The sequence below is a fragment of the Microcaecilia unicolor genome, unplaced genomic scaffold, assembly GCF_901765095.1.
Source record: "Microcaecilia unicolor unplaced genomic scaffold, aMicUni1.1, whole genome shotgun sequence".
In the NCBI taxonomy this organism is placed as follows: Eukaryota; Metazoa; Chordata; class Amphibia; order Gymnophiona; family Siphonopidae; genus Microcaecilia; species Microcaecilia unicolor.
This window is the reverse complement of record NW_021963070.1, coordinates 133,607-244,856: the sequence shown is the minus strand read 5'-3', so window position 1 is coordinate 244,856 and position 111,250 is coordinate 133,607. Positions and strand designations below refer to the sequence as shown.

The following is a 111,250-nucleotide window of genomic DNA, read 5'->3' as shown; positions in this document are numbered from 1 at the left end:
GGCTGGGAGGACATAAGAGAAGTGGAAGGACAGTGGTCCAGGCTAAAAAGTAATAAACAGGGCCACAGACCTTTATGTAAGGAGGGTAAATAAAAGCAAGAGAAAAAGGAAACCGATATGGTTTTCAAGCAAGTGGCTGAGAAATAAAGGCTAAAGAGTTAGCGTTCCAGAAATACAAAAATCTCAAGTAGAGGAACACGGGGAGGAATACCGGATGAAACTGAAAGAAGCCAAGAGAGAGGTACGTCTGGCGAAGGCGCAAGCGGAAGAACAAATGGCTAGAAATGTACGGAGGGGAGACAAAATCTTCTTCAGGTATATTAGTGAAAGAGAGAAGACTAAAAAGGGGATTGTGAGACTACAGCAAAACGCTATGTAGAAAATGATGAAGAAAAAGCCAATTTGCTAAATAGATACTTTTGTTCTGTTTTTACTGAAGAAAATCCTGGGGAAGGACCGAGAGGGACTGGCAAAAGTACACCTGAAAACGAAGTGGATAGAGCACCGTTCACGGAAGAGAGTGTATATGAACAACTTGGAAAGCTAAAGGTGGACAAAGCCATGGGGCCGGACAGGATCCACCCCAGAATACTGAGGGAGCTCAGAGAGGTTCTGGCGGGTCCTCTTAAAGATTTGTTTAATAAATCCTTGGAGACGGGAGAGGTTCCGAGGGATTGGAGAATGGCGGAGGTGGTCCCTCTTCACAAAAGTGGGGATAGGAAGAAGCTGGAAACTACGGCCGGTAAGCCTCACTTCGGTTATTGGAAAAGTAATGGAAGCCATGCTGAAGGAAAGGATAGTGAATTTCCTGGAAGCCATAAGTGCAAGATCCGAGAACATGGTTTCACCAAAGGGAAGTCGTGCCAAACGAATCTCATTGAATTCTTTTTGACGGGGGAGAGAGAATTAAATCAAGGAGTGCTATGGACGTCATCTACTTAGATTTCAGCAAGGCTTTTGACACGGTTCCCCACAGGAGGCTCTTGAATAAACTAGAAGGGCTGAAGATAGGACCGAAGTGGTGAACTGGATTAGGAACTGGTTGACGGGCAGACGCCAAGGGTGGTAGTGAATGGAGTTCGCTCGGAGGAGGGAAAGGTGAGTAGTGGAGTGCCTCAGGGATCGGTGCTGGGGCCCATTCTGTTCAATATATTTGTGAGTGACATTGCCAAAGGGTTACAAGGTAAAGTTTGCCTTTTTGCGGATGACACCAAGATTTGCAACAGAGTGGACACCCCGGAGGGAGTGGAAAACATGAAAAAAGATCTGAAGAAGCTGGAACAATGGTCTAACGTTTGGCAATTAAAATTCAATGCGAAGAGAATGCAAAGTGATGCACTTAGGGAGTAGAAATCCAAGGGAGGCGTATGTGTTAGGGGGGAAAGCCTGATAGTCACGGACGGGGAGAGGGATCTTGGGGGATAGTATCTGAGGACCTAAAGCCTATGAAACAGTGCAACAAGGCAGTGGCCGTAGCGAGAAGGTTGCTAGGCTGTATAGAGAGAGGTGTGACCAGCAGAAAAAAGGAGGTTTTAATGCCCTGTATAAGACGTTGGTGAGGCCCCACCTGGAGTATTGTGTTCAGTTTTGGAGGCCATACCTTGCGAAGGATGTTAAAAAAATGGAAGCGGTACAAAGAAAAGCTAAAAAGGATGGTATGGGAGTTGCATTCCAAGACGTATGAAGAGAGACTTGCTGACCTGAACATGTATACTCTGGAGGAAAGGAGGAACAGGGGTGATATGATACAGACGTTCAAATATTTGAAAGGTATTAATCCGCAAACGAATCTTTCCGGAGAGGGGAAGGCGGTAGTACGAGAGACATGAAATGAGATTGAAGGGGGGCAGACTCAGGAAAGATGTCAGGAAGTATTTCTTCACGGAGAGGGTGGTGAACGCTTGGAATGCCCTCCCGCGGGAGGTGGTGGAGATGAAAACGGTAACAGAATTCAAGCATGCGTGGGACAGGCATAAAGGAATCCTGTGCAGAAGGAATGGATCCACAGAAGCTTAGCTGAAATTGGGTGGCGGGGGGAAGAGGGGTTGGTGGTTGAGAGGCTAGGATGGGGGAGGGCAGACTTATACGGGGTCTGTGCCAGAGCCGGTGATGGGAGGCGGGACTGGTGGTTGGGAGGCGGGAAATACTGCTGCACAGACTTATATGGTCTGTGCCCTGAAAAAGACAGGTACAAATCAAGGTAAGGTATACACATGAGTTTATCGTGGGTAGACTAGATGGACCGTGCAGGTCTTTTTCTGCCGTCATCTACTATGTTACTATGTTACTATAGCGTCACTAGACGTAGGCAGCACTGTACACTAACCACATATGAGACAGCCGCTGCTCAACTACTACTAATTTCATAGAGTAACTAGACATACAGTGGGGGAAATAAGTATTTGATCCCTTGCTGATTTTGTAAGTTTGCCCACTGACAAAGACATGAGCAGCCCATAATTGAAGGGTAGGTTATTGGTAACAGTGAGAGATAGCACATCACAAATTAAATCCGGAAAATCACATTGTGGAAAGTATATGAATTTATTTGCATTCTGCAGAGGGAATAAGTATTTGATCCCCCACCAACCAGTAAGAGATCTGGCCCCTACAGACCAGGTAGATGCTCCAAATCAACTCGTTACCTGCATGACAGACAGCTGTCGGCAATGGTCACCTGTATGAAAGACACCTGTCCACAGACTCAGTGAATCAGTCAGACTCTAACCTCTACAAAATGGCCAAGAGCAAGGAGCTGTCTAAGGATGTCAGGGACAAGATCATACACCTGCACAAGGCTGGAATGGGCTACAAAACCATCAGTAAGACGCTGGGCGAGAAGGAGACAACTGTTGGTGCCATAGTAAGAAAATGGAAGAAGTACAAAATGACTGTCAATCGACAAAGATCTGGGGCTCCACGCAAAATCTCACCTCGTGGGGTATCCTTGATCATGAGGAAGGTTAGATATCAGCCTACAACTACAAGGGGGGAACTTGTCAATGATCTCAAGGCAGCTGGGACCACTGTCACCAAAACCATTGGTAACACATTACGACATAACGGATTGCAATCCTGCAGTGCCCGCAAGGTCCCCCTGCTCCGGAAGGCACATGTGACGGCCCGTCTGAAGTTTGCCAGTGAACACCTGGATGATGCCGAGAGTGATTGGGAGAAGGTGCTGTGGTCAGATGAGACAAAAATTGAGCTCTTTGGCATGAACTCAACTCACCGTGTTTGGAGGAAGAGAAATGCTGCCTATGACCCAAAGAACACCGTCCCCACTGTCAAGCATGGAGGTGGAAATGTTATGTTTTGGGGGTTTTCTCTGCTAAGGGCACAGGACTACTTCACCGCATCAATGGGAGAATGGATGGGGCCATGTACCGTAATTCTGAGTGACAACCTCCTTCCCTCCGCCAGGGCCTTAAAAATGGGTCGTGGCTGGGTCTTCCAGCACGACAATGACCCAAAACATACAGCCAAGGCAACAAAGGAGTGGCTCAGGAAGAAGCACATTAGGGTCATGGAGTGGCCTAGCCAGTCACCAGACCTTAATCCCATTGAAAACTTATGGAGGGAGCTGAAGATGCGAGTTGCCAAGCGACAGCCCAGAACTCTTAATGATTTAGAGATGATCTGCAAAGAGGAGTGGACCAAAATTCCTCCTGACATGTGTGCAAACCTCATCATCAACTACAGAAGACGTCTGACCGCTGTGCTTGCCAACAAGGGTTTTGCCACCAAGTATTAGGTCTTGTTTGCCAGAGGGATTAAATACTTATTTCCCTCTGCAGAATGCAAATAATTCATATACTTTCCACAATGTGATTTTCCGGATTTAATTTGTGATGTGCTATCTCTCACTGTTACCAATAACCTACCCTTCAATTATGGGCTGCTCATGTCTTTGTCAGTGGGCAAACTTACAAAATCAGCAAGGGATCAAATACTTATTTCCCCCACTGTACATAATGCTGTACATTAAACACATAAGACAGTGCCTGCTCTACTACTACTAATCATTTCAATAGCACTACTAGATGTATGCAGCGCTGTTTAGTAAACATGTAAGAGACAATTCCTGCTCTACTTTATTTATTTGCTGCATTTGTATCCCACATTTTCCCACCTATTTGCAGGCTCAATGTGGCTTACAATGTTCCTTCATGGCAATTGCCACTCCAGAGTAAAAGGTACAATTGTCATTTCATAGTGTACATGGATGACATGATAGATCAACATTTCAGAATGGAAGATACAATTGGTATTATATTAAGAATATAGAAGGCATAGTAGATTATACAGACAAGATAGTCGAACGTTTATCAGAGTAAAGATGTAGTTGGTATTGTGTAAAGAGATAGGCAATAAGGCATAGGAGAAAACATTCAGCATTTCAAGTAGGTGATGGTGTATTTCAGTTCCTTTTATGGGTCCTTGTGGTATGCCTTGTTGAAGAGGTAAGTCTTCAGTGATTTACGAAAGTTGATTAGGTTGTGAATTATTTTCATGTCTTTTGGTAAAGCATTCCACAACTGCGTACTCATATAGGCGAAGCTGGACGCATGTGTAGTTTGTATTTTATTTTTGTAGTTGGGGAAGTGGAGATTTAGAAATGTGCGTGCTGATCTTTTAGCATGTCTGGGTGGCAAGTCAATTAGGTCTGTCATGTAGGCCGGAGCATCTCCGTGAATGATTTTCTGAGTCAGAGTGCAGACCTTGAACGAAGCCAGTGTAGCTTTTCTCTTAGGGGTTTAGCACTTTCATATTTGTTTTGCCAAATATGAGTCTGGCAGCTGTGTTTTGAGCCATTTGAAGTTTCTTGATGCGTTGCTCTTTACAGCCTATATAAAGTGAGTTGCAGTAGTCAAGATGACTTAGCACGATTGATTGTATCAAATTACGAAAAATGTTCTGGGCAAGAAAGGTCTTACTCTTTTTAGTTTCCACATAGAATGGAACATTTTCTTTGTTGTATTTTTTACATGGTTTCAAGTGTAAGATTTCAGTCAAAGGTAACTCCAAGAATTTTCAGGGTGTCTGATACGGGAAGGGAGAAGTTTGGTGTGGTTATGGAGGTGAATTTGTTTGTGTTATATTGAGATGTGAGTATAAGACATTGTGTTTTTCTGCGTTAAGTTGTAATTGAAATGCATCCGCCCAGGAATGCATGATTTGGAAGCTGTGGTTGATGACATTGGTGATTTCCTTTAAGTCTTGTTTGAACGGTATGTAAATCGTGGGGTTCAGGTCTTGGTCAGATAGCGATTTGGCCAGGGTATCATCATAAGTACATAAGCATGCCACGCTGGGAAAAGACCAAAGGTCCATCAAGCGCAGCACTCTGTCTCCGACAGCAGCCAATCCAGGCCCCAAGAACCTGGCAAAACCCCCAAATTTAATAACGATCAATTGACTTTCCTTCAGGAATCTGTCCAGACCCCCTTTATACTCAGCAAGGCCAGCTGCCATCACTACCTTCTCCGGCAATGAGTTCCAGAGTCTAACTATGCGCTGTGTAAAGAAAAACTTTCTCCGATTTGTTTTAAACCTACCACATTCTAATTTCATCTTCTGTCCCCTGGTTCTATTATTGTTAGAAAGCGTAAACAAAAGAGGGTCGGCGATAGTGGAGATCCTTGTGGCACTCCGCATTCAGGTGACCATGAAGCTGACGTTGTCGAGTTAGATATCACTTGGTATGTTCTTGTGGTTAGAAATCCTCTGAACCAGTTAAGAACGTTGCCTCCAACTCCAAGTATTCAATAATGTTTAATAGTATATATATATATATATATTTTTTTTTTTTATACCCTGCACTTTCCCACTCATGGCAGGCTCAATGCGGCTTAGGTACTTAAGTGACTGTGCCTGCAATGGGAATCAAACCCAGTTCCCCAGGACCAAAAGTCCACCACTCTAACCATGTAGATGCACTGGACATGTTGAATTGTAGTAATAGTATGTTGTTTCCTGTTGCAATTATTTGTTTAAATTTGGCTAAAAGAGTGGTTACAACTACTACTAATCATTTCAATAGCTCTACTAGACGTATGCAGCGCTGTTCACTAAACATGTAAGAGACAGTCCCTGCTCTACTACTACTACTTATCATTTCTAAAGCGCTACTAGACTTACGCAGCGCTGTACACTTGAATATGAAGAGACAGTCCATGTTCGACAGAGCTTACAATCTAATTAGGACAAACAGGACAAACAAGAGATAAGGGAATATTAAGGTGAGGATGAAAAATAAGGGTTCTGAACAAGTAAATAAGGGTTAGGAGTTAAAAGCAGCATCAAAAAGGTGGGCTTTTAGCTTAGATTTGAAGACGGCCAGAGATGGAGCTTGACCTACTGGCTCAGGATGTCTATTCCAGGCATATGGTGCAGCAAGGTAAAAGGAACGGAGTCTGAAGTTACCAGTGGAGGAGAAGGGTGCAGATAAGAGATTTACCCAGTGAATGGAGTTCCCGGGAAGGAATGTAGGGAGAGATGAGAGTGGAAAGGTACTGAGGAGCTGCAGAGTGAATGCACTTATAGGTCAATAAGAGGAGTTTGAACTGTATGCGGAAACAGATAGGAAGCCAGTGAAGTGACTTGAGGAGAGGGCTAATATGAGTATAATGACACTGGCGGAATATTGGTCGTGCAGCAGAATTTTGAACAGATTGAAGAGGAGAGAGATGGCTAAGTAGGAGACCTGTGAGAAGCAAGTTGCAATAATCTAAGCGAGAGGTGATGAGTGTGGATGAGGGTTCTGGTAGTGTGCTCAGAAAGGAAAGGGTGAATTTTGCTGATATTATAAAGAAAGAAACGAAAGGTTTTAGCAGTCTGCTGAATATGTTCAGAGAAGGAGAGGGAGGAGTCGAAGATGACCCCAAGGTAACGAGCTGATGAGACAGGAAGGATGAGAGTGTTATCTACAGAAATAGAGAATGGGGGAGGAAGAGAGGTTGGTTTAGGGGGAAAGATGAGAAGCTCAGTCTTGGTCATGCTTAGTTTCAGATGGCGCTGAGACATCCAGGCAGCAATGTCAGACAGGCAGGCTGATACTTTGGCCTGGATTTCGGCTGAGATTTCTGGTGTGGAGAGGTAGATCTGGGAGTCATCAGCGTAAAGATGATACTGAAAACCACAAGCGTATACACTAAAGGTACACTGGAAGAGATAAGAAGAAAACCAGGAAAGAACAGAGCCCTGAAATCCAAGTGAGGACAGCGTATCAAGGAGTAGGCTGTGATCAACAGTGTCAAAAGCAGCAGATAGATTGAGAAGGATGAGGATAGAATAGAGACCTTTGGATCTGGCCAGGAACAGATCATTGAAGACTAGCAAGCGCTGTTTCAGTGGAATGAAGGGGGCGAAAGCCAGATTGAAGTGGATCAAGAATAGCTTGAGAGGAAAGAAAGTCAAGGCAATGGCGGTGAACAGCACGTTCAAGTATCTTGGATAGGAAAGGGAGATGGGGTGATATAGTTGGAAGGACAGGTAGGGTCCAATGAAGGTTTTTTAAGGAGTGGTGTGACTATGGCATGTTTGAAGGCATCAGGAACAGTCGCAGTGGACAGTGAAAGATTGAGGATATGACAGATAAAATGGATGACAGTAGGAGAGATAGTGTTAAGTAGATGGGTGGGAATAGGATCGGAGGAACAGGTAGTTAGTTTTAAGGAAGAAAGAAGATGTGTAGTTTCCTCTTCAGTGATTTCAGAAAATGAAGAAAAGGAGGCAGGGGTTGGAGGGTTGAGAGAATGGACTAAGGAAAGGAGAGGTGGAGGTGACCTGGTTGAGAATTCAAGTTTAATTTTGTGAACCTTATCATGAAAGTACTCAGCCAGAGTCTGGGGAGAAAGTGAAGGGGGAGTTGGAGGTGAAGGCACTTTGAGGAGAGAGTTCAGTGTGGCAACGAGACGTCAAGGGTTTGAGCCAAGAGAATTTGTCAACTGGATGTAATAGTCCTGTCTGGCAAGTAAAAGAGCAGACTGGAAGGAGGTCAGCAAGAATTTGAAATGTATGAAGTCAGCATAGGCACGGGATTTCAGCCAAAGGTGTTCGGCAGAGCGGGCACAGGAATGTAGGTAGCGGATTCTAGAGGTCAGCCAAGGCTGGGGTTTGGTACGTTTTACAGAACGGGGAATGGGAGGAGCGAGAGTATCCATAGCAGAGGGAGAATAGTAATATAGGAAGAGACAGCCTCATTGACAGACTTGGATAACAGTGTTAGAGAAGAGATTTGAAACACTGGAGGTCAGAGTAGAAGGGTCAATAGCCTGAAGATTTCTAAATGTATTGGTTAAGATTGGACGGGACTGGGGAGGAGGGTGTTTAAGAGTGAAAGTTATCAGATGATGGTCAGAGAGGGGAAGAGCTGAGGCACAGAATCTGGAGAGTGAGCAGTTTGAGAAGAGGGTAAGATCAAGACAGTGGCCATTCTGGTGAGTGGGAGCAGTGGAGCACAGCTGAAGATTGAAAGAGGATGTTAAAGCGAGAAACTGCGAAGCATAAGAGTCAGAGGGATCATTAGCATGAATGTTAAAATCCCCAAGAATGAGGGAAGGAGATGAAGGTTCAAGAAAGAAGGAAAGCCAAGCATCAAAGTCAGTGAGAAAGGAAGAAAGGGACTTATCAGGAGATCGATAAATGACTGCTACTCGGAGAGGCAGAGGAGCAAATAGATGGATGGCGTGGACTTCGAAGGAAGAAAAACAGTGAGACTGAGGTAGAAGAAGAGGCTGAAATGTACAAGAGGGTGAAAGTAGTAGCCCAACACCACCTCCGCGGCCAACCGAGCGAGGAGTATGGGAGAAGAGATAACCTCCACGGCATAGGGCCGCAATTGAAGCAGTCTTCAGGGTAAAGCCAAGTTTCAGTTAGGGCAAGCAGATGGAGAGTATAAGAGATAGAGGTCATGGATGTAGGAAAGTTTGTTACAGACAGCGCGGGCATTCCACAGAGAGCAAGAGAAAGGCAGGGAAGGAGGGGGCGGAGGAGAGGAACAGAAATTAGATTGGAGATATCACGATGTGACCTGCACAAATAGGATGAGAGCTGATGTGGAGGACCAGGATTGGGATTAATGTCCTTGTAACTACTACTACTGTTTTCATTTCTATAGAGCTAGACATAAATAGCGCTGTACACTAAACCTGTATGAGACAGTCCCTGTAAGTACTACTACTACTACTTATTTCTATACCACTAGATGTACACAGCACTGTACACTAAACATGTATGAGACAGTCCCTGCTCTACTACTACTACTACTACTATAAATCACTTCTATAGCGCTACCAGTCGTATGCAGCGCTTTACTACTACTAATCATTTCTATAGAGCTACTAGACATATGTACCGCTGTACACTAAACATGTAATAGACAGTCCTTGTAACTACTACTACTGCTATTACTTATTTCTATAGTGCTACTAGACATACACAGCACTGTACACTGAACATGTAAGAGACAGTCACTGCTCTACTACCACTACTTATTTCAATAGCGCTACTAGACTTATCCAGCGCTGTACACTAAACATGTATGAGACACTGACAGAATATAAGTAGTGCTGCAGAATTTCAAATGCATTCAAGACAAGAGAGATGGCTTAGTGGGAGACCTGCAAGGAGCAAGTTGCAGTAATCTAAGCATGAGGTGATAGAGCATGGATAAGGGTTTTGGTAATGTGTTCCAAAACTCCTGGGTAGCATTTTCAGAAGTGCTCCCCATTCCATGTGCAGGACCCAACAGGCAGGCAGAGCTCCAAAGTCTCAATGTGTGAATGAGATGATGGTGCAGGGAGGAGTGATTCTGGGGAATAGAGAGCCTATTCCTGAAAGGATGGACTCCACCGTAACCGGGATGGAACCAGGCTGCTGGTGCTAACATTTAAAAAGGAGATAGAGCAGCTTTTAAATTAGAATGGAGAGGGGGAGCAGAAAGAAGACAGTTGCTCAGGAGCGCATGGTTTGGAGTTAGAGAGTTGCACGGGGACAGAAATCCAACCCATCCCCGCCCGTCCCTGCTGGAATCTTACCCGTCCCCACCCATCCCCACTGGAATCTTACCCATCCCCACCCATCCCCGCAAGAATTTAACCCATCCCCACAAGAATTTAACCCATCCCCGTAAGAATTTAATAGTACATAAAAGAAAGTTCCAGTCAGCTCCCTCAGTCTCTTTCTGGATTTGAGCCACAGCACTGTAGGCAAGGAAGGAATGGAACTTGGAACACTCTGGTGCGCACATGTAAGATTTGTCTCTGATTCACTGGCAGTGTGTGCTGAGAGGCCGCCACATGCACGCGCCAGTAGGTCAGGTGACATCTGATTCTCGTGCCTGTGTCAGAGCTGAGGTCTGTGCACCAGCCTGGGAGCAAAGAGGATTAATAGTAACATAGTAAGTGACAGCAAATAGACCTGAACGGTCCATCCACTCTGCCCAATAGTCACACTCATGATCAATTCATCATTAAATCAACGAGTGTGATATTATATACTTGATTATGGTCTTTCTTTCGTGTTTCTGGAACAAAGACCACAGGAGTCTATCTGGCCCCATCCTTATGTTCCAACTGCTGGAGTTGCCATCGAAGCCCACTCCAGCCTATTCATGTTCTCATTTGTGGGACACAGACCGTAAAAGTCTGTCCAGCACTGTCCTCATGTTCCAGCCACTGAAGTTGCTGTCTAAGCCCTTTCCAGCCCATCCTACCAGATTGCCATGTATGAAACACAGACCATACAAGTCTGCCAGGTATCAGCTCTAGTTCATCACAGCCAGAGTCGCCATCTAAGTGTCACTTGACATATCCACACACATGCAGCCATTTAAGGTTAGCTTTTATATAACTTCCATTTTCTAATTAGAGATCCTCTGTGTTCATCCCACACCTTTTTGAATTTCGTCATCATTTGTGACTCTACCATCTCCTTAATGGAAGACTTTCCACATTTATGCTGTTAAAGCAAGGAAGAAGAGGAGGAGGAGGAGGAGACAGCACTCAAATAAATTGGTATTCGGTAGATGAGAGGCTGGTGCAGGTGCAGCTTACATTTCCATGGGAAGCCCACAGAACTGGTTCCATCCCCGCGGGAACCCCACAGGAACCCCGCAGAACTGCTTCCATCCCCGCAGGAACCACGCAGGAACTGCCTCTGTCCCCGCGGGAATCCCGTGGCTTCCGCGGGATTCCCGCGGGGACGGAAGCCATGCAGCTCTCTATTTGGAATGAGGTATCCTTGAAGCATACTATAGTAAACATGGCAGTTAGGGAATCCCAATAGAGATTTCAACAAAGGTAAAAGAAAGCCAGAAGTGTTTAAGGGTAGAACAATGCAAAGACTGCAAATAAGAGAATGACACGGTTACCATTACCGTGGTAAATCCATGGTAACAGCAACATTCAAACTAAAACTGACACATATGCAGGAACAAAATTTTTTACCACCCTGTAATAACAGTAAAAAAGTCTTGTTCCCGCAGTTAATAAAAAAATTCCTTTCCTCCCTGTGGGTGTCACATTCCTGCAGAAGCGATTTACACAGGCTGGCTCCATGGCCTTCCTCTTGCCACGTCCCACCCTCTCTACTGCAACTTCAGGAAGTTACAGTAGAGAGGGTGGGACACAGCAGAAGGAAGAGCACAGAGCCAGCCTGTGTGAATCGCTGCTGGCTGCAGGAAGGTGACACCAGCGAGGAGAAGGACAGGAAGGAAGAAAAGTGCTGGCTGGATCCATGGGACAGGGAGAAAAGTGATGGAAGAGGAGGAGGAGGGGGTCTGAAGGGAAAGGAGAGAGAGGTGCTGGCAGGACACATTTTGGGGGGGGGGGGGCTGGAGGAAGGAAGAAAGGTCCTGGCTGGACCCAGGGGGGGCTGGCAGGTTCTATAGGAGTGGGGGCTACAGAGAAAGGAAATAGGTGCTGGCTAGACACTTGAGAAGAGGGGGGCTAAAGGGAAAGGAGTGCTGTGATCTACTATGTTACTATGTGTGTATGAGAGAGGTGCTGGCGGGATCCATGGGAGAACGGGACCTAGAGGGAAGGGAAAGAAGTACAGAACCAAGAGGATAAAGGAAGAGGGAGTCAAATACTGAACCCACAGCTGGAAGGAATAAGGGAAAGAGGACAGGCAGGTGAACTGGATGCTGGAAGGGGTGGGGGAATAGAGGGAGAGAAGGTGTGTTGGGTTGGAGAGGAGAGACATTGGTGTGAAAGAGGAAGAGGGGGAGAAGATGGACACAAAGGAGAGATGCTGCATGGGGATGGTATATGAACACAGAGGGGCAACGCCAGACACAGAAGAGAGATATTGTTCAACAAAGAGGGAGAGGATAGGGAGATAGAGAGTTAATGATGGATACGGGGATATGAACACAGGGGAGATACTGGACAGGGAAGTATAGGGCTACAGAGATTGGAGATTCTGAACCTGGGGAACAATAGGGACACAAATGAAAGATGAATGGTGGACTTGGAGAGAGAAGAGATGTCAAATGGACAGAACCACCTGGTGAGTGAGTTAGAGAGAGACAGAGGGAAGCAGAAACCAGAGCCTGAGACCAACATGATTTTAAAAATAAAATGACCAAACAACAAAAGGTAGAAAAAATAATTTTATTTTCCATTTTGTAATTAGAGTATGTCAGATTTGAAATGTACATCTTGAAAGAGCTGTTAGACATGGCTGGGACCCAAGGAAGAAATTGGGAGAGGACCCCAAAGCTTATTACCAAGTCTGCACTTTCTTCAGCTTCCAACAGGCTTTGGGCTCTCCCAGGTCAGGGGCCAAAGGCAGTTGCCCTACTCGCAACTCGTCTAACACCATTCCTGGCATGTGCCGTCTTTATATTTTGCACAGTACAGGAGTAAACACATCTCTTTCTATATCTCTGGTGTTGTACTGTAGGGGGCGAGGTTGCACTACTTGAACTAGAAGGACTTTTTATACGTGGACTTTGTATATACTTTTGTGTTTTAACCAAAGAATCAGAGTTTCTCTAATGAGCCTAAACTAAAACTTTACAGCTTGAACTTGTTAATAGTAAAACCTTTTTGTTAACCAGCAGATAGACAATTTGTAGTAGTCAGCAATTAGGGCTTGTGTCAGCGCAGTCTCGTGAGCAATACACAGAGGCTGTATTATGTGGATGTGCTGAAACAATGCAATAAGTTACATTTTCTTGCAAAGTAACATTTTCTGTGAAACTGACGTATTCTCTCTGTGAGAACTACAGAACTACTAAACTGTAGTGCGCATGTGCTTGTACTGCGCATGTGCTTGTGTGATGTATGGTATGTGTTATGCGCATGATCACTAATGATGTATAAGAATGGGTGTCAGGTGAAGCTCGGGCGCAGTATCCTTGAGTCTGAACGTAGTACTGTGTCAGCTAGCTAATAAAGTTGTATTGCTTTGGAAGTCAGCGTCTAGGCCTCCTGATTTACTTGCTGACAGTCCGGTTACAGTACTAATAACTGTTTGAGGCCTGTGCAGATGGGGGCATTCTCTCTTGCCCCACCCAGCATCTCTTTTCCCCATCTAGCACCTCTCTGCTTCTCTCTTCACCATCTAGCATCTCTCTGCCCCATCCAGCATTTCTACTTCACTCTTCCCCATCCAGCGTTTCTGCTTACTCTTGCCCCAACCAGTGTCTCCCTGCTTCTCTCTTGCCCCATCCAGCATCTCTCAGCTTTTCTGCCCCATCCAGCATCTCTCTTATCAAAGGCCCCTCATGGCTACGCCTTCCATCCTCTCTCCCAACCCCCAACCCCACCCCGAACTGTCCAGCATGTCTACTTCCTCTCTAGGCCCTGCCCGTGGCTCCCTCAGTGTACAGAATTTTTCAGACGTTTTTGGTGCTACAGCACCAGTGGCAACCTTACTCACAGGCTGCTTCAGGCCTGCACTGTACCTTTCCCTCTGACCTGTCCCACCCATTCCGATGTGGGGCCTCTGCAACAGGTCCTGTTTGTAGCCTCTCTGCTGGAGTTCCTGGAATCTGGTCGCTTAACTGACCTAATCTTCACCTGGATTCTGACCCTGCCTGATTGCCACCTGACCTTTGCCAGGATTCTGACCCTGCCTGGAATGTCGTCTGACCTGACCTCTGCCTGGATTCTGACCCTGCATGGATTGTCACCTGACCTTCACTTGGGTTCAGACCTTGCCTGGATCGCTGTCTCACCTGACTTTCGATTGGACTCAGCCTAGCTCTTGCCACTTTCTCAGGGCCCCCGTCTGCCCTTCTGAAGACCCTCCAAGTGCTACTGGCTACCCAGTGGTTGGTTAGGTGAAGACCACGGGGCTTGTCGGCCACCGATCACCACTGCACAGTGGTGGCACAAGGGCTCACTTCTACTAGTACTGGAGTATGACAATATCAACTCTCATCCAGTTAACTGCTGCCACCTGCATATACCCAGTTATGACCCAGCATTTATTTATTGGGATTATTAACTGCATTTATAAAGAGAATAACCCAAGGCAGTGAGGCATCGAGCATTTTGACCATTTCTACTCTCCATTATCTATCTTTTAACCAGTTTTTAATCTGCAATAGGACATTGCCTCCTATCCCATGACTTTCTAATTTCCTCAAGAGTCTTTCATGAGGTATTTTGTCAAATACCTTTTAAAAATCCAGACAATATCGACCAGCTCACCTTTTCCACATGTTTATTCACCTCTTCAAAGAAATGTTGAGATTGGTGAGACAAGATTTACCTTAACTAAATCTATATCGTCTTTGGCACATTAATCCATGCCTATGTGTATACTTAGTAATGGCTGCTGGGGTAGCCGAAGCCCTGCTAGCCAAAGAAATCTGCTGCCCGAGTCACCCCCTTCCTCCTTTACTACCTTAGGAATGATGAAGTCAGTGGTGTGCCTCCAGCCACCGACGCTTGCACTCCCCGAGAATGCCCTCTGGCACTGGGGGGGCCCAGATCCCCAAGGACCCCCTCCCTTTTTCTCCATTTCTATTCACATGCCTTGCACTCTATTTATCTAAACATGTAGACACACAGAGGAGAACATGACAGAAACCTTGAAATACTTCAAAATATCTCATGTAGAACAGGTACAAGCGAAAAATTTTCAACATATACAATGTTTTAGAACAAGAGCTGAAGATACAAGGCCAAAAGGCGATACACTGATCAGTCTAACATCAGAGATTAGTTCCCAGAAAAAGTGAGGAATGTAAGATAACGTGGTGGAGGAAGAATTGACAAAAGAATGAATAACCCTAGGAAACATATAGCCGCACAAAATTGGGTCTGTAGCACTACAGCAGGAAATCAACATGGCAGATGGACACATCAACTAGTCTTCCTACTGTATTAGCCTGATGTGCTTTTCTTTACTGTAAGAAAGAAATAAGCAACAAAAATAGGAAAAAAAAACCCCACCTAAGAAGGGGCCTCTGTGACCATGAAAGTACATGACAATTTTCTATCAAAACATCATATTACAACCTAAAAAATAGCGGTTACTTACCTGTAGCAGGTATTCTCTAAACACAGCAGGGCTTATATTCTCACATGGGTAAATGTGGCGCTGTGCTGCCCTGTCCGGGCTTTATGACAAGCCAAAAACACGCTCCACCATGCCATCTCACCCGCCAATCGGGCACAGTTACTGTAGTTAAATACTACAGCAAGGAAAAATAAAAATAGGAGACAACTCCTAGGGGAGGTGAGAGGGCTTGTGAGAATATAAGCCTTGCTGTCCTCGGAGAATACCAGCTACAGGTAAGTAACTTCGCTTTCTTCAAGGACAAGCAGGGCATTAATTCTCACAAGTGGAGTATCCCTAGCATACAGACTCACAGAAAACAACAATCATCAGTCAATTGGGCCTCGCAACACTGAGAACATAAACTCAGATCAACCTGAAACTATATACAAACTGAGTGAGAGTGCAGCCTGGAACAGAATAAAACAGGCCTGGTTTGGGGAGGGGGGGGGGTGGAGTTGGATTCTAGACCCCAGATTCTGCAACACTGTCTGCCCGAACCAATTGTTGCCATCGGGTATCCTGCTCAAGGCAGTAATGAGATGTGAATGTGTGGACTGAAGATCATGTCATTGCCTTGCAAATTTCTTCAATGGAGGATGACCGCAAGTGGGCTACCGACGCAGCCATGGCTCTGATATGAGCCTCCAGGGTCCACCCAGCCTGGGCATAAGTGAAAGAAATGCAATCTGCCAGCCAATTAGAGATTGTGCGTTTCCCAATGGCGACCACCAACTGGTTGGGATCAAAAGAACCAAGTTGAGCGGACTGTCTGTGGGACCTGGTCCCCTCCATGTAGGCGACCAATGCTTGCAGTCCAATGTGTGCAAAGTGCTCGCCAGGATGGGCATGAGGTCAGGGAAAGAATGTTGGCAACCCAATCGACTGGGTCAGATGGAACTCCAACACAACCTTTGGTAGGAACTTTGGGTGCATGTGGAGGACTACTCTGTTGTGATGAAACTTAGTATAAGGTGCATCCACTACTAGAGCCTGAAGCTCACTGACCCTACAAGTTGCAGTAATAGCCAAAAAGAAAATGACCTTCCAGGACAAGTACTTCAGATGGCAGGAATTTAGTGGCTCGAAAGGAGCTTTCATCAGCTAGGTAAGAACGATGTTGAGGTCCCATGACACAGGTGGAGGTCTGACAGGGGGCTTTGACAAAAGCAAACCTCTCATGAAGCAAACAACTAGAGGCTGTACAGAGATGGGTTTACTCTCCACACGCTGATAAGCACTAATTGCACTGAGGTGAACCCTTACAGAGTTGGTCTTGAGACCAGATTCGGAAAGCTGCAGAAGGTATTCAAGCAGGGACTATTTAGGACAGTAAACAGTAACTAAGTCCTTGACCTCATACCAGACAGCAAACCTCCTCCATTTGAAAGAATAACATCTCTTAGTGGAATCTTTCTTGGAAGCCAGCAAGACTAGGGAGACACCCTCTGACAAACCAAGAGAAGCAAATTCTAGGCTCTCAACATCCAGGATGTGAGGGCCAGAGATTGAATGTTGGGATGTAGAAGGGATCCCTCATTCTGCGTGATGAGGGTCAGAAAACACTCCAATCTCCACGGTTCTTTGGAGGATAACTCCAGAAGAAGAGGAAACCAGATCTGCCAAGGCCAGTATGGCATGATTAAGATCATGGTCTTGCTTGAGTTTCAGCAGAGTCTTCCTTACACAAGGAATGGGAGGATACGCACACAGCAGACCTGTCCCCCAATGCAGGAGGAAGGCATCTGACGCTAGTCTGTCGTGGGCCTGAAACAGAACTGAGGGACCTTGTGATCAGCTGAGTGGCAAAGAGATCCATCAAGGGGGTGCCCCACTCTCAAATGATCTCGCAGGCAATGCCCATACTGAGAGACCACTCATGCAGTTGCATAACCCTGCTCAGTCTGTCAGCCAGGCTGTTCTTTGCGCCCGCCAGTAAGTGGCCCAAAGGAACATGCCGTGTTGGCAAGCCCAGCACCACATCCGGACAGCCTCCTGACACAGAAGGTGTGATACGGTGCCTCCCTGCTTGTTGGTGTAATACATTGCAATCTAGTTGTTAGGCTGTATAGAGAGAGGTGTGACCAGCAGAAGAAAGGGGGTGTTGATGCCCCTGTATAAGTCGTTGGTGAGGCCCCACCTGGAGTATTGTGTTCAGTTTTGGAGGCTGTATCTTGTTAAGGATGTAAAAAGAATTGAAGCGGTGCAAAGAAAAGCTACGAGAATGGTATGGGATTTGGGTTACAAAACGTATGAGGAGAGACTTTCTGAACTAAACATGTATACTCTGGAGGAAAGGAGAAGCAGGGGTGATATGATACAGACGTTCAAATATTTGAAAGGTATTAATCCGCAAACGAACCTTTTCCGGAGATGGGAAGGTGGTAGAACGAGAGGACGTGAAATAAGATTTAAGGGGGGCAGACTCAAGAAAAATGTTAGGAAGTATTTTTTTCATGGAGAGAGTAGTGGATGCTTGGAATGCTCTCCCGCGGGAGGTGGTGGAAATGAAAACGGTAACGGAATGCAAACATGCGTGGGATAACCATAGAGGAATCATGTGCAGAAGGAATGGATCCTCAGGAGCTTAGTCAACATCGGGAGGCGAGGCTGGTGGTTGAGAGGCGGGGATAGTGCTGGGCAGACTTATACGGTCTGTGCCAGAGCCGGTGGTGGGAAGCAGGACTGGTGGTTGGGAGGCAGGGATAGTGCTGGGCAGACTTATACGGTCTGTGCCAGAGCCGGTGGTGGGAGGCAGGGATAGTGCTGGGCAGACTTATACGGTCTGTGCCAGAGCCGGTGGTGGGAGGCGGGGCTGGTGGTTGGGAGGTGGGGATAGTGCTGGGCAGACTTATACGGTCTGTGCCCTGAAGAACACAGTACAAATCAAAGTAGGGTATACACAAAAATTACACATATGAGTTATCTTGTTGGCAGACTGGATGGACCGTGCAGGTCTTTTCTGCCCGTCATCTACTATGTTACTGATGTAGTTGTCTGTTTGAATGAGCACAATTTGGTTGAACAACCAATCTCTGAAAACCTTTAGAGCGTTCCACATGGCCTGGAGCTCCAGAAGATTGATCTGAAGACTTGTTTCCTGGAGTGACCATGCTCCCTGAGTGTGAAGCCCATCTACACGAGCTTCCCAACCTAGGAGAGATGCATTCATTGTCAGCACATTTTGTGCCTAAGGAATTTGGAATGGAAGTTTCAAGGTCAAATTGGATTGAAAAGTTCACCATAGCAGCGAGTGAAAAAGGTCTGGAGACACTTGGATGACATCTTTCAGGTCTCTCGTAGCCTGGTACCACTGGGAGGCTAGGGTCCATTGGGCTGAGTCCATGTGAAGGCATGGCATGGGTGTCACTGTGGAAGCCATGTGGGACTACTACCTCAACATCTGCCAAACCATGACCTGAGAGGCTCAAACCTGAGAGGCCAAGGCGACTAGAGTGTCCACCCTCGGCCCTGGGAGGAAGGCTCGAACCTTCTGCGTATCGAGCAGGGCTCCAATGAATTCCAATTGCTGTGCAGAGTGAAGATGGGACTTGGGGTAGTTATAAAGAACTCTAGTAGTTCTAGCACCCCGAACAGTTCTCTGCATGGACTCCTGAGCACCATCCTCTGACATGCTCTTTACCAGCCAATCGTCGAGGTAAGGGAATACATGGACTCCCAGTCTGCGTAGCGATGCTGAGACTACCACTAGACATTTGGTCAATACTCTAGAGAGAGGGGGAGTTTTCCTCCCCGCACCGACACTTCTTGGTGCTGAGTCCCTCGACGCCCCGGAGCTCCCAGCACCATGTGACAAGGGAAGACTAATGCCGATGCTTCTTGGCCTTCGCCCGAATCTCGCTGTCCAGACTCCTCGGTGCAGACGAGCATGATGAATCCTCACATCTTCTCAGGTTCGGTCCGACACTGGCCCGGTCCTGGGGGCCCTGTCCAGCAGTTGGTGTCGAGACAGGTGGAGCCCCACTCGATGCACTACTGTTCCCAGTGTTTCTGTGCCTTGAGGCTGCTATAGGACCAATGCTCCCAATGCTGTCTTCAACGTCGACATCACCGACCTCGATGCTGATGCCAACGTCGAGGACCGGACTTGGCTTCAAAGATCTTTTCTTGTTGAGCCTCTCTGGACAGTGAGTCCTTCTCGTCATACAAAGACAAGGACACAATTAGCAAGGCTATGTCAGCCCCTAGACACTGAGACACCAAGAATGGGTGCCATGCCAGAGATTGTCTGATTGCACTGGGTACAGTGCTTAAGCCATTGGGAGCTTTAGAGGACAGGACGGAGACATTTCCGCTAATCAAAAGACACAATGGTGCCTGAATAAAGGGGAAGGAATGAGGAAAAAAAAAAAAAAAAAAGACGTAAAAGACCCTACCGGAGACCAGGCATAAACACGGCCTAGTGGACGGAAAATAAAAGAAAATTAAAATTGGACAAATTAAACTAAAAAGATACGACAAGAAGAGGGAAAACAAATGCCTGAAAAGGCACAGCGAAATACTGTTGAACACACGTCAAAGGCACCAAAAAAAGAAGCTCTTCAGACCGAGCATGAAGAGAAGTCACAAACGCAGTCTTCTCTTCATTGCAATAAAAAAAAAAAAAAGAACTGCGGAAACCGCACCCGAGCGGCAGGCAGGAACATACCCATGCATGCGTGGTGGAGTATGTCTTGCACGCCACAAAATATCTTTTGGCTTGTCATAAAGCCTGGACTAGGCGACGTGGCGCAGCGTTACCCACTGTGAGAATTAATGCTCTTGCTTGTCCTCGGAGAAAAACAAAAGTTTCTCTGACAGATGCTATTTTCAGCTCTGAATCCCCCTCCTTTCTGTGGTGAAATGCCTTCATTTTACAAGGACTCACTGTGATCATGCTGAGAATTAAATTCATACGACTGCTGTAAGTCAACCACAAATGTCTGAGCCGAGAACCAGCAACCTCCAAAAGACGCCCACTGCTGAGCTATCAACCTGAAGAGACAGCAGAGAATGAGGAAAGAATGAAAAATATTCACTCGAGTGCTCAAGTAATGGACCAAAACCTCTTGTACAAAGAATCAACATGGAAACAAAGCACAGAAGACCTAGAAAAGATGGAAAGACATTCCCCACCGAATAGCTTATTCAGGTTAAGTACTGAAGACACACAACACTGGCCACTGATGTTCATAAACCACACAATAATCCCTACCCTTCCCTCCCAACCCCCAAATCTAAGCTCTGTCTACAGACACTACTGGACATTACCAAAAGCTATCTGCCTAAGCACTTGACCCTTCCAACAAATAGATGTGGCTTTGTACCTGGGAGTTCTGCAGATTCAGGCTCTCCAGCTGCGGACAACGCAAAGCAACTGCAAGCAGACAATCCGTGGTAACACCAGAGCAATGCAACAGTTTGAGTGAGCTGAGGTGACGGCAGTTCTCGCTGAGGGCCTGTAATATGAAGTTTAATGTGAAACAATTGAGACTCTCAGATTTATGTCAACCCTTTTTATATTACCTCTCCAGTTCAGACCATCTTTCTCTATTTCAACTAGAGCTCCATTTTCAATTAAAAATTGTAATTGCACTAGCACTAATTTTAATTACACAGTTAATCGAATGATTAAAGGGGGTATAAGAGAGAGATAAAGGGCCCGAGGATAGAGGGAAGAGAGAGAGAGAAATGCTGGACAGTGGGAGGGGGAGGGTTCCTTGGGGATCTGGGCCCTCTACTTTGCCAGAAGACATGATCGGGGAATGCCAGTGACGGCAGCTGGAGGTATACCATTAACTTCATCGTTCCTGAAGCAGTATGAGGAAGGGGGCGACTCGGGCAACAGATTTCTTTGGCTGGCTGGGCTTTGGCTATCCCACCAGCCACTGAACAAGTACTGCAGCTTTGGAAGAGGCCTTAGCCCGAAGTGGGGGGTCCAGGTCCCCCAGAACCCCCTCCCATTATCCACCATCTCTACCCCCAGGTCCATTACCTCTCTCTTCCTTCTCACTCATCCCCCCTCCCCAGAGTCCAATACCTCTCTCTCGTCCTTCCCTCCACCTCTCTAACCCAGGTCCCATTATCTCTTTTCTTCCATCCCTCAGTTCGGCATCTCTCCCTCTCCTCACCCCCATGTACGGCCCAGTGTTTCTCCCTTCCCTCCTAACCCTACGATGGTTTCCATAAAACTCTCAATTCCCTCCTCCCCCCCACCATACCTGTTAAGAAAGGTATTTGCTCCACCAGCATCAGAAATACTCATAAGCTTCCTGGGGCCTATCCTGGGCCCTTTCCCTCTGACACAACTTCCTGTTTTTGCAAGGGCAGATGGGTTAGAAGGAAATGGCTAGGTGCAGGCAGTGGTGTGCTGGAGCCGGCTCGCACCGGCTCGCAAGAGCCGCTTGTTAAATTTTGACCGCTCTTGCGAGCCGGTTGTTGTTGGGGGCGCAGCCGGCTCCATTGCGGGAGGTAAGCATGGCAGGAGGTGCGCCATCACAAGGCCATGCTTTACCTCCCCTGCCGCTCCCGAAGCATATCCAACCATGTCCTTCGCTCCCACCCTCCCCTCCCGCTCCCCTCCATCTTTTTTTAATTACATCCGTCGAACGCGCGCGGCATTTAAAGTCCTGCTGCATGCTGGCCGTCTCCAGGCTTCCCCTGCTTGCTTCGGATGATGTTCGTGCCTTAGTCCCGCCTTAATCTGACGTCATTTACTTTTTTCGCGAAGGCGGGACTAAGGCACAAACATCATCCGAAGCAAGCAGGGGAAGCCTGGAGACGGCCAGCACGCAGCAGGGCTTTAAATGGTGCGCGCTTCGATGGAGGTAATTCAAAAAAGACGGAGGGGAGCGGAGGACATCTTTGGACATGCTTTGGAGCGGCAGGGGAGAGACCTGCTGGGCATGGGTGAGGCTTGCTGGGCATGGGTGGGTAGAGGGGAGCAGGGGAGAGAAGAGAATTGCTGGGTATGGAGGATAGAGAGGGGCAGGGGAGAGAGGAGAGTTTCAGGACATGGATGGAGGGGAGAAGCAAGAGAAATTCTGGACATGGATGGAGGGGAGGGAAAGGAGAGAGAAGAAATGCTGGACATGGAGGGAAGATAGAGGAAGGAGATTAGATGAGGGAAAAGGAAGTGAGAAGAGAAACTGCACATGGATGGAGAAAATTGGCAGAAGCTGGAATCCACTGTACAGTCAAGTATGTGGAGGACGAGAAATGAAGAAGAAGGAGGAAAGAAAAGAAATAAATGGAAAGGAAGCCCTGGAAACGGATGTCAAGGGAAACAGATAGAGAGCAGCAGAATCACATACTGGACCAGCATGATCAGAGAAACAAAGTCACCAGACAACAAAGGTAGAAAAAAAATAATTTTATTTTTCATTATAGTGTTTGGAATATGTCCACTTTGAGAATCAGGTGCTGAACGTTAAAAGTTTATATTTACTTATTTATGGCATTTTATCCCATATTAAACATGAATTAGATTGGAACCTGGGATAATTTAATTTTTTTTTCCTGAAGAGAGTAATGTGTTGGCTGCCCCCCCCCCCCCCCCCCCCCCCACGGGGTATAGCCAGCTCTGCAATTTTTTTTTTTTTTTTTTGGGGGGGGGGGCGCCAAGGTGGACCAGGGAGAGAGCCTGTTGTTAAAAATTTACCAGCACACCACTGGGTGCAGGCCACAGGCGGCCTACTACTACTTATTTCTATAGCGCTACTAGAAGTACACAGCGCTGTACACTGAACATGTAAGAGACAGTTCCTGCTCAACAGAGCTTACAATGACAAACAACAACAGATAATGGAATTACTCAAAGTGGGAATGATAAAACAGACATGGATACTGAACAAGTGAATAGGAGTTTGAGGAGTAAAGCAGCCTCAAAAGGTGGGCTTTTACTCTAGATCTGAAGATGGCCAGAGTTAGAGCTTGATGTACTGAGTTCAGGAAGACTATTCCAGGTATATGATGCAGCAAGATAAAAGAAACAGATGTACTGAGTTCAGGAAGACTATTCCAGGTATATGATGCAGCAAGATAAAAGAAACAGAGTCTGGAGTTGGCAGTAGAGGAGAAGGGTATAAAATAAGTACTAAGTGGAGTGGAGGAGTGGCCTAATGGTTACAGCACCGGTCTTGAAATCCAGAGGTGGCTGTTCCTTGTGATGTTGGTCAACCCTCCATTGCCTCAGGTACAAACTTAGATTGTGAGCCCTCCTGGGACAGAGAAATACCCGGTATACCTGAATGTAACACCTTGAGCTACTACTGAAAAAGGTGTGAGCAAAAAATCCAAATAAATAAGAGAGATTTACCCTATTTAGTTCCTAGGAAGGAGTGTAGGGAGATAAGAGTGAAGAGGTACCGAGGAGCTGCAGAGTGAATGCACTTGAGTTTGAATTGTATGCGGAAACAGATAGGGAACCAATGAAGTGACTTAAGGAGAGGTTCAGTGAGCATAATGACACTGGGGAAATAAGTCGTGTTGCAGCATTTTGAACAGACTGAAGGGGAGAGAGATGGCTTAGTGGGAGACCTGTGAGAAAGAAGTTGCAGTAGTCTAAGTGAGAGGTGATAAGAGTGTGGATAAGGGTTTTGATAGTGCGCTCATAAAGGAAGAGACAAATTTTGGTGATATTATAGAGAAAGAAACAACAAGTTTTAGCAGTCTGTTGGATATGTGCAGAGAGAGAGCGAGACGACAAAGATGACCCCAAGGTTATGAGCTGATAAGACAGGGATGATGAGTTATCCACAGAGATAAAGAATGGGGAAAGAGGAGAGGTGGGTTTAGGGGGAAAGATAAGTGCAGTCTTGGTCATGTTTAGTTTCAGATGGCAGTGAGACTTTCAGGCAGCAATGTCAGACAGGCAGGTCTATCAGTATTGCTGCTGCTGGAACTGCTAGAGTGAAAACTTGATATTTATCAGGTACACCTGGGGAGAGGGGTGAAATTGAGAGAGTTTTACGGAACCATGACTAGGGTGAGGAGGGAATACAAAAATGAGTGGTCAAGTTGATTACCGGCAGCTAAAAATACGACCATCTCCACTCTATTGGCAAGTCAGGTACAGTCTTGGACTGGTTTTCTTCATATTTAGATAAACGCCAGTATACAGTATTCTTTGACTACTCCTTTTCTAAACCTTTCATTCTAGACTCTGGTGTTCCGCAAGGTTCAATCTTATCCCCAACATTATTCCTGGCACCTCTGTTAGTCTTAGTACAACGTTAGGCCTCACTGCATTCGTTTATGCTGATGACATCCAAGTGATATATGTACTCCCCTTGGGAGCTCTGTCATCAATCAAAAACTTTCACTTTCAGACTGGCTTACAGAACATAAATTGGTTCTAAATCCCGCCAAATCAAAAGCTGTATTCTTTCAGCATAAAATGAGTCCTCCTTTGTCAGCACCAATCTGTCTTGCTAACATTACCGAGCCCCAAATAGAAACTGTCCATATTCTTGGAATACTTACATTTCCCAGGTAGTTCTACATCTCATTTGTTCTGTTCGTTCTCTACTCCATCCACTGGTGCTAAATGTATTAGTTCACTCATTAGTTATTTCTCAATTGGATTATTGCAATACTTGTATAAAAACCTTAGAGTCAAAGATCTCCGTCACTTACAGATTATCCAAAACTAGTAAAAAAGGCCCGTTTCTGACACAAATGAAACGGGCGCTAGCAAGGTTTTCCTCGGAGTGTGTATGTTTGAGAAAGAGTATGTGACAGTGACTGTGTGTGAGAGAGAGAGTGAATGTGCGAGTGTGTGTGAGAGTGAGAGAGAGTAAGTCTGGGTGCAAGTGTCTCTGTGAGAGAGAGTGTGTGTGTGTGAGAATGAGAGTGTGTGCAAGTGCGTATGTGAGACAGTGTGAGAGAGTGTTTCACACAGATACAGTGTGTGCGAGAGACAGAGTGTGTGTGAGACACAGACTCTCTGTGAGACTGAGTGTATGAGACCAAGAGAGTGAGTGACTGTGTGACACATAGAGAGTGAATGTGATACAGTTTGAGACAGAGTGTGTGAGAGAAAGTGTCAGAGTGAGAGAGAGAAAGACTGACTGTGAGACTGTGTGAGAGAGAGAGTGTGTGTGTGACAGAGATACCTCCCCCCCTCCTCTCTGGTGTCAGACCCCCCCTCTCTCCCTCTCTCAGACGTCTCCAATCTAATTTCTGTTCCTCTCCTTCCCCTTCTTGCCTGCCTTTCTCGTGGTGCTCTGTGGAATGCCCGCTCTGTCTGTAACAAACTTTCCTACATCCATGACCTGTTTATCTCTCGTACTCTCCATCTGCTTGCCCTAACTGAAACTTGGCTTTGCCCTGAACACTCTACTTCAGTCGCAGCTCTATGCCATGGAGGTTATCTTTTCTCCCATACTCCTCGCCCGGTTGGCCGTGGAGGTGTCGTTGGCCTACTTTCACCCTCTTGTAGATTTCAACCTCTTCTTCCACCTCAGTCTCACTGCTTTTCTTCCTTCAAAGTCCACTCCATCTGTCTATTCGCTCCTCTGCCTCTCTGAGTAGCACTCATTTATCGACCCCCTGATAAGTCCCTTTCTTCCTTTCTCACTGACTTGATGCTTGGCTTTCCTTCTTTCTTGAACCTTCACCTCCTTCCCTCATTTTGGGGATTTTAACATTCACGCTAATGATCCCTCTGACTCTTATGCTTCGCAGTTTCTTGCTTTAACATCCTCTTTCAATCATCAACTGTGCTCCACTACTCCCACTTACCAGAATGGCCACTGTCTTGATCTTATCAAACTGCTCACTCTCCAGTTTCTGTGCCTCAGCTCTTCCCCTCTCTGACCATCATCTGATAACTTTCACTCAAACACCCTCCTCCCCAGTTCCGTCCAATCTTAACCAATACATTTAGAAATCTTCAGGCTATTGACCCTTCTACTCTGTCCTCTAGTGTTTCAAATCTTTTCTCTATCACTATGCTATCCAAGTCTGTCGACGAGGCTGTCTCTTCCTATAATACTATTCTCTCCTCTGCTGTGGATACTCTCGCTCCTCCCGTTCCCTGTCCTGTAAAGCGTACCAAACACCAGCCTTAGCTGACCTCTAGAATCCGCTACCTACGTTCCTGTGCCTGCTCTGCCAAACGCCTTTGGCTGAAATCCCATGCCCATGCTGACTTCATACATTTCAAATTCTTGCTGACCTCCTCCCAGTCTGCTCTTTTACTTGCCAAACAGGATTATTACATCCAGTTGACAAATTCTCTTGGCTCAAACCCTCGACGTCTCTTTGCCACACTGAACTCTCTCCTCAAAGTGCCTTCACCTCCAACTCCCCCTTCACTTTCTCCCCAGACTCTGGCTGAGTTGTTTCATGATAAGATTCACAAGATTAAACTTGAATTCTCAACCAGGTCACCTCCACTTCTCCTTTCCTTAGTCCATTCTTTCAACCCTCCAACCCCTGCCTCCTATTCTGAAATCACTGAAGAGCAAACTACACATCATCTTTCCTCCTCGAAACTAACTACCTGTTCCTCCGATCCTATTCCCACCCATCTACTTTACACTCTCTCTCCTACTGTCATCCCTTTTATCTGTCATATCCTCAATCTTTCACTTTCCACTGCAACTGTTCCTGATGCCTTCAAATATGCCGTAGTCAAACCGCTCCTTAAAAAATCTTCATTGGACCCTACCTGTCCTTCCAACTATCGCCCATCTCCCTCCTCCCTTTCCTATCCAAGATACTTGAACGTGCTGTTCACCACCGTTGCCTTGACTTTTTTTCCTCTCAAGCTATTCTTGATCCACTTCAATCTGGCTTTCGCCCCCTTCATTCCACTGAAACAGCACTTGCTAAAGTGTCCAATGACCTGTTCCTGGCCAGATCCAAAGGCCTCAATTCTATCCTCATCCTTCTCAATCTATCTGCTGCTTTTGACACTGTTGATAACACATCTTCAAATCTAGGCTAAAAGCCCACCTTTTTGATGCTGCTTTTAACTCCTAACCCTTACTCACTTGTTCAGTACCCTAATTTTATCATCCCCACCTTAGTAATTCCCTTATCCTCTTTGTCCTGTTTGTCTGTCCTAATTAGATTGTAAGCTCTGTCGAGCAGAGACTGTCTCTTCATGTTCAAGTGTACAGCGCTGCGTACATCTAGTAGTGCTATAGAAACAATAAGTAGTAGTAGTTTTAAAATCTTGTGTGCTGAACAACCCCTTTATCTCTTGTTATCTTATTCCTTATAGTCCCGCACAACCACTTAGGTCAGCACAACAAAACCAATTAGTCAAACGAGTCATCGTGAAGTAACTCATGAACACACTAGGGAGTTCACTTCCTGTATCCCTTGATCCTCAGACATCACTTAACCCTTTAGTGCCCAATGCTCCCATAATAAAATCCCATATGGGAACATTGGGCACTAATAGGTTAATCAATATAAAACTGACCATAAAACATACCTTTTTAAAGATGCATATGAATAAGTTTTTATTCCTTGGAAGATACTTGTAGCATTCCCTTTTGTTCTTTTCCCTCCCCCCTGTCTTATCAATTATAGTAGTTCTCCCCCTACTCTAATAGTCATGACTACGGTTTTTAATTTTACCATAATGCTTATTTTCTACAATATTTTAGATTGTAAGTCGCCCTGAAGGTACCCCAATAGGGCGGGATAGTAAAACTACAATAAACTTGAAATCACTTCCCTCCTAAGACAAGAACATCGGTTCCCTGTGTGCACACGTATCCAATACAAAATTCTGACTTTGAGCCACAAAATCCTCACTTCTAGCCACCACCCCCATCCTGTCTCAATACCTACTACCTTACTCCCCCAGTCACCAACTTCACTCCTCAGATCAGCATCTCTCCACTGTTCCCACCATACAAGTGGTAGCTTTGGCTACTTTCCGTAAAACAATGTTTTCTGCTGCTGGCCCTGTTCTTTGGAACGAACTTCCCACAGATTTGCGAAAGTTGCGCTCTCACTCGGTGTTTACAGTGGTGCTCAAAACTCACTTTTTTAGAGAAATATACAGGCTCACTGTTTGACTTTCTGGGCCTCATTCCCTGAAGATTTGTGTTTGAACACCAGTCCTGTCCTTCCCTCCCCTGCCCCATCTGTAGTCTCTGTTCTTTCTTTTTGAACTAAAATATATATATAGGAAAGTCCTTTCCTACTATGGCTGTCCTATTTATGGATGATATAAACCGTTATGATGGCACAAACCCTTTAGTGGTATAGCAAATAAAGAACACTTGAAATTTGGAAGGGAGAGAGGTTGGATTGTGCATGGGCCGTGCACGGGCGGGAGAAGGGAGGGAAATGTTGTGTAGCACTCAATTATTAATTGTGGCATTAACTGTGATTAACATGCAGCCCTAATGTCAACCCATTCTTTATTGCAGAGCCTCCCCAATGCATCCTATTATTCCCTATAAAACTGCCAGTGTATTTCCAAAACCTTTTCCAGTCACATTAGTTTTTTTCAACACAACTCATCCTTTCTATTGAGCTTGGGACACCTTTTGGGTGAGGTAATGGTGCTGAGGCCGCTTGATAACAGTGATCATAATATTATCGGATTTGATATTAGTTTTGAAGTAAGTATACACAGGCATATTTTCAAAGCACTTAGCCTTCCAAAGTTCCATAGAAACCTATGGAACTTTGGAAGGCTAAGTGCTTTGAAAATATGCCTCATAGGAAATCAAATACGTTAACATTTAACCAGTGCACTTTTTCTAGTGAAAAAGGTGCCGGTACTCAAATGCTAGGCCACCCTTCAGGGGTGGGGGTAATCATTGAGGGACCCTCCCCACAATAGCCAGGCCCCCTGCAACCAGTCACAGAACCTATGACAAGGCAGAATTGGTGTGTAGATCCTGAGCTCTTTCATTAAAACTTGGGTTCCATGAGTCAATTTTAGCAGACAATGGAAAAGGTGCCAGTACTCAGTACCCCCAAGTACCCCCTCAAAAAAAGCCCTGCATTTAACTTTAAAAAAAGGAGACTATGATAAAATGAGAAGAACGGTGGAAAAAAAAAAAACAACTTAGAGGAGCAGCAGCGAGGGTCAAAAATTTACATCAGGCGTGGATGCTGTTCAAACACACCATCCTGGAAGCCCAGGCCAAATATATTCCACGTATTACAAAAGGAGGACGGAAGACCAAACGACAGCCGGCATGGTTAAAAAGTGAGGTGAAGGAAGCTATTAGAGTTAAACGAAAATCCTTCAGAAAATGGAAGAAGGAACAGACTTAAAATAATAAGAATCAGTATAAGGAATGTAAAGTCAAATGCAAAACGCTGATAAGGAAGGCTAAGAGGGACTTCGAAAAAAAGATTGCGTTGGAGGCAAAAACACATAGTAAAAACTTAAACCCCCACAGGGTTTAAAAACATATCGATAGTGAAGTCAGATCAGAGGGGAAGGATTAGCAATGTTGTTTGTGCAGTCGATTGTGCTTGTGGAGATACCAGCTGTCTCTCTTCCATATAAAGAGATTTTAATTGCTAGAAGGTTAGCACCTCTTTCATGTTATCAAGCATTATTTTATTGTCCGCCAGGTTTATCAGGTGCTATCTGGGTATTACTGGTGAAGCACTACGCAACCAGAAACCTCATCACCTCTCGCTTGGACTACTACAACTTGCTTCTCACAGGTCTTCCACTCAGCCATCTTTCTCCTCTTCAATCTGTTCAAAATTCTGCTGCACGATTAATATTTCGCCAAAATCGCTATGGCCCATATCAGCCCTCTTCTGAAGTCACTTCACTGGCTCCCTATCCGTTTCCGTATACAGTTCAAGCTCCCCTTATCTTGGGCGGAACGGGTGTGCTTTCGCTATTCAGATGCTGCCTTTGCAGTGGCGGTTTTGTCTTGGGGAGCAGTGGCTTCCCACCCTAGTTAAGGATTGCTTTGGTACATCCCACCAGTTCCTGGATTCATCTACTGCATACGCTAAGGAAGGTAAAATTATGCCTTACCTGTTTAACTTTCTTTCCTTTAGTAGCAGCAGATGAATCCAGGATCCCGCCCTCTGTTAGCCGCGATCGTTTTGCCTGTCTGTTCGGAAGACGGTAGAACTAGAGGACATGAATTGAGGTTGAAGGGGGGGCAGACTCAGGAGTAATGTCAGGAAGTATTTTTTTCACAGAGAGGGTGGTGGATACGTGGAATGCCCTCACGCGGGAAATGAAAACAGTAATGGAATTCAAACATGCATGGGATAAACACAGTGGAATCCTGTTTGGAAGGAATGGATCCACGGAATCTTAGTGGAGATTGCGTGGCAACGCCGGTAATTGGAAAGCAAAACCAGTGCTGGGTAGACTTCTACAGTCTATGCCCTGATCGTGACTGAATAGATATGGATGGGCTTGAGTGTAAATGTTAAGGGGCTTCTACGCTAGCTTCAGAACTTTTAGTATAAGAACAGTGGGCAGACTTCTACGGTCTGTGCCCTGAGCGTGGCAAGGACAAATCAAACTCTGGTATACATATAAAGTATCACATACCATGTAAAATGAGTTTATCTTGTTGGGCAGACTGGATGGACCGTACAGGTCTTTGTCTGCCGTCATTTGCTATGTTACTATGCTATGTTATTAACCTATAAGTGCATTCACTCTGCTGCCCCTCACTACCTCTCCACCCTCATCTCTCCCTACACTCCTTCCCAAGAACTCCGTTCACTAGGCAAATCTCTCCTAATTGCACCCTTCTCCTCCATCACTAACTCCAGACTCCGTTCCTTTTATCTCGCCACATCTTATACCTGGAATAGACTTCCTGAGCCATTACGTCAAGCTCCATCCCTGGCCACCTTCAAATTCGGGCTAAAGGCCTACCTATTTGATGCTGCTTTTAATTCCTAACTTGTCACCTGCTCATAACCTTATCTTGTCTTCCTCTCTTCAATAGTCCCTTTTCCCTATGTGTCCTATCTGTCTGTCCTACTCTTATCCCTTATTTGTCCTGTCTGTCCTGATTTAGATTGTAAGCTCTTTTGAGCAGGGACTGTCTTTTCTTCATGTTCAATTGTGAAGTGCTGCATACAGATAGAGAAGTGGGCGCAGAACCAGGCTCTTCAAAGAACAGACTGAAGACGTCCAATATTTAAAATATTTTTATTGAGAGAAGACTCTACAAGGTACCCTGTATCAGCACTGGGGGTGCCTTCTTCAGGAGTCTGGCTACTTTGTCTTGAAAGGTAAGTAGACAAAGCGTACAAGTTGGAGTCTCTTGTGAATAGCGTATTGGTCTTAAAAAAGAATAGAGCAGCCATATCTTCAGAGTAAAATTTGCTCACCCTTAGCACCAAAGACCCAAACAATGGTTGGTTATATGGCTAGTCTACCAAAGGAACTTCCTTAACCTCCTACTTCTCGTACCAAGCCCAAAGAGCGGGTTGCTGAATACAGGGTACAGGACATCCCCGATTCCAGGAGAGCCTATGTCCCGAGAACAGCTCATGGAAGACTGCTGGACACCAACTTGTTCTGTTGCTCACCAGAAGAGCCCTTCTTATGCCTTTCTGTAAGCCCAAACCTGGATTTAGAGGAAAGGGGAGTGGCTATGGGGAGGCAGTCTTGTCACGGTGGCGGCTGTGCCCCTACTCACATCTGGACCTCAAGGGGGTGTGTGTCAGCGGCTGTAACTCTTCTGGCATCTTCAGGGTCACTCTGTCAAGGCAGGTTGCCCACGTCGCAGTCCCTGGTGCACCAGACGCTCTGCTGGTGGCATTGCCGCTCCCATGGGGGAGATGTGGTGTGAAGAACCTGCATTTAAAGGGCCAGTGGCAGGAAATGCTGGTAATCCGAGGGACACCAAACCTTTCTGTCTGGGTCTTACTTTAGAAAGGTCCTGACTTTCTTTTAGTGCCTTGGCAACGCAGGTCACTTTGCCCCTGCTGGTGCAGCCGTCTTCAGCCTGCCTTGCCAGACCTCTAGACCAGCCTTGCCTAGCCCTACAATTCCAGACCTCTGGACCAACCTTGACCCAGCCTTGCCTCAGTTCCTTCCTTGGTTCCAGCCTAGTCTTCAGCCCTCTTTAGTCTCCTTTCCTGACTCTGCTCAGCTATTCTCTTCCACTGCTATCCTACTGCTGGTGTATCTCAAGTCTCTTTCTTAGGATTTCTCTTCTGTTTCTGTACTTGTTTCTTTGGTTGCTCTGGTCTCCTTTCATGGTTTTCAGTACAATCTTTATGCACCTCTACACCAGAAAATTCACCAGGAATCCAGGCTCAAGTCTCGGCCTCCTTGTCTGACATTGCTTCCTGGATGTCCCGCTGGCATTTGAAACCAAATATGGTCAAGACTGAGCTGCTTATTTTCCTCCCCAAACCCACCTCTCCTTTTCCCCCTTTTTCTATTCCTGTGGATAGCACTCTCATCTTACCTGTCTGCTCAGCTTCTAACCTTTGACTCCTCTCTTTCTCTGCACATGTCCAACAGATTGCTAAAACCCGTCATTTCTCTGTGTCACAGGAGCCACTCTATTGGAACCAGTTTACTGATGTAATCCGATATGGCTGTGTTTTGGCATGCATCTGTGTCAGGGGTCCATTAATGTACTGTATGATCTGTGTAATCTAACAGAGCATAAGTATAAGTATTGCCATACTGGGAAAGACCAAAGGTCCATCATGCCCAGCATCCTGTTTCTAACAGTGGCCAATCCAGGTCACAAATACCTGGCAAGATCCCCCAAAATGTACAAAACATTCTATACTGCTTATCCCAGAACTAGTGGATTTTCCCCAAGCCCAATTTAATAATGGTCTATGGAATTTTCGTTTAGGAAGCTGTCCAAACCTTTTTTTAAACTCTGCTAAGCTAACTGCCTTTACCACATTCTCTGGGAACAAATTCCAGAGTTTAATTACACATTGAGTGAAGAAATATTTTCTCCAATTCGTTTTAAATTTACTACTTTGTAGCTTCATTGCATGCCCCCTAGTCCTAGTATTTTTGGAAAGCGTAAAACAGACGCTTCACGTGTACCCATTCAACCCCACTGATTACTTTATAGACCTCTATCATATCTCCCCTCAGGCATCTTTTCTCCAAGCTGAAGAGCCCTAGCCGCTTTAGCCTTTCTTCATAGGGAAGTCGTCCCATCCCCTTTATCATTTTCGTTGCCCTTCTCTGCACCTTTTCTAATTACACTATATCTTTTTTGAGATGTGGCGACCAAAATTGAACACAATATTCGAGAAGCAGTCGCACCATGGTGCGATACAAGGGCATTATAATGTCCTCATTTTTGTTTTCCATTCCTTTCCTAATAATACCTAACATTCTATTGCTTACTTAGCCTCAGCAGCACAGATCAGAAGGTTTCAACGTATCATCGACAACACCTAGATCCCTTTCTTGATCTATGACTCCTAACGTGGAACCTTGCATGACGTAGCTATAATTTGGGTTCCTCTTTCCCACATGCATCACTTTGCACTTGCTCACATTAAACGTCATCTGCCATTTAGACGCCCAGTCTCATAAGGTCCTCTTGTAATTTTTCACAATCCTCCCGCGATTTAACAACTTTGATTAACTTTGTGTCATCAGCAAATTTACCTCACTAGTTACTCCCATCTCTAGGTCATTTATAAATATGTTAAAAAGCAGCGGTCCCAGCACAGACCCCTGGGGATCCCCACTAATTACCCTTCTCCATTGAGAATACTGACCATTTAACCCTACTCTCCGTTTTCTAATCTTTTAACCAGTTTTTAATCAACAATAGAACACTACCTCCTATCCCATGACTTTCCAATTTCCTGTGGAATCTTTCATGAGGTACTTTGTCAAATTCCTTCTGAAAATTCAGATACACAATATCAACTGGCTCACCTTTATCCAAATGTTTGTTTACCCCTTCAACAAAATGTAGTAGATTGGCGAGACAAGATTTCTCTTCCCTAAATCCATGTTGGCTTTGTCTTCCCTAAATCCATGCTTTTGAATATGCTCTGTAATTTTGTTCTTTATAATAGTCTCTACCATTTTGCCCGGCACCGACATCTGACTCGCCAGTCTATAAATTTCCTGGATCTCCTCTGGAATCTTTTTTAAATATCGGAGTTACATTGGCCACCCTCCAATCTTCTGGTACCATGCTCAATTTTAAAGATAAATTACATATTACGAAGAATAACTCCACAAGTTCATTTTTCAGTTCTATCAGTACTCTGGGATGAATACCATCCGGTCCAGAAGATTTGCTACTATTCAGTTTGTAGAACTGCCCCATTACATCCTCCAGGTTAACAGAGAATTCATTAAGTTTCTCCAACTCGTCAGCTTCGAATACCATTTCTGGCACCAGTATCCCACCCAAATCTTCCTAGGTGAAGACCGAAGCAAAGAGTTCATTTAATCTCTCCGCTACAGCTTTGTCTTCCCTGATCGCCCCTTTTACTCCTCGGTCATCTAGCGGTCCAACCGATTCTTTTGCCGGCTTCCTGCTTTTAATATACCTAAAAAACTTTTTACTATGTGTTTTGGCCTCCAACGCAATCTTTTTTTCGAAGTCCCTTTTAGCCTTCCTTATCAGCACTTTGCATTTGACTTGACATTCCTTATGCTGTTTCTTATTATTTTCAGTTGGTTCCTTCTTCCATTTTCTGAAGGATTTTCTTTTAGCTCTAATAGCTTCCTTCACCTCACTTTTTAACCATGTCGGCTGTCGTTTGGTCTTCCGTCCTGCTTTTTTAATATGCGGGCTTCCAGGAAGGTGTTTTTGAACAGCATCCACACCTGATGTAAATTTTTGACCCTCGCAGCTGCTCCTCTAAGTTTTTTTTTCACCGTTCTTCTCATTTTATCATAGTCTCCTTTTTTAAAGTTAATCGCTAACATATTTGATTTCCTATGTATACTTACTTCAAAGTTAATATCAAATCCGATCATATTATGATCACTGTTATCAAGCGGCCACAGAACCATTACCTCCCGCACCAGATCATGCGATCCACTAAGGACTAGGTCTAGAATTTTTCCTTCTCTCGTTGGCTCCTGTACCAGCTGCTCCATAAAGCAGTCCTTCATTTCGTCAAGGAATTTTACCTCCCTAGCGTGCTCCGATGTTACATTTACCCAGTCAATATCAGGGTAATTGAAATCACCCATTATTATTGTGTTGCCCAGTTTGTTTGCGTCCCTAATTTCCTTTAACATTTCTGCATCCGTGTGTTCATCCTGGCCAGGTGGACGAAAGTACACTCCTATCACTATCCTTTTCCCCTTTACACATGGAATTTTAATCCACAGTGATTCCAAGAAGTGTTTTGTTTCCTGCAGAATTTTCATTTGATTCAAGGCCATCTTTAACATATGCTACCCCTCCACCAATTTGATCCACCCTATCACTACGATATAATTTGTACTCCGGTATGACAGTTTCCCACTGGTTAGCCTCCTTCCACCAGGTCTCAGAGATGCCTATCATATCTAATTTTTCATTTAGTGCAATATATTCTAACTCTCCCACCTTATTTCTTAGGCTCCTGGCATTCGCATATAGACATTTCAAACTATGTTTGTTGCTCCTATTTACATCATGCTTAGTACTTAAGTACATATATAAGTACATAAGCAATGCCACACTGGGAAAAGACCAAGGGTCCATCGAGCCCAGCATCCTGTCCACGACAGCGGCCAATCCAGGCCAAAGGCACCTGGCAAGCTTCCCAAACATTCTATACATGTTATTCCCGGATTTGTGGATTTTTCCCAAGCCCATTTAGCAGTGGTTTATGGACTTGTCCTTTAGGAAACCGTCCAACCCTTTTTTAAACTCTGCCAAGCTAACCGCCTTCACCACGTACTAATTTGCAATCTTTTGTCTGATTTTTATTTTTATTTAGGGACACCTGATCCACTATGGTCTCTTTTGCAACCTCACTATCAGGATACCCTATCTTCCCTGTTTTGGTGATATCTTTGAAAGATACCTTATCCCGAACCATGCGCTTTTGAGCGACTGTTGGTCTTCCCCCCATTTCTAGTTTAAAAGCTGCTCTATCTCCTTTTTAAATGCCAATGCCAGCAGCCTGGTCCCACCCTGGTTAAGGTGGAGCCCATCCTTTCGGAATAGGCTCCCCCTTCCCCAGAATGTTGCCCAGTTCCTAACAAATCTAAAACCCTCCTCCCTACACCATCGTCTCATCCATGCAGTGATTTCAGAAAAGGAAGAAAAGGAGGCAGGGGTTGGAGGGTTGAGAGAATGGACTAAGGGAAGGAGAGGTGGAGGTGACCTGGTTGAGAATTCAAGTTTAATCTTGTGAACCTTATCATGAAAGAGCTCAGCCAGAGTCTGGGGGGAAAGTGAAGGAGGGGCTGGAGGTGAAGGCACTTTGAGGAGAGAGAGTTCAGTGTGGCAAAGAGACGTCGAGGGTTTGAGCCAAGAGAATTTGTCAACTGGATATAATAGTCCAGTTTGGCAAGTAAAAGAGCAGACTGGAAGGAGGTCAGCAAGAATTTGAAATGTATGAAGTCAGCATGGGCACAGGATTTCAGCCAAAGGTGTTCGGCAGAGCGGGCACAGGAACGTAGGTAGCGGATTCTAGAGGTCAGCCAAGGCTGGGGTTTGGTACGTGTACCTCATCAGAGTGACAACTACAAAAAGCACTGCTGTGGCCCAATGCTTAGATGTGATAGGAAGGACATGTGGTGGAGACAGGATGACTGAATGACTGAGGTGTGAAGGAAAGGGTAGGCTAGAGGAAGCACTGTCCCCTGATGGTCATGTGCTAGTGGAGACAGGACAACTGGGAACATCTGAGTGTGAAATGAAGCACAGGCCTGAGGAAGTACTGTATCCAGTGCTGTCTGCACATTACACATAGCAATTATAATGAATAAGGAAGGGTATTCTTTCACAGTACCATAACTTTGAGCTGCAACCTCTTCATGTCTATCTTAAAAATACAGTTAAAGTCATCTTTATCACACTGACTCTTCATTCCAGCCTCCCCCATTATCAGACACATTAATTGTTCCCATTCCAATTGACTTTATAGAAAATCCTCAATTCTTTTTGCTTAGAGCCTCTATACAAGCTTTCTCACCTCTTCATTTCAAGTCTCATGACCCCGGTGCTTTGCTCATTCAGATGAACCCTTCAAGTTCCAATCCACTTTGAAGCATCCTCTGGAAACCACTTTCATTATCAATTGTATCTTGTATATGCTTAGAGCAAAGCTTATTTTACCATCGCGCAACCACTGTCCCTGAATGGTTCATACCCTCGTCTCTTAACTAGTTCTGAGCTTTGCTCCTTCCCACAACACTCAGCGAACCCAGCAGCCGTCTCACCTTCACTATGAAGGAAACGTTATTCTTCCAGTGATGAAGTGTAAAGTTTCGGAGAAGAGAAAACCTGAGGAAAATAATAACATAAAAACATATGACTCAGCTTAATCTGCTGTCCTCACACTCCATCAACATGCCCTATGCTCCCCACCCCTGAGTTCCAAAGAAAATTTCAAAATGGCTACGAGTCCTAAATGCCACTTACCCATACCAGATAAAGAAAAAGAAAGCATACCAGGTCAAAAGACTCAACGGATCTGACCACATTTAAATGTGGAAAACAGGTGGTACATAGACAGAAGGACTCACATGACCAAAAGAAGAACAAGGGGGGCACTGAAAACCCCACCAGTCTTCTCTTCCCTCTTTTACCCCAGCTCACCCTACATTCTTCCTCTCCATGCCAGTCTTCAAGCCTCTCTTCCTTACTCCACAACATCCACAGCCTACACTCTTATCTCTTCCAGCATGATCTATCAGCAGCTTTTGACCATGTGGCCACCTGGAGGGTCTGTCCTCAGCACAGCTCAGGTCTGTCTGCACCTGCTGCTTGTCCTCTACATTAGCACCCTCCACCCCACCGACTGGATCTCACTTGCCTCTGGGCTAGGCGGGAAGGAACAAATAAAAATTGAAGAACAGAACAGCATCTGCTGCCCAGAGATTAAGTGGTTCTTCTCAAGACCAGTGCTCTCTTGGCTGCCAGCTTGGAACACACTGGTACCGAGCTGCCACCGCCCCCCGGAGATATCGTGCATAACTTAGGCTCCGAATGTTCTTTTTATTAGGTTCAGTCAGTGGAAATTCTCATCACTCTTCACAATAGTTACTTCTAATTTATTGTTAGAGGGGCATGGGACATATTACAATAAAACTATTTACTTATTTCTATTTTATATGCAGTTCAGTTTATCTTTACTATCACTGTAAACAAATTTTCAACACACTGTCAGTGTTTGCAAGTTTGTCACAAAAACCTAGAGCCCACCTGGGGGGGTTAACTCTGTGGCCACCTAAAGGGTCTGTCTCAGCACTGCTCAGGTCTGCTACCACCTGCACACGTGCTCTACACTGGCATACCTTTCCACCCACCTGCTGGGTCCCACTTACCTCTAGGTGAGTCTCCCACCCACAAGGTATTTCCTCAGTGGTTTCTAAGGACACTGGGGCCACAATCCCAGGGGTCCCACAGTTCCCAGAAAGCATCCACAGAGCAAAACACAAACCACCAGGATTCTTAATCAGTCCAGGACAGTATAGCCAAATAAACTAATCAGGTTTATTGTCAGAGTAGAACAGTGAACCATATAAAACAGATGGAAAAGAATAGGCAATAACAGATAACTGAATATGGATCAAATATAAATCAAATATAAAACTAAATATTTGTTTACTACCTAAGTACTACCTGTGGAGTTCAGGAACAAGATATAGCTACTCACAGGTTATAAAGTCTGTTCACAGGGTCTCAGGAAAACAGAACCTTCTCTTTCTACTCCCTTATCTGAAACTAAAACATATCTCACAACTTTAAGCTAACAGCTCTTGGCAGGAAAAACTGTCACTTCTGGAACAGCTTTAACAAAAAAGACACTCGCCATCTGCTGGCCAATTAGCTGAAATACATGTCATCAATAAAATAATTAGGAGAAATACATATCAGTAAAATAATACCGTTCATAGGATTAGAAACCCACTGTTTCGTCACACCCCTCCTTTAGTAGTAGTGCTGACTCTAGAACAATACCCCCCACCTTACAAAACATCCCCTGCTTTTCCCCTACCACCTTCTGTCCAGTGCCATTGTCCTCCCAACCCCCTCTCCACATGATATGGAAGGATGTGGGCACACCGATGAAACAGTACGCCCTTATTCATGGTGCCCTTTGCAAGGGCATAGGTCACACACCAGAAATGCTGGCTGATGAGTCAGAAGTTAGCAGCAGAGCTGTGCTGGGAGTGGAAAATGAAGGCAGGAAGAAAACTGAAGAAACATAGTTTGTGGGCCAATCCAGCCATCTCTTCCTGCTGCCATGCAATGCCATTTCTTTGGACTAATGCAGAACAGTCAGCCATTTAACCTGTCACCTCTGCCTCCCATAAGATGCAATGGAGAAACTGGTTTATTTTTGTGAAAAAGGGAGATCATGTTCCTCTCCATTCTCCTCTCGATTTGAGAGTTGACCACAGGTCCTCTCCATAATAGAGTTGGTAAAATTTCTCATACCATAGTATTATAAACTGCAACAATGCCTCCAAGGGAAATCTGGTACAAAAATGTTGAAAATTTTGTACACAGTATTTCAAAAATATTGCATTATCTACACATGTGGTGACTGACTATACAATAATTCCATACCTGGATTAGCTTGCTGTACACCCTGCATATCGACCAGTCCCTTATATCTTGGTTAACTGTACAAAGATTTTGCCTTGAGCTTAGCCACCCATCTACTAATCTCTATTTACTACCTATCTTGTCACCATCTATATCTGCACTTGACCCCTCAGCTGCATAGAAAAGCATCAGCATCATGTCTACATTATTTGAATGTTTTAACGTGTGCTTATTAGGTGTTTCATTGGTATTACACCAACATCGTATTCTATGTTATTTGAATATTCTGTGATTATTAAGTGTTTCATTGGCATTACTGGTTAAAAGATAGAAAACAGAGAGTAGGGTTAAATGGTCAGTATTCACAATGGAGAAGGGTAGATAGTGGGGTTGCCCAGGGCTCTGTGCTGGGACCGCTGCTTTTTAACATATTTATAAATGATCTAGAGATGGGAGTAACTAGTGTGGTAATTAAATTTGCTGATGACACAAAGTTATTCAAAGTTGTTAAATCGCAAGAGGATTGTGAAAAATTACAATAAGGACCTTACGAGACTGGGCATCTAAATGGCAGATGACGTATAATGTGAGCAAGTGCAAAGTGATGCATATGGGAAAGAGGAACCAGAATTATAGCTACATAATGCAAGGTTCCACATTAGGAGCCACTGACCAGGAAAAGGGATCTAGGCGTCATCGTTGATGTTACGTTGAAACCCTCTGCTCAGTGTGTGGCGGCGTCGGCGGCTAAGAAAGCAAGTAGAATGTTAGGTATAATTATGAATTGAATGGAAAACAAAAATGAGGATGTTATAATGCCTTTGTATTGCTCCATGGTGCGACTGCACTTCGAATATTGTGTTCAATTCTGGTCAAAAAAAGATATAGTGGAATTAGAAAAGGTACAGAGAAGGGCAACGAACATGATAAAAGGGGATGGGACGGCTTCCCTATGAGGAAAGGCTGAAGCAACTAGGGCTCTTCAGCTTGGAGAGAAGACAGCCGAGGGGAGATATGATAGGGGTCTATAAAATGAGTAGAGTGGAACAGGTAGACGTGAATCACTTGTTTACTCTTTCCAAAAACACTAGGACTAGGGGGCATGCAATGAAGCTACAAATTGGTACCTTTAAAACGAATCAGAGAAACGTTTTCTTCACTCAATGTGTAAACTCTGGAATTCGCTGCCAGAGAATGAAGTAAAAGTAGTTAGCTTAGCGGGATTTTAAAAAAAAGGTTTGGATGGCTTCCTAAAGGAAACGTCCATAGACCATTATTAAAATGGACTTGGGGAAAATCCACTGCTTATTTCTAGGATAAGCAGCATAAAATGTATTGTACTTTTTTGGGATCTTGCCAGGTACTTGTGACTTGGATTGGCCACTGTTGGAAACAGGATGCTGGGCTTGATGGACCTTTGATCTGCCCCAGTATGGCAATACTTATGAACTTATCCACGTTACTTGAATGTTTTAACGCGTGCTTATTAGGTGTTTCATTGGTATTATGCTGACATCCTATTATATCTCTTACTTGAATGTTCTAATCTGTGCTTACTATGTGTTTCACTGGTATCGTGCCGACATTGGATTATATCCATGTTATTTGAATGTTCTAATGTTGCTTATTTGTTGCATTTGTATCCCACATCCTCCCACCCACTTGCAGGCTCAATGTGGCTCACACAGCACCGCAAAGGCGCTCACAATTCCAGCATGAACACAGCAATGTTGTGGTAGAAGAAGGTTCGCGTGTACAGACACACCAGGGAATCATAGATAGGAAGAGTTATTATATGTCCATTATAGGACCTTCATAAGGAGAGTATTGCGGCTCCCTACAGATGGGAAAATTAGACTCTTACCTTGGTAATTTTCTTTCCTTTAGGTCACAGCAGATGAATCCATTAACTGATGGGTTATATCCGCCTACCAGCAGGTGGAGATAGAGAACACTGAAAAACCACAGTGACCTTGGACGGCTAGCCCCTTCTGCCTTCAGTATATGAAACTTCCAAAGCAGAGTGAGAAAGAAAGGTAAAATAACAAACTTTCCTCACAGTGAACGAACGCCCCAGAGCTGGAGCAATAACCAACAAAGGAGGGACGTTCTCAACCTCCTGCAATAGAACAGAATGTAGAAACTCTGAGAACTGCTCTTCAACTCCTCCCAAGGCGATACAATATCTGCATGAAGGATCTGAACAACAAAAACAAAGCCGGACAGGGAAGGATCATGGATTCATCTGCTGTGACTAAAGGAAACAAAATTACCAATTTAAGAACCTAATTTTCCCTCCCTTGTCATCAACAGCAGATGAATCCATTAACTGATGGGATGTACAAAAGAACTCCCTACGTAGGGTGGGAACAGGCAACTCCGCAAGCAAGCACCTTCGCTCCAAAATGCGCGTCCTGCTTCGCTGCCACATCCAGTCTGTAATGCCGTACAAATGAGAGCTGAGAAGCTCAAGTAGCCGCACGACAGATCTCTTGAAGAGAAAGGACACCCGTTTCAGCCCACGAGGAGGAAATCGCTCTCGTGGAATGCGCTTTAAACACTTCAGGCGGAGACCGTCCTGAAAGTAGATAAGCAGAAAAAATGACTTCCCTGAGCCAACGGGCTATAGTGGCCTTAGACGCCGTACACCCACGTCGAGGACCTGTCAACAATACAAAAAGGTGATCAGAAGTCCTGAAGTCATTTGACATCTGAAGATACTGCAACAGGGCCCTGCGGACATCCAAAAGACGCAATTGCCCAAAGGAATCCGGAAAGTCCTCTCTCGAGAAGGAAGGTAGAAAAATGGGCTCGTTCAGGTGGAACGCTGAAACCACCTTAGGCAGGAAGGAAGGCACTGTACATACCGTACCCCAGACTCCGAGAACTGCAGAAAAGGATCCCGACAGGAAAGCGCCTGGAGCTCAGATACGCGTCTAGCCGATGTCATGGCCACCAAAAACACTGTCTTGAGAGTCACATCCTTCTCAGCAGCTCGCCTAAGCAGCTCGAAAGGCGAACGCTGAAGATCCTTCAACACCAGCCCCAGGTTCCAGGCCGGACACGGCGACCGCACAGGAGGACAGAGGCGAAGCGCCCCTCTGAGAAATTGGACAATGTCCGTATGAGCAGCCAGGGACAAGCCAGAGACTTTCCCTCGGAAGCATGCCAACGCTGCCACCTGAACCCGAAGGGAATTGTAAGCCAGACCTTTTTGTAAACCGTCCTGCAAAAAGTCCAGGACCGACAAGACTGTAGCCCGTGTCGGTGTGATCGCATTTGAAACACACCACGCCTCAAACTTGCACCAGATCCTAGCATAAGCTGCGGAGGTAGAAAGCTTGCGGGCCTGCAAGAGAGTGGAGATGACCTTGTTAAAGTAGCCCTTGTCTCTCAATTGCGCCCTCTCAAGAGCCAGGCCGTAAGACCAAATCGGCAGGTATCCTCCATAGTCACTGGACCCTGAACCAACAGGTTCGGTACCAGAGGCAAAGGAAGTGGAGCCTCCACCAGCATCCGATGGAGATCCGCGTACCACGGACGCCTTGGCCAATCCGGAGTGATGAGAATCACCAATACTCGATGCAGTCGAATCCGCAGAAGGACTCGCCCTATCAAGGGCCAAGGAGGGAACACATATAGAAGGCCCGAGGGCCAGGGTTGAGCCAGAGCATCCAACCCCACCAAGCGAGAATCTCTCCTTCTGCTGAAAAAGCAAAGGACTTTGGCGTTTGCACTGGACGCCATTAGATCCAAACCGGGAGTCCCCCATTTGGCACATATCTGAAGAAACACTTCGTCTGCCAGTTCCCATTCCGCCGGGTCGATTTGATGTCTGCTGAGGAAATCAGCTTGCACGTTGATCTGACCTGCTATGTGAGCTGCAGACAGCAGATGCAAGTGGAGCTCAGCCCAGGGGAAAATCTGAGCAGCCTCTGCGGCCAGGGCCCTGCACTGAGTGCCGCCCTGACGATTGATGTAGGCACTGCTGTCGTGTTGTCCGACAGCACCCGGACAGGAAGCCCCTTCAGGATCTTGTGGAAGGCCAGCAGAACCTGAAATATCGCTCTCAGTTCCAAGAGATTGATGGACCATCCCGCTTCCACGGATGTCTACTGACCCCGAGCATAACTTCCCCAGCAATGAGCTCCCCAGCCCGAAAGGCTGGCATCCGTTATCACCAGGCACCAAGAAGAAAGCGCGAGTTGCATTCCCCGTCGCAGAATCCTGTTGGAGAGCCACCAATCCATTCTTATTATGAAAATGAACTTTCTTTACCTGAATACCTAACCCACTCTGTCTCCTCCACCTTAACTATGTATTTCTATTTTTCCGGAATTGCTGATCACCATTACGGAACAATGTAAGCCACATTGAGCCTGCAAATAGGTGGGAAAATGAGGGATACAAATGCTACAAATAAATACTGTGCCGGGCTGCAGGGAGCCACGTTACTCTGCGTTGGTATTCCTGGGAGATCAGAGACCATTGCTGAAGCAGAGCAATCTGCAGTGGCATCATGTGAGCTCTCGCCCAGGGAACCACCTCCATGGTGGCCGTCATCATCCCCAGGAGCTGAACAAATACTCGAGAAACTGTGAGGGGGTCAGGTGACTTTTGGGAAAATTGATCACCCAGCCCAGAGTCTGAAGGACCGTTATAACTCTGGTCGTGGCGAGTCAGCTCTCATCTGCCGAATCCGCCCTGATGAGCCAGTCGTCGAGATACGGGTGAACTCTGATACCCTCTCGCCTGAGAAAGGTAGCTACCACCACCATCACCTTGGAAAAGGTACGGGGAGCTGTGGCTAGGCCGAAAGGCAAGGTCCAAAACTGGTAATGTTGGCCCAAAAACTGCAAACCGGAGAAACCACTGATGCAGAGGCCAAATAGGAATGTGCAAATACACTTCCTTGAGGTCCAGAGACGTGAGAAACTCTCCTGGCTGTACCGCCGCAATGACAGAGCACAGGGTTTCCATGCAAAAGTGTCACACTCTTAGGGCCTTGATGACCCTTCGTAAGTTGAGGATCGGTCTTGAAAGACCCGCCTTTACGAGGGACCACAAAGTAAATGGAGTAGTGACCGCAGCCACGTTTGGCGGGAGGCACCGGAATCACCACTCCAAGGTGCAGCAAGACTTGCAAGGTCTCCTCTACCGCCACCCATTTGACGGCAGTGCTGCATCGGGACTCCATAAAAGCGTCTGTCACCGGGGCACCGAATTCCAATCAGTAGCCTTCTCTGATCAGGTCCAGGACCCACTGATCTGAAGAAATCTTGGTCCACTCCTCGATGAAGCGGGAAAGACAACCCCCTACTGCAGGAATCGACGAGTGGACCGGCATCCCATCATTGTGGAGGACGCCCCTGAACCCCTGGCCGTTGGCCGGCCGCTGCGGAACGTTTGTCCAAGCGAAAGGAGTTCCTCTGCTGAAAACGGGCACGTTGAGAAAACCCAGCAGAGCGCCCCAGGCGATACCTGCGAGCTTCACGGAAACATGGCCTGGAAGAGGAGGGAAAAACAGAGCTTTTGGAAGAAGGCCGCGGCCTATCCTCAGGCAACCGCTGGGACTTAGAGTCCCCCAGGTCTTTAACAATCTTCTCCAATTCCTCGCCAAATAACAGAAAGCCCCGAAAGGGTAACCTTACCAGCCTCTGCTTAGAGGCCATGTCAGCCACCCAATGCCTCAGCCAAAGAAGGCGGCAGGCAACAGCCACCACAGACATCTGCTTAACCGAAGCTCTGACCAGATCATAAAGGGCATCAGCCAAAAAAGACAAGACAGACTCCATACGCAGGCCAACCTCAGAGAGGGAACCCGCACCATCCTCGGGCAAATTACCTGCCTGCTGTAACCAGGAAAGGCAGGCATGGGCTGCATAAGAACTGCAAATCACCGCCCTTAAGGAAAGGCCTGAGATTTCAAAGGACCGCTTCAACACGGCTTCTAGCCGCCGGTCCTGCATATCTTTCAAAGCGACTCCTCCCTCCACCGGGAAAGTGGTCTTTTTAGTCACGGCCGTGACCAACGCATACACTTTAGGCATCCCCAAAGGGGCCAAGTGATCCTCACTCAGAGGGTAAAGCTGACCCATAGCCCTGGCAACTTTCAAAGGCCCATCAGTGTCAGAACTGAGCAGAAATAAGCTCTTGGATGGAGTTATGCACAGGAAAAGCCCGAGAAGGCTTCTTAGTACTAGCCATCCTAGGATTAACAGAGGAGGCATGACCCTCCGCCAGATCTTCAATAGAAAGGACCTGCAAGGCGTCAGAAATGAGTGCTGGCAGCTCGTCGCGGTGGAAAATTCATACCGCTTTAGGATCATCCAAATCCTGTGGCAAACAGGGACCCTCATCTGGATCATCTGTCCATGAGGGCCTACCAGACTCCTCAGACGCCCCACAGCCTGACCAGAGGGGGGAAAAGGGAGAGACGCCACTCTCAGACAGGGAATTTACTACGTTTAGCGCCAGCCCAACACTGGGGGAGAAGAAGGAAACTCAGCAGCCAAAACTGGACTATCAAAACCTGGAGGGAATCCAGTCCGCAACGTAGTGTCAGATACCTCCGGCAGAGTCCTTTTTAACATAAAGGCCTTATGCATTAGCAGCACAAATTCAGGAGAGAAAAACTCACCCTGGCCCTCCGCCCTTTAATTAGGAGAAGCGGAGAAAAGAGCTCCTCTAGCAGCCTCGGAACGAGGCGTCCCCCTGCACTCAGACTCCTCCGCAACCGTGAGGGTCATGCGGCTCGCCATGCCCGTACTAGCACGAGCGTCTAAGGAGAACGTACTGCAAAGCCCCGCTGCTGACCTGCGTTTACCACAGCGGGAGCAGCGCTTAACGTTTTCAGCAGCCATTGTCCAACCGGACGGAGATATAGAAATAAAATGGCGGCTTCGCACCAAAACTTACCCCGCACAGAGCGCTGTCCGCGGGAACCTCCCCGGAGGAGCTGGGCACCACTCTCACCTCAAAAGACCGAGTCAACGAGCTCTGGTCAAGCTGCACAGAACCAGAATCTCTGGAGAAAGCCTCAGAATCAGCAACGCTGAAAAAGCGCGCCTTTTTTTTTTTTTTAAACACTGTGAGGAAAGTTGGAGGCAGGCAGCAACAGAGGGCCTCCGGGAGGAGGGGGGATGGGGTAAGGCAGGGACAGGGAACAAAACCAAGTATGCCTTCAAAGTGGGCACCATCAGCCACAACACCCCCGCTCTACTGGCAAAGCACAGGAGCCACCCCAGACAGAAATCCAGGAGCTCATCAAGCGACGTCCACACCTGCTGGGAGATAGAGATATACTGAAGGCAGAAGGGGCTAGCCGTCCAAGGTCACTGTGGTTTTTCAGTGTTCTCTATCTCCACCTGCTGGTAGACAGATATAACCCATCAGTTAATGGATTCATCTGCTGTTGATGACAAGGAAGAAATACTTCAAGACTTGTACATCCATTTGGTCAACTCCTAATTCAGTTAGACCAACTAAACGAAATTCAGATAATAAATATTGTTTCCCATCATAAAGGTCTGGCTCCTCCCTGCCCTGTCCAACATTCCCTAGCTTCTCTCTGCCCAGGCTCCACCCCCCTCCCCCCCCTCCCGCATAGCAGTCTCACTCCTCAATTTAGTTTGAACCCCTCCCTAACCCATGCTCCCCATCAGGTTTAAACGACCCACAGCACTAGCAGCTATGGCAGTTCCTTTTCAACTCATCACCTCCACTACCAGGGACCCCTTTTCTCAACTGTTGCAAAATAACCCTGCCTGCTCCCCTTCAGCTACAGCTAGAAAATGAACCAAAATCTCTGGCCCTCCACATGCTAAGCCAAAACCAGAAGAGAAGCCCAGAGTGCTCCCCCTTCCCCCATATCTCTGACAAACTGAGCTCCAGGTCTGCCATCCGCCCCATGACAAACAGGGCTCTTATTTATGTTAAACGGGCTTCTTTACTCTAAGCTGTTTTTTTCTCCTTGGGGAAAACCCCAGAACTTTTCCTTATCTAGTATATGCAGTAGATGTTCAGTCCAGGATCAACTTCATTATACACTCACAGGAACTGAAAGTGTTCATCTACTACTGCCCCAAGCCACTGACAATGAGCCGTGCTTACAGCCATGAGCGCTCAGCACCTGAGAACAGTAGAAAACCTGTGAAGACTAACACCAATCCTGTGTTGAAAATGGCAGGGTAAAACACATTACTGTTAACTGTAAAAACCCACCTTTTTAATTCTGCTTGCTTATGCAGTTTTTAAATCTTTTTGCATTCACTGTATGTCCTTGTTAATGCACTTTGTATTTTTTTTTTTTAACACAGTTTGAAATCTGATGAATGTTCCCAGTATTTTTGTGGAGTGACCTGCACATACATTTCTCAGCACTGAGTAACTGGCTTATGTGGCATCGTCAGGTGCCGAAAAAAATTCACAGGACATATTGTGGGCAGGTATCTGCAGAAGCAGCACTGGGAGGTTGCAGGATAGGTGCAGCTGAGACCTGGACGCTGAATTAGCCAAGGTTTAACCCCTGGTGAGTGTAAGAAGCAGAATGAAGGCATTACATGGCACTCCCGCACATTCACCTGCAGCCAGGAGGGCATAAACCGAGAACACTTACATTTCACAAGACTGTCTAGAAAGCAACAGAAAAATGTTAACAGGATGTGAAAATCTAGTTCTCACCGATTCTCAATGAGCCACTGTGCTGTGCTGCGGACTTTCTTCTCAACCTGTGGCAGCTGCTTTCTCCCAGGTTCCAGCCAACAAAAGCCGAGAGACGCATCCTGCCACAGCAACGGGTCAACCGCAGCAATGTGCCACATCCGGCACACCTGAGACGCCCTGCAGTACACAGAATGAAAGTCACTGCAGAGTCTAACACCTGCGATACCAGGCAATGTACACAGAGAGGTCAATCACTACAAAGTCTAGTTTAGTGTCTAACACCTGAAACACCCTGCAGTACAGACACAGCAGTCACACAAGAGTAACACCTGAAACACCCTGCAGTAGACACAGCAGTCACACTACAGAGTAACATCTGAAACACCCCACAGCAGTCAGTCACTACAGAGTAACACCTGAAACACCCTGCAGTACACACACAGCAGTCAGTTACTACAGAGTAACACCTGAAACACCCTGCAGTACACACACAGCAGTCAGTTACTACAGAGTAACACCCGAAACACCCCGCAGTACACACACAGCAGTCACTACAGTTACACCCGAAACACACCGCAGTACACACACAGCAGTCACTACAGTTACACCCGAAACACCCCGCAGTACACACACAGCAGTCACTACAGAGTAACACCCGAAACACCCCGCAGTACACACACAGCAGTCACTACAGAGTAACACCCGAAACACCCCGCAGTACACACACAGCAGTCACTACAGAGTAACACCCGAAACACCCCACAGTCACACTACAGAGTAACACCTGAAACACCCCACAGTATACATACAGCAGTCAGTCACTAGAGTAATACCAGAAACATCCCACCGTACACACACAGCAGTCACACCCCACAGTACATACACAGCAGTCACTATAGAGTAATACACAAAACACCCTACAGTACACACTTAGCACTAGGTCAGTCACTAACACCTGAAACACCACACAGTACATACACAGCAGGCAGTCACTAACACCTGAAACACCACACAGTACATACACAGCAGGCAGTCACTAACACCTGAAACACCACACAGTACATACACAGCAGGCAGTCACTAACACCTGAAACACCACACAGTACATACACAGCAGGCAGTCACTACAGAGTAACACCTGTAATACCAAGAAATGTACACAGTGATCAGACTATGGCAGTCTCACACCCAGCTGTACATACACAGCAGTCAGTCACTACAGAGTAACACCCGAAACACCCCGCAGTACATACACAGCAGTCAGTGACTACAGAGTAACACCTGAAACACCCCGCAGTACATACACAGCAGTCAGTGACTACAGAGTAACACCTGAAACACCCTGCAGTATATGCACAGCAGTCAGTCACTACAGAGTAACACCCAAAACACTCCGCAGTACACACATAGAAGTCAGTCAGTCACTACAGAATTACACCCGAAATACCAGGAAATGTACACAGTGATCAGACTATGGCAGTCTCACACCTAATACCCAAGTAACATACGCAGTGGTCAGATAGCAGAATATCACACCTTGGATGCCAGTAACACATCCCAAAGTCACAGCACAGACTCACACCTCCAAGACTAAGAGGAGGGCAAGAATAAACAGAAATACTAGAAAGCAACAAGGCAAACGATCTGCAAAATCCAACGTGGAAAACAAACCAGCAGATCAGTATAATATCCAAAAAGACTTTGAGGATACCGTGTATGAAACAAATGCCCATTTGTTTCATACACAGTATCCTCAATAAAGTCTTTTTGGATATTAAACAGAAATACTAAACACCCTTCTGTCTGGTAATCACTTGAGAGGTCTGGAAATAGACTGATTGTTGTCAAGGGTGTTTATGGCAGTAGGATAGATGCTCCACTATTTTTGGAAAGAACTGGTGTGGAACTAGAAAAACTATTAGCAGGTAAAGTTACAGAGCTACAAAGTAAACCATCCTAACACTTTAAAGGAACCCAAAGGCACTTGGTGGATCTACTGGCCAGAGTATGAGTGACTGGATGGGGAACAAGGAGTGAGAAACTGAGGGCATGAAGGGGGGAGGGGGGGCAAGAGTGTGCAACCAAGTGAGGGCACGAAGGGGGAGGAGACTAGCGTGAACATAAGAACAGCCATATTGGGTAAGACCAATAGTCCATCTACTGTAGCACAATTTCCTGCTTCCAACAGTGGCCATTCCAGATCACAAATACCTGGCAGAAACCCAATTAGTAGCAACATTCCATGCTACCAATCCCAGGGCAAGCAGTGGTTTCCCCCATGTCCATCTCAATAACAGACTATGAGATTTTCCTCCGGGAACTTGTCAAAACCTTTTTTAAACCCAGATATACTAACAGCTGTTACCACATCCTCCTGCAGTGAGTTCCAGAGCTAACTATTCTTTGAGTGAAAAAATATTTCCTCATATTTGTTTTAAAAGTATTTCCATGTAATTTCATTAAGAGTCCTATGGTCTTTGTACTTTTTGAAAGAGTGATAATCGATTCACTTTAACCCATTCTACACCACTCAGGATTTTGTAGACTTCAATCATATCCTCTTCTCAGCCGTCTCATATGGGAGGAAATTCATCCCCTTTATCATTTTCATTTCTCTTCTTTGGACCTTTTCTAAATTCCACTATATCTTTTTGGAGATACGGTGACCAGAACTGAATGCAGTATTCAGGGTGAGATCGCATCATAGAGTGATGCAGAGGCATTATAATATTCTTGGTCTTATTTACCATCTCTTTTCTAATAATTCCTAGCATCCTGTTTGCTTTTTTGACTGCCACCACTGCACACTGGGAAGAAAATGTCAGCGTATCGTCTACATTGAAACCTAGATCTTTTTCTTGAATGCCAGTTATACGAACAACCTGATTGACCTCCCAATTAGAAATACAACAATGTCATCGCGAACATACCTCAATCTACACCTCCCAAACTGCAGAGGTGTCAAGTACAAAACATACTATGCATCCAGTTTCTCCTTTCTGGGTAGCCAACTGTCCCAAGACCCATCCGAGCTATTAATAACTATTTACCTTTCAGGAAAATGTTAAAGTCCCATTTTTTCAAGCAAGTTTACCCTAATGGACCAGCTTAATTCCACCAGATCACCTACAATACTCCTGCTAAGTCGTCGACGCTTACTCTGACCCCAATGTTATACTCAATCCCTCATCTTCTTCCCTCCATCCTTTACCATTTCCCTCCCATTCTCCTTCCCTTTCACCTATCATATCCTTGTCTACCTTCCCTATTCTAGTTCATTACATTCTTTTCACATGTCCTTTGTAATGCCTTTCATAATGTAAGTAGTTGTGATCATCACAATTTATAATACTGTTCCTACATTTCCTTGTTTTTACTGTATTCTTTACCATGCAAGATGCTTTCTTTTACTATGTAAGCTGCATTGGACCTGCTGTATGTGGGAAAGAGTGGGGTACAAATGTAATAAATAAATAAAGTGGACCCTAGAATCAGGTAACTATGATTTGTATTATTCTTTCCAACGTGCATCACTTTGCATTTGTCCACATTAAATTTCTTCTAACAGTTGGATGCCCAGTGTTCCAGTTTCCTTCCTGCAATTTTTCAAAATCCGCATGGTTTGACAACCTTGAATAGTTTTGTGTCATCTGCAAATTTAATCACCTTACTTGTCGTTCCGTTTTCCAGATCATTTATACATATGTTAAATAGCACTGGTCCCAGTACAGATCCCTGCGGCACTCCACTATTCACCCTCCTCCATTAAGAAAAATGGCCATTTAACTCTACCCTTTGTTTTCTGTCCAATTACCAATTCCTAATCCATAAAAAGACATTGCCTCCTACCCCATGACTTTTTAATTTTCTCAGGAGTGTCTCATGAGGAAATCTTTCAGATGCTTTCTGAAAATCTAGACACACTACATCAACAGGCTAACCTTTATCCACATATTTACACTTTCAAAGAAATTAACCAAATTAGTGAGGCAAGATTTCACTTGGCTGAACCCATGCCGACTCTGTCCCATTGAACCATGTTTGTATGTTCCGTAATTTTCTTCTTTATAAATAGTCTCCACTATTTTCCTCGGCACTGAAGTCAGGCTTACCAGTCTGTAATTTCCCAGATCACCCCTGAAACACTTTTTAAAAATCAGCGTTACATTGGCCACCCTCCAATCTTCAGATACTAAGGACGATTTTAACGTCTAAATGGCAGATGACTTTCAATCTGAGCAAGTGCAAGTGATTCATATGGGAAAGAGGAAACCGAACTATAGCTACATAATGCAAGGTTCCACATTAGGAGTCACGAACCAAGAAAGGGATCTCGGCGGCAGCGTTGATGATACGTTGAAATCCTCTGCTCAGTGTGTGGTGGCTAAGAAAGCAAATAGAACGTTAGGTATTATTAGGAAAGGAATAGAAAACAAAAGTGAGGACGTTATAATGCCGTTGTATCGGTCCATGGAGAGACATCACCTCAAATATTGTGTTCAATTCTGGTCGCCATATCTCTTAAAAGATATAGTGGAATTGGAAAAGGTACAGAGAAGAGCGATGAAAATGATAAAGGGGATGGGACGACTTTCCTATGAGGTAAGGCTGAAGCATCTAGGGCTCTTCAGCTTGGAGAAAAGATGGCTGAGGGGAGGTATGATAGAGGTCTATAAAATAATGAGTGGAGTGGAACGGGTAGATGTGAATCGTTTGTTTACTCTTTCCAAACATACTAGGACTAGGGGTCATGCAATGAAGCTAAAAGCAGCAAATTTAATACGAATCAGAGAAAATATTTCTTCACTCAACGTATAATTAAACTCTGGAATTTGTTGCCAGAGAATGTTGTAAAGGTAGAAGGTTTAAAAGAGGTCTGGACGGCTTCCTAAAGGAAAAGTCCACAGACCATTACTAAATTGACTTGGGGAAAATCCACTGCTTATGTCTGGGATAAGCAGCATAAAATGTATTGAACTTTTTCAGGATCTTGCCAGGTATTTGTGACTTGGATTGGCCACTGTTGGATACAGGAAAATGGGCTTCATGGACCTTTGGTCTGTCCCAGTGTGGCAATACTTATGTACTTATGGTTTCAGATCACTAACAACAGATCAGCAATTTCATTTTTGAGTTCATTATCCTGTGGTATTTGCCATCCGGTCCAGTTGATTTATCACAGTATAACTTGTTGATTTGGCTCAGTATGCCTTTCAGGTTCACAAAGATTTCTTTCAGTTCCTCCGAATCATCACCGTTGAAAACCATTTCCGGTACAGGTAGATCTCTTACATCTTCTTCCGTAAATACCAAAGGAAGAATTCATTCAATCTCTCTGCTATGGCCTTGTCCTCCCTGAGTGACCCTTTTGCTCCTTCATGATCTAACAGTCCCACAGATTCCATTCACAGGCTTTCTGCTTCTGATGTACCTAAAAAAGGTGTTTTTGTCTCCGTGGTTTTTCTTTATATACTCTTTTAGCCTTCTTTAGCAATGCTTTGCATCCAGCTTGACACTGCTTATGTTGCTTCTTATTTTCTTCATTCTGATAATTTTTCCATTCTTTGAAGGATGCTCTTTTAGCTCTAATAGCCTCTTTCACTTCACTATTTAACCATGCTGGCTGTCGTTTGCTCTTCTTTCCACCTTTAATATGTGGAATACATCTGATCTGGGCTTCAAAGATGGTATTTTTAAACAAATTCCATGCCTCATTTACATTTCTAACCTTTGCGGCTGACCCTTTCAGCTTATTTTTAACCATTTTCCTCATTTTGTCATAGTCAATTAAATGCTGCTACTGTAGATTTCTTTAGTGACTTCACTTCCAGATAGCAGCACAAATTTGATCATGTTATGATCACTGTTTCCCAGGGGATCCAACACAGTTACCTCTCGTACCATTCCCTGCATTCCATCAAGAACTAGATCTATAATAGCTCCCCCTCTTGTTGATTTGTGGACCAGTTGCTCCAAGCAGCAGTCATTTATTACATCCAAGAATTTTACATCCCCAACGCTCCCTGATGTAATTTATCCACTCAATATTGGGATAATTGAAATCACCCATTATTATAATGTTGCCCAATTTGCCAGCTTTCCTAATTTTTTTTTTTTATAATTCTCTTTTATTATCAATCTTTATGAACAGGTATACAGAGATAACAACTTTCATATCTATTGCAATTTATTTATTTGTTGCATTTATATCCCACATTTTCCCACCTATTTGCAGGCTCAATGTGGCTTACATAGTACCATAAAGGCATTCGCCAAGTCCAATAGAGAAACAAATACAATGTGACATTGTGGTCGAATAAGGCATTCGCCAAGTCCGGAAGAGAAACAAATACAAGGTGACATTGTGGTCGAATAAGGTATTCGCCAAGTCCGGAAGAGAAACAAATACAAGGTGACATTGTGGTCGAATAAGGTATTCGCCAAGTCCGGAAGAGAAACAAATACAAGGTGACATTGTGGTCGAATAAGGTATATGTGTGTCAGGTACAATGGGGGTTGAGGAGAAGAAAGGTTATATAGTGTCCATTTCGATCTTTGGTTTTGCTGTGTTGCAGAGTGTAGGTATCTATGTTGGGTTGATGGGGTATGCCTGTTTGAATAGGTAGGTTTTTAGTGATTTCCTGAAGTTTAGGTGGTCGTAGGTTGTTTTCACAGCTTTTGACAATGCGTTCCATAGTTGTGTGCTTATATAGGAGAAGCTGGATGCGTAGGTTGCTTTGTATTTGAGTCCTTTGCAGCTTGGGTAGTGGAGGTTTAGGTATTTTCGAGATGAATTGGTTATGTTTCTGATTGGTAGGTCAATGAGGTTTGGCATGTATCCTGGGACTTGGCCGTGGATAGTTCTGTGGACCAATATTACCATACCATATGTCCTCCCCCCCCCCCATTGTATTCCCACCCCCCGCCCTCCCCTCACAAAATTAACCAAGCCTAACATTAAATTCAGATATGGTGACTCTCAAAGAAAAGAACCCGTCTCTGTGCCAGCGCTACACATTCAGCCTGATATGCCCCGCCATTTTATATAGGGAATCCATATTTTAGAAAATTGTATAATTTGTCCCCGTTTTTTGGCAGTGAGCTTAGCCATAAGACAACAATAGTCCACCTTGATGAAAACTTGTTTAACTGATGGCACTGTGGCTTGCTTCCAGTACTTCGCGATCACTATCCGAGCTGCTGTGTAGATATGGGAGATGAGATAATGAAGATCTTCCTTAATTCCCGGTTGTTGTACATTCAGGAGGCAGGCAGCAGGCTCTGCGTTTGGCAGCCCCGGGAAGCCTTTCAACAGTTGAGTGAAGATCTGTCCAAAACCCCTGAATGACAGGGCATGCCCACCAGATATGCCAGAAGGTACCGGTTTCCCCACACTGGTGCCAGCATGCTGCCGACCCCATCTTGAATATGCGAGATAACCCCAGGTTAAGTACCACTGGTATAACATCTTATAACCATTTTCCACTAAGGGGGTTACCACCGAGAGTCTCAGTAAATATTTAAATGTCTTTGACTATTTTGTATGGTCGTAATTAGAAGATAACATCGATTCCCATATATTTTGACAAGTAAGCAAAGGCTAGGATCTGTGTATCAGAGCAAGATATATCCTAGAGATCCCCTCTCTGCCAGTGCCTGAACGTATTGCACATTCCAGCTCAGTTTCTGGTAGCATTAAATCAGCTTTAGTTTTACGGTGAATAAAATGTTTAATTTTTATGTACTGGAAACTCTCTCTGTCCATTAGCCCATATTCCTCTTTCAATGCTTCAAACACAATACAATACATTCCCCCTCTTCCCAGATCTGCCCCAATTCCCGAAGGGATGATGCTGCCCACCTTTGGTATGTATAGTCCATTTTACCTGGGGGAAAGCTCAAGGCATACATGATAGGGGTTGATAAATGATACCTCCGATCAGGAAACATATTTGCTCTTCATTTTGGCCATGCCCCCAACACCACTCCCATCTGTCCTCCTAATCTGGGGAGCAGCCCCCGCAACAGTGGTAACGGAAGCCAGGGGACCGCCCAAAGGGGAGTATCTCCCAACATATGTTGGTTAATGTATGTCCATAGTCTAAAGAGCTCCTTCTGCCATATAGCCAATGTTTGAAATAGGGCTGCCCTATAATACAATATGAAGTTTGGAACCCCCATACCACCATCCTGTCTAGATTGGTAAAGGATATTCCTGTTTACTCTTGGGGGATCTCTTGCGCCAGATGAATGCAAAGACTTTTCTATTATGTGACACTTCATGGATTGGCAGGGCCATGAATAAATACAACTTAGGCAACAATGTCATCTTCACCGCTGCTATCCTACCCACCCAGGATAGCCGAAGGCCTCCCCTCCTCTCCAACTCCGAGAATAGCTCCTTCAGTTTAGGGGAAAGTTTTCTCGAAATATATCACTAACATTTGACGTCAGATTAACCCCCAGATACCTAATGTACTGGTGGGGATCCATTTAAATGGGAAGATAGTTTTCAATGATAATTGCAACTCTGATGATAGCTGAACAGGCATTAGCTCCGATTTCTGTATATTAATTTTTCAAGCCTGCTATTTCACTACACGATGCTAAGATATCCATAACTGCAGGTGATGGTTTAGATAGGGTAAGGAGTACATCATCAGCAAACAACATAATCCTAGTTTCTTGTTGCCCTACACGTATTCCCTGCACTAGAGGGGATTCCCGAATGAGTATGGCTAAGGGCTCCATGGAAAGCGCAAATAAAAGCGGTGAAAGTGCATAGCCTTGCCGTGTACCTCGGAACAATTCAAAGGGTGAGATATTGGTGTTATTAATTTTTAATTGAGCCAATGGCTGCCTGTATAGTGCTTGAACCCATTGCATAAAGTGCCCCATGAATCCCAGCTTCTCCATAAGTGTGAAAAGATTTGTCCAGAGGACTCTATCGAAGGCCTTCTCTGCATCCAGAGATAGGAAGATCGCAGGCCCACCAAGGAGCTGCCTCCAAGTTATGAATCTGCTGCAGTTTCCCCTCCATATAGTAGGCCAATGCAAACGGGTGCTGCCGATATTTAACTCCCTTTTCTCGGCGGTATCTAGTAAACCCCCGCAGTTCTGACCAACATTTTAGAGTTGTGGGGGCCAAGTCTTTATATATTTCTATTGGAAATGTGTCCCACTGCAGGGGAGCGGATTTGCGCACCTTTATCAAGAACATCTCTTTAGTTTTATATTCCGAAAAGCAGGCTATGTCTCTGGGAATATTTGCTCTCAGGCGGGTAGCCACTCTATGCGCCCGCTCAATTTTAATTGATTCCGGGGTTACCTCCTGGTCCTCTGTCGATAACAGCATGCTTGCTATTTGCTGGGTCACTAGCTCACAGTTTACATAGTCCACCTGCTCTAGTATTCCTCTGATACGGATATTCATTCTATGACCGCGGTTTTCCAGGTCTTCCACTTTATCTAATAGGAACACACAGAGGGCCTGTTGTTCTGCCATAGATGTTTCGAGAGTAGTCATAGCTTCTTGTTGATCCTCCACCCTATTGTCCACATCCTCCAGGCGGTGGCCCAGTTCCAAGATTTCACCTCGAAGGTCCGTTGCCAGCGCCGAGAGATCCTCACATACCCCTTTAATATCGGTTCAAATCTCTTCCAACAGGGCACGAAAATCACAGATATTAAATTCGCCATCCTCCATTACTCCCTCCTGTGTTAGCTCGTCCACCCCATCCACAGCAGTGATTATTGGCCTGCAACCACCGCCATCTTGTTTGCAGGAGCTCGTGGTAGATAAGCAAACTCTTTTAATGATTTGCATGATGGAATTAGTACTTTCCCGGCCATATAGCAGATCAATAAATCATTCGCAATCAGATAGCCTAATTTAACCGGGGATGTTGCTCGTTTGGCTGGCTACAGGCAACATTTTTCCCGCGGGGCAAGCAGAGCTACTCGATCATACCTCCACTGCTGGACATGACGTCACCGCTCTCAGCTTTCCTAATTTCTTAAACATTTGCTCATCTGTTTGTTCTGTCCTGGCGGACAGTAGTACAGCCATACCAGTATACTCTTTCCCTTCACACATGAAATTTCTATCCACAAGGATTCCATACTGTTTCATGTAGAATATTTATTTTGTTTGACTCAATTCTCTCTTTAAAATATAGCACAACCCCTCCCCCCCCCCACACACAAATTGTACCCTGCTAACATAGTGTCTCATTGATTGCCCTCCTTCCACCAGGTGTATGAAATGCCTATTATATCTACCTCTTTATTTAGTGCTATATATTCCAATTCTCCTATCTTATTTTTTGAGGCTTCTAGCCTTTGCATATAGACACTTCAAATTGCCTTTTTTCCTTGCATCTACAGGCTGCTTTGAAGTTAACGGGGATAATTTGTATCCTTTACTCTGTTCTCCCATTAAACACTCTTGGCTTTCTTTCATCAAGTGAGGGCATGAGGTGGGGGATAAGAGTGCGCAGACAAGCGAGGGCATGAGGTGGGGGCTAAGAGTGCGAAGACAAGCGAGGGCGTGAGGTGGGGGGGCAAGAGTGCACAGACAAGCGAGGACGTGAGGTGGGGGATAGGAGTGCGCAGACAAGCGAGGACGTGAGGTGGGGGATAGGAGTGCGCAGACAAGCGAGGACGTGAGGTGGGGGATAGGAGTGCGCAGACAAGCGAGGACGTGAGGTGGGGGATAGGAGTGCGCAGACAAGCGAGGGCAAGAGGTGGGGGATAAGAGTGCGCAGACAAGCGAGGGCGAGAGGTGGGGGATAAGAGTGCGCAGACAAGCAAGGGCAAGAGGTGGGGGATAACAGTGCACAGACAAGCGAGGGCAAGAGGTGGGGGATAAGAGTGCGCAGACAAGCGAGGGCATGAGAAGGGGATAAGAGTGCACAGACAGGCGAGGGCATGAGGAGGGGATAAGAGTGCACAGACAGGCAAGGGCATGAGGAGGTGATAAGAGTGCGCAGACAAGCGAGGGCAAGAGGTGGGGGATAAGAGTGCACAGACAAGCGAGGGCAAGAGGTGGGGGATAAGAGTGCGCAGACAAGCAAGGGCATGAGGAGGGGATAAGAGTGCGCAGACAAGCAAGGGCATGAGGAGGGGATAAGAGTGCGCAGACAAGCGAGGGCATGAGGAGGGGGATAAGAGTGCATAGACAAGTGAGGGCACGAGGGGTGGAGACAAAAGTGTGCAGAGATGTTAGGGCATAAAGGGGGATGGACAAGAGTACACAGACAAGTGAAGGCATGAAGAAGGGGGACAAGGGTGCACAAGTAAGAGCATGGCAAGTGAGGTCATGGTGGAGAAGAGTGCACAAGTAAGGGGATGGAAGGGCGGGCGGGCGGGCAAGTGAGAGCTTGAGGGGATGGCAAGAATGAGCAAGTAAGAGGATGGGAAGGGGGAGACAAGTGAGGGCATGGGAAGAGCCAACAGCAAGTAAGGAAATGGGGTAAGAAAAGTGTTAAGCGGACATATTTTTATGGTGGGGAGGGGAGGAGTCCAAGATGGCGGAAGGTTGTCGCTGCAGTGAGTGCTGAATTGCTAGCTGGTGCCATTCTGATTCCCTTTTCTTCTATTTCTCCTCATTATGCCTCATACTAAAAAGAAGGGGGTTGTTAAGGCTGTGTCCTCAGCTGTTGAGGTTCCCCCTAACCAGTGGCGAATCAGCAGCTCTGCAATTGAGCCCTTAAAAGGTACTTACTGTAAGCAGAGGCTCTGCGTTGAACGGCAGAGGAGCGTCCCCAGCTACAAACGTACTGCCGTGTCCAGCAGTCAGATTGGAGACTCCTAAAGGTGCCACTTTTATCGCAGATTCGGCATTAGAAATGCCTTGTGATGACGGGGCCCCAGGATTTTGACTTCCAGGTGAGACGAGAGCGGAATATTTGCCCCCAAGGCGGTTTCTTTGGATCTTATCTGGAAAGCCATTCGAGATTTTAGTGTAATTTTAACAAAAACACTTCGGAGGTAAAGCTCTAAATTAGATATGAATAAAAATTTGGAAAAAATAAACCTGGATTTTTCTGGACAAAATTAATCAAGTCCAGACTGACGTTAAAGGCCTACAAAAATTTAAAGCTGCTGCGGTGGTGGACAGATTGATGGTTCAATGTAAATTATAAATAGAAAATCAGAATAGGAGGTTTAATCTCTGAATTCTGAATTTTCCTGACCATGACACCTTTGGACTTAAGAAATATTTAATTGATGTTTTGAAATTTTCCCCTGATGCTTTTCCTCCTATAAATAAGATTTTCTATTTGCCAGTTTTCTCTAAAAATAGCCAAAGTGAAAGAGCGGATTTAATTCCTAAGCAATCTTTAGACTTGAACAATATTTCAACTACCCTTGAAGAATCTGTCAACAAAATATCTCAGAGCGACTTTAAATAAACAAGGGAATTAGTTTGCTTTTTGTTTTATTGAAGCTACAAGGGATAGACTGTTACATGTTTTACTTTGTATTTTGCTCCCCTTTTTGTGACTCATTTCTGGATTCTCTTCCCCCTTTTGGTATGTGGTCTAAGGAAGAGTAAAATTTATTTCCTTGTTGATTTGTTATTTCTTTGTATGTTAAGCTCTGTATTTCTTGAACAAGTGTTAATTTTGTGTATTACTTTTTAAATTGAATAAATAAAACTTAAAATAAAAAAATAAGAGGGTTAAGTGAAGGGACTTAATGAGGTGCAGAATGTGAATGTAGGGACTGGAGGGATTCAGTGAAGATCAGTATCTAGAAGAGATTGTCTCTGCTGAAATTCATTTTTCTTCATGGAAAGGGTGGTGAAATCACAGAACAAGCCTCCCAGTGGAAGTGGTGGAGATGAAAACAGTAACTGAATTCAAGAGAGCTTGGGACACGTACACAGGATTTTGTAAAGGAGCGATAAGGAGAGTAGAGGGCGTGGATGGGCAGACTGAATAGGCCACATGGTCTTTATCTGCTTACATTTTTCTCTGTTTTTACCTCCCAGATCCCTTCTCTTTCCCCAGCACTAACCCCAAGGATCCCTTTCTCCCAGAAAAATTAGCTAAAGGAAATTTTTTTAATGCGCTAATATAAATATTTAAAAATATGCAACAAGAACCATGGGCTATGAATAGAGTCATGAAACTAGCAGGTAGCACCATTTAAGATAAAATGAAAGAAAATACTGGAAATAGCTGCTGGAAATGTGTTGAAAGAAGTTAACAGATGGGTTTAGAAAGCGTTTGGCTAAGGAAGGTCAATAAGCAATTTTAGTCAGAAAAACCTGGGGAAGGCATACTTAGCAGCAAAAAAAAAAAAAAATCTACTGTTCTTGTCAGGTACTTGTGATGTGGATTTGGCCAGGGTTGGAGGCAGGGTGGTGGTTCTTTGGTTTGAGAAGGAGTGACATATTCTGAGAAGACACTGGAGCAACCTCCACAGAGGTAAAGAGAAAAGAAGAAAGTAGATTAAACAAGCACAAGGGGGCTTGTGCTGATGGCAGAATGAGCAGAGAGTACATTCCACAGTCCCTGATCAGCACAACAATGTGTAAACTGCAACTAAGGAGAATGGGAATGGCACAATCACTTATGTGGTCAAAGCAGGAAAGAAAAAAAACAATCCATTCCTAACACTACAGAGAAGTCATACCCTGCAGATAAGACAGAGGCTGATGGATTCGCCAACAATTCACTAAAGTTGAGACTTTTCATTCCGACCTTCGAGATTTCTGCAATGAAGGAGGTATTACAACAACTTTTGTTACAAATTCAATACTTTGGATATATGTTTAGTTTTCGAAGGGCAACCTTCGAAAGCTAATCAAGAAATGTATTATGTCCAATAAAAAAGGTATCATCTTATTTTATTTTCCATGTTTTATTTTGTTTGATTTCTATTCATTACCTTTAAGAGTGGACTAACACGGCTACCACACCTCTCTACTTAAGATGGAAGATATATGTTTAGAAATTGCTAACGAGGAGTCACAGCTTGTTTCCTCTGTAAATCATAGGGTAGAGCAGATGAATGACTGACTTTGGTAAGGGTAGACAATGTGGCTGCCCTGGTCCAGACTGAAGTTCACAGTTCCTATAAGAGATACCTGAAAGGAAGACCATGCTTTTATTTTTATTCTGTTTTTGGAGCTGGGTCTCTTTCTAAAAGTTTATTCTGTCTGCTGATTTGGCTGAGGTCATCTTCAAAAATATGTTACCTGATGTGTACTATATTTATTGTTACCATTTCATCATCATTGGTGAGATACTGCATATTCTTTATTCCCCTATTGTTGTGTTCTCTATCATGGCTACACTGTTCAGGAGGGTTTTCTGGGTGCTTTGGTCTTTTTCTAATTTGGCATGTATGTATGCATGAGAGAGGATCTGGTAAGTCAAACTGATACTGAGGCAACAGTTATCTTCCACCTCACCCGAATAGAACTGCCTCAGTTCATAAGATTGTTATAATATTTGTGTACAAATAAAGCAGTGTATAGTCAAGCCAGCGAACAGCAGCCTCATCAGCTCTATGAAGTACTGCCAAAACACCATTAAGCTGGGTCAACGCAGAAGAATCAACATGAGGTACTGCCTGTACTTCTCTGCAAATGCATAAGTCGCTATTTGCCATTCTTAACCTCTGCTATGGCCCTGTCCTGTGCATAAGTCATTGAATAGTAAGCTCGTCCACATGGGATGAATTAATCACAGGCACCAACTTCTATTCCTCTCACCACTCAGCCAACATGCACACTAGAAATTAGTTGTGATTCGGTACTGTGCGCTCTCCAAACCCCATAGTGGAAGTGATCCAATTTCTGACTTTCCTAAAAATTCATAGAGTTGGAATAAAACAGCCTTTTCCATTATTTTAGCAGGACCATGTACATCTGAAACTGGACAATAGTTATTATTTATTACATTTGTACCCCGCGCTTTCCCGCATATTGCAAGCTCAATGCGGCTTACATAGTTAATACAATTACAATAGCATAGTCTAAGTAATTATGTAATCTCTTTGATACATTGTTTCCATCCCTGTATTATCTCTGTGATACTTTGAAAGCTGCATTGAACCTGCTATTGAGCAGGGTATAAATGCCACAAATAAATAAATAAATTAGAGGAGAATATTATAAGCAGTGAAAGTGTGGTTTTGAGAATAAGTTGAGTATGTAAAGGTAACAAAGGTAGGATTAGGATAAGCAAAAGGAAGAGAGATTGGGAGATGTGAGGAGAGGAAGGATGGAGTGGGAAAGATAAAGGGCAAAGGATGGAAAGGAAAAAGATAAAGGCATAAAGAGCTTGAGAGATAGTCTAAGGTATAGTAAACGTCAGGTTCAGGATTAAGAGGAAGGGTTTAAAAGTTAAGTCGAGTTCTTTTTCTTGGATGTAAAGTTGAAGATGGCAGTTCTAAAATGTTTTACTCTGGGAGGTGGAGGCAACCTGGGGTCTGATAGGGAATCAAATGGGAGAGGGAGGCCCCTTTCTCCACCCCCAATCCTTGTACAGGAAGGGTATGGTCCCCTTCGTCCTGCTGTCCTCACCGGCAGCTACCTGTACAAGGAGGGATACAGACCCCTTCCTCTTCATCCTCTGCTCTGGGGGGGGGGGGGGGGGTTACAAGCCTCTTCCTCTCCCAGTACCTGTACAGAGCGGGACGGGATACGAGCCCCTACCTCTTCCCCTTCTCTCTCCCTAGTACCTGCACAAAGCGGGAACGGCCCCCTCAGACGCGACAAGCAGCCGAAAGATACGAAGTAGCAGCTCCACTGGCAGCTTTTCTCCCCAAGGTCCAGGGTCCCCACGAAGCACCGCTGGACACTTCCTGGCCTCTCCTCGCATCCTGCTGCTCCGGGGCCGACTCTCACGCTCTGGGCTCCCGCTCCGCACCACCAGCAGCATATCCGCGTCCGTCTCCTGCACCCTGTACCCCAGGCCCGGGGCAGAACGATGAACCCGCCGCCGCTTCCTATTAACGCACTTCCCAGGACCCGAATGCCTGAGGCGGCCCTTCTCCATCAGCTCACTGTGTGATCCAACTTGCTCTAGTCTGAACTCAAACTCTGCCCCCTTTGTATTTCCACTTTCCCAGCCTTACTTCATCCTGTTTCTGTGTTCCAAACCTCACTCTAAACTCAAACTCTGCCCCTTTCGAATTCCACTCTCTCTGCCTTATTTCTTCCTGTTTCTGTATTCCAAGCCTTGTTCTGAATTCAAACTCTGCCCCTTTTAATTCCCACTCCCCCTGCCTTACTTGTTCTTCCTGTTTTTGTTCCAAGTCTCGTTCTGAACTCAAACTCTGCCCCTTTCAATGCCCATTCTCCCTGCCTTTAATCCAATGAGGTCCTTGATTTAGTCTAGGCTAGCTGTTTCTGTGCTCCAAGCTTCAGCCCCTTTCAATTCTCACTCTCCCTGCCTTACTACTTCCTGTTTCTGTGTTCCAAGCCTCGTTCTGAACTCAAACTCTGCCCCAAGGAAGCTGTTCCAATCCATCCCTGCTTTACTACTTCCTGTATCTGTGTTACAAGCCTCGTTCTGAATTCAAACTCTGCCCTCTTTCAATTTCTACTTTTCCAGTCTTAATGTCCACACTCCCTGCCCGTTTCATCCTCTTTCTATTCCCACTATCCCTGTCTTAATTCTGCCCGTTTCTGCGTTCCTAGCCTTACTCTAAACTCAGACTTTGTCCTTAGTTTTTCTTTATTCCAAAGCTCTAGATTTTCCTAAATTCCGAACTTTGCTTCCCGCATTTTCTGTATTTGAAGACATTGCTGGCACATCTATGACATTGGATGCTTAAAGATGACGTAAAACTGCATGGTGGGCCAGAGAGTTAAGGTGTCACTGTGAGTATAATGTTTCAGGTTCCTTTTTCTTTTTTTATATACAATTTTTATTAAATACTTTCAATCCAATCAATTTTCTTTTTTTTGTTACAATAAATGTTTATAACATAATGTAACAAAATATTGATGAAATTAGATTTATCTTTGCTTTGATACATTTTTTATTCTGGAAAAGCCTGGTATTATTTGAAACAGAATCTTGAAGGGGATGCAATACTCATAGACCTCTCATATCAGGCAGATTTTACATGCAGGTTTTGTTAGTTGGTCACGTTAGTTATTATTTTATTAAATTTAAAATGTTTATCTTTGCATGAATGTTTACACATGACTGTACGTTTGTGTAATGTAACTGGATGTACTGATTGCATCAATATTTTGTTACATTTTTATTGAAATTTTTGTAGCATAGAGTACTACTACTATTACAGCAACAACAAAAAAGAACATCAAATGTACAATCATGTGTATACATTTATGCAAAAATAAACATATTTTGGTTTTACTAAGTGACGGCAGATAAAGACCTGAATGGTCCATCTAGTCTGCCCAACAGTCACATTCATTATTAATTAAAGATTCAAATCAACAATGAATGTGATCTTATATGGTCTTTCTTTGATGTTTCTGGGATATAGACTGTAAAGTTCCGCCCAGCTCTGTTCTTATGTTCGAACTAACATAGTAATATAGTAGATGACAGCAGAAAAAGACCTGCATGGTCCATCCAGTCTGCTCAACAAGATAACTCATATTTGCTACTTTTTGTGTATACCCTACTTTGATTTGCACCTGTGCTCTTCAGGGCACAGACCGTATAAGTCTGCCCAGCACTATCCTCGCCTCCCAACCACCAGCCCCGCCTCCCAACCACCGGCTCTGGCACAGACCGTACAAGTCTGCCCAGCACTACTGGAGTTACCGTCAAAGCCCACTCCAGCCTAGCCAAATCCATCTTGTCATTTGCAGGATAAAGACCATAAAAGTCTTCCTGGCACCATCCTGATTCCAAATTACTGGAGTTTTTGTCAAAGCTCTCTGCAGCCCATCGTAAACTGGATCACGGTATGCTGGACTCGGACCTTACAAGCCAGCCCAGCACCGGCCTTAGTTGATGCAGCCAGAGTCGCCATCAAAGCACCACTTTAAACACATATGCAACCCTTTAAGTTTTGTGTTTTATATCATTCATTTTCTAATTTGAGATCCACCACCCTCTCCGTGAAAAAGAATTTTCTGACATTACTCCTAAGGCTACCACCCCACAGCCTCAATTCTTGTCCTCTAGTTTTATCACTTTCTCTTCTCTGGAAAATATTTTTCATATTAATGCCTTTCAAGTATTTAAACATCTATAATCATATCTCCCCTAGGGTATACATATTAAGATCATATGTCCTTTGGAGAAAGTGTCATCATTCTTGTTGCCTTCTCTGGACCACTTCAAGACTTCTTACATCTTTAGCAAGATATGACCTCCAAAGCTGAACATAATACCCCAGGTGGGGCCTCACCAATGATTTGTACAGGGGCATCAACACCTCCTCTTTCTCTCTATGGCCTAGCATCATTCTGGCTATGGCCACTGCCTTGTCACATTGGTTCGTCGCCTTCAGATCCTCTTGATACTAACACCCCAAGGTCCCTCTCCCTGACTGTGCATATCAGCCTCTCACCACCTAGCACATATGTCTCCCTTGGATTTCTACTCCCTAAGTGCATCACTTTGCACTTCTTAGCATTGAATTTTAAATTGCCAAATATTAGACCATTCTTCTAACTTCTGCAGATCCTTTTTCATATTTTCCATTCCCTACAGAGTGTCTACTCTGTTACAAATCTTGGTATCGTCCACAAAAAGGCAGACCTTACCTTCTAAACCTCCAGCAATGTCGCTCACAAATATATTGAACAGAATCAGCCCTAACACTGATCCTTGAGGCACCCCAATACTCACCTTTCCTTCCTCCAAGTGAATTCTATTAACCACCACCATGTGGCATCTGTCTGTCATCCAGCTCCTATCCAGTTCACCACTTTCACACTTATTTTCGAAAGAGAAGGGCGCCCATCTTCTGACACAAATCGGGAGATGGGCGTCCTTCTCTCAGGGTCGCCCAAATCAGCATAATCGAAAGCCGATTTTGGGCGTCCTCAACTGCTTTCCATCGCGGGGACGACCAAAGTTCCCAGAGGCGTGTCGGCAGTGTACTGAAGGCAGGACTGGGGCGTGGTTAACAGATGGGCGTCCTCGGCCAATAATGGAAAAAAGAAGGGTTTTCCTGACGAGCATTTGGCCGACTTTACTTGGTCCTTTGTTTTCAGGACCAAGTCTCGAAAAGGTGCCAGAACTGACAAGATGACCACCAGAGGGAGTCAGGGATGACCTCCCCTTACTCCCCCACTGGTCACCAACTCCCTAGCATACAAAAAACAAATTTTTTAAAACATTTTTTCCAGTCTCTTTGCCAGCCTCAAATGTCATACCCAGCTCCATCATAGCAGTATGCAGGTCCCTGGAGCAGTTTTTAGTGGGTGCAGTGCACTTCAGGCAGGCGGACCCAGGCCCATACCCCCCCTACCTGTTACACTTGTGCTGGTAAATGGGAGCCCTCCAAAACCTACCAAAAACCCACTGTACCCACATGTATGTGCCCCCCTTCATCCCTAAGGGCTATGGTAGTGGTGTACAGTTGTGGGGAGTGGGTTTTGGGTTGGGGGGGTCAGCACCCAAGGTGAGGGATCTATGTACCTGGGAGCAATTTGTGAAGTTCACTGCAGTGCCCCCTAGGGTGCCCGGTTGGTGTCCTGGCATGGAAGGGGGACCAGTGCACTATGAATGCTGGCTCCTCCCACGACCAAATACCTTGGATTTGGTCGTTTTTGAGATGGGTGTCCTCGATTTCCATTATCGCTGAAAACCGGGGATGACCATCTCTAAGGTCGACCTAAATGTTGAGATTTGGGCGTCTCCGACCGTATTATCGAAACGAAAGATGGACGTCCATCTTGTTTCAATAATACGGGTTGCCCCGCCCCTTCGTGGCGCCAACCTTAGAGATGGGTGCCCTTAGAGATGGTCGTCCCCATTCAATTATGCCCCTCGTAGTATCCTAACTTCAGCCTGTCAAGTTTATTCAAGAGCCTCCTGTGAGGAACCGTGTCAAAGGGTTTGCTGAAATCTAAGTAGATTACATCTAGCGCACGTCCACGATCCAATTCTGTGGTCACCCAGTCAAAGAATTCAATCAGATTCGTTTGGCACAATTTACCTTTGGTAAAACCATGTTGTCTCGGATCTTGTAACCTACTGGATTTCAGGAAATTGACTATCCTTTCTTTCAGCATTGCTTCCATTACTTTTCCAAAAACTAAAGTGAGGCTTACCGGCCTGTAGTTTCCAGCTCCTTCTCTGTTACCATTTTTGTAAAGAGGGACTATATGCACTCTTCTCCAATCCCAAGGAACTTCCCCCATCTCCAAGGATTTCTTTAAGAGGACCCACCAAACCTCTCTGAGTATCCCTCAATATCCTAGGATGGATCCTGTCTGGTCCCATGGCTTTGTCCACCTTCAATTTTAATAAAGTATACAACTAACAATTGACCAACTTAAAAAAACTTGCTGGTAAAATCTACCCAATATGAGATGCTCCATAGGTACTGTATCCTCTTCAAGATTCTGTTTCAAATAATACCAAGATTTTTTTCACAGTAAAAAATCATCAAAGCAAAAATAATCTGTTGATGTAATGTTTTTGAGTATGACCATCTAATGTTACAAATTGACAAATAAAGTTTACATTTAGGAATTATAATGCAATTTTGAAAAAAGTTTGCACTTAAAAATTGTAATGCTTAGTTTGTAATAAAAGGATTCCATATTTCCTGAAATATTTTGATGTTATCTTTTAACAAAAATGTCAGTTTTTCCAGTTTAACTGTATCCCATACTTGTAACCATTCATTCTGAATGGGAGCTCATCCACGTTTCCAGTGTTCTTGTTCTGCCCTCTCAACTGGACTAGCATGCAGTTTAAACTAGAGTATAGAAAACATCGTTATGATAACTCAGAACTCTTGAACTAAAATTTTCTTTAATGCAGTTATCAAACAAGGAAAAATAACTTAGTTCAGATATGCTAGACAAGAGTTTTTGCCTTGCAGAGTTGGAGTCTTTTCTCAACTAGCTCTCCATGCAAAAGAGGCTGGGAGAATGGCAGCAATATGCTGAGTAGTGATGCTGTTTATACTTTTACACTGATGAAATTTTGATGAAGTCACAGAATCTTGAAAAGATCATGCAGCAGAACACAGCATAGGCAGTGTCAGTTTACAGAGGAGATATGCTGCAGACTAACTCTTACACACCCGATGAAGGGAAGGGGGGGGGGGTAACTTGCCAACATCCGCAGAGAACAAGGTAAGCCCATAGAAAGAAGAGTCTCATAAAACACAGGGAACTGGACATGTGCTCTGAAAGAGCCTATTACAGGGAACTACAGAGATCTGTAGTTTTACTATGTATCCTATCATCTGCCTCCACGCAAATAGAGGGCAGAACAGTTCTGCTATTACTCACTTCGATGATAAATAAAGAGACTGAACCAATAAATAATGCTTTTATTGGATAGACAAGGGATAATCTCAGACCATGCACCAATGACTCTTATCCTAAAAGGATTAAAAGAAAAGAACTCTAGACTGTGAAGTATGAAGGGACAATTACGGAACAATGCAGAATTCATAAATCTGCTAAAAAAGTGGCAAGAATACTTGACGTCTATCTGTCTAAATTGCTTATAACCCACCTATAACCTAGATCCCTGATGGCGAACCTATGACACGCGTGTCAGCACTGACACGCGTAGTCATTTTCGATGACACGCGGCGCCGCCGCAGTGTGGTCCGCCCAGTGCTCCCCTGCTCGCTCCCTGCTGTTTGCACCGATCCCTGCCTCGTAAAACTTATTTTTTCGCGAACCGGCAGACTGAAGAAATAAAACAAACAGCTGACAGGCTTGCCTCCTTCGATCGCGTCGGCCGCTTCCTTTCCCTGCATTCTGAGCGCGTCCCGCCCTCCTCTGATGTCATTTCCTTTCCTCGAGGGCAGGACACGCTGAGAATGCAGGGAAAGGAAGCGGCCGACGCGATCGAAGGAGGCAAGCCTGTCAGCTGTTTGTTTTATTTCTTCAGTCTGCCGGTTCGCGAAAAAATAAGTTTTACGAGGCAGGGATCGGTGCAAACAGCAGGGGAGGGTGAGCAAGTGGGGCTGGGGGGTGTGTGGACAAGTGGGGCTGGGGGGGGGGGTTGTGTGGCCAATTGGGGCTGGGGGGTGTGTGTGTGTGGGGGCAAGTGGAGCTGGGGGTGTGTGTGGGCAAGTGGGGCTGGGGTGTGTGTGTGTGTGTGGGCAAGTGGGCTGGTGGTGTGTGTGTGGGCAAGTAGGGCTGGGGGTATGTGTGTATGGGCAAGTGGGGCTGGGGTTTGAATGATCTCGGGCAGGTGGAGGCTGGGGCGAGTCACTGGACATTGAAGGGAGGGGGAGGATAGGGGGCAAAAGAGAATCGCTGGACATGGAGGGGATGGGATAGTAGGGCAGGGGAGAGAGGAGAATGGAGAATTGCTGGACATGGATGGAAGGGGAAGGCAGGGAAGAGAGAATTGCTGGACTTGGATAGGAGAGGAGGGCAGGGGAGAGAGGAGAATCACTGGACATGGGAGGGGAGGGGAGAGGAGAGGAGACATGCTGGACATGGATGGAGGGGAGGGAAGATAGGAAGGAGATGCACATGGATGGGATGGCAGGAGAGGAAGGAGAAATGCTGGAAATGGATGGAGAGGAGAGCAGGAGATAGAGGAGAATTGCTGGACATGGATAGATGGAGGGGTTGGCGGGGAGAGAGGAGAAATGCTGGACATGGAAGAAGAAAGGAGGAAAGTAAAGAAATAAATGGAAAGGAAGCCCTGGAAACGGAGTTAAGAGAACAGATAGAGAGCAGCAGAATCAGACACTTGGACCAGTATGGATAGAAAACCGTCACCAGACAACAAAGGTAGAAAAAAATTATTTTATTTTCATTTTAGTGTTTGGAATTTGTCCAATTTCAGAATTTACATCTGTTGTCTTATTTTGCACTGGGTATACTGGAGCTGATATAAGGGGTGTGGCTAATGTGGGTGTGGCTATCATAGGGGTGGAGCCATATGTGGTGACCCCAACCATAATGAGTACCGGCACCTTTTTTTCTACAAAAAATGCACTGGGTCCGCCCTCCCTCCTCGCTCCCGGAAACTAACCTTAAAGCCTCCTTTCACGTCGCAGCAAGCAGCAGCAGGGCAGGCCACTCCTTCCTTCCGTGTCCCGCCCTCGCCTGACGTAACGTCCGCGAGGGCGGAGCACAGAAGGAAGGAGGAGAGGTCTGCCCTGCTGCTGCTTGCTGCGACGTGAAAGGAGGCTTTAAGGTTAGTTCTGGGCCCGGTAGCGGGTGGAGGGGGGGGCCCAGCGACCTCGGGTGGGCAGCGATCTTGGGTAGGGGGGGCCCGGGGCGGTCCTAGTAGCAGTGATTTTTCTCGAAGTGACACACCACCCGAGTTATGCTAGGTTTTTTGGCGAATTTTGACACATCAAGCTCAAAAGGTTGCCCATCACTGACCTAGATGGTTCACAATGGGGCTCATTTTCAAAGCACTTAGACTTACAAAGTTCCATAGGTTACTATGGAACTTTGTAAGTCTAAGTGCTTTGAAAATACACCTCATAAGGTAACAAATACATAATCATAAAAAACAAACACATAGCAGCAAAAAAAAATAACAAGTGCTATAAATCCCTTGATATTTTTTCATGTACATTATGGGAAGTGGGAAAGGCTGTACTAAGAGGTCATATATCATCTCTTGCTAACTTTATTTAAAAAAAAAAACAGACAAAAAACCTCAAGAGCTACACACCCAACTAGAAAAATAAGAGAAACATAAATTAAATCCATCAAATGAGATATATTTAAAAAATTAGTAAAGTCAAGGGTGAATTAAATAAACTAGACAGTACTCAATTTTCGTTCTAAATCTCACAAAAAGATCTTGCTATGAACATGCCAACAAATGACAGAGTTTTGTGAGACGACATATAGTATCCAATAGAGACCATTGTGTCAGATTGCTTACACTGTCAATAAGAAAAATAGAAGTGACAAAGAGGACATATCCCACCCCCATCTTGTTCCTTCCCAAAAATTAATCAGTGTTAGTGAAGGAGTGGAGTGGAGGAGTAGCAGTACCTGAGAACCAGGAGAACTGCTTGGGATTCCTACTGCAGCTCCTTGAGACTCTAGGCAAGTCACTTAGGTGTCCTTTTAAAAAGGCGTGCTAGTGTTTTTAGCATGTGCTAATGATTAACGCGTGCTTATTTTTAGTGCACACTTAAAACGCTTGCGCGCCTTTGTAAAAGGACCCCTTAACCCTCCACTGCTTCAAGTACAAAATAAGTTCGTCACATATAAAATGTAAACTGCTTTGATTTTAACCACAGAAAGGCAGCATATCAAAATCCTTCCCTTTTCCCTGTTCCAGGAAGCCCACTGTCCACCCTGCAATAGCCACTAATACTGATCAGAACCAGTCTACACATACTCCACTAATACTGAACAGAACCAGTAGTGACCCCCCCCCCCTCCCAATAGACACATACCCTCATTGTTTTGGGTGCCACAGGCTTCATTAAAAAGAATTGTCAAGCACACCTGAATAAATTGCCTATATGTGTAATATCACATGAACTCCAGAAAGAAACTCCCTTAGCCACAATAGCAGTAAATTTGGGAGACTGAGATCATAATCCACACTGCTTGACTTAGGTATGAAGTCCATTACTCTTATGCTATGCACAAAAATAACCCACGTGGAGACATTGCCTCAACAGAAACCTAATAAAGATTCTGCATCTTCAGCTCCTAAACACCTTCCCCACTAACATCTCTAATAACGAGGCAGAACCAGTACCGACTCTAACAGAGACAACCCAAAAGAGATACTGCACCTTCAGCTCCGCAAACACCTTCCCCACTAACATCTCTAATAACGAGACAGAACTGGTACCAACCCCAACAGAGACAGAACCAAACAGAGATCCTGCACATTTCCCACTAACATCTCTAATAAACAGAACCAGTACCTTCCCCAACAGAAATCCTGTACCTCCCGCTAAATTTAACACCTTCCCCACTAACATCTCTAATAAACAGAACCAGTACCAACCCCAACAGAGACAGAACCCAGCAGAAATCCTGCACCTCCAGCTAAAACACCTTCCCAACTAACATCTCTAATAAAGATACTGAATAGAACCAATACTGAGCCTCGTGGCTGTACTGAATGGGATGAATCCCAATGAAGATCCTGCGCCTCAAGTTCTTCAAACACCTTCCCCAGTAATGCCACTAAATAAATGTACTAAACAGAAGTAGTACTAATCCCCAGTAGGTTGACATTAATTTCTCTCTTCTGGGTATAAAGAAAGTTCAAAATACAAGTAAAGTATGATTTAGCACATGGTTCTGTTAGCCACTGCACTTCATCCCTCTAAAGAAACCCTTTGAGCCCCATTGAATTAACTAACAACCCCAGGGGCTGCTTTCTGGACCGCCTACTGGTTCAGTTTTTTTTGGGCACTCCACCCTAGGGTTTAGTGAGAACTGCCGGGAAGTAGAGCTTGCACACATTCAGACTGAAGAAACAAGAAAGTGATATCAATTGAACCACAAGTGCAGCTAATCTCTGGTTATTTATGTGAAAGTTTTGCCTAGTGAGGCCAGCATGGAATCTTGCTGCTCTTTGGGGTTCTGCATAGAATTTTGCTGCTTTTTGGGGTTCTTCCTGGAATCTTGCTGCTCTTTGGGGTTCTGTATAGAATCTTGCTGCTCTTTGGGGTTCTGTATGGAATCTTGCTGCTTTTTGAGATTCTGCATGGAATCTTGCTACTGTCATGGGGTATCTGCAATATAAGCTTTGAAAAGTCCCAGTTCAACACTCAGGTTGCTCTTTTCCAGTTCTTGCACACACTTCCATGAGGAAGTCACCAGACCTTCCCCCAATGACACAGTTCATTCTCAAAAACAAAAAAGAAAGAAAGAAATTTCCCAAAACACTGCCTTATTTTCAGTAGCAATTTATTCATGCAGTACTCAGTTAAATTATTTCACCACTAGGGTGTCCTCTCTCACCATCCACCCCTTCTCCATTCCCCTTCCCTAGGAGCCCTTTTTAATGGAGAAACAGAAAACCTAATGTCTTTCTCTTGTCATTTAATGTCCTTCTCTTGTCGTTTTTGTTCTTACTCCAAACATTAAAAAGCACCAGTTCAACAAAAACACAGCCTTGTTTTTTGCCAAGGCTGTGCAGCCCTCCTCCTTCCTAGTGTTTGACATCAAACTGGAACTACCCGCAGCTGCTGTTGACCCTTTCAAACCAAAACCTTCCGGCCTTGTTTTCTGTACAGAAATAAAGCAAGCAAGATAATGTTCACAAACTTAACTTCATAGGTTCAGTAGAACTGAGGTCTCCTCCATCTCTACTGAAGTTTCATCTGGTTTAAAAGGTGTCTGTTCACAGTCCATGGGCTCAAGATCTTCCTCTTCCTGTCTCAACATCCTCCCTTCTGTGTCCGCCCCTCTATTGGGCTGGGTAGCATGCCCCTGTTTTCCAGGATCCTCTTTCCCTTGAGAGTTGTCCCTAAACTGAGGATTACTCCCCCTATCATTTTTCTTGTTTCTTAGGATAAGCTTAGGGGTCTTACAGGAATACCTTTGCTGTTCTTCTCCACATTTCTCTTTGGAATTCTGTGTGGAACATTGCTGCTCTTTGACATTCTGCCAGGTACTTGTGACCTGGCTACATTTGGAAGCAGGTACTGGGCTAGATGGACCATTACTCTGACCTATTATGACTATTCTTATTCTTTTAGGAGGAGGAGACAGGTTGATGCAGAAAATGGACCTTGGAGTGTTTACTGATGCAGAGGTTTACAGCTGTGATCAGAGAACAGCCAACCCTTGTTACAACATGAACCTGTGGCACTGTACTTTTCATTGAACTGAAGGATGAATGCAAGCCCATAATGTCTTTAATTTTAATTTTGACCATATGCAATACTTCCTCTCTAAGGCTTTGTAGCAGGACCTAACACTCCACTGATAGTATTAAATGTCGTTGTTTAACAAGCCTGTCCTGGAATACACCTTTGCTAGTCTGTTTTTCAGAATATCCACAATGAATATGTGTATGAGTGAGATTTACAAGCAATGGGAGCAATGCAAATAGTCTTGGGCATATTCATTATGGATATCCCAAAATGTAAACTAGCAGGGTGTGTCCTGCTTATGTGACTTCTGCTTTGCTGACATGACAGGTCCTTCAAGAACTGATAAGTCAATGCTAAGGATGTACTATTAAATACACGATTTAGGTTAAAGTGTTTCTTTCAAAGTCCCTGCTTTGTTCTATGCCTGTTTGAACAGAATTAGTCACTTAAAAGTTATTTCCATTTCTCTGCTCCATGGAAATAACTAGTTTCTTCTGCTATGCATTCTGTAACTAGTTTACAATTTGCTTGTCAGGTTCCCTAGGATGTTCTGCAAGTATGGAGGAATGGTGGCCCTTCCACGCTGCAATGTCTGCCATCCATATGCACTTGGCTTCATTTTACAGAGACACACTCTTTGGAAAGCTTCAACTTCCTCTGCAGTCTTTACCGCTCGAACTGAACAGATTGTCACTCGAGGAAAGGAGCAACTTGTGTCTGGCACACCCATTCTTTCTTTTAAAGCCTTTAGAAAAAGCCCGACTAGACTATGCACGCCAGTATCATGGCAGAGAAAAACTGGGATGCTGGCCTATTTTTCAACAGCATCAGTTTCTGACAACAGCAGCAGGCTCGGCTGGTATGAGAGCTTTGCTGATTCAGCTCCAGTTCACATGGCAGAGAACATGCTGACCAGTCTGCAGGAGGTGTCCGGGTTGCCATGGTGGGCAAATATTATCTGTGCCACAGTGGCACTGAGGACAGCTATTACCTTACCTCTAGCTATATATCAGATGTACATCATAGCCAAGGTGGGTTGGAAAGACACACAGAGTGAAGTGGAGGTGTCTAATGCAATTATGCACTGCTTAGTTTCAGTAGTTTGGGAACAAGGTCAGGGCCTTGCAGACTTCTATGTTCTGTGCCTTGAAAATGGCAAGGAGAAATCAAGATCAAGTATAAATATGTCGTATTGCATCATGCCTTATTCTATGAGTTTTTATCTTATTGGGCAGACTGGATGGACCATACAGGTCCGGAAATGGCAATCGCCATAACGGCAAATGTAAGCCACATTGAGCCTGCAAATAGGTGGGAAAATGTGGGATACAAATGCTACAAATAATAATAATAATCTGCTATCTTCTACTATGTTACTATGTTTGTATGGTTTTAATAGGATGATATGAAGCTGCACTCTGTTAAGATTTTCAGAGTATGAGGTAAGACGGGATGGGGAGTGGCAAATGTTACTGTATAGTTAATGTATGCCTCCTATGGTACCTTCTGTGCACCCTCGTCTTGTGCAGGATCACTTATCTGAACCTCCAGAAGGTTTGAGTCATGTGATTCTCTCCCCTCCCCACCCATATTCATCATGGATATCCCAAAAACCAGACTGGCTAAGGTGTACTCCAGCACCGGCTTAAGAAACACTGGTTTAAGACGTCTTGACTGCTGAAATCTATCAGTGGATATGGGAAGGACAAAACAGTAGAATGAGGAGCCTGACCAAAAAAGTAAAGGAGGGCAGGAGGGGGAAGAATAAGAAAAAGGATCAGGAGAGCGAAGGGGTGGGGGACAGATTGAGGTGCAGGATCAAGAGAGTGGAAAAAGGGGGCAGGTTGAGGCCTGGGATCAGTAACACGTGAGGCGTATTTTCAAAGCACTTAGCCTTCCAAAGTTCCATAGAAACCTATGGAACTTTGGAAGGCTAAGTGCTTTGAAAATGAGCCCCTAATAGTAACACAGTAAATGAAGGCAGATAAAGACCCACATTGTCCATCCAGTCTGCCTAACAAAGTGGCTAGAGCATGCAGACCCAGTCATGCTTAAACGCTGGTTGTCAAGTCTCCATCATTCCAACCATATAGGCAGCCAGACATGATGGAGTCTTGATTAGAACCATATATCATCTCAAGTGTTGCTTACAGTATTCAACTTACCAGTCAAGATGTTTTCCCTCCCCCCTGAGCTGCACAGCATCCTCACTTGCAGCACATGACAATAAAGTGATCTACAACACTGGAGTTGCTGAAGCTTCACCTGTTTTTTGCCATTTGCGGGATACAGAGTGTAGAAGTCTGTCTGGCATTGGCCTCAGTTCCCCATGCTGGATTTGGCTAATCTTGCGAAGAGGGCAGAATGAGGCGTGGAATCAGGAGACTGAAAGAGGGGGAGGCAGAGAGAACTGTAGAATCAGGAGAGTGAAGGGGGGACAGAGGAAAGGTCAGGCTCGGGAGAATGAAGGTGGGAACAAAGGAAGGAGCAGGATTGGGAGAGTGAAGGGGGACAGAGGAAGGAGTAGGACCAGGAGAGAGAAGTGGGGGGGGACAGAGGAAGGAGCAGGACCAGGAGAGTGAAGGGAGGAGGGAGAGAGGAAGGAGCAGGATCAGGAGAGTGATGGGAGGACAGAGGAAGGAGCAGAATCAGGAGAGTGAAAGATGGGGAGGCAGAGAGAGGTGTAGAATCAGAAAAGTGAAGGGGGGGGGGGACAGAAGAACGAGCAGAATCAGGAGCGTGAAGGGAGGACAGAGGAAGTAGCAGGATCAGGAGAGTGAAAGATGGGGAGGCAGAGAGAGGTGTAGAATCAGAAAAGTGAAGGGGGGGGACAGAAGAACGAGCAGAATCAGGAGAGTGAATGATGGGGAGGCAGAGAAAGGTGCAGAATCAAGAGAGTAAAAGGGGGGGACAGAAGAAGGAGCAGAATTAGGAGTGTGAAGGGGGACAGAGGAAGGAGCAGGATCAGGAGAGTGAAGGGATCAGAAGCGTGAAAGGGGGACAGAGGAAGGAGCAGGAGCGTGAAGAGATCAGGAGAGTGAAGAGGGACAGAGGAAGGGAAAAGATTGAGAGGGTGAAGGGAGAGTGAAAGGAGGACAGAAGAAGGATCAGGAGAGCGAAGGGGGGGGGGCAAAGAAAGGGGCAGGATCAGGAAGGGGCAGACGGACGTGTGGCATCAGGAATGGAGGTAAGAGGCAGATGGAGGTGCAGCATCAGAAGAAGAGAGGAGGGGCCAGAGGGAGGTCCAGCATCAGGAGAGGGGAGGTGGGAAGGTCATGGAGGTGCAGCATCAAGAGAGGGGCGGTTGAGGGCAGAGGGTGGTGTGGCATCAGGAGAGGGAAGATGAGGGGTTGAGGGAGGTGCAGCATCAGGAGAGGGGAGGTGGAGGGCAGAGAGGTACAGCATTAAGAGAGGGGAGGTGGGGGGCAGAGATGTGCAGCATCAGGAAAGAGAAGAGGCGTGGCATAGTAGTGAGTTATGGAATCAGCTAGGTTTTTTTCAGTCTAGTTACCGCATGTGGAATGTGTAGCCTCTTCCTTTTCTTTAACTAGGTGGAGAATTTACAGCCTGAAATAGAAAATCTTGTGAAACAGCTCCAGTTTGAAGTTTCTGTTTACGGAAAGCAGAAAGGGTGGTCTGAAAGAGTTGCCAGGTGAGTGTGTGCTTTATTTTCTGCTTAAGCAGACAGTAAAAATTACCTTTTATTTTAATACTAGTAAAAAAGGCCCGTTTCTGACACAAATGAAACGGGCGCTAGCAAGGTTTTCCTCGGATTGTGTATGTTTGAGAGAGTGTGTGTGAGAGTGACTATGTGAGAGACAGAGTGAATGTGCGAGTGTGTGTGTGTGACAGAGAGAAAGTGAGACTGGGTGCGAGTGTGTCTGTGGGGCTCATTTTCAAAGCACTTAGACTTACAAAGTTCCATTGGTTATTATGTAACTTTGTAAGTCTAAGTGCTTTGAAAATACGCCTCAATGTGTGAGAATGAGAGTGTGTGCCAGGGTCCCCCCTCCCTCCCTGTTCCAGGGTCGTCTCCCCTCCCTCCCTCCCAGTTTCAGGGTCTGTCCCCTCCCAGTTTCAGGGTCGGCACCCCCCTCCCTCCCTCTCAGTTTCAGGGTCCAGGCGCCCCCCTTCTGTCCGACGTGCAGGCTCCCTACAGTGTATGTCTGAGTGTGTATGTGTTTCCTTGGATTGTGTACATTTGAGACAGTGTGTGTATGTGAGAGAGTGTTTCTGTGTGTGAGAGATGCAGTGTGTGTTTCAAATACCATACAAATGTGTGTGTGACAGTGAGTTACAGTGTGACAGAGTATGTGTGTGTTTGTGTGTGGCTACAACTACCATGACCCGTTCCTTCCCTACCTCTCCTTCCGCCCGATGTGCAGGCCGGCCACCCCCCCCCCCCCCCTTTTCGTCCGAAGTGCAGGGCCTCCCCCGTTCTGTCCGAGGGGATGTCCCCCACCCATTCCGTGCGTGGTGCAGGTCCCCCCTTCCTTGCAGTTTCTGACACCCGCGCGTTTTCCACAGGGGCGGGCAGTGCCTCGGGGTTGTTTGAAGAACGGTTTTGTAAGTCAGGGAACAGACATTAAAGTGAGTGAGCGTCCCCTCCCTCCTTAACGTTATGGGTCCACGTTAGTAGTTTTTCGGATGGCCTCCGCCATCTCCGCACTTGGCTTCTCTGCGCGCTCCGGCTGTCCCGGTACCACCCTCGCTCAGTCCCTCCGTCTCGGTTGCACTTTCGTCCCTCCCTCCCAGTTCCAGGTTCATCGTCCCTCCCTTCCTCCTTCCCTCCCTTCCAGTTCCAGGCCCCTCAACGGTTCTGACAAGTGAGCTGTGCTCCCCAGCCAACCAGCAGATGGAGATAGAGAACACTGACCTGCAGTGATGTCATTACCAATATAAGGATGGTTGCAGCTTGCACAGTCTCTCTCATGTGGCCTGGCTCTCTAGGGTGTAGACTATGGTCTGTAACCCAGAGGACAAATTTCATTGCCATGTTGCTGCTCTTAGGGATTGATCTATAGACCTTCTCCCTAACTGAGCCTGGAGAAGTCCCTTTCCAGGGTTGCGATGTGGCTCTTGGGTGAGTGTGACACCTTTTCTGTTAGGTGCCCTGCAGAGTCACATTAGCAATGTTATTGTGGTGGGTGTAGGGTACTGGGCTATACTCCCATGGTGCTTTTCCCCCCTGCTAACTGGGTCAGAGTGTGCCCTGTTTTGTTTCCAGTAGTCCATGAGGTAGTGGCCATTTTTGTAAGCCAGTTTTAGATCCCTTTCATGTGTTACCCACGTTAGAGAATGTTATTACCTTGAATGTGGCTGAAAGAGGGCATTGTACACCATTCTGCCAGCTCTGACCTACTGCTAATCTCAGTACCAGGGAGACTCTTTGCCAGTGGGGCAGAACCTCTGATCTGCAGTTAACTGTGAGTAAACGTACTTATTCAAATAAAGGACTTTTTCAAAGAGATTAGTCTTCAGGTGTCAACTGGTGTGCCAAGGTTATACAGCAGCAACAAGTCCTAGAGATCTGCGTGTATGCAGGTCCCTGGAGCACTTTTAGTGGGTACCGCAGTGCACTTAAAGCAGGCGGACCCAGGCCCATCCCCCCCTACCTGTAACACTTGTGCTGGTAATGGAAGCCCTCCAAAACCCACTGTACCCACATGTAGTTGCCCCCTTCACCCTAAGAGCTTTGGTAGTGTTGTACCCAAGTAAGGGAGCTATGCATGTGGGAGGTTTTTCTGAAGTCCACCTCACTGACTTGTGTGCAAGGACGGTGAGCCCTTAGGTCCCGTAAGGCCCCGAGGGACCTTAAGGAACAGCCGTGCAACCCCAAGTCTTCACCCGCGGCGACCGCCGTTCACCAAGGGTTGAGCCCCCAGCTGCAGGCGGTCAACGGGACTTCAGGAACCGCGGGGTGCCGCGCTGACCCGGACAGGGACCAGGAGAGCAGAGGGCAGATGGAGAAAGAGAACATCCAAAAATGGGCAAAGTTCAGGGCAGGCAGCAGACAACGAAGTCAAGATCCTGCAAGAGGTCGAGGCAGGCAGCGAGCAGGGAAAACCAGGAACAGTCCAAAGGTCAAAACCAGAAGAACAAGGAACGCAGAGGAACACAGGAAACAGGCCTCGGGAACAGAACCAGAAGCAAAGTTCTAACTCAGTCTCTTCCTTTAAGACTGCACAGCATCAGCCGCCCCGCCCCCGCAGGTATAGCCAACCAACCCGAGCCTGGCTATTGACAGAGCCCTTCTGATTGGCTCTGTCTGCCCAATCCAGCACCTCAGAGGCGGAGCTCCAAACCTCCGCGCCCGGGAGAGACAAGGACGCCGGCCAATGCGCCCGGGCACCGCCTCCTCCTCCAGCGCAAACACTGCCCCCACAACCGGCGACCATTTGGCCGGGCTAAACCGTATTATCGAAAAAAAAAGATGGCCAATTTTTAGATGTTTTTCTATGAAGTCCAAACAGCAAAACAGAAAGTACCAGGAGCCTTCAAAAAAAGGAATAAGAATTTTTAATCGAATGTAGATAAAAATCAAGGTAAGGTATACACAAAAAGTAGCACATATGAGTTTATCTTGTTGGGCAGACTGGATGGACCGTGCAGGTCTTTTTCTGCCGTCATCTACTATGTTACTTTGTATGTTATAGATGAAACAATGTTTCGGCGCACAGCAATATGCTGCACCACCGTGTTATCCCTTTGTACAATATCAAAAGGAGATACTCTCACCAAACAACTTCTGGTCACAAGCTCTTGAGAGTGTCTCTCCTTTTGATATTGTACAAAGGGATAGCACGGTGGTGCAGCATATTGCTTCCAGCCCACAGCCATACGTTTTTTGCTACACTTCGTGACCCCTGACGCAGGCGCTGTGCGCCGAAACACGGACCCTGTCAGATCCATTCTAGGATTGTTTCATCTATACATTCGATTAAAAATTCTTGTCCGTCAGAAGTGCGTTCAGATCATAAGGTGGCCTGTCAGGGGCGTGTTAAGGGTGTAATCTGAGCGTTCCTAACACTTGGCCATTTTTCTGCCCTAATGGAACAAAACAAAAACATCCAGGGCTATAATTTGGAAATTTTGGTCTAGACCTGTTTTATTATCGAATAAGCCACAAAAAAGTGCCCAAAATGACCACTGGAGGAAATCAGGGATGTGACCTCCCCTTACTCCTCCAGTGGTCACTAACCCCTCCCACCTCCCAAAAATGTGATTTAAAACATTACTTACCAGCCTTTATGCCAGCCTCAGATATTATACTCGGGTCCATTAGAGCAGCATGCAGGTCCCTGGAGTAGTCTAGCGGTGGGTGCAGTGCACTGCAGACAGATGGACCCAGGCCCATACCTCTCCCACCTGTTACACTTGTGGCAAAGGCCAAGGTTGGACACCCCTGGTAAGCACATTTACTGAATCCCCTGCTATAAATGTCACTGCATGCCACTGTAAATATACTAAATAGCACCGGTCCCAGTACAGGCCCCTGCGGCACTCCACTATTCACCCTCCTCCATTTAGAAAAATGGCCATTTAACCTTACCCTCTGTTTTTTGTCCAGTAACCAATTCTTAATCCCGTATATACGTCTGGCAGATGACCATGGTCCTTGTTCAGGATTTTCCTCCATGCTCGCCTTTACAAAATATCCAGCCCCAGTAGCATACATATGTTCTCACACAAGCTTACACCTGCACATGTTTGTACTCTCATATTCTATAAAACACACATGTACATTACAACTTTATCCATGCTGTGCCGACACTACACCCTGGGAACATCTACACATGGTGCATATATGCATATCTCCCGCTTCCCCATTGTAGTGAATCTTCCTTTAAAACCTTGAAGGTCAACTTGAAGGCCTGCCTTTGTAGTCAGGCTTTCGGAGAGTCAGACTGATTAGATGGCATGAGGTTCACCAGCTAGAGACCTTGCTTGTCTTTCTAAACTGTATGGTGTGAATGATGATCTTTACTATTTTTAATTGGAGTTCCTTTCATGTTTCAATTTTTTTTTTAGCCTGTACACCATTCTGTACTGCTTTAGCAGCTAGAGTTGTTTAGCAAATCAAAATAAACTATAATCTACATGCCCTCTTGTTGGCACACGTACTTACACACATGTATACAATCGCAAAGTTCCTAAAAGCCCTTTTCTGCATGTAAAAGAGGTTTCACACGTGGAAAAAGTTTCCTCAAGCTAGAGCCAGAGGATTGTGGCTGCTTCACATGCGTTTGGCCTCAGGCAGTAAGGAATTGTCACCCTTACTTGGAGTCTCTTTCTGTAAATTGCTTTTGCTCTCTTTCATTTAGATTCCATTTCAGAAAAAACTTGAAGAGGATCATTTCAGGGTTGTATGTGCGAGATAACTGCCATCCATTCAAGGCCAGCCTGCTGATGTGGATTCAGATCCCCATGTGGGTCTTCATGTCTGTGGCTCTGCGCAATTTGAGTGTGGGGACACTTCATTCAGGAGACGGTAATGTAAATTTTGGTTGATCTACTGTCTCTGCATGTCTTCTAACCATTTGTAGCTGCAGAAAGTGTAGTTCTGTGGACTGCAGGGTAGGGAGCTACGGTTCTTTTAAAGTCACAGACTGGTTGCCATTGCAGAATAAGCATATATGTCTGATGAATATTTGGTGTGTATACCCTGTAAAACAGACCTCAGCGCTGCTTATGCAAATTTGGATTGCTTTGAGGAGTAGCCTACTGGTTAGTGCGGCGGACTTTGATCCTGGGGAACTGGGTTCAATTGCCACTGCAGCTCCTTGTGACCTTGGGCAAGTCACTTAACCCTCCATTGCCCCAGATACAAAAAACTTAGATTGTGAGCCCTCTAGGGACAGATAAAGTACCTGCATATATGTGTACAGCGCTCTATATGTCTAGTAGCACTATAGAAATGATTATTAGTAGTAGTCCTATTCCCTTTCCCTTCCCCTGTTCCTGCCTCAGTTAGCAGGAGTCTGAGTAACAAGCACCACACTGGCAGACCTCTACCTCTGGAGAATGTAGCATTTCTCTTCTAAACCATTTCATTAAAAAGTAATCATCATTTTGAGCTATCAATGGGAAAGTATGGATTGCTGAGATGTGGTTGCATTTCCAAAGTGAAAAGAATGCTTGAGGCCATTCCTGTTGCTTTGTGATATGTGGGTCTGCCCAAGACTAGAGGCCAACCAAATTTTCTGTTTGGCTTTGTTGCCAAAAGTAAAGTAGCCCAAAAATCCATATTTGGCCTTGGTTTTTCTTTTGGCCAAAAATCCCAGTGTATCTTTAGCTGGAACCAAAACTTTGTGCTGTGCCCATAGAACCCTTCCTCCTTCCTTCCACAAAAGGAGCAGCCCCTTCCCCTCTTTCTCAAGCAAGAGCAGCTGTGCTCCTGGACTCCCTCTCCTCTCCCCCCCCCCCACCAAGAAACTCCTACCCATCCTTAGACCCCCCCCCACCCCCCGTCTACCTAACACTGACTGGTGTTTTACTGGTAACATAGTAGATGACAGCAGATAAAGACCTTACGGGTCCGTCCAGTCTGCCTGTTGATTCCTAGTCACTCCTGCCCATGTGGCTCTGTTGTCCAAATGGCTGCTGCAGCCTCAAGCAGTAGACTTGTGAGACCGCCAATAGAGGTCATGGCAACCATTTTGACAGTAGAGCCACTTGGGTAGGAGTGACTGAGGATCGCTCCTGCCCCAATGACGCCACTAGATGAACCAGTGAGAGGTAGGCCGTGGAGGGGGCAGGGTCCGGTTATAGCTGAAACTGAGTGATAAGTTTTGGTCACAGATTTGGATTTGTGAACCCCCCCCCCCCCCCCAAAAAAAAAAAAAAAAAAAAAAAAGAAAGGAAATTGTTTGAGTTTTCCTCTACCTAGGACACTAGATATACCATGGAGTCAATACGCCTAGATTCTGAGGACAAGCTGCTGAAACTGGGTGACGTTGGGTCTTGGAGAACTTCTGTTCTCAGCCTATTGATGTCTGGGCATTGGAAAGAGGGAAGCAGCCACACTGTTTGAAAGCAGCTAAGGTTGGGAGGCCTAATGGCAATGTGTTCTTCCACCACCTTCCCTCTCTCTGGCTTGCACAAAGTTGTTGTTTCTGCTATGGGTAGGGATTGTGCTTCTCCACTGGAGCCTTTTTGTTTGGTCCAGCAACAACAACAGCAGACCACCACAGACTCACAGAGCAACTGTAGAAAGCACAATGCCTGACGTGGCCATATTTCACCTACAAGGCTGTGTTGGGCAACTGTTGACCAGACATAAAACAATAGATAAAAAATAGTTTTTAAAAAGTCCCTTTACCAAACCATTTAAAATAATAACAATTTAAAAAAAACATGTATACTGTTTGTGCTAAAAACAAACAGAAATCAACCGAAGTAACCAATTCATTAACCTGTCAGCCAAAATTCTGGTATAAATCTTTGTATCCACCCCCTAGAGTGAGATTGGACAATAGGAGCCACAGAAAGTAGCATCTTTTCCATCCTTAGGCAGTATCGTCACCCCAGCTAATCACATAAAATAGTGTAGTTTACTACCCTCTTCCAGCAAATTAAATAACTCCAGAAAAGGCTGAATAAGTAAGTCTTGGAAAAGTTTATAAAACTTAACAGTAAATCTGTTCAACCCTAGGGACTTTCCAAGTCTCATAGTCCGAAGGGCTTGTCTAATCTCTAAGCCAATAATCAGTCTAACAAGGCGCTCCCGATGGATGAAGCTACCTGCTTAATACAGATGGAATCCTGATAAGTGTCAATGCTAACATCGTCCCCTACATGATCGGGGGTGTATAACAGTATGTAGTACTTAACAAATCGCGCTCGTATATCCTATTCTCCCCAAACATCCCGCCCATCAGCTGTTTTAATCCTCAGGAGGTTGTTCTGCATTCTGCTAACCTTTAACTTATGTGCCAAAAGTCAGCTAGCCTTATTATTAAACTCAAAGGAACATTGCTTTAACAATTGTAACCGATATTGGAGATCTTCTGCCTCCCCTGTCCTAAAGCCTCCAACCGTAGCCACAGGTCCCTCCTCCCCGGCTGTTGTTTATGAGCAATCTCCAGTCTCTGTAAAGTAGCATGAATTTCCCCCACCCTCATCTTTTTAACAAAGGTTGCAGTGGAGATAAATTAATCACACAATGTAGCTTTTAATCCCTCCTACAACCCTTCAGGGGAAACATCAGGTCTACTGTTAAACCTCAAGTACTCCTCCAAACAATTACACGCCCACTTCACTATAAGGGGGTCAACTAATAAGCTATCATTGAGCCTCCGATATACGAGGCCTGGAGCTTTAGCACTCTCAGACATGTAATGGACTCAAATTTGGATCCCATTACTGCATTCAGCAACCCCTTATCTACAAAAACATAATGGAGGAATAGGAGTGGTGGACAGGTGAAAAGCATGTGTAGCCCCTCTGCATCGGATGTAACCACTGCCATATGTCCACCACATTAAGGGAGTCTACAAACTGCTGTCTATCCTTTTTGCTATAACTCCCGTATTATGCAGCCTTGGTGTACTAGTTAAATTAAAGTCACACTCACCACCTACAACTAAGTGACACTGTTTTTTCAAAATAATGTCCATGTGAAGTTTGAAAAAGTCCCCCTGATTTTCATTAGGCACGTAAGTTAACCAATGTATATTTTGTTCTATTCACTGACACAACTACCAATAAAAAAAATGATCCTGTATGTCTTGTTTGATCCAGAAGACTTGCACTGAGATAGACACCCTAATAGTTGTGGGAAACCGGGCATCAGTTACATAATGCTATGCCTCCTTAGTAAGGGGGTCTCCTGAAGAAAACATATAGCACCTCCCACCCTAGAAAGTTCCCTAAACAACATTGACCTTTTGAATGGGGCGTTTAAGGCCTCTCAGGTGATCCCATAGTACTAACAGACAGCAGCTACTCTCTGATAACTCGGCCCAAGAACCACACCCCCTCCCCCTACTTCTCCTCTCCCCAACCAAACTTCCATGGGAAAACATAATCTCCCACCAAATATTCATGGTTTGACGTGGATTTGTTACTATTCGTAAACTGCGTGCTATTCGAGGATATGTGGATGAAGAGAGCTTTTTGAAGATGCTTTTTATGGCACAGTTTGATTATGCTAATGCTGTCTTGGCAAGTATTACCAACAAGAATATTAAGAAACTTCAGACCCTTCAACACGCTGTGATTAGGGTGTTGGGTCAGGCTGTTACATTTGAACATGTCACTCCGTTATACATATATTATCATTTGCTTGCCTGTATTTTACAGGATTCAATTTCAGCTAATGGTTTTGACTCGTAGAGCAGTGTATGAAAAAGTGCCTGTGACGCTCACTAAATTAGACAATATCAGCCGACGAGGTTACTGCGATCGCAAGATAAAATGCTTTTGGAGATTCCCCCAGTCATGGAAACTTGTTTGATGCCCACAAGGAAGGGAGCGTTTTTTTCTTTTTAGCAATTTCCATGTGGCCTGCTTGCCCGCAAATTTTGCAAGATGTTCAGTCTCTTACACATTTTATGCATTTGTTGAAGGCTCATTATTTTATGAAGGCCTTCTTGGCCTCATTGTCTGAGGATCAGGGAATGGCCAGCTCTTTTTATCTATGTAAATCTCGCTGAACCTCTTTGGTATGTTGTCATCCTTAAGAAGTAAAGTAATGTAGTCTGGGATCTGGCATGGTTTGGTTAAATTTTTTTTTAATGTATGGGGTTTTTTTTGGGAGGGGGGGTTGAGTGATCTTGTGTGGTTGAGCCTTTCCTATTTTAAATGGTATTTTTTTTTCAGTCTGTTAATGATGTACACTGCTATGTTCTTGCTTATAATAAGCCAATGCAGTATAGAAAGTTTAATAAACTATATGCGGTCCCAAACCCCCGCATTCCATCCCACATCCACTCATTTGCCCTGCACCCCCCTCCCAAACAGAGACCTGTTCATTCATCAAAATGATAGAGGGGATGGAACTCCTCCCATATGAGGAAAGGCTAAAGAGATTAGAGCTCTTCAGCTTGGAAAAGAGACAGCTGAGGGAAGATATGATCAAGGTCTACCAAATACCGAGTGGTATGGAGTAGGTGGAGGTGAATCGATTTTTCACTCATTCAAAAAGTACAAAGACCAGGGGGGACACTCAATGAAATAGTATGGGAATACCTTTAAAACAAATAAGAGGAAATATTTTTTCAAAGAATAGTTAAAGCTCTGGAACTTGCTGCCAGAGGATGTGGTTAACAGCAGTTAGCGTATCTGGGTTTAAAAAAATGTTTGGACAAGTTACTGGAGGAAAAATCCATAGTCTTATTGAGATGGACATGGGGGAAGCCACTGCTTGACCTGGGATTGGTAGCATGGAATGGTGCTACCAATTGGGTTCTGCCAGGTACTTGTGACATGGGTTGGTCACTGCTGAAAGCAGGATACTGGGCTAGATGGACCATTGGTCTGACCCAGTATGGCTATTCTTATGTTTTTATACACCTCACACGCCCCCATACCCATCCGTCTGTTTAAGTCCTGCATCATAGCCTCCAAAAGACTGTAAAAAACTGGGCACTGAAACAAGATTTGTTTTAGAACAAGGCCCAGTGCCATACTCCAATCACCGAAGTCCAGTGCTCACTCCCTTCTTGGCTCTGTGGCCTCACTGGTGCACACTCCTATCCACCTTTTGCCACTGAAAGCCTGTGAGTTTCTGGCGGACATCTAGCTGCTCAGCACTTTTATTTGCTATGGGCGTTAGATCCGCACTTTCCTTCTTGAGTACATGGCATCATCCACTGTGGCAACTCTCTTCTGTACACCATATTAACCGTGACCAACAATCCCAAGGAAAATATCCATTTATATTTCCACTGAGCACACTGCATTGCTTTAGTAACATCTCGAAATGCCTTGTGCTTTTACAGCGTGCTATAAGCCAAGTCTTGATAAACCGCAGACTGATGGCCATGCCATTGAAGAGGCCCTGATTCTCTGACTATACACATTTAATCACTTCTGATCAGTAAATTGTGGAAAACACACTATAACGTTACATGGTTTATCTGCAGTTCGTGGCCCTAGAGACCTATGCACCCGCTCAGTGGGAATAGACAAGGACTCAACCTGTAAAAGCCATACTGAGAATGATTGAACCACTTCCTCAATATTCTTAATTTCAGCAATCTCACATTATTCCGCCTGGATCTGTTCTCAATGTTCTCCAGTTTGGCCACAAGCTCCTGATATTTCTCTCGTAGCACCTCCACTCCACACTGAAGCTCCGACACGGTATCTTCACAACCATCCTTATGGGTCTCCACTCCCTCAATGTGCATGCCCATGTCAGCAAGATCTGCTTTTAATGAACTGAATCCTGTATCTGGGTCTTCATAGAACCAGTTTCCACTTTCCACCATCCATGCCTGCAAATTGGTTTTTGTTACTGCAGCCAATACCTCCAGCACCATCGGCTCGGAATGCTCAGCTGTCGGACTCCAATCTCCATGGGAGGTGCCACGGCCTTCCTCCTCCACCAGACATGCGCCACATGGGACTTTGCTCGTCTGGCGGTCTCCTACTTAGGGGCCAATTTACCATCCTCCAGTTTCTGTTTTGATGCCATACCGTACGGCCAGGTTAACACGGGCCCCAGTCTAAGCTGTGGGGGGTAAGAATCTCTAGGATGGGGTTTGCTCAAGCTGACGGCACAGCATGTACTCTTAAGTGTCCATCTTACTCGCTGACGTCACTTCCTCCTCTGTCTTTGATTTATTGATTTACTTATTGTTTTATATATGGTCAACAGTTACCCCTGGTGTAGCCTTGTAGACGAAACATAGTCACAATGGGCATTACGATTTTATTGATGTATTAAAACTTTCTATACTACTATTGCTCTGTGATTCTGTGGTGGTCTGCTGTTGTTGCTGCTAGATTTAGTGTAGCAGATCCCTGCCTTTTTGATGGGGAGGAGTAATGTGAATTGTTAGCAGGCTTGAAGGGTGATACTGTACAAGCACAGTAAAAGCATGTATAAGAGTTGAGGCAGTTTCTAGCTTGTCTGTGCCTGTGATTATGAAATTGTAGTTATGTGAGTGAATAATGAATGCATTATTTGGGGGTATGGGGGCAGTTTATGCTGTGTACACGCAGATGGTGGCAGGCGGAGCACTGTGGTTTCCAGACCTGACTCTGCCGGACTCAACATGGATTCTACCTATCTCTCTGGGACTCCTCAATCTGCTCATTGTAGAGGTGAGGGGTTTTTTTTTTTACTTAATTTTCTTAAGCTATTGTGCATTCTTGCTGCACAATAGACTGAAAACCATTTTACCTCGTTCTTGGTAAAAGGTAGTAAGCTTACTGTAATTTGCATTTAATGTAGATTCCAACTACAATTAGTAAACTTTTCAAAGCTTCAGGAAAAAAGGCGACAGTTGATTGCTTTGGATGCTTGTTGGTCATTAATTCATTATATTGAAGAGGTCCCTCAATACAGAGCTGGCTGCTAATCACAGCCAGTTGTTAAGAGGATAATAAATAGGAATTTTTCCCTCCCCTCCTCTAAGAATGTCTGCCAGTTTTGAAGATGGTCGGTACAGCTGCAGCAAAGAAGGGAGGGTGTAGTGCTGCCTGTACAGGAGTGGGGGAGTAACCTAATGGTTAATGCAATGGCCTGACAGCCAGGGGAACTGCGGCTCCTTGTGACTCTGAGCAAGTCCATCGCCCCAGGTACAAAATAAGTACCTGCATATAATATGTAAACCATTTGATTGTAACCACAGTCCCTCCCCTTTTGTTGATCTTGTGCTGTCGCTGCGTTGCAAGGCCAGAATCTTGTAGCTGCTACCATGGTGGCATTGGTTAATGCCTGCTTTTTATCTCCAGCAAGGTGAAACTCAGGGAGGGAGGGCGAAAGAGAGAAACATAATGGATAAAGAAGGGAATAGTGAAGATTGATAAGAGTGATGGCTGAGGAGTAGGGAAGCCTGACTAGAAAGGATGAATGGGATGGTAAGAGAGACCTTTTCTCTGGAATATGCTTCCTTTTATGTTTATATTTAGAGTCTTCTCTCTCACAGTTTAAAATAGCATTAAAATCATTATTTTCTGATGTATATGATCATCTTTAACATTTGATATTGCAGTATTGTATGGAATGGTACACAGTAGCTTGGAATCTGCTTTCATCCTTCCCTTATATTCTATTCTTTAGTTCCTGTCCTTTAAGTCTCTTTCCTTTGTTTCATGATGCCTCTGTTGTATTGGTTTTGTAGTTCTTCTAACTTCAATTGTAAACCACCTAGATGGTTACTTATGTGTGGCATATCACATCACATTTCAATAAAACTTTAAAACTTAGATGTTGAAATGACAGGATGAAACAAAGGAACAAAGACAATAGCCGATAAAGTTACAGAAAAACACGTACGGGGGGGGGGGGGGGGGGAGTGAGAAAATGATGAACAAGGCTAGAGAAGAAATGAGTATGTAGCTGAGAGACCAAGATCCATGTGGAGAATGTGGGATGATAGAGAATAGAACAGAGGTTTTCTGTAATTGTACATTTTAATTGATCTCATGTGTTACTTTTGTCATGTGTAATTGTGCTGAAATGTTATTCAGACTTTTGTGGGATATAAATTAAAATACATGAAATGAAAGGGGAGAGGTGCTGCAGAGCAAGGGAAGAAGGTTCCTGCAGCTAAAAGAGGTAAGACGGCAGGTCAATGAAAGTAAACACCAGGTAGCTTCAGATCTCTCTTTCTGCAGTATGAGACTAATTCTGTCAGGAATCACCTAGTTTTCCGGCAGCAAGAACACACTTAAATGCCATATTTACGTGTCTTTGACACACACATTTTCTGGCTATCCACAAGTCTGTAGGTATGCACCAATATTTGATAGCACATATTTTAGGTGAGTTTTCACATGAATGGAGATTTTGGCGGAGTGTGGGCAGGGCTCATATTTATACACATACAGACTTGGGGGTAACCTGAGGAAATACTTCTTAATGGAAAGGATGGAGAATTCATGGAACGGCCTCCCGGTGGAGGTGGTGGAGATGAAAACTGTATCTGAATTCAAGAAAGCTTGGGAGAAGTACATAGGATCTGTAAGGGAGTGAAAGCGAGAGTAAATGACATGGTTGGACAGACTGGATAGGCCGTATGGTCTTTGTCACCCCTTCGATGAAATGTAGTAGATTGGTGAGGTAAGATTTCCCTTTACTAAATCCATGTTGGTTTTGTCTCATTAATCCATGCTTTTGAATGTGCTCTGTAATTTTGTTCTTTATAATAGTCTCTATCATTTTGCCCGGCACCGATGTCAGGCTCACAGGTCTATAATTTCCCAGATCACCTCTGGAACCTTTTTAAAATATTGGCGTTACATTGGCCACCCTCCAATCTTCTGGTACCATGCTTGATTTTAAAGATAAATTACATATCACTAACAATAGTTCTACAGTTCATTTTTTAATTCTGTTAGTACTCTGGGATGAATACCATCCGGTCCAGGCAATTTGCTACTCTTCAATTTGTCAAATTGTGCCATTACACCTTCCAGGTTTACAGATATTTCATTCAGTTTCTCTGGACATCAGCTTTGAATACCATTTCTGGCACCGGTATCTCTCCCAAATTTTCCTTGGTGAAGACCGACGCAAACAATTAATTTAATCTCTATACTATGGCTTTGTCTTCCCTGAGTGCCCCTTTTACCCTTCAGTCTTCTAGCAGTCCAACTGATCCTTTTGCCGGCTTCTTGCTTTTAATATACCTAAAAAAGTTTTTACTATGTGTTTTTTGCCTCCAACGCAATCTTTTTTTTCAAAGTCCCTCTTTGCCTTCCTTATCAGCACTTTCTTTGAAGAACCATATCCATTTCCTTTTCACCTGCTTTTATTTATAAAGATCGATTGCGCTTTTTAGAACCCTTTTCAGTTTAGTTTGAAATCTAGGACTGAGTTTGGTGTGAATGGTTTGCTTTTACACCTAAGGATCACCAAAGGATCACTGATGCCCATCCACCTGGACATTAGACACACTTTCTCCATTGGACTTCATATCCAACATATGCACAAACTTCTCAAATGTCCTTCTACTAGGTGATACCAATTTACACCTAGACAAGCAATATGATGCAAACACCAGGCTTCTAAGAAACTTCCTGAACCAATGGAACTTCAAAATGGCACCAGCCATCTCATCTCATGTAAAAGATCACCAGTTAAGTATGCTAGCTTACAGGCTCTTAAACAATAACAACTGTATAATAGAGAATCATAACTAGGCAGAGGTGCCATGGTCAGACCATAACAAACTCACCTTCACACTTCAAAGGAAAGAGAACGGCAAAAACAGAGACAGAGGACACTACACACTGCCCTAACCAGAGGAAAAGTGGACAACCATAGCTTCTGGTCAACAGCAATGAACGACCAAACAAACAAACATAATACCCACTAACATTCACTTCATGAAAAACTGGGACAAATTAAGTGGAAACACACTAAATGAAATAGCACCACTCAAAATTAAAACAAAGAGGAAACAACAACCACGCCCCTGGTTCAACGAGGAACTATTACAGATGAAAAAACTGTGCAGGAAACTGGAAGGAAAATGGTCAAAAAAACAAATCAGACATGAGAAAAACCACATGGAGGAAAGCCCTAAGCAAGTGCAAACACACCATAAAAAGAGCCAAAGCAGAATACTTTAGCACATGCATGTGCCCAGAAGAGATAAACACAAATAAAATATATGAACTAATGAAAAACGTATTGAACATACAAGCTCTGCTAACATTAAATGAAAAACTACCAACAGCAGACGAGCTCGCACAATATTTTGAAGAAAAAATAATAAAAATAAGATCAAACCTTGCTGCAACACAAACAACATTCATAGATTTCCTACACAAATGTGAAATCGAGGACCACATCAAGGCAGACAGAATCTGGTCCTCCTTTAAGATACCAACAACCGGTTCAGTTAAAGCACTACTGACAAAATATGCACACGCCAATTGCCTACTAGACAGCTGCCCAAACTACATGATGGAAACCCACCAGATTGGTTCATCAAAAGCTTAACTGAACACATACAATACATGTTCTCGAAAGGTCATTTCTCTTTTGACAAGGGCAACAACCTACTCACTCCAATCCCTAAAGACGACACCAGAAAGATCAGTGAACTCACTAATTACAGACCAGTGGCATCAATACCACTGCTGACAAAAACAATGGAGGGACTAGTAGCAAAACAATTAATTGAATACCTAACACACTACTCGGTCCTTCACAGCTCTAAATCAGGCTTCAGACCATGCTGTACCACTGAAACAGTCATAACCACCCTGATCACAAAATTCAGAAGAATAAGCCAAGGCCAGTCAATACTACTACTACAATTCAATATGTCAAGTGCCTTTGACCTAGTTGATCACACAAGCCACATTGAGCCTGCAAATAGGTGGGAAAATGTGGGTACAAATGTAACAAATAAATAATTTAAAAAAATACTAATAACCCTGCTCAACAACATAGGAGTAACTGGAGCAGTACAGCCTAGTTCAGTGGTTTTCTAAGAACTAGATACTACCTTGTCAAGATGTCCAATGAATTCTCAACCTCTTGGATCCCTGAATGCGGGGACCCTCAGGGTTCCCTGATATCACCAATATTATTCAGTGTCCTGATGGCTCCACTTGGCAAGCAACTGGACAAAATGGTTTAAACCCATTCATATACACAGACAATGTCACCATCTGCATACCTTTCAACAACAGCATCACAGAGATACTGGATAAAGCCAAAAAAGGACTCTACCTTATGGAAAATTGGGCCACAACTGTCAAAGTTAAACTGAACTGAAACAAAACCAAACTCCTGGTTTTATCCAGCCAGCAAAATCCCACTACTTACCAAAACCTCATAATAGATCAACAATCTTACACAATCAAAACACAAATAAAAATACTAGGAATCATTTTCGTCATTCCGATTTCCATATAATTTATAAATATGTTAAATAACAGTAATCTCAATATTGATCCCTGTGGCACTCCACTGTTCACCCTCCTCCATGACCATTTAACCCTACCCCTGTTTTCTGTCTAATAACCAATTTCTAATCCACACCAGAACATTGCCTCCTGTCCCATGACTCTTAAATTTTCTCATGAATTTCTCATGAGGAACTTTATCAAAAGCTTTCTGAAAATCTAGATACGCTACATCAACCGGCTCATCTTTATCGACATTTTTATTCACTCCTTCAAAGAAATGAAGCAAATTGGTGAGGCAAACTTCTCTTGCCTGACCCATGCTGACTCTGGCCCATTAAATCATGTTTGTCTATGTGTTCCGTAATTTTATTCTTTATAATAGTTTTGCCCGGCACTGACGTCAGGCTTACTGGTCTGTAATTTCCCGGATCACCCCTGGAACCCTTTTTAAAAATTGGTGTCACATTGGCCACCCTTCAATCTTCAGGTACTACGGATGTTTTTAACGACAGGTTGCATATTACTAATAGTAGATATGCAGTTTCATGCTTGACTTCTTTGAGTACCCTTGGCTGTATGCCATTCGGTCCGGGTGATTTACTACTCTTTAATTTGTCAATTTGGCTCGTTTACATCTTCTAGGTTCACCAAGATTTCTTTCAGTTCCTCCGCATCATCACCCTTGAAAACCATTTCCGGTACAGGCAGATCTCTTACATCTTCTTCCGTAAAGACGGAAGCAAAGAATTCATTCAGTTTCTCCACTATGGCCTTGTCCTCCCTGAGAGCCCCTTTTGCTCATTTGTGATCTTAACGGTTCTACAGATTCTGTCACAGACTTTCTGCTTCTGATGTACCTGAAAAAGTTATTGTTTTAGCCTGTTCGTCAAGTTTCTTTTTATATTCTCTTTAGCCTTCTTTATTAATGCTTTGCACCTGACTTGCCAGTGCTAACGCTGCTTCTTATTTTCTTCATTTAGGTCCTTTTCCCATTCTTTGAAGGACATTGTTTTGGCCTCTTTCACTTCACCTCTTAACCATGCTGGTTGTCCCATGGTCTTTGTATTTTTTGAAAGAGTAAAACGTCGATGCGCTTCTACTCATTCTGCACCACTCAGGATTTTTGAGACATAAGCCGCCTCTTTTCCAAGCTGAAGAGCCCTGTGTTTGGACATTAGTCCTGTTTGGGGTGCTCCGCAGTGAGGCATTACCTTCTACTTTTGTAGTTATTTGTGAGTATTGTGGTTACTTGTTATCTAATGATAATTAGCAGGCGATGTATTGAGTTTTTGTCACTATATTGCCACCAATGGCTGACATGCAACTATCTACTGGTTTCATTGATACGGTATGCTGAGACCATGGCAATGACTTTTTCCGTGGCAGGCCTCTTTTTGTGAAACAGATTGCCAGGGGCCTTTGCATGGGGTGTTGGGACAGTATTGAGAAGCTTTTTAAAACGCATCTTTTTGTACAAGCATTTTAGTAATTTGATAGTGCCAGGATTGGGTGAGTAGTTAGCACAAAGACAGACACACTGCTGTACTGCTGCAGTTGTCTTATGACATCTTGTTTGTATGTATATATTTTTATTTGTGTTTTTTAGTACTGTAAGCCACTTAGGTTTTAGGCAGGCTATAAATGGTTAAAATAAATAGAGGAGCATTTTCGATAAAACGTCTAAATCAGAGTTTGGACGTTTTACAAAAACGTCCAAATTCTGAACAGGAAAGGTCATTTTCATAAAAGATAGGCGTCTATCTTTTGTGTGCGAAAATACCTATGGACGTCTTGTGATTTGGACATTTTTGGGGGGGTTTTGGTCCATTTTCGAACAGTGGCCAAGCCAGGTCATAAGTACCTGGCAGAAACCCAAATTGTGGCAACACTCCATACTGCAAATCCCAGGGCATTCGGTTGCTTCCCATGTCTGTCTCAATAGCAGACTGTGGACTTTTCCTCCAGGAATTTGTCCAAACCTTTTTAAAACTCAGATACGCTAAATGCTGTTACCACCTCCTCCGGCAAAGAGTTCCAGAGCTTTACTATTCGTTGAGTGAAAAAATATTTCCTCCTATTTGTTTTAAAAGTATTTCCATGTAACTTCCTCGAGTGTCCCCTAGTGTTTGTACTTTTGGAACGAGTAAAAATTCGATTTACTTCTACTCATATAGGATCACTTATAAAATCTTAACCTTGGTTTACATTCTGGCCCACCGCCTTACTTACCCTGCTTGCTCATACCACACTTTCCTACCAGGTCTCTACAATCAATCGTCCCAGCAAGACCTGCACTCATTACCTAGCTTACCATTTTCTCCATTATGGGACCCACTCTTTGGAATGCCCTATCCTTACATCTTCGACTGGAGCATTTGCTCCCAAAATTTAGGGAAGGTCTAAAGACCTTTTTATTCTATGATCCCTATGGAGTGTAATGTAATATTGTTAACCAACATTGACTATCCTCACTTTTTCCATCCCTTGATAGGGTAGCTGAGAGCGCCATTTGTAGCCTAGACCGCTCCTCTTTTCTTCACTTCCCTATTCTATCCATGATGTAACTTTCTTTCCTCTTTCTTCACTTCCCTATCCCATCCATGATGTAACTTCCTTCCCTCGTTCTCTACTTTTTAAATTAGAGTAATGTCAACCACTCAGAATGGATTCCTGAATGGGTAGTATATCAAATATTGATTAAACATGGAAACTAGGTGTGTGAGGAAGTAGAGAGCTGGCCATGAGGGGTTGTGATTTTGTCTGTAGTATACTATGCTATACTTTTGTATTGTTGTTTGAATATTTTTACTGTTGTAATTGTCTATTGCTCATGTTTATTCTTACTGTACACCGCCTTGAGTGAATCCCTTCAAAAAGGTGGTAAATAAATCCTAATAAATTCCTGGAGGGGAAGGGGGGGGGAGCTTTAAGGACTATAGGGGTCACAGGGGAGGGGGGGCGGGGACATTGGGGTGGGTGGGAGGTTGGATGGGGTTTAGACATATTCTGAGGTGGGAATATATAAACTATAGAGCTGTTACTGAATCTGGTTTATGTTGTACTGTTATGTATTTTGTGGCAAATTGTGTAACTTGGTTTGAATTGCCTTTAATAAAAAATGTTGAAACTTATAAATCCTCAAAAATAATATATATAAATTGTGCTTTTTTTTTGTTCTTCAACAGATTTTTGCTCTGCGAAATGTTGAGCTGTCGAGATTCCAGAAGTATGTGACCAACTGTATTAGAGTATTTTCTGTCCTGATGATCCCTATTGCTGCAACAGTCCCCTCTGTAAGTCCATAAGACTGTGGAAGCATGCGCAGGGCAGGAGTTGTGTTTTGCATATGTGAGGGCTCTGGGGCAATGTCCAGGGCAGAATATGCTTTGAAGCTTTTGCAGGGCAGATGTGCTTTGTGCATGTGAGGGCTCTGGGACAGTGCACAGGGCAGAATGTGTGTTTTGCACGGGCTGTGAGAGTGTGCACAGGGCAGGAGATATGCTTTTATTTATTTATTTGGATTTTGCTCACACCTTTTTCAGTAATAGTTCAAGGTGAATTACATTCAGGTACACTGGGTATTTCCCTGTCCCTGGAGGGTTGACAGTCTAATTTTGTACCTGAAGCATGGGAGGTTGACTTGCCCAAGATCACAAGGAGCAGCACTGGGATTTGAACCAGGCACCTCTGGATGTCAAGACTGGTGCTCTAACTACTAGGCTACTCCTCCACTCAGTGCAGAAGATGTGCTTTGCGCATGTGAGGGATATGGGAGAATGCACAGGGCAGTATATGTGCTTTGTGTGGGCAGTAGAAGCGTGCACAAGACAGGAGATGTGCTTTTCACGTGTAAGGGCTCTGGGAGAATGCACAGGACAGAATGTGTGCTTTGCATGGGCTATGGGAGTGTGTGCAGGGCAGGAGATGTGCTTTGCGCGTGTGAGGGCTATGGGAGAATCACAGGGCAGAATGTGTGCTTTGCATGGGCTGTGGGAGTGTGTGCAGGGCAGAAGATGTGCTTTTTTGCATTTGAGGGCTGTGGGAGAATGCACAGGGCAGAATGTGTTTTGCACAGGCTGTGGGAGTGTGCGCAGCGCAGGAGATGTGCTTTGCGCATGTGAAGGTTATGGGAGAATGCACAGGGCAGAATGTGTGCTTTACATGGGGTGTGTGAGTGTGCGCAGGGCAAGAGATGTGCTTTGTGCATGTGAGGGCTCTGGGACAATGTACAGGGCAGAATGTGTGCTTGCGTGGGCTGTGGGAATGTGCGAAGTGCAGGAGATGTGCTTTGTGTGTGTTAGGTCTCTTGGAGAATGCACAGGGCAGAATGTGTGCTTTGCATGGGCTGTGGGAGTGTACTCAGTGGCAGGAGATGTGTTTTATACATTTGAGGGCTCTCCCGGCTCTGGGACAATGCACAGGGCAAAATGTGTGTTTTGTACCGGCTGTGGGAGTGTGCTCAGGGCAGGAGACGTGCTTTGCACATGCAAGGGCTGTGCAGTAGGGGCTACCTGCTACTCTGTTTCCACTGTAGGTCATCTCTCTGTCTCTCTTCCTCGACCCCCCCCCCTCCTCCCATAGATCTGCACCACTTGTATTCTTTCCCCCTTCTCTCTCCACTCCCTGCCATGTGGGTCTGGTGTCTCTCTTTGCTGCTCCTTCCCTCCCCCCCTCCCCTGAATCACCACACAGGTCAGTACCTCTTTATGCTCCCTCCCCCTTTGCCTGTCCCTCATCTCTTTCTTTCTCCTACCTTTACTCCCCCTCCCCCCCCCCCCCCCCCCCCCAATGTATCTGGTGACTCTTTGGCCCAGATGCATTAAAGACGTTGGTAATTCCCGTTCCCTACCGATTCCATAGCGAATCGGTAGGGAACGGGAATGCATCAACGATAGGGAATGCAAATGAGCTACTCGTTGTAGCTCACTTGCATTCTCTATTCCTTCGGTACCTGAGTCGGAGAATCGGGACGTCCCTTTTGATTAGGCTCCTCTTCCTGGTCTTTTCAGCCAATCAAAGCAGGCTTAGCTGGCTGTTGTCAGCGAAACGCGCTCTGATTGGCTGAAGAGACCAGGAAGAGGAGCCTAATCTAAAGGGATGTCCCGATTCTCCAGCAACCAGGAAAATATAAAAGTTTTGCTGTGGAGGGGCGGCGAAGACAAAATAGAAGGGGGGAAAAAACACCAGCGCCAGCAGAGCTAAAATAAAATGCGAAAAAAAAGACATCTCTCAGAAGCACAGGGAGAGTACGTCCTTAAAGGACGCCCCTCACATGCGCTCCCTGCTTTTTTTTTTTTTCTTTTTTACCTTTTTTGGGGGCCCTTTTCCTTTCCGATTCCCTCACAGGAGCCCTAATGAGAGGTCAGACATCTCGTTAGGGTTCCTACGGTAAGGGAATCGGAAAAACGGTAGTGCATCTCATTTATAATGGGCTGCAACGGTAGTGCAGCTCATTATAATAGCTTTTCAATCATTTGCATTCCGTTTTCGTTGCCTGCTACCGTGGCAGGGAAAATGCCCTTAGTGCATGCCCGGGGTGAACTACTTGCGTTTTAAACTGGCTGGAACCAGTTTAAAACGCAAGTTGTGGGCTCGTTAGGTTTTGTGCATCTGGGCCTTTGTTCTTCCCAGCAGTCCTCCAGAGTCCCAACAGGTGACTGGCAGAGGCAGTGATGTAAAAAGGTTGCCTAAGGCCAGTCCCACCAGAGCCTTTCCTGCTGCATACCACCTCATGTGATGTAACTTCATATGGGTAGGCAGTAGGCACGGCCGAGGACAGGCTGTGGCGGGGCTGGCCGCAGTCAGCTTCTTTAAATTTCTGCCTCTGTTGGTCACCTGCTGGGACTGTGGAAGACTGCCGGTGGGGGAGCAGAACCAAATGATAATCCCATGCACTGTATAACATCAAGTCAATCTTTAAGCATAGGACAACAAACATCCAAAAAAGAAGAAAATATCACCAAAATAATTATTTTAACTATATAACACCGTGTAAAAATATAAATGTGAGAATTGTGCTCAGATTCAATCTTCACTCACTGCACCATGAGAGCAAGTAAAGGGAACCATCACAGAACACTCAATATCAAATCATATCAAAATGAACACCCAATAAAAAATCCATAATGTACCTTTAAGAATGAAAATGGAAACTGGTGTAGCAGCGGATCCAGCTAGCTTCCTTTATTATAATAAATAAAAAATGCCCCAAGGAGCCACCATCACCACATAAAACCAGCAATCACAAAATGAATCTTGTATCACTAGCGATTCCCTGATGCAGATCTAGGTTTCGCTACAGCTTCTTCAGAGGGAATCAATACTCCTCAAAATCAAAACTCAATGAGAGCCATTCCTTCCAAATATTTCCATACAGGTTAATCCAAAAAAACAATCTACCACATATTTACAAAGTGAATATAATACATGACAAAAATTAATATAATATATAGCAGATTACCAGAAAGATCATTGACTCTCTGCTGGCTCACTGTATAGAGACAGACATTGTAACAATTCCCCTTGGCAAAGGTCAATTTTATTTAAAAAGTTATACTGATTGCAACACTTCACGGGTGGTGTATTGCATCAGCCTCCCATGCCAGTTGTGTTATATTGGTCACATTAATTGTCCATGGAAATTGAGAACAGCAGAACATCTGAGCAGTATAAGAAGTGGAAAAATGATGGCTCCCCTGATTGAATATTGGACCAATTTTGCATATACTTTGGAAGATTTGAAGTTTGTGGCTCTCCTTCAGCTATGTGTTCATGCTTGGGGGGGGGGGGGATTTCTTGCTCTTTGTTGATTAAAGAATAATGTCTTATATTTCAGTGGGACACTGTGAGTCCTCATGGATTGAACTGTGAGTTTGAATTGCTTGAACCTTATTAAGATCCTTAAATATTTTATGCTTCTGGTTGTTCACCCTTTCATGATATTGGTAACTATGCAGGCGAGATCTGCTGTGATGATGTCATTACATATTGACGCTGTTATATATTTTTGGCATTATTTTTTACCGTTGCCAGAAATCCCCCAGTCTGAGCCACAGAGAGTCAATGATCATTCTGGTAACCTGCTATATATTATAGTCCTCTAGCACTATCCCCTTACACTGTAAATTTTCTTAATTTTTTGTGAGCCACATTGTGCCTGCATGAGTGGGAAAATGTGGGATACAAGTGAACAATAAATAAATAAATAATTTGTTTGTAATGTATTATATTCACTTTGTATATATGTGGTAGATTGTTGTTTTGGATTGACGTGTATGGAAATATTTGGGAGGAATAGCTCTCATTGAGTTTTGATTTTCAGGAATGTTGAGTCCCTCTGAAGATGTAGCGAAACCCAGATACATCAGAGGATCGCTAGTAGAGAGCTGCATGGCTTCCGTCCCCGCGGGAATCCCGCGGAACCCGCGAGATTCCCGCGGGGACGAGGCAGTTCCTGCGGGGTTCCCGCGGGGAAGGAAGCAGTTCTGCGGGGTTCCCGCGGGGACGGAGACAGTTCCTGTGGGGTTCCCGTGGGGATGGAACCAGTTCTGTGGGCTTCCCGTGGAAATGTAAGCTGCACCTGCACCAGCCTCTCATCTACCGAATACCAATTTATTTGAGGGCTGTCTCCTCCTCCTCCTCTTCTTCCTTGCTTTAACAGCATAAATGTGGAAAGTCTTCCATTAAGGAGGTGGTAGAGTCACAAATGATGACGGAATTCAAAAAGGCGTGGGATGAACACAGAGGATCTCTAGTTAGAAAATGGAAGTTATATAAAAGCTAACCTTAAATGGCTGCATGTGTGTGGATATGTCAAGTGACACTTAGATGGCGACTCTGGCTGTGATGAACTAGAGCTGATACCTGGCAGACTTGTATGGTCTGTGTCTCATACATGGCAATCTGGTGTAGGATGGGCTGGAAAGGGCTTAGACAGCAACTTCAGTGGCTGGAACATGAGGACAGTGCTGGACAGACTTTTATGGTCTGTGTCCCACAAATGAGAACATGAATAGGCTGGAGTGGGCTTCTATGGCAACTCCAGCAGTTGGAACATAAGGATGGGGCCAGATAGACTCCTGTGGTCTTTGTTCCAGAAACACGAAAGAAAGACCATAATCAAGTATATAGTATCACACTCATTGATTTAATGATGAATTGATCATGAGTGTGACTATTGGGCAGAGTGGATGGACCGTTCAGGTCTATTTGCTGTCACTTACTATGTTACTATTAATCCTCTTTGCTCCCAGGCTGGTGCACAGACCTCAGCTCTGACACAGGCACGAGAATCAGATGTCACCTGACCTACTGGCGCGTGCATGTGGCCTCTCAGCACACACTGCCAGTGAATCAGTGACAAATCTTACATGTGCGCACCAGAGTGTTCCAAGTTCCAACTTCCATTCCTTCCTTGCCTACAGTGCTGTGGCTCAAATCCAGAAAGAGACTGAGGGAGCTGACTGGAACTTTCTTTTATGTACTATTAAATTCTTACGGGGATGGGTGGGGACGGGTTGGGATGGTTTAAATTTTTGTGGGGATGGGTAAGATTCCAGTGGGGATGGGTGGGGACGGGTAAGATTCCAGCAGGGACGGGCGGGGATGGGTAGAATTTCTGTCCCCGTGCAACTCTCTAATCGCTAGTGATACAAGATTCATTTCATGATTGCTGGTTTTATTTGATGATGGTTCTCTTTGGGACATTTTAATTTATTATAATATAGTTGGATCCGCTGCTACACCAATTCCCTTTTTCAAGTGATTCATCACTCAGATAAGCTTTTTTTCATTCTTATATGAACATTATGTGAATATTGTATGAACTTTATGGATTTTTTATTGAGTGTTCATTTTGATATAATTTGATATGGAAACAGAGTGTGCTTTGATGGTTCCCTTTACTTATTATGATGCAGTGAGTGAAGTTTGACTCTGAGCACATTTCTCACATTTACCCCACTGTTTATGAAGCTGCACCAGTGAATGGGCTGTGTCAGTATTAGTGCACGGCAGCTGCTAGTGCAGCTTAGTAAACAGGGGGGTTATATTTTTACACCGAGTTATATAGTTAAATATAACCAAAATAAAAAAAAATGTTCTTTTTTTGATGTTTGTTATCCTATGCTTAAAGATTGACTTGAAGGCAATCCCCACTTGTCTGTGACAAAACATTAGTAAGCTCGACTCAGGAGAGAGACCTTGGGGTGTTGGTGTCGGAGAATCTGAAGGCGACAAAACAGTGTGACAAGGCGGTGGCCGTAGACAGAAGGTTGCTAGGCTGTATAGAGAGAGGTGTGACCAGCAGAAGAAAGGAGGTGTTGATGCCCCTGTCCAAGTCTTTGGTGAGGCCACACCTGGAGTATTGTGTTCAGTTTTGGAGGCCATATCTTGCTAAGGATGTAAAAAGAAAAGCTACAAAAATGGTATGGGATCTGCGTTACAAGACGTATGAGGAGAGACTTGTTGACCTGAACATGTATACCCTGGAGGAAAGGAGAAACAGGGGTGATATGATACAGACTTTCAAATATTTGAAAGGTATTAATTCGCAAACAAACCTTTTCCGGAGACGGGAAGGCAGTAGAACTAGAGGACATGAAATGAGGCTGAAGGGCAGACTCAAGAAGAATGTCAGGAAGTATGTTTTCACGGAGAGAGTGGTGGATACTTGGAATGCCCTCCCACAGGAGGTGGTGGAGATGAAAACGGTAATGGAATTCAAACATGCATGGGATAAATACAAAGGAATCCTGTTTAGAAGGAATGGTTCCGTGGAATCTTAGCGGAGATTGGGTGGCGACGCCTGTAATTGGAAACAAAACGGGGGCTAGGCAGACTTCTATGGTCTACGCCCTGATCGTGACTGAATAGATAGGGATGGGCTGGAGTGTAAAATTTAAGGGGCTTCAATGTTAGCTTCAGAAGTTAGTACAAGAACAGTACTGGGCAAACTTCTACGATCTGTGCCCTGAGAAAGGCAAGGATAAATCAAACTTGGGTATACATATAAAGTATCACATACCATGTAAAATGAGTTTATCATGTTGGGCAGACTGGATGGACAGTACAGGTCTTTATCTGCCGTCATTTACTATGTTACTATATTTGATGGGGGAATTAATGTCACAAATATTCCATGTGACAATTTTAATGGTTTCCATAATCCACTAAAGGTTTTTGTGCCCAGTTCCCTCCGCCCTTATACAAAATGAGTTCCCAATTCAAAAGTATAAAAGCACAATAAATATGGTGTCTATGGGAAGCAGCCATATATCCCAATACTTATTTGCATCCCAATGATCCCCACCCATCTTATCCAGTATTACTGTCTCCCTATTGCCCTTCCCCCCTCTTTCCCACCCTCCTTCATCCATCCAAAACATCCAAAATCATGTATCACTCCCACTATCATACTGTTCCCCAACCATATCTTTTAACTATGCATAAGAACAAAAGGTAAGCTATTGGAACACTACAGTATAGAGTCCTAGTTATCTAGAAAGTCTTCAAACTTGTTACATAATCAATGAATCGTCTTGTGGACTGGCATTCAGAGGACTGACACTTTAACCTGTTGTTTCTATCTGGGACACGCTGCCATCTTGCAGGAGATTTTTGGTCTGAAGTTGATGGATGCGCCTCAGACCTGAGTTCTTTTAACTTCAGTGGAAATGTCACAGGTTGTGGTGCAGACAAATTGCACAGTATGAAATAATTTCTATACTAGATTGCCTCTGCCCAGGTGTGTGTGTATTAACCAGTGGCACTGCAGTTTCTTGTAATTCTTGTACCCTCTCCCTCTTCCCCCCACTAAGTTTTATCTTCATTTTTAACACTGTGTGCACGTCTGTCCTAGAAGAAAGGTACATCCTGAGCACACTCTCCTCACAGACAGATTTGGAGTCCACAGCAGGAACTAGTGCTGGGGCAGTTTCCTTCCTTCATGACTCTTACAAACCTCTGCATGTCTCATTTGATCTCATTTGCTGTAGTTAAAAGGATGCTTTTGAAGGCCTGGCAGCCTTTTGATCACTGATCAGAAGAGTTTCCAGTGCAGCTGACTGATTGTGTTTTTCTTTCCTTTGCAGTCTGTGGCTCTGTACTGGGTCTCCTCCAGCTGCGTGGGCCTGGGACATAACCTGCTGCTACGTTCGCCAACTCTTCGCCATATATGTCGGATACCAAGGACCAAATCTGACTCGGACACGCCCTACAAAGATATAGCCAGGGCCTTACTTGTAAAATGTTCTTTTCAGAGGTGATTCCTCTCCTGTATATTCAATAAAGATATACATTGCCTTTCAGTGTGTGGTTATATGGAAGTGCTTCTGCTGTCAGAGCTGTGGCCTCATGAATGATTCTAAACTGTTGAACAGTGACAGTCTCGTAAAACGATAGTGGCACTTATCCCACTAGCAGGTGCTGCTGAAAATCTTTGCAAACTGTAGCAGCGCTATCCAAACAATGCCAGAGTGGTCTGGGGCAGAGCTGGGAGTTACCCAAAGAGCAATGTAGATTCAGCACCGTCAGTAGAACTTCAAGTGACAACTGTTGGGTCTGATTATCACCTGATATACAAATGTAAACTGAAACTCTGGAAGGGAATAAACAGCTCATGAGCAAAAGAAACAGTATTTTTCTCCAATTTTATTAGTTACCTGTAAAACAAGACCCCCTGCAGGCATTTTAAATGCAGTAATTGTAACACTTGTTATCATTACTACGGAGTGTACAGAATTTATCAATCCAGTGAATTGTAAGACATGTAAAATGACTTCTAAGACAAATTGTCATTCAACTTTTGTGATTTATATATTGAAGTGCCTGTGTAATAAAATCTATGTAGGGAAGACCACAAGAAGGCAACATGTTAGGATCAATGAACATAAGTCCTGTATCACACGACAAAAGGAAGGAGCACTGTCAGTGCCACATTGTGTGAAGACGGGACATAAATTTGCAGAACTACTTTGTTTTGCAATAAAACAAATCCAAGTCCCACTTTGTGGTGGGAATCCAGATCGCTGTTTAGTACAACATGAACAGCGTTGGATCCATCGGTTACACACAATGGAACCAAAGAGTTTGAATACCTCTTTTGAGTGGGCTGTGTTTCAGTGAAGGCTCAAGTGTGTTTTAAGTTTCTGCCCTCTTAGGCTTTCTGTAGTTTGTTTACCCTATTCTGATTGGTGGGTTTGTGTTGGCGTTCTATTTACAATCCGGCGCCATTTTGGAAAGGGTATGCTGCAAAAATGTCAGATTAACAGCAAGTATATAAAACTTTCCAAATTCTATACCCCTTTTTTCCTGTTACTTTTATACTTTGTATTCACTTTTATCTTTTTTGAAGATGGGGTTTTGAGGTGTATTTCAGCACGTATCTGGTCTCCGTTGACAAAGCCAATGGGCAAAATGGTCCCCATTGGGAGTTATTTTTACTGCTGTAATTGTCTGTTGCTTATGTTTGACTTATTCTTGCTGTATACTGCCTTAAATGAATAAATAAAAAGCTAAGGGCTTCTTTTTACAAAGCCACACTGCTGATTCTTAGTGCGGCAAAAGAGAGGAAGCCCATTCAATTCCAATGGGCTTCCTTTCATTTGCTGCGCAATTGCTAGCGCGACTTTGTAAAAGAAGCCCTTTGTACCTTTTGATGTTTAAAAAAAACAAACTCTTTTTGAAGCTTGTTTATGATACTTGCATTGGCATAATACCCTGTTTGAAATATATGAGCACATAATGCAGTTAAAAGAAGAAATAAAAAGGGAAGAAATTTATTTAAAAAAACGAAATATCACAGGAGGTTTTTGGCCAAAGATTAGGCAATAGTCCATTTAGTACTAGAATTGTTTCTGTGCATTGTCTCTTGAGTATTTTGGGCTTTTGAGGTCTTTTCCTTCCTGCCATTTGTGATGAATGTTTGGATATTGTTAAGCACTGGAAGTTTACATCCGCAGTATTTTGTTTGAAGTGGTTTATGGTGCAGTGTCAGCCACTGTAAAAGCACCAAGGTTTTTAATTTGTTTTCATTAGCTGCGGTCCATGTGTGTGGAGACTATTTTGCTTGAAGGTAAAATATGTTTTTTTTCATTATTTAAATTATTCTATTCTGGCTTGGATATTGTGAGTTTAAGTAGACCATGCAAACTGCAAGCTCTGATAATCGCCAGCAGCTCTCACTGGTTCTTAGTCGTACAAGCAATCTTGAGTTTTTGGTTTCGGCTTCAGATGAAACCATGATGAGTTTATGCTGCAGTTTCACTTCTGGCTGAAAGCTTTCAGAGGGTTTTGGTGGCAGTTTTGGTTGGCCTCTACTCTTAATATCTTAAGAAGTCATTTACTAACTTGGATCTTGCCAGGTATTTGTGACCTGGATAGGCCACTGTTGGAAACAGGATTCTGGGCTTGCTGGACCTTTGGTCTTTCCCAGTATGGCAATACTTATGTACTAAATGGGCCCTGGGGCACATAACATGCACTGCTTTAAATGACCCTTATATATAGATTAACCTTGTTTTAAGACGAGCATGAACCACTTGAACTCATCCTTATTCAAACAGGAATGATGCATGCGTGTTTAAAATCATTCGTTCTTAAATCACTTGGTATATATTATTCTAGTTTCCTAAAACTGGTAACATAGCTTCAGAATTCTACAGGTGTGTTCCAAGAGCAACGGTGATACAGCATCCAAGTCGCTACTTCTAATGCCGCCCCCAGGAACCTGATCTCTCTTTCATCTTCTATTTCTTCTCCCTCTGACATTGCTTCATGCCTGTAACACCTCCACTATCCCTGTGCCTCTCTCTCAATTGTACTGCTTGCCTCCACTAGCTTTCCATTTCTGTCTTCTCCAGTATTTAATTAGAAATTTGAAACAGAAGCTTGAAATATGCTTGTTTCCTGTCACTGTGTCTTGTTGTAAGGCTGTTTGTACTGTTTTATATTATCTGTTTTGTGACTGATGTTCGGTGTTGGCTATTTCTTGTATTTACTGAGCATTGCTTAATGAAGAATATTGATGCAAAACAGGAAAAACTCAGGATAGCAAACTTACATGCAATCCTCTGAACAAGCAGTCATTGTAAGGTGACAAGATTAGGTGTGAAGTGCTTGTATTTTACAACCTGATGAGAGTTGAGCAGTAGCTTTTTAAGTCAAATGAGAGGCTTTCACTTGTAAGTCAGATGTGAAAATCAATCATGTAAAGAATTTAAAACAAGAAAAAAGAAAGGGCAGAGGTGGTGTGATTCTCCTTGAGTCATTTTTGGCCAATATTTTTTCATTGGTGGTTAGTGGGGACTCTCTGTTGGGTCCAAAATTGGTTCCTGGGGGGGGAGGGGTTGTCGGGGCAGGAGCCATGCCAGTCGTGTCCTGCTGTGATATTGCCCGGCCATGGAATAAGGTTTCCAGACATGGCAGGGAAATGGCCTGCTTGAGGCCTGAGTCCTGGATCCAGTGCATGTACGAGAATCCGGTGGATCTGGGAAATACAGCTCTGGAGCTGGGAATAGACCTAAAATGAAGCCAGGGCCTCAATGTTTGAGCTGCCTGGAGAAGTTCTGTGGCTTTCACGGCCTTTTGCCGCACCTACAGAGGATCCACTGGGGCTTGAACTGAGGATGGGAATCTAGTCCTGAGCCCATGGGGACTAAGGTAAGGGGTCAGATAGCCCAGAAATTGTATTATTTTAATTTTAAATTGCTATTTTTGGATCTGTAGCACTGGGGATCCAGAGGTTAATTTTAAATTTTAATTTTGATATTTATGGGATCCTGAGATCTGTAAGAGGTGGGCTAACATGATGGTGAGATTTTTGAAAAAAACTCATTTATGTAGTTTAAAATTGTATGGGTGGTTTTGAAGCTTCTGATTGGTTGTTTTGCACAGATGTCTAGTAGCACTGCATACATCCAGTAGTGCTATAGAAATAAGTAGTAGTAGGTCATTGAGGACATGTCTGAGATGATACTGAATTTTATTTGAGGAGACGTGGATTTCTGGTGATTTTGAGGGTAATTTGGGTTTTAAAAAATGTATAAATGTGTTTAACATACTAAATGACGGCAGATAAAGACCTGAATGGTCCATCCAGTCTCCCCAACAATATAAACTCATTTTACATGGTATGTGATACTTTATACCCGAGTTTGATTTGACCCTGCCTTTCTCAGGGCACAGACCGTAAAAGTCTGCCCAGCACTGTTCCTGTACTAAAAGTTCTGAAGCTAACGTCAAACCTCCTTGAAATTTACACTCCAGCCCATCCATATCTGTTCAGCCACGATCAGGGTGCACTGCAGACCGTAGAAGTCCGCCCAGCATTAGTTTTAATCTCCAATTACCGGCGTTGCCACCCAATCTCTCCTAAGATTCCGTAGATCCATTCCTTCTAAACAGGTGTTTATCCCACGCATGTTTGAATTCCATTACCATTTTCATCACCACCTCCA

General features: G+C 44.7%; 2 protein-coding genes across 2 annotated transcripts; one reads left to right on the top strand and one right to left on the bottom strand.

The window, feature by feature from the left end:
• Positions 1-20,448: 20,448 nt before the first annotated feature.
• Positions 20,449-65,205, bottom strand: LOC115458883 (F-box/LRR-repeat protein 6-like). Its single transcript, XM_030188719.1, has 5 exons — positions 64,536-65,205; positions 48,855-49,013; positions 37,838-37,901; positions 20,847-20,978; positions 20,449-20,514 (listed from the first exon to the last, which is right to left on the bottom strand). The coding sequence occupies exons 1-5, from the start codon at positions 64,850-64,852 to the stop codon at positions 20,449-20,451; spliced, it is 738 nt and encodes a 245-aa protein (XP_030044579.1). The 5' UTR covers positions 64,853-65,205.
• Positions 65,206-65,375: 170 nt separating this feature from the next.
• On the top strand, positions 65,376-107,101 carry LOC115458885 (cytochrome c oxidase assembly protein COX18, mitochondrial-like). Its single transcript, XM_030188723.1, has 7 exons — positions 65,376-65,679; positions 76,291-76,786; positions 79,307-79,407; positions 84,080-84,246; positions 90,907-91,028; positions 98,981-99,088; positions 106,886-107,101. The coding sequence occupies exons 1-7, from the start codon at positions 65,651-65,653 to the stop codon at positions 107,057-107,059; spliced, it is 1,197 nt and encodes a 398-aa protein (XP_030044583.1). The 5' UTR covers positions 65,376-65,650; the 3' UTR covers positions 107,060-107,101.
• The last annotated feature ends 4,149 nt before the right edge of the window (positions 107,102-111,250 follow it).

Excerpts from the sequence above, each read along its gene's own strand:
- LOC115458883 (XM_030188719.1), bottom strand. The coding sequence starts at position 64,852 with ATGGAGAAGGGCCGCCTCAGGCATTCGGGTCCTGGGAAGTGCGTTAAT. Across the intron at positions 49,014-64,535 it reads GCCGTTCCCGCTTTGTGCAG|GGCGTCTCAGGTGTGCCGGA; the intron begins GTACTAGGGAGA and ends TGTGTACTGCAG. Across the intron at positions 20,979-37,837 it reads ACGTTTCCTTCATAGTGAAG|GCCCTCAGCGAGAACTGCCG; the intron begins GTGAGACGGCTG and ends TTCATATTACAG.
- LOC115458885 (XM_030188723.1), top strand. The coding sequence starts at position 65,651 with ATGGTGGGCCAGAGAGTTAAGGTGTCACT. Across the intron at positions 76,787-79,306 it reads AGATGTACATCATAGCCAAG|GTGGAGAATTTACAGCCTGA; the intron begins GTGGGTTGGAAA and ends TTCTTTAACTAG. Across the intron at positions 99,089-106,885 it reads TTGCTGCAACAGTCCCCTCT|TCTGTGGCTCTGTACTGGGT; the intron begins GTAAGTCCATAA and ends TTTCCTTTGCAG.